Source organism: Anolis carolinensis, chromosome 5, assembly GCF_035594765.1.
Source record: "Anolis carolinensis isolate JA03-04 chromosome 5, rAnoCar3.1.pri, whole genome shotgun sequence".
In the NCBI taxonomy this organism is placed as follows: domain Eukaryota; kingdom Metazoa; phylum Chordata; class Lepidosauria; order Squamata; family Dactyloidae; genus Anolis; species Anolis carolinensis.
Genome location: NC_085845.1, coordinates 183898158 through 184042336, shown reverse-complemented (window position 1 = coordinate 184042336; position 144179 = coordinate 183898158). Strand labels below are relative to the sequence as shown.

At 39.3% G+C, this 144179-nt stretch overlaps 3 protein-coding genes across 4 annotated transcripts; 1 reads left to right on the top strand and 2 right to left on the bottom strand.

Annotated features, from left to right (window-relative positions):
- The first annotated feature begins 25126 nt into the window (after window positions 1-25126).
- Window positions 25127-39436, top strand: stmp1 (short transmembrane mitochondrial protein 1). The gene is made up of 3 exons (XM_003228201.4): window positions 25127-25270; window positions 37267-37320; window positions 38751-39436. The coding sequence occupies exons 1-3, from the start codon at window positions 25256-25258 to the stop codon at window positions 38826-38828; spliced, it is 147 nt and encodes a 48-aa protein (XP_003228249.1). The 5' UTR covers window positions 25127-25255; the 3' UTR covers window positions 38829-39436.
- A 4056-nt stretch (window positions 39437-43492) lies between these two features.
- slc13a4 (solute carrier family 13 member 4) lies at window positions 43493-82327 on the bottom strand. Its single transcript, XM_008121778.3, has 16 exons — window positions 81484-82327; window positions 66025-66153; window positions 64005-64141; window positions 63077-63258; window positions 61579-61633; window positions 60615-60654; window positions 59828-59905; window positions 56228-56418; window positions 52917-53036; window positions 50162-50263; window positions 49901-50002; window positions 49137-49234; window positions 48851-48981; window positions 46995-47156; window positions 45891-46028; window positions 43493-45359 (listed from the first exon to the last, which is right to left on the bottom strand). Exons 1-16 carry the CDS (start codon window positions 81853-81855, stop codon window positions 45222-45224), a joined length of 2175 nt encoding a protein of 724 aa, XP_008119985.1. The 5' UTR covers window positions 81856-82327; the 3' UTR covers window positions 43493-45221.
- Window positions 82328-87609: 5282 nt separating this feature from the next.
- fam180a (family with sequence similarity 180 member A) lies at window positions 87610-106899 on the bottom strand. Of its 2 annotated transcripts, none has more exons than XM_008121776.3 (3): window positions 106599-106899; window positions 92620-92720; window positions 87610-92082 (listed from the first exon to the last, which is right to left on the bottom strand). In XM_008121776.3, exons 1-3 carry the CDS (start codon window positions 106672-106674, stop codon window positions 91726-91728), a joined length of 534 nt encoding a protein of 177 aa, XP_008119983.1. In that variant the 5' UTR covers window positions 106675-106899; the 3' UTR covers window positions 87610-91725. The 2 variants fall into 2 exon arrangements, with proteins under 2 accessions (XP_008119983.1, XP_008119984.1); XM_008121777.3 differs by lacking the exon at window positions 106599-106899 and adding an exon at window positions 93779-94139.
- Between the last annotated feature and the right edge of the window lie 37280 nt (window positions 106900-144179).

Genomic DNA, 144179 nt, shown 5'->3' with positions numbered 1-144179 from the left:
CAAGGGTCCTGGTATCTGCTGACCAGTGGATTCTGGGGGCAGCAATTTCCCGGGACTTTGGGGTTGACCCGGGGGTTGGGGACGCATGTGAGGGTCTTCATAGGGAAGGAAAAAAGGGGAAAAGAGAACTTATTCAGGAGTGTGAAGACAGGGAACCTCAGCCAAGGATGATGGGGTCTGTAGGGCAGAAGCTGGCCACGGCGGCGAAGGGAAAGAAGAAAAAGCATGTCAAGAAGGATACAGAGAGGCAAGCATAAGTTAAAAGTATACTTTTTTATTGGGGATAGTTTCACAATTCGAGGGAATAAAGGGGTTCAAAACAATGTGTCTCCCAGAGCTGGTTCTGCTGCAGATCCTCTACTGGTCTTCTGTCAATTCATAATTTTTCACAGGGAGGGGGGTTGTGGCTCGACATCAGCAGCCTATCCCACTGCCAAAGAGCTCTTACTGTTAAGCTAAGTGTCCCAGTGTGTCAGGGGCAGTCCCAATTGATCCTTTGTTCCATTTTTTTCAACTGCTTTTAAAATCCCCCAGTTTCTTTCTCCTCTGACCTTCTACCTTTTTTCTCAGCTTACTTCAGTTGCTGCAATTTGACTTCAAAGTGCAATAGCAGTCTCCACTCAATTAACTTAGCTGGGGGCGAGGAGAAGCCAGAATCCTGAGTCACTTGAGTTGTTGTTGATGATGCTGTTGTTGTGTGCCATGTAGAAGTTTGACATGGAATCAAATGGGATTAATTCTACAGCGTAGATGCACCCTTAATCCAATGCAAAGTTAATGTGTCCTTTTTTCAAATCAACACAAATCACCACTCGGTCCAGACTATAAATGTCAAATCCAGATCATTCCTGAAATTCTCAACTGTGGTGAGTATGTGATTGCAGGAGTAGACTCAAGCTTGTTTCTTTCTAATCCAAAAATCTTTCAGAATCCAAGGGTCATACAGAAATCATCTTAAATGAGCCTGGGGAACCATAATTCTAAGTTGCTGTGCAAAGCTTTCCAGCAGCTCTTAATATATTGTTATCTACATGACTTTTCTGAAATGAAAGCCAGTGAAATTGCTGTCAAAAGAGCAGGCAGTACAATACAATAATCAAGGGCTTAGCAATAGGTTCCTGGAGAAAGACGTCTAATTCTCAGCGAGCTTTTCTCCTAGTTCGCCTAATAGCCCCAAAGATATTCACTGGCAAATATGCTCTGTCTCTCCATCTGTGCTTTACAATCTTAACCTCTGGAAAAAGTCAGTGGGGCTTAACTAAGCTTCTCTGTGCTGTCTCAAGGGAAAATTGTGAAAGATTGAAGACCCCAGATTTTCTACACCTTACATCTTAATAAGAACACCAGTATCAGCTCATCTTCTTTTGATATGTCTATTGCTATTTTTCAAGATGTGTAGACAATATAATGGATCCAAAAAAAGCTTGGAAAGTTATATTGAAAAAGAAAACTACTTACAAACTCCCCGAGAAATAACTGAAAAATGGAAAAAATAACATCACTTTTCTATTTCTTGGAAGTAACAATATCTAGTTTCAGTAACTCTTAGTAAAGACATGGGCCTAAATCCATTTGCCTTTTTCAACTAGAGTAGATCCATTTGATTCTATGGGAGTTGCATATATCATTTATTTAATTTATATCCCATCTTTCTCCTCACATAGGACAAGGTTAAAACCCCAATCAGATTACCTAACATGTTAATCCACTCACTATTTAAATAATAAGACTTTATTTATATTCCGCCTTATCTCCCCGAGGGGACTCAGGATGGATTCCAACAAACAATAAGACAAACATTCAATGCCTCAATACAACAACATGTACAAACATAATAACGCAAAATAACCCAACATATTATAACAATATAATAACTATATTATAACACATTATAACAATATTAAAACATTGAAAAACATACTTATATAAAATACCCCCATAGGTCTGCAGTTGGAAACCTGTCCAGACAATCAGTTCCTCCCCAAATATCAGTTTCAATAAATAAAATAGCCTGCTGGCAAATGTAGAGCAGAGAGGGTGCCAGGCTAGCCTTCTGTGGGAGGGAATTGTACAGCTTGAGACCAGCGTCCAAGAAGGGCCTCTCATTGGATGGACCTGTGAAGGTGATGGGATTTAAAGAAAGTCTTCCCTTGAGGATCTAAAGATTCTGGCAGGATCATATAGGTGTCAGGATTTGTAAGTTATACAGCATTTCTTTAAGTGATAATGGGATCAGTGTCTCAGGCTTTACCACAGGTGTCACTGTAATTGCGGTGTGGCGGATAGTGCTGAAACTATAGTATATACATAACTTTGTAGTAGCCCTGTTTTGAGTTGATGAGGGTTGGAGGTTGGTGGATGAAAATAGGAAGGAGGGAGGAAGATGGTGCATACTGTAAATACTGTGATAGTAAAGGTAAAGGTTTCTCCTTGACATTAAGCCTAGTTGAGTCCAACTCTGAGGGTTGGTACTTATCTCAATTTCTAAGCTGAAGAGCCAGCATTGTCCGTAGACGCCTCATACCATGTTTCCCCGAAAATAAGACAGTGTCTTATATTAATTTTTGCTCCCAAAGATGTGTTAGGTCTTATTTTCTGGGGATGTCTTATTTTTCCATGAAGAAGAATTCACATTTATTGTTGAACAAAAAATGAACATTTATTATATACTGTACAGTAGTTGTCATCACAAACCAGCATAACCAAACAAACTCTGAATCCTATCAAGAATTTCTTGTTACTACCATTATTTCCATGTACAACTAGTATGTACATTTACGGATCCTGCATGCTCTGGTGTTCTGTTTGGCAGGCGCTGGGCATGCTTCCAAACAAAAACTTTGCTAGGTCTTACTTTCGGGGGAGGCCTTATATTTAGCAATTCAGCAAAACTTCTACTAGGTCTTATTTTTTGGGGATGTCTTATTTTCAGGGAAACAGAGTAGGTCATGTGGCTGTCATGACTGCATGGAGCGCTTCTTAAATTTTGACAACTGTTGCTTTAATATTTACAAACATATTTTTGCAATCACAAGCAACTGGGGCTAATATTCTTTATTAGCTCCTGCATTAAGTATACCTAGCAGAATTTTCTCATGACATTTCACCTGCATCTGTGGCTAGTATCTTCAGAGAATCCTCTGAAGATGCCAGCTACAGATGCAGGCAAAATGTCAGGTGAAAAGGCTGCTAGAACATGGCCATATAGCCCAGAACCCATACAACACTCCAGTGATTCAGGCTGTGAAAGCCTTCCACAATGGTGACCAAATAGCAATTGTGATATGGGACAGTTACAGATAAGTAAATCTAGGTAGCTGTGAGTTTTCTGGGCTGTATGGCCATGCTCCAGAAGCATTCTCTCCTGACGTTTCCCCTACATTTATGGCAGGCATCCTCAGGGGTTCTGAGGTCTGTTGGAAACTAGGCAAGTGGGGTTTATATATCTGTGGAATGTCCAGGGTGGGAGAAAGAACTCTTGTCTGTTTGATCAGGGCCAGCTAACACCTCCCAACAAAAGATCCCCCTAGGCAGGAAGCAGCCAGGTTTCGAAGCTGCAAGGCTATTCAGTACTAATCAAGCTGCCCAATTGCAACATTCACACTTGCCTCCAACAGACAAGGTCGAGAACCACTATTCTAGAGCATCCTTCCATCCTGAACATATGTGAAATGCTTAATATGCTTCAATCTAACTGTACCTGGCTGAATCTCATTCTGAGCCCATTATTGCTGGTCCCATATGGTTTTGTGGGAAGGCCTGGGAAAACTGTTGTATAGTAATTATAGCAGATAAATAGAGCACCTCACTTGCTTCCAGAATTTCTGCTTAGACAGTTATTTCAGAGTAAAAGTTATACTGTATTTTTCCTTGAAAGATATTGGAAAGGTCCTAAACTTCAAAGAATGCTTACTGATTGCCTGCAGTAGATCAAAAATAAGGCCCAAAAGATTTAAGGTAGGCTTGGAGCAAGACTTTAAATTGGTTTTGAAAAAGGCACATAGCAGCTTTGAGAACAAGCTGGGCTAAATGCAATACACAAAGCATTAAGAGGAAGCTGGGCTGAGGGATGTATTTCTATCTTACCCAGTAGTAAGTTGTATACATTAGTAAGCTTAAGCTACATACACTGAACCACACTGAACCTACATATGAATACCCAGGCAACATCAGAGTGCAATCAAGAGGAAGGACACATAAGCTAGTCTGCAGCAGTTTGCTTTTGCCTAAGTCTACTGGGAAGGGAAATATTCCCTCTCCTCCTGCTGAGTTGATTCATCATTTTGCAGCAATTGAGGACGAATAGGGAAAGTCAGAGAAGAGAAATGTTTTAAAAGTACCAAAAGTGTGATGACAGGGATTAATCATGACTGTCCCTGACAAGTAGAGCCAATTAGAGGGCATGAACCTAGTGTTATTTTTTTTGAGAGAGAGTGTTCTAGCAAGGATGGGCAAATCGGAGCCCTGATATTTCTTGTGGTTCTCCCAAAGTCTATTTGGGCAATCCTAAACTCTTTCAGACTATCTAGTAATAGAATTATAGAGTTGGAAGAGACCGCATCGGCCATATAGTCCAATCCCATTTTGCCATGCAGAAATCAAAGTTGATTTCTGGCCACTTCCATGGGTGTGTTTTGGGCAGTCTATATGAACCCCATTGTGTCCCAAACTCAAAAAACAAACTCTGGGACACATTCTCCCACCATAACTAGGAGGATAAAATTATGAATCCTAACAAAACTGATCTTCTACACCAATGAGTCCATCCAAGCCAATTTCAGGTAATCGTCTTTCCCCATTCAACAGGATTGTTGCAGGAGTGCTACATGCTTTCGTTTTTCTTTACTGAATCTGAGCAGACAGATTTGGCCAAGATGCTTTGAGAACAAAGGGGAATATAAGGTTGAAAGAACAGGGGAGCATCAGTGTAACTTCGCAGACACTCATAATTGTGCTTCTTCTTGTATTTCTTCTTCTTCCTGGCTGTATTTTAATAGTACATGACTACATGTACAAATGTTGTGAATTTGTTTTCTACATTTGCCTGTAGGGCTTTATTGCACTACCCATGAAATTTAAAAAAGAATGGAAAAAGTAATTTGGCCTCCTTGTTTGACATATGGCTGTTTTAGGGTTTTCATTTATTGAAAGACTGTGACTTTGAACTGGCTGGCATAATGTACCAATAACATTAAAATACTTTGATAACTATTACTCACCTGCTGTCAAATTTTTGCTGGAATTCTTTTGATTTCTTATGCATGCATACATTCTCTAATGGGTAAATTGGACATTTCTGTCCAACATGAAATAACTGCATCCAATTTAAGGTGGTGTATGCAGAGTTGTCCATGCGATGCCATTGAGCATATGGATACACATTTGTTTGACCATTGGGTTGTGAATCGAAAGTTACTATTCAATACAAGGTTTAAATAGCACAATCAATGAAGCTTTTGTCTTCCATGGAGATTTACAGTGGTCATCAACTTGGAGAAGTCTGCCAACACAGTGCCATCACTATGGGGTGCGAAGCACACTGGGTGATTCTAACTGAGAGAATGAAACCAAAATGATTACCTACAAAATGTTTGCATCATTTTTCTGTATAAATATATTAATTTTTAATAAAAATACCCTGTAGTTAGATATAACCACAAAAACATTTTTCATAAGTGTACCTTACGTGCAATATACCTACAGGGTTAAAACTCTGTGCTAATTTATTTTTTCATCCTTCTAATGTGCTTGCACTCTGGTCAGAGCTCCCATTATGGCCCAATTACAATGACTCGTCAAATCAGGTGTTTTTACCTGAATGCACTTCAAGCACACACCGTTGTCATTGCTGTTGGGTGGTGATGATTGTAATTGATTTTGTCAAATTTCTGATATTTTAACTACAATATTATGGTATGATCTGATACAAGAGTAGGTCCTGAGGTGGAACCATATGGTGCTGCACACCAACTATAGTGAAACCATTGGCTTGAGATACACCGGCAATTTATAACCTGGAGCATATACCACTATAAAAAATGAACAAACAAAAATATCAATTCTGTAAACAATATCAGATATCTTTACTTTGGTGACAAAGAGCATGGAAGATTATGTGGGTGAAAGAAATATCGCTATGCTGTGGAAATTTAATTTGTAGTAAGAAGAGCACATTGGAGTTAAGGACACAAAGGTGAAGGAGAGGAATGAGATTCTCAGGGTCAAATGACATTAATTCTTTAGGGCAGGAAGGTAAGGCATTTGTCCTCAAGTCCACAGACTTCTCATATTTGTGTTATCACGTCTATCATGCACCCTATACTGACACAGAAACTTCAGAATAACTTGTAGCTCAGCACAACAAGTTCATCCCACCAAGTTCCATGAACAATTCCACTGAGAAAACAGTGCAGTTATTGCCTTTCACAAGAAAACTGTAGTGGATGAAGATGACCTAAATGACGAGATTAAATTTAAATACACACATTGGATTCCCATCTCTGACAGGAAATCATTCACTTGAGGACTTTTCCAAACTGGTCAGAAAATGGTTTGGATTCTATCTAGAGGAGACTCAATGAAGAGAACAGAATTGTTAGTCACCACTTACATTTATCATTAGTTTCAATGTATTGATATATTGGTACTAAGACTAGATTTTAAGAAGTTGCCATGTTTAATTCAAAGCATTCTGGTGCTCCTTTCATTTTTCTGTCCAACAGTTATTGGTAAAATATCCCTTTGTGCTGTGGCACATCAGTTATGGAATAACCTTCTTTCAGAAGTCAGATTGGTCCCAGTGAGGTCATTCTGGAGCGAACTGAAAACATGGTCTTTCATGAAAACTTGATTTTTTCCTATTTGCTTTCTATTATTTATTCCTCTGAATTGTACTCCATCCTCTGATCAGCAGAAGTATGGCAAGAGAAATACTTTAAGGTACCAGATCCCATCTAATAATTGAAATCAGATCTGGTTAGTATTTGGATGGGAGATCACCAATGAATACCAGGTGCTAGAGGCTGCATTTCAGAAAAGCAACTGAAAAAAATACCTTTAATTATTCAAGTCAAGTGACCATTTAAGGCAACGTGACAGATATTTTAATAAATAAAATGACATTCATAAATATTGGATGTCTGTGTCATCTTTCAAGCATGTCCAAATGTGTGTGATGTAAAAAAGTTTATCCCTTTGAATGCAAGGACGTGTCTACATATCAGAGTTCCTTTCTTGTTGCTCATAATGATGATTCAGTCAGATTCCTGCAGTCTGTTGTTAACATCTGCAGAACTGCCTGTTTGCTATAACCTTTTGCTCTCTCTCTCTCATGCCTTACTAATTTGAAATGACTTTTAAATTACACAGGAGACATGCGTACATCTGTATTATCCAGACAGTTTTTCTCAAGATAACCACTATACATAATATATCCCGCCCCAAAATCACACAATAACTTTAAACTAATGTTTAGGCCATTAAAAACCAGAAATGAATAATATATACATTTATTTTTTCCATCTCCAGTAAAAATAAAAGAGAGAACAAAGCATATGGATCTTGGGTTCTTTTATAAAACACAATTATAATGCTTTATTTCCCTTGCTGTGGCAAATCCTATGGAATCCTTTGATTTACACTTTGGGAATCACTGAGTCCTCATGGGGAGATAGGGCAGGATATAAATACATATTATTATTATTATTATTATTATTATTATTATTATTATTATTATTATTTGCAGATGAGAATTTGATATTTTCATTCCTAATCTGCAAAACCTAGGAATTTATAGAATGTTGCCGGGCAGTTACAGGGTATTGTATTGTTATCAATGTTGTATGCCACTTTGAGTCTTGTGTAGGAGAGGAAAGTGAGATATACTGTTTATACTTGAGTATAAGCCCTTTTAAGGGCTGAAAAAGCCCCCCTCGGCTTATACTTGAGTGAGGGTTCTGGTTGACTTATATTTGGGTCAGTTTATACTCGAGTATATAGGTAATCAGAGTTGGACAGTCTTATCTTAAATTACAGTTTTATGTAAATATTCAAAAACATTTAACCTACTGATGCCTCAATTAATGTAATATTATTGGTATCTATTTTTATTTTTGAAATTTATCAGTAGCTTCTTCTTTCCCATCCTTGTCTTATACTTCAGTCAATGAGTTTCCCCAGTTTTTTGTGCTAAAATTAGGTGTCTCGGCTTCTATTCGGGTTGGTTTATACTCGAGTATATACGGTAAACAATTATCATCATCATCTAGTAGAACCACAACTATATAGTATAATGTAATCCCCTAGGTTGTGACCATGGCATGTAAAGTAGACATATTTTAAAAAATGTTTTTACTAACATACATATAACTACACAAATTAATAACTATAGTGTGAAGAACATCGGGAATTATCCCTTCGTGTGTTTTAATGGATCTGTTTGAAAGGGTATTCATTCAAGGTATTTCTTAATTGTATTTTGATAGAAATTATAACCAATTTCAATTGCATTTCATTTAACTTGTGCAATTTGATTGGGTTGCAAATATTGGGGTAAAGAGCAGATAAAAAATCATAATCATCCTGGACTATTTTATCCTTTGACATTCTTATCTTATTTTTTTATCATACCTTCAATGATAATCCATGTAAAATTAACTTGCAGAATGGCTGTGTAGATTTTTTTAAAAAAGAAATGCCTGCTCAAAACACCATCTAAGATTTGGGGAGAGAGGGCATTTTTTGTCTATCCTGCAGATCACCAAGGTCGAGTCTAATTATTACAGTAGAATATTATTTTTTGTAAAAAAAAAAAAGACAATTTGTTTGTCACGTTGAGAGATATTCATATAAAAATGAGATAGTTAAGCATTAAAAATACAATAACACAAGTATAGGTCTAGTGTGTGGACTATATATCGACTATAGACTGTCACAACAATTACATCTGAACAGTAAAAGTTTTTCAGACAAGATGAGTCCAGGGAGCAACAAGTTGACCATCCTTGAAGGAAGTCACATCCTGTTCTTTCATCAATCTAATGCATCCAGAGTCTGTTATCCATTCCTCTCCAGTATGAAGAGTGCACGCTTGGAAATTCGAAGTCATTACTGTTCCTAAATGTACGTGATGGGAAGACAGTGAGGAGGCAATTCTTGCTATTTCTCTAAATACCAAGATTTACTCTTGAACATTTTATGAGTATAATTCAGAACAAATGTGGGCGGGTGACGTAAAGCTGCTATGACATCTAGAAATGTCTCTTATTGAAGCAACAGAGAGAAAATGAACAGTTATTGACAACATTAGCACAAAGGTTAGGGAAGAACAAAGAAAGAAGGAATGTTGCTGGTTAAAGTATCTGGAATGTTATAACAACAACAAAGAGTGCATACAATTTTCCAAGCTGGCTTTTTTCATTCTTGTCTTCCATCTTGGGGTGGACAATTTCTGGCCCTAATGACACTATTGGACTATATCCCTATGCTGATTGGTGTTGATGGAAATGACAATTTGGCCACATTCAGAGGGCTGCAAATTGTCCACCTCTACAAATGGAAGCAGAGGCTGGCTTTTAAGCAGAGGCTGGATCTTTTAAGCAGAGGCTGGATCTTTTAAGCATAGGCTGGATAGCCATATGTCGAGGGTGCTTTGAATGAGATTTCCTGCTTCTTAGCGGGGGGATTGGACTAGATGGCCCATGAGGTCTCTTCCTACTCTACTATTCTATGATTTTATGATTCTATGAATCCAGATATAGGTGAGTGCAGATGAAGAAGTGGACTTTCCTACTTCCTTCTCTCTCTATAGCATATAATAGGTTTCTGCAAATATTATACATAGTTTCGGGGGCCATGGATGAACACTGCCCAGTTTCCAGATCCATCTACTTTGTGCATCACAGTCCATCTCATTCATCAGGATAATTTGACCCTTTATCTACACACTCTAGAACCAGAGAAGGTGACCCGTAACAAAGTGAGAAGCTTGTTCCATCTGGGCCATTACTGGCTATTTTAACTGGCAGTGGCTCTATACCTTTCAGATACAATTCTTGCACAGCTTGGTATTCCTTAGTGGTCTCCCATCTAAGTATTAATCAGGTTTGGTGCTGCTAGGAATACAATTCTTTGCTAATGTCATTTTTGAAGAAATCATTAAGTAATTTTAGAAATTTCCTACCCATTGAAATAATGTTTTCAAAAGCTGCAGTTTCTGGGAGACTTTCCAAAAAACTGGTTAATACTGATGCCAGAGCCCACCTCTGCCTAATAGAAGTGGTAGCACAAATACTCTGTGGACTCAAGAACAGGTGGGCATGAGAACCAATTCCTAACCTTCCAATATTCTAGAATCATAGTCAGGATCTACACCATAGAACTAATGCAATTTGACGCCATCATAACTGTCATGGCTCAGTGCTATGGTACCAGTATTAACCAGTTATGAAAACATTATTTCAAAACTTCAGAATAACAACAGGTTCAGACATGAGAAATCATTGTAGGATATTTTTAGATCAGCATGATCTTTGGGTCAACATGTTAGAACATGAAGGCTGATAACTACATAGGAACCATCAAAATGTCTATTATGTTTTGTTGAATCCCCAAGTGACTTACAGCATGAGTTATCAAAAACAATATTGTAAACAGCAGTTGTTCTAGAAAATGTGTTCTAAAAGGCAGGTGCTTAAATTGCATAGCTTTTACAATATTGTCTAATTTGCTGAAACCTCAAATCATGCTTTTACTAGCTTCCTTGTAGCTTAAGTTGGTGAGTTCTTTCTGTACTTTTCCCACCCACATTATGTTCTGGTGCAAAACATCCAAACTGAATTTCATATACAGTAGAGTCTCACTTATCCAACCTTCACTTACCTAACATTCTGGATTATCCAATGAAGTCTGCCTCCTGCCCAGATCCACAGCTGTTTCTCTAGGCAGCAAGGACTGAACTTTTTACGGGTTTAACTTCCAACAATGTCATTCTATTGATTTGTAGTCATTTTTTTAGTAGCCAATGTTTTTGTAGTCTATGTTTTCAGTACATTGAGAGGTTTTGCTGCTAAATTCGTAAATACAGTAATTATGTTACCATGTATTGAACTGCTTTTTCTGTTGAGTAGTTGTAAAACATGATGTATTGGTGCTTAATTTCTAAAATCATAAAGTAATTTAATAGGCTTTTCCTTAATCCCTCCTTATTATCCAACATTTTTGCTTATCCAACGTTCTCTGGCTCGTTTATGTTGGATAAGTGAGACTCTACTGTATTATGATTTCCAAAGCTCAATATCCATCCACTTAAATTATTACTGTAGGCATTCTTTAACATTGTTAAATATACATATTATTTCTTATATTTGAAAGATACATTCCTTTTAAGAGAGCCCAGGAAGGGATGTCACTTTAAAAATACATCATTACTAATTAATCAAAAACATCTCAGGCAAGACCTGAGATCTAGGAATCACTCCTGGCAATGTAACTGAGTTTTAGGTATTGTGTACTGACTAATGGTACTCACAGCTTTGCATTCACTTTATATCTCTCTCACACAGGAAATATTTTCATTATTTGGAAATTCTTAGATAAAGAGACTGTTAACACATCAAGGTATAATGAAGGGTTTAGGGAGATGGAACAAGGAACCTTTAATCTAGAGCAGAGTAGAGCAGAGCAGAGGGTATTCCCTGGCACTACAGCCACTTGGAGGCAAGGTGGAAACTGAATAAATAAATGCTTAGATCCCTGGAAATATCTTTGCAAGTTGCAGTAATCATTCAACTAAGCTTTGATAAACCTAGCAGGCAGCAGGACTACCATCTTAGTTGGAGATTTGTGCATATAGATTTCATTTTGCCTAAGGATGAATTCATCAAAATTGGAGAACTTGCCCCCTTGTATTCTGCCTGAAGATGACGCACAAAATCTGGACAGATCTGATGCCATCTACATGAACACAATATGGTATAAGGGTCAAGATATATCTCAAAACCCTAGGTGAACACAGATATTTATAGTTGTCTAAGGAAAACTATGGAGTAGGCTTGTGCAATCCAGTTGAACCACAATTCGTTTCTGTTATCCAAATTTTGGTGGACCCGCGGATCCATTTTCCACAAAGCTCCCAAAGATGACCACCATCTGAAATGTCGTTTTTGGTCCACTACCCAAAAAATGTAGCAAGATCCGGCCCATTGGCAGCAGTTGGGTGGGGGGCTCCCCGGGCTCCCCTTCCCATTATTTTTAGTGCTATTGGGATGAAAATGGCCACACTTGAAGGACACATCTACCACTGTTAGCCCACCAAGTTTCATAACTTTTGGATCATCTCCTGATTTTTAGGAAATTCTTAACTTTCTAGAAATAAAATGTCTTTTAAAAATAGCCAATAGCTGCTGGCCCTGCTCTGTAACTTCTCCAGGAGCAGCAGCAGGACACCATTCCTTCCTGCCAAATGTCAAAAATGCAGACTTCCACATAACACAGCCCACTATTGCACTTTCTTTAAAACAACAGCAACTTCTTCCAGAGCTTTTGCCTTTCTTGTCTCACAGCAAGAGACCAGCAGCCTACCATCCACAAGCAAGTAGCATGTCCCCTTATTAGAAAAACAGTTCTGTATGATCCACTGGAAAAAAAAATTAAAAATGTATTATGGGAAATCTAGCCATATTTGGAAATAAACCAATATTATTGGAGTGTGCCGTCCGCCAGACAATAAAAAATAACTATAAAGCTGAAACGTGCCGTCCTTTATCCGGGCGAACTGCAAATCCCTATAAGCTGTCCTAAAAATATTGAACGACTGAGTCTGGAAAACTTCAAAAAAAAGGATGTTTATTCATACAAAGTTGTAAACTTGGCACAGATCTTAAAGTTACAGAAAATGAAACAAATTTCTATAGGTTTTAGTTACAGAATAATCCCTGGTTCCAGAAGGCAAAGGTGATTATAAAACCACTACACCCTAATCACGCTGTCTATAATAGAAGGAGAAACTCTTTCCTTCCCTATCTTTACAGCAAAGATTAGTTCTAGAAGCGACGGAATAACCGTGCTCCTCTAATTAGATTTTCTATTCCAGATCAGTATAATTCAATACTTATCTAATTTGGATAGGCTTAGATTGGCCTGGTTTTGAGGATGATTTGTCCCAGTTAGCTTTGCACAGCTGCAGCACGTTGGAAGACTATAGCCAAAATGAGGCTCCAAAATGGAGACTAGACCCTGGTTAAAAAAGGGCGGTCCTAAGACGTTGTACTCTTTGACCAATCATTGCAAAGAAGACTGCAGCCAGCTCTTGCAGACTCCAAGCCACTTTTCCTGGGCCTTTGCAGCCAGAGGCTGAAACAAAATGTAAAGGAGGGAAAACAAACAAACGACCAATAGGTAAGGCAAACCATCGTCCTGGGGGACGGAACATGGAGCATATTATATTAAATCTTAATGGTTCAGAGCAGGTTATCAGCTTCACTGATTCAGAAAGGCAAGGCAGTAGCAGTCCCAAAAAGGGCAATGGAGGGGCTCAGGGACAAGGGGAATAGGATGAGTTCAGGCCAGGCAGGTAGGCAGCTGGTAACTGGAGAAGATGGGGACTGGCATGGGGTTGCTGGTTGTGGCTGGATGCAGCTGGCTGATTGATTGCCTGCATGAATAGGCAGGTTTTTATGATTTTTAAATTAAAAGTTACTCCTGAAGGTACAATTCTTATGAATACAAATAATAATAACAATAATAATATTTTATTTCCTAATGGAGGAGGTTGGAGTTAAGAGTAGAGAGAAATGATGGGTCCTGTTGGCAAAGCTTCCACAGAAGTCCAATAATTTTTTATTGGGTCAGAAGCGATTTGAGAACATACTGCAAGTTGCTTCTGGTATGAGAGAATTGGCTGTCTACAGAGAAATGCCTAGGGGATGCCCAAATGTTTTACCATCCTCCTGGGAGTTTTCTCTCATGTCCCCGCAAGCTAGTGCTGACAAATGGGAGCTCACCCCGTCTCGTGGATTTGAACCAGCAACCTTCAGGTCAGCAACTCAACCTTCAGTTCAGCAGTTCAGCTGGCACAAGTATTTAACCCATTGCGCCACTGCGGCTCACCAATAGTTTTATTATTTTTAGGCAACAGCCAAATTATTATTATTAAATAAAATAAAGAAGGCAGAGAGCACAAAGAGAAATATCTGGATTAAATAAATCAAACATCAGAGAGAACTGATGAGATTGCAAAGGATAAGATTGGTAGAGGAAGGCTGCTAGGACTTTGGTAGGTGGTGTTTTGCTGGTACAATTCTTATGAATACAAATAATAACAACAACAATCCTTTATTTCCTGATGGAGCTTGGAGACGATGGGTTCTGTTGGCAAAGCTTCCACAGAAGCCAAATAGTTTTATTATTTTTCGGCAACAGCCAAATTATTATTATTAAATGAAATAAAGAAGGCAGAGAGCACAGACAGAAATATAATAAAGCAACAGAGAGCAATTGTGATGAGACTGCAAAAGAAAGAAATTATTACATATTGGTGGAAGGTTTAGGTAGGTAGGTTTTTCTGAGAATTAGACTTTTCTGTTTGCTGGAATTCTTGTAATTATTAATAACAATAATATTTTAAAAGTACTTTCTGAAAGAGAGGAGGGAGGAGAAAAAATATAAGGAGAGAAGAGAAGAAGCTAAAGGCTTTAGTAAAGGGTAAAGGATAACTCAAAGCTCAGAGTCACCCTAAAAGAAAAGCACACCCAACCACCCAGGTCCCCAAACGCCACCCACCCACCCATACTTTCCAACTCCCAGTCCCTAAATAAAAAATCAAGAAAAGAAAGGAAAATCTAGGAAAATAAAAAACACACATTAGATTCAATGAGCCAAGCCAAAAGCTAAAGCTGCAAGCGTGTGAGCGGCAAGGCAATCTGACTGCATCAATGGAAGCACCCCTCTAGAGCCAGGACACAACTGAGCAGTGGAGGCACTCGCCCCATTAAATAGACACAACTTGCATAAGACATGTCATGGATTTCTTCTATTCTGATTGGCCCAACAGGCAGGGATAACAGGAAGCCCTGTGCAAGCACGTGGCAGCCTCTCTGTGCGCCGTGTGATCCCAAATAGAAACTGAAGGTAACCGCGACCGGCAGCCACGTGGCCTATTTTGGTAAAAAACATGGCGGCGGAGTTTGAACAAGCCGAAAAAGCTAAAGGCAAACTTCCAAAATGAATCTGTGCACAAGCCTACTATGCAGTGAATGGGGTTGCCGTAAGCTGACATGCAATTGGAAGGCACATGCATACTCACAGTTATGTATTCCAGTTGGGCTAAACCCCAATGACAACAGAATATTCATAAATGTTGGCTGAATTCTAACAATCCAATATTTGGCTCAAAACTCAAAAATGTCTGTACTGTCTACAATTCCTCGGGGAAGACATCTTCTTATCTGTGTATTGAGTAGTTCCATTTCTCAGTTTCCCAAGATTTGGCATATAATTTTCACTAAACATTTCCTGAACACCTGCCCACACAGGACTTGTTTGTGTCGAATTTAGAAAGGGATTGGCCTAAGCTTTCAGCAGTCCTGCTGCCTTCATAATTACTGTTTATAAGCCTTATTATGTTCTGTCCCCTTTCATCTTAATATCAGTGTTATGCACAGATAAGTAAATATAGGCAGCTAGTGGCTTGAACAAGGTGTTTGCTCCATCCCTCCGACAGGAAAGCTTAATGCCGCTGCTGCCAGCTTAGGAACACAGCGCAGCCAGTCTTAAATGTCACCTTCTGATGCTAGAAAGGTAGTAAATTATGATGATAATGAAAAGCTACAGGCAGTTGCTACGTTACCAAGCTCTCAGGACCGACATGTCAAGATGAGCTGCAAGACTTCCTTAATGACCCTACCCAAGCCCCTTACATTTAAGCCCAAGAGTCACAAGTGAATAAAAAACTTCCAGCTGATCATTGTTAGAGAACATACAGGACTGCTTTCCCTGGCCACAATATGCCAGAAGGGTTGACTAGATCTCCCATCATCCCCACTCAACATGGTCAGTTGGTGAGCAGGCTGAAATATAGTTCAGAAAAAAAAATGTAACTACATGCTGGTAACAATTGTGTTGGGTTTGCTTTCTCTTTTTAAAAAACAAACATACAAATCTATTGCAAATCAACATGAGAACAATATGAGAGAGACTTAGAAATGGACGTGTAAAACTGATGAGAGACTGATGCATCCATGAGTGATCTCTGGTGCAGACTTATGTATTTATTTTTTATTATTACCTTCAATTTCACCATAACTATCCTCTTTTATACTGTCCGCCCATCTTATCCACAGATTCTACATCTACAGATTTTACTATCCACGGTTTGAAAATAATAATCAAATGGATGGGTGAAAAATAACATCTGAAACAACACTTTTTGCATTAGGAATGTGGAAGGTACTGTAAGAAAGTGTTTTTGCCTGATACTCTTTAGAATTATAAATACATCTTAAAACCATGAAGAGCCAGTACTGTGTAGTGGTTTGAGCATTGGACTATGACTTTGGAGACCAGGCTTTGAATGTTTGGTTGGTCATGGAAAAGTCACACACTCTCAGCCTGCGAGGAAGGCTAAGCCCCTGTGAACAAATCTTTCAAAGAAAACCTGTCATAGGTTCTACTTAGGGTCGCCACTAACTGGAAATTACTTGAAGGCATACAAGAGCGGCATGAATCTACAAATCCCAGAATTCCCCAACAATGGCTATTCAAGTGGTATCAAAGTGATATAATTGATTAGTATGGATTCTAAGGCCTTAGTGCGATTCAACAGCAGTTGAGAGATATGGGACACGTCTATCATCTCCTTGAGAGGGATCATCTTCTCCTAGTCAGTAATGTTCAACATTGGAAGATATTTACCAATACAGTGTTCCCTCACTTATCGCAGGGGTTAGGTTCCAGGACCACCCACAATAAGTGAAAATCCAAGAAGTAGGGACACTATATATTTAGACATTATTTTAGTAGTTATAGACTATTTTAAGTCTTTATCAACCAATCGTGTGTTGATAAATCGCCTCCTTCTCCTCTCGTTGCCGCTTGGGCTCCTTTTCTCTCCCTTCAGCTTCTCCTTCCTCCTTTCCTTAGGCTGTAAATTGTATTTTTTATGATTTATAATATTCTTTTAGAGTTTATTGAAAAACTGCAAAACAGCGAATCCGCAAAAAGCATACCGTGAAGTAGTGAGGGAATACTTAAACTACAAATAGCTGCTGCCATAGCATGAAATCTCTTGCCCAAAAACCTGACTAGCAACGTTATTTCCCCCTCTCCAATATGATGTTACTTTTCATACTAAACATTTGAAGGGTGTAAGGATTTTTTTAGGAAATATCAGAACTGTGTATGTAATATTTGCCATGCTTATCTTTTAGCATTCAGTCCAATAATTCTCTCATAAAGTCAGAAATGTACCCTATGAAGAAAAAGTTCACATCAACTTTCTAGGGCCATGTTAAACGGACTAACACAAAATGTGTCTAAACCGATTCACTAGGGAAAAGAACAGGAGCGGGAGAAGCAATGACATTTCTTGGACTCACCAATATACCCTCTGGCAGATGTTACCCTTTCCTCATGATAGTAGCTTGTAGAGCAATAATGAGTGCCAACATAATATCTATATTATTGTAAAATTGAGTACATGGATGTGTACTAAGAAACGATTTAGAGCCCTGCACTAGCTCCTTAGTAGAATAATCCCAGGTTTGTCTAGTCAGAGAATGTTTCTGTGCTGTACACAACTACACAAAATAATCTATGGTGCCAGATTGAAGGGGGAACATATCTTCTGTTCATACCCTTGTGCCAGCTCAATATTTCTAATATAGTAAGTGCTTTCCCATTTTTACAAGCAAAAAACCCAGAAACATGGAAAACTGTGAAACAGCAGTTAAAATGAATCAAGAAAGGAAGAAATTTCACATAGTTTGGGAAGTCTTTGAACATATCTCCCTCAAATTTGGGGTTGTACTGTAGATACATAATGGGATATCTTGGAGGTAGGACCGAAGTCTAAAAATGATTTTTGTTTATATTTCATATACATCCTATAAACATAGACTGAATGTAGTTATTTAATAATTTTGTTCAAGACACAAAGTTTATGTACATTGGGCCACAAGGAAGCAAATGTGTCATTGTCTCAGCCACCCATTGGGATGATTTTAGACTTGGCGTATTTGGGAATTTTGGATAAAGAATGCCTACTCTGTTGTTAATTGTGAAAGTTATTACAAAGTAACTTTGAGAACTCAATACTTGAAGGAATGCCTTTTTTTATATATACCCGCATGAGAACTGAGATCTCCTGGAAAGACTTGTTCAAAGTCCCACTGGTGGGAGCAACATACCTGAATATTGTACACCACAGTTCTGTACACCACAATTTAGGCAAAATATTGAATCTTATATAGCGAGAACGATGAAAATCATAAACATTTTGTAAACTATGCCCTACAAGAACCATAAGCTGACCATGAGTCAAGAGTGTGATGCTGCACCTAAAAAGCCAACCCACTTCTAGGCTGCATCAATAGGACTGCAGTGTCTAGATCAAGAGAAGTTCCACTTTATTCTGTTTTGATCAGTCTTCACCTGAATTACTGTGTTCAGTTCTAGGTACCACAATTCAAGAAATATATTGATAAACTGGAATGTGACCAGAGAAGGGCGACCAAAATGGTCAAAGATCTGGAAGCAAAGCCCAATGAGGGAGCTGGGCATGTTTAGCCTGGAGAAGAGAAGATTAAGAGGTAAACTGGTAACCAAGTTGAAATATTTGAGAGGATGTCACAATGAGGTGGGAGCAAGATTGTCTTTTGCTCCAGAGACTGGGACACAGAGTCATGAATTTTCAGCATCATTAATATTAGTATGCAGACACCAGATTCTTAGAAAGCTGAGCAGAGTCAGTTCTGGTCAGTACTTGAATGGATGTGTGGGCTGTATTTCAGAGGACGGAACTAGCAAAACCTCACTTGAGTATTCCTTGCCTATGAAAATTGTCTAAAGTTCATGCAATTGCCCTAAATTAAAAGGCAAACACACACAGCACACACAAAGATTATAAAAAACTGAAAGTTAACAGTAGACATTTTATTTTCCCATTTATTATTATTTCCTCATGATTTTTTCAAAGCCTATACTGCCTATTCCACAAAATTCTATTTCCTACTCACATTTGATTTTTTTTGCTGTGCAGAATTTTAATGATACCTGAAGATGCCTGACAGTTGATTTTTCTCAGAAAACAAATATCCAGTAATAACATAATTTCCACAGGACTTATTTCTTAACCAAGGCATTGATCAGTATGCTATACTGTAATCTAATGAGTCAAAATATCCCAGCATGGCTAAGGAAAAAACAAAAAAAAATATTTCCAGATTTTGTACTGCTACTCTGGAGACAAGGGTTCAACTCATTACTCAGCCATGGAAAGCAACTGACTGACCTTGGGCCTCAGAGGAAGGCAAAAACAAACCTGCTCTTGGCAAGCAATTCTGCCAAGAAATCTCAGAAAAGGTATTATTTCATGTGCCTTGTTGTCTGCAATTTCTGTAAATACCGGTATTTGAAATTTATATGTACAGAAATACATTAATAGAACAGAATACAATAGAATAACTTTATTGTCATTGTACATTGTACAACAAAATTAAATGCTTTCCATGGCATACATAGTGAAACACTGCCCACACTCCAACCATGACCGCATAGCCCCCAATGCCACATCAATGCAAAACCATGGAGTTCAATATAGTCAGAGCTCTAGGACAAAAGCTATCTCTGTTTGTTTGTCCTTGTTTTTGTCACCCTATATTGTCTGCCTGATGGTAATAATTTTTAAAAAAGAATATGCTTAATGAGATGGGTCCTTAAGAATGCTCTGAGCTTTCTTCAGGCTGCAGGACTTATAACCATGTCATATGGCTGCTCCTGGTGCTCTGCTTCACAGAGAGGTATGGGGAACCCGGTATCCCATGCCTCGCATCACCCAGGGTCAGCTGAGGGCAATCAGATGGGGGAAACGTTAGCGCGCATGGTGCGTTCAGCTTCCCCCCCACGCATTGCAATAGCAACATGCACCAGCTCTGCCCTCCTTCACTCACTGAGCCACGCCAGCGTCATCTGATGGAAGCCGTCTGGCTCAGTGGGTGACCGGGGCTAAATCGGCACATGCTGCCGATTTAGCCCTGTGTGAAGAGGTCCTTATAAAGTTCTTCCAAAGAGGGGAGAGGGCAACCAATGATTCTCTGTGCAGTAGTGGTGACCTTTTGAAGCACCTTCCTATCTGCCACTGTGCAGTTACCAAACCATGCACAGATGCAGTAGGTTAGGACACTCTCTATAGCACAGCGGTAGAAAGTCACCAGCAATTTTTCATTCAGTGTTTAGAACTTGAAGAGTCTCAAAGTCTTCACCAACGCTGCCACATGGGTATCCCAGGTCAAATCCTCTTTAACAGTGACAACTAGGACTTAAAACTGGCCACCTGTTCCACTTGGTCTCCAATTATGACCAAGTGCTGAATTTCTGATCTATTCTTTCTGTAGTCCATTATGAGCTCCTAGATCTTATTGATGTTAAGAACCAGATTATCATCCCTGCACCATGAGAGCTGCTGATCCACCTCATCCCGAAAGGCACTCTTCCCCTACGGAGATAAGCCCCACCACTATTGTATCATCCACAAATCTGGTAATGATATTGCCATGATTGGGGTGCAATCATAAGTATAAAAGCAGGGTTAAGAAACATATTATTAAACCACATGCCTTAGTAGACCAAGCCAGTGCAGCCAATAGGAAAGAATGCTGGATGTTGCCATCCAACATAATGTGGAAGCCCCTAAGTCATAATTAGAGTGATCAACAAAAGAGAAAAAAGTAAATTCGATGACAAGACCTTTTGGCTTCCTCCCTCCTTCCCTCTTTCCCTCCCTCCCTCAATCTTCTGACAGATTAATCAGGGTATTTGTTCATCAAAAGTTCATCAAAAATGTTCTAAAAAAGATTAGTGTAATCTCATTTCTAAATCCTTACCAAGTAATTTGACTAATACAATGCAAAGACACAGAGGACATAAGTTCCCCTTTGGAACAAGATAATTAAAGATAAGAACTTTAGAAATCTAAATCATGCTGTACAATATGATTAGACCCATTATAAATGAAATCCTGAATGTACAGAACTGTTGGTGGAGTGCCTCTGAGCATTTATGGCAACTTCATATCACCGAATGAGTGAATGTAAAACCTTTGTGCCGATTTCTGTTTTGGGGAGAAGTATTTAAGACATATTTATGTTTTTTGTTCAGTGAACAGTGAAATCAGAACAAATTAGATCTCTGATCACTATACATATTGTCTGTTAATGTTGATACAGTTGTATATTACATTCACTTTCTGTTCTAGCTTGGGATCCTCTAAATGCAACTTATGCCTGCATGTAAAATTACGTTTAAATGGTTTGCCTATTTTTTGTGTGGGATCATTGTGAAGGCTAGAATGTTTTGCCTTTCTTGTGCAACAATCCATCTTGAAAATATATAATATTTTTCAAAGAGTGTAGGTGTCTCACCAAACTATAACTCCCATGATCCTACAGCATTTAGCTAAAGTGGTATCAAACTGCATTAATTCTACAGTGTAGATGGACCCTAATTAGCTTTTAAAGTGGATTAATAATCTAACAGTCATGAGTTGAATGTAGCTCTGCTTTGAGATATATCACTGACAAAATAACAAAAGCAACATTATAATATTGGATGAAGCAATACCTTTTAGAAACTTAATCAGATCACATAAAACAAATGTTTCATGTATGGAGAATTCAGAAGAAGGTAAAGACAAAAAACAAAAAAACAAAAAACAACCCGGTTTGAATAAATCTTGCAAAAACCGAAAACTGAACCAACAAAATAAACAAATAAAAACGGAGGATTGTGTTGCCTAGTCACTTTCCTAATATGTATCTAATCTACTGAGACAAGGTTTCATGTTGGGTAATAAATTATCTGGTGTGATTTGGGTAGGGAAATCACAACATAAAATGAGTTTAGCTTTTATTAAACTTTATCTATCATGCACACTGTATCGAATTGCCAAAACAAATAAAACCTCTAAGTTTTAAAAGGCTTGCATGTGTGCATGGTAATTTGGAAGAACCACACAACTCTTTGCAAAAGGATATAGTGCCATCTAGCATCCATTACCAAAAATTTCAACATGCTTTTTTAAACTACTGAGTACCTCAATTGCCTAGAAGCCAGAGCGAGATCAAGTCAAACCATCAAGCAATGTTTAAAAATGAAAATGAAAAAGATCCTTGACGGAAGGGTAGGACAAAGTAGAATACATAGTATTGCTTAAAGAACAGAATCAAAATGGAGTTGTGTTGTGCTGCAACTTTAACGGTGCATTCATTCAAACTTGAGAATAGTAGCTAGGATCCATCTACACTGTAGAACTAATGCAGTTTGGCAGCACTTCAACAGGAATGGCTTAAAGCTGTGGAATTAATGTGGATGCACCCTTCCTGTTTTTCTTCTTTTTGTGGTAATAAGTACATTGAGGTAGGCAGCTGCTCTCTCATCCTCTGTACCATGGGAATGCAAATGGATTGCACTATATACACGTATACAGACACACATACATATAGTACACATTGTGCTGTTCGTGTTTGTACACACAAACACATAGTACATATTGTGCCTGCCTGTTGGACTATATAAATAAATAAAAGAAATATATCAACAGAGGAAAACGTAATGTGGATTTCTAGCGCCCTCATCTGTTTAGTTCTTAGAATTTCATGTGGAGCCACATTTTTCAAAATCAAATTATCACAGGAACAGAAAGTGCTCAGAAATCTTCTGAATAGGGGCACAGACCCCAAACCAAACACCACAGGGGCGTTAATGCTTTCCTATACTATCCAAAGCATATACTGTATTCATAATAACGAGATCTCTACTTTTAATCTCCAATATTTTAATAAAGATGTGAATTTATATATTATATATGCATAGGTGCACACACACACACAATAGTGACATCAATATGCATGTGGGTGTGTGTGTGTGTGTGTATATATATATATATATGTAATAATAGTGAGGTCTCTACATGCAATGTTTTAATAAAAGACGTGGATTTTTGTTGGGAAAGAAAAACAAAAGAGAAATTTACTTACTTATTTTGTGTCAAAGATTTTGCATAAATAAACAAGTATAAAACTGATTGAGGGAACACAAGCAGCTAAATAATTTTAGCCCAAAAATGGGCAACAGTGACCACATTGTCTGTAACTTTCAACAGTTCTTCCACTGTGCACGAGGCAGGGCATTGTGGGCAAGCATACAGATGCAAAGTTGTTTGTTCTGCTCCAAAGTTGCACAAAGTGTAGGATTCTTCTAGGTAATGCCATTTTGCCAGGTTGTTTTTTGATCTGCCCACTCCGTTTCTGAGTCTGTTCAGGGACTTCCAAGTTGCCTATTCTTGATTTGTCCCTGGAAGCAGATCCTCATGGGGGCTATCCATTTGGGATTTCATGGTTTAGGTGCCCAGAGAGACACTCTTCCTGTTATTGGGGGAATATTAAGAGGAATGGTGGTTCACATGAAGTTTTTCCTTGATTTGAGTCTACTGGGAAGAGGACAATAGCCATGCAGTGGATGATATTCAGAGTGTTCAACCTAATTTCTCTCACAGTTGGCAGCAATTTACTGTAGCACATCAGAGGGGGCAATGTCAGCTAGTTCATAAATCAGGCATGGGTAAACTACGGCCCTCCAGGTGTTTTGGACTTCAACTCCCACAATTCCTAGCAGTGTACCGGCTGTTAGGAATTGTGGGTGTTGAAGTCCAAAACACCTGGAGGGCCCAAGCTTGCCCAGGCCTGTTATAGAGTCTATCAACCAGTGTAAGTTTGAGACAGCCTGTGCTTAGATGAGAAATGTATAGCCACCTCATTGTTGTTTCCAAACCTTCAGCAAAGGACAAGAGGGATCCTCTCACCTCTGCAGGAGTCTACCGTATACCATGCAGCTGTGGACAAGTCTACATAAGGAGCACCAAACGCAGCAGCATTTCCTAAACATGAATCAAGGAACATGAAAGGCACTGCAGACTAACTCAACCGGAGAAGTCAGTCATAGCAGAGCACTTGATGAACCAACCTGAACACAGTATATTATTTGAGAACACAGAAATACTGGACCATTCTAACAGCCACCATGTCAGACTACGTAGAGAAGCCATTGAAATCCACAAGCATGTGCACAATTTCAACAGAAAGGAGGAAACCAAAATAATGAACAAAAACCGGCTACCAGTATTTAAAAAGAAATCTAAAATCAGGACAGTAAATAAAGAACAACACTCAAAAACAGGGGAATTCCAGGCAAGAAACAATTAGGGCCAGCTAACACCTCCCAACAAAGGATTCCCCCAGGCAGGAAGCAGCTAGGCTTTGAAGCTGAAAAGCTTGCTAATCAAGATGGCCAATTGCAACATTCACACTTGCCTCAAGCAGACAAGAGTTCTTTCTCCCACTGGACCTTTCACAGATATATAAACCTCCCTTGCCTAGTTTCCAACAGACCTCACAACCTCTGAGGATGCCTGCCAAAGATATGGGCGAAACGTCAGGAGGGAATGCTTCTGGAACATGGTCATGCAGCCTCCCAGTGCTTCCGAACCTACCACACAAATAGGGACGCAACTACACTGCGGAATGAATGAAGTCTGACATCACTTTAACTGCCACGCCTCAATGCTCTGGCATTATGGGTATTGTAGTTTAGGGAGGCACCACTGTCTTTGGCCAGATCTTGTAAAGCTACAAGTCTCAAGGATTCCACAGCACTGAGCTATGGCAGATAAAGTGGTGTCGAACTGCACTCATTCTAGTTCAGAGGCAAACAACAACGGTGTAAAATAAAACAGAGCAGAATGCAAACAAAACACTTCCTCCCTCCCATCTCCTGAATGGCATCACGAGGCTGCGTTGAGACCACGCCTTCTCCAGCGAGAGGCGGAAAGATCGTGGATAGGTTGGCTCGGGGAGCCATCAAAGTTCTCGACCAATGGGAAGAGCGTGCGTGAGGCTGGAAGGCGCAGACCCGGAAGAGACGGTGTTGTCGGTGGAGGGTTTGGTGTCGTTTTGGCTGGAAGCAGAGGAGAGGCGGGAGGGAGGCCACCATGTTCCAGTTTCTGGTGAGTCTTTTGGGGAGGAGGCGAGGAAGAGGCCTGGGAAGGAGGCACAGAGGAAGTTAAGCAAAGGACAATAGAACAATGACTATACTGGCCAGCCCCCCTGCACATACTCTTTAGCACAGGCATGGGCAAATTTCGGCCCTCCTAAACACATGAAAGGCTGAAGTTTCTCCATGCTTAATAGTATCTATTATAATCATTACTTGCAGGCCGAGTAAACATTTTATTTATTTATTCCCTCCTTTTCCCTCTCATATAGGGAACTCATGGCAGCTAACAATGAATATACAGTAGAGTCTCGCTTATCCAACATAAACGGGCCGGCAGAATGTTGGATAAGTGAATATGTTGGATAATAAGGCGGCATTAAGCCTATTAAACATCAAATTAGGTTATGATTTTACAAATGAAGCACCAAAACATCATGTTAGACAACAAATTTGGCAGAAAAAGTAGTTCAATACGCAGTAATGCTATGTAGTAATTACTGTATTTATGAATTTAGCACCAAAATATCACGATATATTGAAAACATTGACTACAAAAACGCGTTGGATAATCCAGAACATTGGATAAGTGAGTGTTGGATAAGTGAGACTCTACTGTAATTCATATATTTAGGCTACACAGAGAAGCCTTTGAAATCCACAAACATGTGGACAATTTCAACAGAAAGAAGGAAACCATGAAAATGAGCAAAATCTGGCTATCAGTATTTTAAAAACTCTAAAATCAGGACACTAAATAAAGAACAACACTCTGTAAACAGGAATTCCAGGCATGAAACCATCAAGGCCAGCTAACCCCTCCCAACAAAGGATTCCCCCAGGCAGGAATCAGCCAGGCTTTGAAACTGCAAGACTTTTCAATGCTAATCAAGGTGATTTACAACTTTCACACTTGCCTCCAACAGACAAGACTTCTTTCCCTCATCCTGAATCTTCCACAGATATATAAACCTCCTTTGCTTAGTTTCCAACCAACCTCACAACCTCAGAGGATGCCTGCCATAGATGTGGATGAAACGTAAGGAGAGAATGCCTTTGGAACATGGTCATACAGCCTGGAACACTCACAGCAACCCAATAATTCATATTTAGGTGACGAAGTGTGTTAAAGCACTGAAGTTGCTGAACTTGCAGACCGAAAGGTCCCAGATTCAAATCCCGGGAGCAGAGTGAGTGCCCGCTGTTAACCCCAGCTCCTGCCAACCTAGCAGTTTGAAAACATGCAAATGTGAGTAGATCAATAGGTACCGCTCTGGCAGGAAGGTAACGGCGCTCCATGCAGTCATGCTGGCCACATGACCTTGGAGGTGTCTACAGACAACGCCAGCTCTTCGGCTTGGAAATGGAGATGAGCACCAACCCCTAGAGTCGTACATGACTAGACTTAACGTAAGGGGAAAACCTTTACCTTTTTTACATACTGGAGAATAAAACAATGTAATGATTTACAAATTCTAGGACCAGATTTTAGCAGTAATGAATCATAGAATCATAGAGTTGGAAGAGACCTCATGGGCCATCCAGTCCAACCATCCTTCCAAGAAGCAGTAATGAGAGATCTTGGAGATGTTTCTAAACACAAAATTCATTTATATTTTGTAGAAACAACAAGAATTGAAGTAAACACATATTGAAGAATGAATGGTGTGAAAATTATGTCACCAGAGTTCAAAATTCCAACGTAAAATTACAGTTTTGGGACCAGAAGTATTTGTTTGGATTTTGCGATATTTTGCATATGCATAATGAGAGAACTAGGAAATGCTACCCAAGTCTATAGCACAGCATCCATTTATGTTTCATATATATCTTCTACACATTAATGGGCATTTTATCCACAACATTTTTAGTAATTTTGTGCTCGAAGCAAAGTTTGTGTGCACTGGGGACACCAGAAATCACTTATGTTGTGAAGAGTAAAAGTTATAACAATTTGATCCAAATTAAAAATTGTCCCTTTGCTCTGCTCACATTGGGCCCTTCTACACTGCCATATAAAATCCAGATTACCTGATTTGAACTGTAATATATGGCAATACATTCCAGATCAAAGCAGATAATGTGGATTTTATATGACAGTGTAGATGGGGCCATTGCCAAAATACAGAGTTACCACCCTCATTTCAAGTTTCTCTGGTAATTTCTTCATACTTTTCTTCTCTTGGAATCTTTAATCCTGTTAAGAGTGTATACATTTTGGGGAGGAAAAACTGCAAAAACCCACAAACCAAACCAAACCGCACAATCCTTCCAATATTATAAAATATTGGGTGTGTACATTTTTGAGGGCTGTCAGTGCCAGGGAAAGACCCAGAAACTATATTTTAGGTTGCAGCCTGGTGCATGTCTACAGAGGAGGAGATCTCGTTACAAACAGTTGGACTTACATCTGATTCAGTCTGGGTAGGATTGCACTCTTAGGCAATTCCACACACATGGAAATACATCATAATCCTCTGCAATCCTTCTAATTTCCAGTTATTTCCCACCTGTTTTTTTTTACTTGACCAATGGTCAACACTGTGGAATGAATGCGGTTTGATGCTACTTTAATTGCTTCAGCTCTGTGCTATGGACTCCTGGGATTTGTAGCATTGTGGGGCATCAGAACTTTTTGACAGAGAAGGCTAAAGATCATGTAAATCTACAACTCCCAGGATTCCATAACATTGAACCATAGCAGCTAAAGCCAGACTGCATTAATTCTGTAGTGCAGATGAACCCATATATTACAGACTTTTCACTTCTATCAACTTACTGTAGTTCTGGGGTGAGAATCAAGAGCTTTGGAGAGTTAATGTTTTGGAACGTCAACCCTCAGAGTCCCCTCCTGGTTAAGAGTTGTAGTCATCCAAAATGTAGCTTTCCCAACCTGTGTGGAAATGTGTTAGTAGTTCAGATTGCTCACTCAGGGGTGAGAGTCATGTAGGCAATCCAACAATAATAATCATTTGACCTATGACCTACATTCTAAGGACATAAACTATTAGATTTAGCCTTTTTATGTACATTTGCTGAACATTTTCTCCAGGAATATTTTCAACATGGATATGTTACAAAAGCTGATTTGTTGATTAATAGTCTTTATACTATACTCTACAGATGGAAAAGCTCTCTAAGTAGCTAATGTGTCAATAAAAGACATATAGACTTATATTCATATTACAATCTAAAGTATTTTTTTTTTCGTGTCGGGAGCAACTTGAGTCACTTCTGGAGTGAGAGAATTGGCCGTCTGCAAGGACGTTGCCCAGGGGACGCCTGGATGTTTTGATGTTTTTACCATCCTTGTGGGAGGCTTCTCTCATGTCCCTAAAGAAGTACAGTAGAGTCTCACTTATCCAACGTAAACAGGCCGGCAGAACGTTGGATAAGCGAATATGTTGGATAATTATGAGGGATTAAGGAAAAGCCTATTAAACATCAAATTAGGTTATGCTTTTACAAATTAAGCACCAAAACATCATGTTGTACCACAAGTTTGACAGAAAAAGTAGTTCAATACACGGTAATGCTATGTAGAAATTACTGTATTTACGAACTTGGCACCAAAATATCACCATGTATTGTAACATTGACTACAAAAAAGCGTTGGATAATCCAGAATGTTGGATAAGCGAGTGTTGGATAAGTGAGACTCTACTGTAATGATATTAAAGAAAGTTGGGGGGCATACATTTTAATGTGAGTCTATGGCCTTTATGCTAGATGCTCATGGCTGCTTCTCGTGGAAGTGGCTTCTCAGAAGGACTGGTATTATTATTATTATTATTATTATTATTATTATTATTATTATTATTATTATTATTATTGCTATGTTAATAATAGTAATAGTAAAAATAATAATAATGGCAACCCTTTTTTTCTAGCTTGATTGAATAGTTGTTGATGGTGGTTGGTTGAGAAGTGAAATCCAGTGCCTGTAAATAACTCATATTGAAGTAGGTTAGTACAAATGAGCAAGAGGTTAGCTACTGGATTTTGTGGACTTGCAAAAAATGTTAATATGTAGCTTTACTTATCTGTTTGTTTATTTTTTTCAGGCAAAAGCACCAGCCAGAATTGTCTTTTCACTCGGGAAGCTGCCATTGTTAATCTATGTGTGCAATCCCCCTCTTGATATCAGTTATGTGCAGTAGGCTGACGCCTTCCATAAGTGATCCCACCCCTTATCTCTCTTGTAAAAAACACAAACCCATTCTTCTAGAGTGGATATTGACCTATATTTTGAAATGCAACAGAAAGTTGATTCTTGCCTTATTTATAGATCACTTCAATGCCTGGCATTGTACATTATTGACGCAAATATTAGGCATGGATGCACACATTCCTTCAAGTTTAAGACCAGCGTATCAACCACCTGACTTTTTTCTCCTTGATGGATTCTGTCCATTTTATCTGCTTCTTTCATAGATCATAGAATGATAGATCAGTATGGTGGTTTTGTGTGTTAACGGTTTTGAGTAAAATTTACCAATGAACTTTTGTCCCTGAAGTTTGCTGTGCACATGGAACATTTTATCTTGATGAAATTTTACGCATCTAGAATAGCCTGACTGTTTGCTGAGCCAAAGTTTGAATTGCTTTAAGTGTTTCAAAGAAAGCAAGATTAAACCTACTTCCAAAGTTCAATTTAGCTGTGTTCAGGTGAGGCCTGAATTCATGGGATCCCTAATGGCATTGAGCAACGATTGAAAACTTGTGGCTCTCTAGATTTAATTAGACTGAGGTCTGTATGTATAGTGCAAATACTATACTTTTATCCCACTATTCCTTTTATCCCACTGAATTCATCTGCACAAAAGCTTAGCATCATTGTCCTTTATGCACTTACTTAAAAATAATTCCTATTGATTCTGTAGATTAAGACCTACTGATTCAGGTTTCAAGTAGGTGTTCTTATTTATCTTATTTGAAGTTATTACTATGCTTCTGATGTGTTGTGCTGAAGATATATTAAATTATTTTAACTTTACCTTGTTTAAACATTATAGCCAGGCATTTAATACAGTATTTCTTTGTTTCTAAGATGCACACTATACCACTAACAGAAAAAAACCCCTATATGTGTGTGAAAGTAGGTAAAGCTTTTCACCTGACATTAAGTCTAGTTGTGTCTGACTCGGGGTCAGTGCTCATCTCCATTTCTAAGCTGAAGAGCTGGCGTTGTCTGTAGATACTTCCAAGGTCATGTGGCCAGCATGACTGCATGGAGTGTCGTTACCTTCCTGCTGGAGTGGTATCTATTGATCTACTCATATTTGCATGTTTTCAAACTGCTAGGTTGGCAGAAGCTGGGCTAACAGTGGGAGTATATCCCACTCCCCAGAGTTGCACTGCTGACCTTTTGTTCAGCAAGTTCAGCAACTCAGCAGTTAATCTGCTGCGCCATTGGGGGCTCCCATATGTGTGTGTGTGCCCACAATTCTAAGATGCACCCAGTTTTTAGAGATGTTTACTTGGGGAAAACTGTATGTCTTAGAATTGAAGAAAAGTAGGTATTTTAATATGCATAATTTATTGTTCTTTCAATTGAATTTTTTTTCTGTTGGAAATCATCTTGGTTCTGGGAGAAAGGTAGGATTCAGATTTAACAATAAAGATTTAACTTGTTAAATTTTTACTCAATCTTTCTACCCTCTGGTGCTCAAGGTGACTAACAGTAGCAGCCAAATAGTAAAAAAAAATCCACAAAAATTAAGTGAATAGTGTGTTACATTTAAGGTACAGCTCTGGGCAAGACATGACCTATATTGTTCTATGAGCTTTCTCTCTAGAGCAGTGGTTCCCACCCTTTGATCTTCCAGGAGTTTTGAATGTCACCTCCCAGAGCCTCAGCTGTCTTGACAATTGCTTAGGATTTCTGGGAGCTGAAGTCCAAGACGCCTGGAGGTCCAAAGGTTATGATTAGAGTATTTGCATTGGTCATATTATAATCAGGTGCTGGTAGGTTGAGAGATTAGCATAACCTGGGACTAGAAGGAAACATCAAGAGCGTGATTTGTTTCACGAAAGCATTTGACTTTCTTTCAAAAACCTTTCTTGTGTTTGGGAACAGATGCTTGAAGGGAACTTGAAATATCCTGTCCTTCCAGTAAAAATCCTGAGGTGCAGTACCCAGTTTCCTGTCTATTAAATACCATAGCTTTGTGGTACCACATGTGCTTTCCATGCCTGAAATGATGTGAGTAAGCTGCCTATTTTCACAACAACCCTCAGATAGGACAGTGAGAGAAAGAATGTGTGACTGGTTACCCAGTGAATCTCAGAAATGTAATAAAGCAGAATAAAATGTATCCTAAGAAGAAGTCTTAAATACACAATAAGAGGTAAAAGATATTGGGATTTAGCTGCATGTGATTGTACAGTTAACTGTGATTTGAATAGTTAGTCCCACCTGCCTTTGCTTTTTTTTAGTAGCTTTGGACTTCAACTCCCAGAAGTTGCATTGGGAAAACCAGAGTTTGGGAACTGGTGTTCTGGCAACATCCTTTGTGACTTTGATGTCATCACTTTGAAAGCCTCATCTAGAGTGATCAATAAAATATAGCAAAGATTTCTCCTTTGATCTTGGTCAGAGGGTGATTAAGGCATCCAACAAAGCATACTTTAGCTCCTCTCAAAGTACTGTTTAGGAAGTGCAAGCTTATATATTATTTCCTCTGTTCATAATTAAATCCAGTAAATGATAGACTACATCTGTCATTACCCATGCCAGATTACAGTTTGTTTCTCTTCTTATTTGTTCAAACCACATAATTTGATTTTGATTTTATAGAAGTAATCTTTTTCTCTCGACTTGGATTGTTTTGTTTCTTTGTGCTTAGTTTTCTTCCTTTGACAAAGTGATGGATGAAACTCTTAACAGAACCTTAAGTATTTTTGGTTTGACCAAGAGATTGCTTAGTCCATGATAAAAAAAAACACATCTACTTAAGGCTTTCTGATTTGTCTTTGAGAATAGGAAGAATGGAGAAAAGAAGAGCTTATATAGTCTGTCTTCTCTTCTGTGTTTTTGGTGTATGAAGTCTCAGATCCTTCATCTTCTTGGCTAAGACTGTTGCAAGAAGATAAAGGGATAATCTTATAAGTGTACTTTTGTCTTCATTTTTTTAAAAGACTGCACTAATTGCATAGTTATTTCTTAAAGCTATGCATAAAATCAGGATTATTATGGGAAGCCTTGTAAATTCCTTACAGTCCTTGCTACTGGAACTGAGGCTTTTTATACTTTTATACTTTAAAATAAATGGACCAGATCATACAGCTGCCAGCATTCTGGTGGATCACTTTATGTTGCAGTGGAGGCAGCCAAAATACAGCTTTGTACAGTCTCGTCATTAAGATGTGCAGCGGTTCTCCTGAAATCCCTGGGTTCTGTAGGGCCATTTATCAATCAGTATTGCTAACACGACCACAATTGAAGCCCAAAATATTTTTTACCAATGCTCCAAATAGAAAACATAGTAGCTGTCCCAAAAGGTTCATGCATCAAATGAGGTGTGCTTGCAGGACTTGATTGAAGGATTCTTCTACATATGGTGCTTGGATGCAACCTTAGAGCCTTAAATAAAAACAGGCACAAACTCATAGCTCAAGTTATGCTACAAGTAATTTATGTTTTGTTCCCTTCTAAATACACGATTGAAAGTTTTATTATCCTATTCAAAGCAACTTCCACTTGCCATTTGGAGTATGATGGATGGCTATGTAACGAAGTGTGTGATTTTATTTTGATTAATGGATAATATGTTTATTTGATTTTGTTTAAACAGTCAGGTTTGGTTAAGTTTAAAATGGTGAGTATTAGAGCTGATAATACCAGGAGGTAACCAGCTCAGCATTAAAAGACAGGTTACCATGACAACGGGGGCGGAGCCAACCGCCGTTTGGAGAAGAGAAGAGGGAATGTTTGAAAACCCAGCTTGGTCTGTGATTTCCAGTCACAGGGAAAGGACTGATTCTCAAGTGGAGGATCAGGGTGGCTCAAATGAGGGAATTTGAGTCAATTCTAAAATAAGGTGACTTATTTTAGGGAGTCTGAGATTTTTAGTCACAGGAGAAAAACTGGTTCCAGGATTGAGGGAAACCAGGAAAGCAGACCTCTGGTAGAGCCAGACTAAGCAAGTTGGGTTACTTGTTTAGGGCTAGTTGTGGAGGCTGTGGAGAAGGGAAATTAATCCCAGTGGATCTAAGAGATCAGTGTTTAGTTTAGTCCTGAGAGAAGGAAATATTTTGAAAGTTGTAACACCTCAAATCCAATTGTAACCGTTAATCTAAGTACCTTTAAAAAGTTATAGAAACCATTAAGCTCTGTACATGCAATAAACTTGTTTTGATTTTTATTCCATCTAAGTCTCTGTCACAATCATATACTAAGTTAAGCAACATCACCTTCTGAAGTAAATAAAGAAAGCTTAAAAATAATAAGGACCATCTGCCTGACATCTCCTCCATTTGGTGGCAGCGAAGATAGTTAATATATATATTAAATAATATAATTAAAATCATCATCAAGACATTTTTATAATTGGTGGTAACTGTGTGTGGTGGGATCAAAAGGGATCCATCTCGGTCACACACCAGTACAGGCTATTTTAGGAATTCTTCTACAAACAGCATGTAACAGTTCTCTGAAGGTTTTCTTTTTATCTTTTAAGTGTGTTATTTCGACCAAAACTTTTTTTTTAGTTCAAATATTGAGTGGGGGGAATGCCATGGTCTTTGGTGGTGGAGGATTGCCTAGAAATGCTCTTGACTTCTCCCTGCTCTGTCTACACATGGCTTGTGGCAGATACTATGGGCTAAACCAGGAAGAACATTCCTTCCCAACCAGTGCCTGACATCTTGTTTACCATATGAAATGCTTTGTGCAAAAGTGCTAACTGCTCTCATAATCTTCATTGGCTTCTTTCCTCCTTGGACAAGGAAATAATGTGGAACTTTGTTTCTCCCTGGAAGAACATTTTTTCTGGTTTCATAGTGGAACCAAACAACCAAAGGCCAAAAAAGCAAAAAACAAATATACTCAAATACTTTTGGTTTTCTAGGAGCCAAATGAGTTTGTCTTATGCAGAAACCAGCAAGATGGAGTTAGTGGACTGATTGTGAGAAGCCATGAGAAAAAGATAGCATTCCCTCAAAAACTCGAGTGAGAAAGGTTCATGAAGAAAAGTAGCACAAAGAGGAAAAGGAAATAGAAAACGGAATATAGATGGAAGACCAAGATAGTGTTTTTGTACCCAGTGGAACATTGGTAGAGATCTTTGTGTAGTTAGATACGCAGAGCCAGAAACGAAGAAACACATATTGTTCTCATAGGCGTTTGGTCTGTGGTTTGCCTTAAAAATTTTCTGTAAAAACCAGTCCAGTATGATGCTCCAGCAAATGTGTGGCAAAATAGTCAATTTTTCCAACCGCTAGCTGATGGAATGATGCCGGTATGCATTTTATGTTTTTCTGGCTTTAAGCAAAGAAAGCAGTATTGTTCCAGCAAGGATAAGGTAGCTTTGGTTCATCTCGTTCTTCATCTGGGTGAAGCTTTTAGATGTAATCTCTTTTTATTCCTCCCCCCCCCCCCCCCAAAAAAAAAAACCTATGCAGAAATGAGATGCTACAAAGATATTTCCTAAAAGCATAGGGATAGCAGAGGGGCATTTCTGGAACCAACTGAATGCAAGGAAAATACACCATAATTTTAGATGATTGCCGTACGATTGTAGAGAGTATAGGAGTGCATAAAACAGTAGGGTTCCTAATGGCAAGCATACCTTTTCCAGGGCTAAGAGTGGGTTTTAAAAATTATTACATTTGTGTAGAACTTGCAGAAGTTATCTTTATTTGTTGGAAAATACTCAAGCAATTATGGCTGTTTTCAATACCTCCCTTGCTGCCTGGGGGATTCTGAGATCAATTGTTTGGGAGGACTTTTCCAGAATCTGTCTTTTTGGAGTTGAATTAACATATGGAAGTATTATTACGTGTTAGCTAACACAGATTCGGTGTCACAATTACGTTCTATGTGTTCACATACACACTGGGAGGGGTAGCTGGAAGCAGGCTCTCTCTTTTAGACTCCAACTAGACACAATGTCTCCTGGCATTCCTAAGGCAGAGTGCTATTTTGGGTCAAAGAATGCAGCAAATAACGTTGGGGTACATAGTGTGTTTGTGAATGTACATTGGTACGTTATGCCAGTCCAGTAAAGTATAAACAGAGGTGACTTAATTTAATGTGTGTAAAGAAACCAAGAGTTTTTTTATATTTACCTTTGGAATTCAGGGTGGGTTCTTATTGCTGCTGGGGATTCTGAGAATGGTAGTCCATAATGTGACTTTTTCCAGCTCTAGTTATGATAGAAAACATTGCCTTTAGTTACCAAAAGTACCTTATTATAAAAGTTATCCCCATTAGAGGACGGGAAAGCTTGCCCCATATTAGAGGTTTGGAAAGGTTTCCTTTTTATAGAAACTGAACATTAAAAAATCCTATATGTATTTGTTGCCATGACAGGAGACATGAACTCTAATTGGTAATATGCTGTGTTATTCCTTTCTAGATGGGTGGCGATTAGGAAAAAAAGTCACAATTTATAATTTGCCATTCTGATGTAGAGACACCAAGCAATTATCTCTAAAAAGTTTTGTTAGCTGCACCCTTCCAGGAGTTCAAGATTTTAAGAACTGAGCTGGGTGTTTCAAAGTTATTAGACAATTGTAAAAATTAAAATGTATTATGACCACCCACAGTTCATGACAGTTGGAAAAGCTCACTTCACTCTCACATTATTTTCTGAGTTTTCCATTATCTGATGATGTTCCGTTTGTTGAGTGTTCCATGCCTGTGGTTAAAAACATATTGTGTACTGTAAATATGAAAATATTTCCATACTTGTGGCTCATGGCTGCAGTGCATGAGGATTTGAGACTGTAGGCTCTATGGTAAGACTGGAAATGTAGCGATTTTACGTCTTCTGAGGGAGATTGTGCAAATGAGTTTTATCCTGGTGTAAACTATTTGAATTTAATGTTCGTCTTTACTTCCAAGGATCACATTTGTTACATTCTACAGGGAGTAAGCAATGAATTCTCAGTGCCTGTAATAAATAACATCTCTACTCTTTAAAATGGCTCGACATCTGGAGATGGCTTTTTAAATCCTGTGTAAATTTACTGGGTATATGCCCATAATCCCCAGTGTCAGTAAAACCTGCTTTACTTTTGTGGCTGTAGAATAGTTCCTCATGAAATGCAGCCTTGCACCAAAAGCAACAAAATATTTTCACCACTTGCTGAAATATTTCATTCACTCTTCTAACAAAACATCTGAAGACCTTCTTTTATTATTTGGTTAAAAGAGATTTAAAAAGCACATGTAAAAGATTACCTCCAAAATGTTGGGTCTGGAAAACAGAGCACAAAAGTGGTGAAATTCTTCTGTAAAATATTGGGCTACAATCAAAGCTTGAAGTTTTTTCTTTTAGATTTCAGCTCCAAAAATGTCTCAAGCCAGCTTGTATAGTCCAAAAATAATATGTCTGAGCTCTTGTTAGATTGGACTATGAGATTGGATGAAACAACGTCCTAGTGACCATGTGCTTGATTCATGATAAGGCCAACAGCAGGCTTGAACATCTACCAAGATCCACAACTTCAGAGGTGTCATATAGCCTTCAAATGCTACAAATTTACAAGAATTCCAGTGCATTTCAAAATTGAAAATAGTGACTGTGGAAATTAATTGTTTCTTTGTGGGGCTTAAATACAAGCCGGAATTCGGAACAGTGAAATTCACTTGGCGAAAACATTGGTTGAAAATATTATAAATATTTAAATGAGAATCAGGTTTGTTTTGAAACTTACAAAGATTCTTCTATTTTTTTTTTTAAAAAAGAAGCCCTAATAGAAAAATCATGTTATTTGTTATTTGCGTTCAACACAGCTCAGGAGAAAAATGTATCATCTTTCTCCCTTCTGTTTTGTCCTTAGGTTGGGTTTGCACTTGGCAACGTAGTCGGAATGTATCTTGCACAGAACTATGATGTAAGTATTTGGCTTTTTAGTTATTGTTAAGCTTTAGATTGTGTTTGTTTTATTAGATTCAAGCTTAAGGAAACGATGGCCGGCTGTATGTTATTGGGCTCTAGCTCCCATCAACTCCTAAAAGAATGACTAGTGGTCAGATAATATGAAACATATAGTCCAAAAATCAGATTGTCATCTCTGTTCTATTTAATTACAGGAGATAGTTCATCTCTGATTTTTGTGTTTACAGCCTGGTAGGGTAATTTTGCATAAGGAATGAGTAGATGTCAATTTCTGGTCCATAGCACTTTTCTGTGCCTTACCCAATACATCTCTTTCATCTTGTTTCCATTTAAATCTGAAAGTATTCATTTCAATATGTGTAAAAAATATACCTTTCAACACATTTCTAAAGCATTTTGTTGCTGTTTAAATTGTGACCTTTATCACAAATTTCAAAGAAGCTCAAAATCTTGTTGGGAGATGGTTTGGTTTCAATTCGCAGGAGATACAAAACAGGTTAATTCATACTGTAGTACTCAGATACTGAATTTCTCTGGCACCCTACATTGCCTTCAGGCCAGAAATTATGGACAGTGGACAATTTTATTCAGTTTGCATTTGATACAAACTTAACTAAATTGGGTGGAAGCTCTTTTTTAGGCAAGAAGAAACAGAGGTGTCAACCAACTTAATTTCACATGCTAAGTCTGGCTCTGAGCAATTTTCATTACTCTGCCAGTGAATGTATGTTACAACAGGAGTGGACAATTTGCCAAAAAACCCTTAAATTTGTTGTAACTGCAGCTGCTATTAGTTGTCGAAGGCTTTCATGGCTGGGATCACAGAGTTGTTGTATGTTTTCTGGGCTGTATGGCCATGTTCCAGAAATATTCTCTCCTGACGTGTCACCCACATCTATGGCAGGCATCCTCAGAGGTTGTGAGGTATACCTCACAACCTCTGAGGATGCCTGCCATAGATGTGGGCAAAACGTCAGGAGAGAATACTTCGGGAACATGGCCATACAGCCCGGAAAACATACAACAACCCAGATACTATTAGCCTTCACTAAAATAACAGACAGAGATAGATGATGGGAATCCCTATCTAACCACATCTCAGTGACCACAAATTGTTTCTGCCTATGTTTTGGGTCACATTTTTTGTAAATTCTGCTAGTGTTCTGTTCACATCTGTTGGAAGGATATTTAAGGGAATCGGTTTACTTTGATAATGGGCATAGATTCATGAAATAAATGATACATAATGACATATCCAAGTAATTAAGCAGATGGAAAATTGGATTTTAATGTATTAGAAATGTGAAACTGGGGTGAGTAAAATGGCATACTTCTATAGTTTCTGATGTTCTTCTTTCCATTGATAGACATCTTCTTTCAAATGAATTATTAAAAGATCTTATGTTCACTTCTGCTTTTTAATAGGTTCCGAATCTTGCGAAAAAAATTGAAGACATCAAGAGAGACGTGGAAGCTAAAAAGAAACCTCCGAATGACAAATGATGATGACTTAGCCGCCTCTATTAAGTGTAGATGTTCTAGATTGCCACTGGGCCACGGGTGCCAAACCTTAATGTGGTTTTTGTGGATTCCTGCCATGTCTAATCTTGGAGAACCTCAACTGCCCTCCCCCAAAAGTGTTGCCTCATCTCATGGGACCTTCCAGGATATTTGATCTTTTTTCTATCCTAATAATAAGAAAAACAAAGCAGACAGAAAAGATGAATTTTTGTTCTTAGTGTCTGTGCTCAGTATTTTACATTCAGTGTTAGTGTGTTGTAGGTATAGAGTAATGAAATTTATCTCTCTTTCCAATGCAACACATAATCATTCTGTTACAAGGGCTCATGAATGGAACTGAAGGAAGTGAATCATGAATAAGCATCCAAAGATACTCCTTTCCAAATTTACTTTGGAGCACAAATTTGCATTCCGTTTTTAATAACTGATTTATAATATACCTAATCACTGATTAAAATTGGCTTTTTCCTGAATTGAGTACTTTCTGATTTTAAACTTGTCATATCTTGTGCACTGCGTAATCAGTTGTTCTGTCCTACATAAAATGAATGTGAAACACTGAGTAAATGAGATGTGTGAAGCATTGTCAATTTTGTGTCTTGCTTTTAATCATTTCCTATCTGTCTCTTGGACATTTTGTTCAGTAAGTGTTTTATGAGCTACTTGAAGTACCTCTTTATTGTACAGTTGCTCACCAAACAATTGATCTGATGTTGGAGTATCTCGGAGATAATGGAGATGTAATATATAGTGCACTAGACCTCTAATTATCAACATATGCACTAATATTTCAACTTGTGATGGACACAGTGAAATGTTAATGCAAAATCAGGCTGCTAAACCTAACAAGAACTTGCCATGGAGTGCTGCACTGTTTTATGATGGCCAAGTCCTTAACATCAGGTTGTGTAAAGATTGTAGAATGTTTTAATGAATTGAATATAGAGTACATTCTTCCAGTAGATACCGCTGTTCCCACAAGGATAGCATGCTAAATGCTTTCAAAAATCTAGTGGGACTTCGTAATACTCTGGAGAGCCTGAATCATTCAAGCCTAGTCAACCTAGACTCGGGTATGCTAATCTCAAACAGGCCATTGATTATCCAAAATGCAGCTTTACTGATTATAAGTAAATGTGCTGCTGGGAGGAGAGTTCTGTGGATACCATGGGCTGCCATTAAAAAATGGATTCACAACCAAATCAAGTCTGAATTCTCCCTAGTAACCAATATGACTAAACTGAAACTGTTGTACTTTGGATGTGCCATGAGAAGAGGTGTCTCATTACAGTGCGTGGTAAGGTACAATGCAGTACAAAAAATGGAAGAGTTCATTTTAGATGGGTAGACTTAATCAGGGAATCCTATGAAAAAGCTTGCTAATAACAGGATGACTTGAACGTCTCATGCACAAGGCCTCCATAAGTTGAAGTTGAAAACGTAACAGAAGCATGGTGATAAATGGTTGCAATAGTTGAAAGAAAATTCCCTTCAGCTAAAAGTAGTTACAGCTGTTGTATATTTGGTTTCTGGGGAATATCATCCCCCTCAAGCCACTAGATGTTTTAGGGTCCTTCCACAGAGCAACATAACTCAGAATATCAAGACAGAATAACCCACAATATCTGCTTTGAATTGCAAAATCTGAGTTCACAGTGCCGTATATCCCAGTTCAAATCTGTGTGGAAGGGGCCTTAGATGGCCCGGCAGATCTCTACCTTCTGGACCCAAAACAAAGGAATAGGGTGGGACCTTGGTATCTGCAAACAGCTTGTTCCAGTCTGGTTGGCATGCAAGTATTTATTTGCAAAGTTTAGCAACAACACATTCCATCTTCTAAAGAATAATGTTTTGCAGGCACTACACTTAAATGTCTTCCAGACACAAGTTTACTAGAGTGCGCTTTCTTTAATCTCTGAATGTTGTTCATATTGTTTAAGCTACAAGGAGTAATAGAATGCTTTCTCATCTGTATGCTTTTGCTGGCTCATGAAAGGTTGACGAGAAGTTGACTTTCACACCTCAAAGCCTGTTTTATCCAAAGCCGAAAGATATTGGCACTCTGTACATCAGTTCTTACTGAGGCAAATTGAATTGACTGCTTATACCCCTTTCAAGATTTTCAGCCCTCTATATTTCAATAGCAACTCTCATTTGAAAGTGTTTTTGTTATCATTAGAAGCTATTTTACAAAGCCATGTATCTGTTGTGGTGACCAAATTGTAATACAAAGACTCTGATGAGTTAGCAAGGGTGGGGCTGTGGGATAACTATTTTCCCCTGGGTTCACACTCTGTTCCACATTGCACGCAGTTCTTTATGCCTCCTCTACCTCAAGTATAACTGAACAAGCAGTAGAAAGAAGTATTAATTTTGCCAACTTTATGATTTTTCCAAATGAGCAAAAGTTCCTTAAAACTTAAGGAAGCCCCATTGATTCATTGGGATTACTCTGTATGGGCTGTGGAATGGATTTAGCACATGTTTGTATTTGCTTCTTTGCTTGTTTATTTCTGGGCTAGGTTTCCAGTTATAATAAGAAAAATACAGGTTGGGTATTTCTTACCCAAATACCCAAAATGCTCCAAAGTCCAAAATCAGTAGAGGAGATAGTGGCACCTTTGTTTTCTGATGTTTCAATGTATATGAACCTTGCTTCATGCAACACATTATTTAAAATATTGTGTATAAAATTGCCTTCAGGCTATGTGTAGGAGATGCATAAGAAATATAAAGGCATGATTAAATTTGAGTCCTTATCTCCAAGATATTCCAAAATCTGAAAAAAAATATGAGATCTAAAACCCTTTTGGTACCAAGCATTTTGAATGGGGGGATACTCAACTTTCATTTGAACCCAGTATTTTTAGCTTTTTATATGTCCACCACATATTCAACCTAGCAATATTTTTCATTATCTCTTTGGTTAGTAACCAGCTGCTATAAATCACTACTGACCGAGAGGTCATGAGTTCGAAACCCAGGTCGGGTTAAGCCTCCGACCATTAAAAAAAAAAATAGCCCCGGCTTGCTGTTGACCTAGCAGCCCTGAAAGACAGTTGCATCTGTCAAGTAGGGAAAATTAGGTACGCTTTATGCGGGAGGCTAATTTAACTAATCTACAACACCATAAAACTGCTCACGAGGAAAAGAATGAGGAAGAATAGCCACCAATGGACGGTGAAGCAACAGCTCCCCCTGTGGCCGGAATCATGAAGCTGGAAAGATGTTAAAAATGCCTCTGTGTCTGTCTAAAACATAGAATCATAGAATAGTAGAGTTGGAAGAGACCACATGGGCCATCCAGTCCAACCCCCTGCTAAGAAGCAGGAAATCGCATTCAAAGCACCATCTGTCGGGGGTGCTTTGAATGCGATTTCCTGCTTCTTAGCAGGGGGTTGGACTGGATGGCCCATGTGGTCTCTTCCAACTCTACTATTCTATGATTCTATGATTCTATGAAAACTGAATGTTGTTTGTCTGTTGGCATTGAATGTTTACCATATATGTGTTCATTGTAATCCGCCCTGAGTCCCCTTCGGGGTGAGAAGGGCGGAATATAAATACTGCAAATAAATAAATAAATAAATAGAGCAGGCATGGGCAAACTTCAGCCCTCTCGGTGTTTTGGATTTCAACTTCTACAATTCCTAACAGCCAGTAAGGTATTAGGAATTGTGGGAGTCAAAGTCCAAAACACCTGGAGGGTTGAAGTTTGCCCATGGCTGCTGTAGAGGGTATTTTACTCTTTAAAATAAAGGAGCAGGCAGTTAACCTAATTAGAGCAGAGCTTGTATTTATTGGATTGCTGATAGATAACCCTTCAAAGATGAAACAGTAAAACAAATGCAGTGATACAAATAGTCATGTTATGAGGGCCTACTGTTGGCTGCAATAACATGGGTCTTTGATAATGCACAATAAAATGACAAATTATCAAAGAAGTGGTGAATCTTGAATCTTCCTAGGTAGAAGGTCTGTTCTAGTCAAATAGAATTTGTAGTCTGTTCTAGTCAAGTAGAATTTCTTTGTTCTGATTTGAGTTAAGGTACAGTACCTATGTCAACTTTTCACTAAAATTTATAATCTCACACTTTAGTATACAGTTCTTCGCTTAGGAAGTTTCCATTGCCTCTCCTGTAATATATGGATTTCAGAAATATTAGGCTATTTAAATCTTGCAATTTGTTTGGATTGTGCCCTTCTGGATAGTGCCAGACCAGGGGCAAGTAAACCTTAAAGGGAAGATTAGTATGCACACGTACACAACCTAGCTTTCCTTCAAGAAGCTCAATATGCTATACATGCTTCTCCCCCTCCTATTTTATTGTCACACCATGATGTTGAGTGGATCTCCATAGTATAACCATTATTCCATTTAAGAAGCTATGGGTGACTGTTTTTCCCTCAGGAGAGTAGGTTTCCCATTTCTGTACTCACCATGCACTATTTTTAGGCATGGAGAGGGGGGGGCTTTTCCACATTTCCATTATTCTTTCTACAAACCAGGAGAGTACCAAAGACATAAATAATTTATTTCATTTGTGTGTGATTTCTGCAGCTGAGACATTTTGACAAGCAACAGATTATGTATTGTTTCCTTCTGTGTGGGAAAAATTGAGAATAGTAAATCATAGCACAATTACTGTAGTTAAACACAGCATTTATTATTTTTCCTGTACAAATCCAGTATTTACAGGCTATGCCAGCTATTCAAATTACGTGTCTGATATGAAAGGCATGTACTTAAGCTTAATATTTAGTAGATGCAGAGTCCAGATGTAGATGCTGTCTCTGTTAGAGTTTGCAACATTATCTTTCTAGATCAAAATATTCAGAATCCCCTAAGAAGCATGGCCATTAAGATTGTGGGATTTGCCACCCATGTTCTGTTTTTTACGAGACTATTAATTTGTTTCTGGAGAGTGCCCTTCATTAGATCTTTCAAGCAGAAAACGCAATGTGTCTCCTGCCAGTGTCTTTACCTGGAGAGTATCTATTTCTGTGATGGCAGGAACACTGCCAAGTAGAAACGATGTATTCTACAATGCACATCTGTGATAGATTCATGAATACCCTTAAGCCCACATAAGGTGCAGTAGGGACTTCAAATGCTTATATATTATCAGGGTCATACACAGGCATTTGTTGGATTTTTGGTTGTAATGATAGATTGATTTGGAGGTCTCATTGTGAGGTCACCATAAGTCAAAGTCAACTTTAAGGCATTTAGCAATGACAGCAGTCACTAGAAGGATATCACTAGCATCTAGTTTCATTCGTTCAGATAATCAGGTCAAGCTCTATGATTTGGCAGAGTGAAGGTTTTTGTGAGGTTTTTTTTTTAAAAGGTTAAAAATGACCTGGATAATATCTTTATTAGGATCAAATACAAAGATACAAATTTTTCACTTACAAAAATTGGAAAGAAGGGGGTTATTTCTGGCCATGATAGGAAGCCCAGAAATGCCAGGGTATGATTTCAGAAATACAGTAATACTCCTGTATCCATGAGGGACACATTCCTAGCTGTACCACAGTTATGTGAAACCACAGATATGACAGAAAACCATTAATTTAACTCACTTTTGGTTTCTGCATACCACAAAGAAGGATGTGTTGAAGGATCTAGATATTCCTAGAGATTAAATATCTCAGAATATTCTAGCTTTTCCAGTGCAACTTGATTATAACTTCAGGAACAAGCACACCATAGAATTACCTGGTCCACCTAAAAAAATTCCCCAGAGAGACCATTTTTCCCTGGGTGAAACCACAGATTTGATTTCTGCAGATATGAGAGTTTTAGAAAATTCCAGAATTAAAATAGAAATGTCTCATGACTCATATAATTTTATATAGGGGATGGGATCATATCTGAACAGCTGACCAGATTTATCTTGACCTCCTCCTCCCCATGTCTTTGGCCCTGTCCACTTTCCCTAGAATACAACTGATCAAGTGGTTCCTTCTTATTAAGTAGCTAATAATATACAATTTTCTACATTGTGACCAATATATATACACACACGCTCTCTCACACACATACAGAAGTAGTCTTGAAAACCAGTTTTTAAATGTAAGATATGGCTACTATGAATTACATATCAAGAAAAAAAGGACTAGTTAAATATTTTATGGTGAAAGATTTTTTTTTTGTATAAGTAATGGGTAAACCCTGGGAAAACCTGAAGCAAACCTGTTCCATTGCAGTCCTGAAAAATAAGGAGAACATGAAATGGTGGAGAGATGGTGATCCTTGATAGACCTTTAGATCAGAGTTATTTCTAGTTACTGGAACAATATATACTCGGTTCTCTTACTTTCTTAACATATGTGCAAATGCATTTTTGGTTTTCTGGGGTTTAGTTCTGCCTACAATGGTCCAGTGTTGTTGCCAGTTATTGCCCATTCGGGAAACATATTCAGCTGGAAGAGTCTAATTCCCCAAGTATTGATTGCCAATGTCACAACTATTAGACCAATAAGATTGACTCCAAAGCCGGCTTTGATCTATAAGTAAAAAAAGAAAAAGAAAACACTGTAACATCAGTCAAGGCAGTTCTCCAGTCGGGTAAACAAAGTATCCATCTACAGGTGGGCATGGGTCCAATGAACTTACAAGATTATCATTTTTATTTTCTTAAAGTTAGATCAGAAGTCAGTTTTGTGAAATTTGGAAAGGGGGAAGATCATTAATCTTAGCCTAAGACAACTATGATGTCAAACCAGTATTGCTGAATTAAGATGGAGATTCCCACATCTAACGGATTCAATCAGGGTGGTGCAATGGGTTAAATCTTTGTGCCAGCTGAACTGCTGACTTAAAGTTTGGCGGTTCGAATCCGTGAGACAGGATGAGCTCCTGTCTTTCAACTCTAGCTCATGTGGGGACATGAAAGAAGCCCCCTGCAGGATGAAATCTGGGCATCCCATGGGCAACATCTTTGAAGACAGTCAATTCTCTCACACCAGAAGTGACTTGCCTCAATTTGCTTCTGACACAATAAAAAGGGTTATTGTCGAATTGTTCTTAGCACTTACCATATCTTTAATCCGACAGTGTCCATAATTGAAGACAATGGCATTTGGGGGATTACCCACTGGTAGCATCACTGCAAAAGAGATGCACATAGTGACTGGAATCAGGGTGTACAGGGGGTTGATTTGCAGAGTTTCAGACTAGAGAGAGAGGTGGGAAGAGAGAGAAAGAAATTTGTGTTAAAAATTGAAGCAGTTCCATAACAGAACTGTGATTCTTTCCTTAGCAGATCAGGGGTGAGGGAACTTTCAAATACCAGGCCTAATGCAACTGGTTGGAGGCTCCCTAGGTTACCCACATGGGAATGCAGTGAGCCTCCTCTACTTGTACTACTTGTCTTCATGTTCAGCACAGTTATGTTGTGCAGGTCCTGTGCCACTCCCAGAAGGTAGTTTGAGTATGGATGTTGAAATTTCTCAACACAACAAGCCAGGGAGTCTCCAAGATCAACCCCAAGACTAAACCTGATAGCCCAGGAAAACTATTGAGCAACAAAAAACCCTGATCTGTGCTGGTCACCCATCAGGACACGCAAAGTATGCCTATAAAGGCTTGTTCTTAGGCACTTCACTCCATGTATCTAAGGGAGTAGCTTTAGACTGTAGTTACACTCTAAAATTGATGCAGTTTGACACCACTTTAACTGCTATGGCTCAGTGCTATGGAATCAAAGGAGTTGTAGTTTGGTGAGGCAATATCACTCTGGCAGAGAAGGCTAAAGACCTTAGAAAACTGCAACTTCTGTGATTCCATAGCATTAAGCCATGGAAGTTTAAGTGGTGTTAAATTGCATTAATTCTACAGTGCAAGTGGACCCTTAGTCTATGAAAACCTATGCTACCAAATTCATTTTCTCAGTTCAGATCCCCTTGCATACAGATATTCCAGACTAAACACGGCTATGTCCTTGAATACCTTCAGGTGTGCAAGTGTCTAATGGATACCCTTTAAACCAAGACTGGGCGTACTGAGCCCTCCTCTACACAGTGAATGAATTTTATTATTATGGTCACAGCCTGTTCTACACAGTGCAAAGTATGCATGTTGAACACAAGATCAAAAGATCACTCTTAGTTATGTTTATACATCCCCAAATCCATACTTACCATACTGCATAAAATAGGCAAGAAGATTGTTATGGTGGCTGGGTTGCTAACAAACTCTGTGACTGTAGATACCAAGAGGCAAGCCAGCAGGCTAACCGCCCAAGAGGGAAGGCTACTCAAGGACAACATTTGGCGGCCAATCCATGTGGAGAGGCCTGAGGTCTGAAGGAAGAAAGACATCAGTCAGAAGAAGTCAGGACATTCTTGTCCCTAGAACATCCTTTCCAGGCATGAATCCTCCCACGTGGCAAGGTACAATGGGATGTATCCAGAAATTCTGAGTTGGGCTGGAGTATTGTGATGGTGGACAGCATTGAAAGGTTATAACTTGCAAATACTTCATCAGTTAGGCTCCAGGAAAAATTATATATTCACAAACACAGAGTTGTAGGATCAATGGCTAATCTATCCCTCTCTGGTAGGGGAGTCTAGATGGACATTTGGTGTGACCTGGCCTCTATGCAACTCTATGGCTTTAGAATTGAACATGCATTTGACAATAATGTTTTCTAAAGCTGGTTGCATTTCCAAATGAAAAATGATTATGGAAGTGCTAAAATTCTCCAGAAAGCTTAGACCTGCAGTAATCATTTCAAATCTGGTTACAGGGCCATAGCCATACAGTTCTCCAATTCTGTTCCTTTGATATGAACCATGGATTGGCCATGTGGGAGACTTCAGAGGTTGCAGAGTAAGTACTTTGAATTCTGTGAAGGGAAGGAGGAAACACCAATTTCCACAGTACCCTCAAAAGGACAGGTGTAAAGAAAACTTATACAAGTGTAAGGGAAAGTTATGTACAAATATGTGACAGATAGGATGCCCGTGAATATTATTTATTTCTATATTTGGTTTAGGTAAAGGTAAAGATTTCCCCTGACGTTAAGTCCAGTCATGTCTGACTGGGGGTTGGTGCTCATCTCCATTTCTAAGCCGAAGAGCCGCCGTTGTCTGTAGACATCTCCAAGGTCATGTGGCCAGCATGACTGCATGGAGCACCGTTACCTTCCTGCTGGAGCGGTACCTATTGATCTACTCACATTTGCATGTTTTCGAACTGCTAGGTTGGCAGAAGCTGGAGCTAACAGCAGGCGCTCACTCCGCTCCCGGGATTTGAACCTGCAACCTTTCAGTCTGCAAGTTCAGCAGCTCGGTGCTTTAACACACTTCGCCACCGGGGATCCAATGGGTTTGGTTTACATCCTGCCTTTCTCACAGAATTAGATTCAAATGGTGTGCAATAATTTTAAAAGATACAAATTGTTTTGCAAAAGCTAAAAAGAAAGTAAATAGGCTGAAAATATTAGCATAAAAGCTATTTGCATATTGGCTATTAGCATAAAAGCTACTGCAGGGGAAGTACCACACGTGATTGATTGATTTGAGTATGATTCTCTGTTATATTAATCTTCCCAATGGATCTAAAGTAGTGGGTTGAGGTCCACTACAACCTGAAGGAGTGAACTGAAGTCTAAAAAAAACTGTTAATCTCAAAGGTACTTTTCCCTCCACTGCCCCACCATCCTTTCATTCTAAGCATGCTGAAAGTAATCAGTATTAGCCAACAATGATCTGTTTCTCCTTTGCCAATATGTTGGGAAGGAAGAGAAGGGTGAAAAGGGCAGAAGACAAGATGGCAAGAGCAGTTGGAAGAACGAGTTCCAAAAGAGATTTCTCCACCCTATTTTTTTGGCCATTGGAGATGTCACCCTCTTCTGGCATTTAGCACCAAAAAGATTATCTCTGAGGATTACTCCTATTATATAGACATTTCTTGTCTGGAAGATAGACATTTCAATGTGTGGCTTCCATTTCACCACAGAGGATTGTCTCAGATTTGGGGATAATTCTGTTACCTTGCATCCAGCTGCTAAAGCATAACCACCTCCCACCAGAACTACAATTTCCCATGGCATTGTTTTCTCAAAGTCTTTCCAGGTGATGATTGGCTCTCCTGGGTTAATGTCTCCAGAATCAGCAACGTCTCCTGTAACAAAGCAAAACACATCTTGAACCTGGGTGAATGGGCAACTAACATCAATTGCACCACAATTTGGATATCGCTAGACAATATCAATGTTTTGATGCTTGTGAAGCTGGAAACCAACAGAGTTAATAACTATATAGGTGAATTATTCATACCTTTGGCCTTCTTTCCAAAGCTTGGCTTTCTTGCTGGAATCAGGAAGAGGAGAAAGCCAAGGAAAACAGAGACTGTAGCATCAGTCCGGTAGCCTTTCCTAGGTATGAGACATAGACTCTTACAGCAAATAGCAATAAGCATCACATTTATTTATTTATTTATTTATTTCTCACATTTATATCTCGCCCTTCTCACCTGAAGGGACTCAGGGCGGCTTACAACAGTGGCAACAATTAGATGCCCATACAAACCAATATAAAACAGCACATAAAACAGTTAAAACTATTAAAATACATTATGAATTAAAAATATACATTTCAAACATAAAATCAGATCCGTTCTTCCTCGTGCTTTCCTCATGCATCACATCTACATTGTTTCATCTCACAATATTTTTTTGCAAGATACACCCATATTCTGGGTTTCATATTACTTTTCCCTACCATGATAGCATGTCTTGTAGAGATGATGGCAACGATGACAATGACACCTACAACATATTTATGAAATACTTTTTTGCATTCAAAGCACTTCATGTGCATTATCTAGTTATAACTAAACAAATTAAAGGTACATCTATATTGTAAAATTAATGCAATTTGACACAATTTTAACTAAAAATATATATCAATTTTTCAGATAATTTTTTGAGTAGTTTCATCCACTGACATGGAAGGCACTAGCTGCGACTGCCTACCCCAACCCTCTTACAAGGCTTCCTCCAGCTCTTTGGATTTTACCATGTTTTGTAATATAAACTTACTTTTCAAAGAAAGATGACCAGCCTGGTACAAATCCGGGTTCTCTTGTAAACCAAAGCAAAGTCATCAAGATGAAAAAGAATGCTGTCACCATTTCAGGATAACTGGAAATGGGATTTTGAAAAGAAAATATTTAATACTCCCTACAAAGCATTTGTTGTTTAATTCTGTTTACAAGGCAAGACTGAATTCTTTGGTGATCTTTTTGGTCTTGCTACCTGTTGTATGCTTTGTCCATTGTCAAACCTGGAAGATTCTTTTACCTAATATTTCCCAGTTTCTCGTATTCCTCTTGGATTCTTTTCTCGGACAGCTCTTCTCGTTTGGTCTTCTTCTTTTTGCTGATTGAACAAGTCTCTTTAAAACTGAGAAGAAGATAAAAGATGAAAATAGAGGTTGTTATATTATGGAATTGAAGATTTTTTGAACCAGATAATCTCTATATTAAGTAAAGTAAAATACCTTTAATCTGTTGAGGATACAATCCTGTATTTTTTCCTGAAATTCTTCTTTGGAAAATTTTTGTTATGTTCCCCAAGACCATTTTACACCTGGCATACAATAACAGTAACCCACCACTAAAAAAAACCCTGTCCTAAGACTAAAATGGCCTGGGTTACCCAAAGTGCAGTAAATTTGCTTCTTGTCCCACTCAGTGTAGCCGCCAAGAATCGCTGCTGGGCAGAACCACCCTCAAAACTTGCTTAAGTCTACCCAAATGTGTAGCTAAGGACTTTTGCTGAGGTAAATTATTTGGAAGGAAGTCAACATTCTAAAATCCATTAGATATGCAATCATTGTCTGGTTCAGTAAAAGGTAATCTGAGATTGTCTCCTTTAGCCTAGATAATTTACAGGCATGCATAAATTAAGGCTCTCCTCCCCTGTAACTCAAGGATAAAAGTCAACAAACAACATATTTGCTTTCTTGCCCAGGAGTAAATTATATGGTTCTTTTTAAGATAGTCAATAACAAGCACATTACATGGTTGACCAGACTTAAATCTCATTTCCCTCTCTATGCAAATCAGGATCATGAGCTGAGATCAAGATTATCATCTTCATATAAAAATGCTGGACTTTCTAATTTAATTGAAGCAGTTTCAAATATTCTTGCACTTTTCTTTTTCTTTTATTAAGGTTTTTCTTTCATGCTGATAGTTTGGAGAAAGTAATTTTTAGAAAGTTTCCAGAATTTCCAAACAACATGGGCACTGGAAGAGGTTGGAGATATGGGGATAGAAATATGAAGTTATAAAAGCTACAACACCATGGACATTTGATAGTATTTGCTGTTAGGTACTAGTGAAAGAGCCCAACAATATATTTTTGACCATTGATCATTGACCTATGGCTTTGCATGCCAGAAATCCCTAGTTCAGTCCTTGACATTGATAATATCCTGAATATTGGGATCAGGAAACTGCTTTCTTGGCCTGTGAATGGCTTCTGGTCAAATATGAGAGCATTTGAGTTGATTATTATTGTTCTAATTCTGTATTTGTCTATTTGGGTTCCAGAATGGGTGATGAAAAAGTCTTCTGCTGGAAAATCTGAAGAACCTCTGTGAGTGATAAACCTATGGTCTGACTCAAGTGAAGTTATCATCATAAGCACATATTATTTGCTGCCAATTGGGAAAAGAAAAACAAAGCATTCTCCAGTAGTGCAGGATGTCAACCCTTCCCCCTCTCTATATCCAAATTTCTCATTCCTAAAGCAGTTTAGAGATGTTTCAACTGATCTGTTTTACTCCTTGAATTCAGAGGACAGTGGAAATTAAGTATTTGATAGCTCAAGACCAGCTGAGTACAACAATGACCCTCCAGATATTTTTGAGAGGTAACTCCATAACCTTTTATCATTCGATATGTTGATTAGGTCTCATGGGAATTATAGGGTCACAGTTTCCTCCCCTCCCCCCCCCTATATTGGCAATATTTCATCAATAGGGGAGGAAGAAACTTACTGGTCCACAGTGCTCTCCCAAAATAAGGATCACATTTCCACTTGAACTCTGCCCCCATGTGCTTTCTTGCCCTATTTTCAACTTTGATTTGTCCTTTTCCCTTCAGTCATGTTAACCAAAATGGGCTGATCTTTGTATCTCTTGTTCTTGAGCTATTGCAGTACCGACAGCCAAATGCAATATATCCTTGAATGAACTTCAGGAAACAGAGATTAATGAGTCTCAGAATCTGCTAAAGTTTCATAAAAGCTTTAATTCTGTTATGGATATTCCTTTTAAAAAGAGTACCTTGTTTGAGGGAACTCTTGGAACTACAATCTGGAATGTCAATGCTCTTTGTGAAAAAATTGTGAATCATGTTAAGACTTGTTGTGGGATTATACATTATTTATTAGAGCCCATTTCAATTACAAACTTGAAAGGCTCAGGCAACTGAATTGTTTCATGTTCTAAGCCAGATATAGTCAAGGTCAACTACAGGTCATTGCCTTTATCTAGCTATTTCTGTTCTTGCACAACAACAGATCAAAAGGTACCTTACAAAAGCATCATTAAAAGAAACTCACTGAAATAATAGATAAAAAGCCAAGATGGAAAGGAGATTCCAAAATATTAGTTTTTTTAGAAGTCTTTTAAGCATAAAGAAACCTTATGAGAAGAATTCTGCACTGATGGAAATCTTCAGTTAGGGACTTATCCTGTGCCAAACTAGCAGATTTTTTTTTGCTCTGGAAACAGCAGTTTCTTCAGACAAAAGAGCTTTCTTGTGCTAGGATAGAACTGGGGTGCCAAGATGAAACTACATGTCCTAGTTGTCCTCCATAGCAAATTGGTGCAATTGTCATTTTTCCCCACTCAGTTCTTTACTGGAAATGCTCATGTTGCATACCAACTCCAGCTAGAAATCAGTGTTGTCCAGGAGGTGCAAACCACTTCTCAATGCAGACTTCTCAAGCATGACTGGCATTAAAGGACAGGTTCTAATTTTTAGGGAGTAATGCTCGACTCTAAACAGGAGACTTTTGCACAGATCTTTCAGACTTTACTTACTTGCAACCTAGAAAAAGCCAATGCATCCAGAACCAGGTCAACACCAACATAATGAGGGAGATGGGTAAGCTGAATAAGAACCAGGTTCCAAAATTCACCACATCAGCATTGGGATAATGACTATAAAGAAATTAAAAAGATTATATTAAAACCACTTCATTTGCTGCTTTCTCAAGCATCACTCATGAGGTTTTTGTTTTTTGTTTTTGCTTTTATGGCTCAATTCAAGTTATATACATTATTGTGTTCACTGAAAATTTTCCAAATATTACATTAAAAAAGATACACAGAAGTAGACAGTGGAAAGTTATAGAATTGCAAGTAGCAGCTTCATGATGAAGTATCTCCCTTTACCCAGACTGGCCCCAAAATGTCAACCCCTAGACATCCTGTCACTCACACTGCCTTGTTCCCCCAATTATTCCCTTGCTGGATTGGGTTCCAGGGCCTCAGGGTGGCCCCTTAAAATGTGGACAACTTGTGGCTGTGTTGTTACGTAGATACCTTAGTTTGATATGCGTAACCTAGTTCCAGTTCAGACTTGACAGACAGCAAGCGACAGATTTAAAACAACAAGAGAAAGTTTATTAAACACTTATTTATTAAGTAAGACATATTAAACTTCTCAGTACTGCAGGTAGTTCTTTCTTCCTCAAATCCAAAACTACATCTCTACTAGCTCACAATTTTGTCTATGTCAGTTTAACACCCTAACAATTTCAAGATCTGCCTGAACTTTTCCAGAGGTAAGCCTTTGCCTTTTGATGCATTCTGTTTTACTATTGACTCTTTTACAGCCTCTCCTAGCCACAGCTGGCTGCCATGAAGTCAAGTATGCCTAGTGCATCCTTCACATGCACATCTTTCTGAAGTTGTTGCTCTACCGGGGCCTCAATAAGTCTCAATTAAGAGCAATGAAATTTAGCCACATAATGTACCTAAAACATTCCAAAGCATTGCAACACATTAACCATATCACTATACTTACCAAACTATCCAAAGTGCTCAGCCCTATAAACAAACTATAATTAGAATCCTGAATAGCTGTTTAAAACCTAAAGTGAATTCACCACTGTGAAGGAGGATTTGGGCACACTTGGCTGAAGGCACCCGGTAAATGATGTGAAGCGTTGCAAAACAGAAACTTGTCTTTGTCGGATGTCAGATAGGGCTGAATTCCACAAATGCAAGGTTTTGATTTCAGAGAGATAGGGAGAAGAAATAGACAGGATAGTCAGAAGGGAGAACTGGTTTTTGGCGAGCTGGAAATGAATATAATTATTGGGGTTAATATGTTACTTTTGGGATCTTTATAAAAGTCCACTTGTTTGTTTGTTTTACTGTCTCTGGCTATATCTATCAAGCCTGATAAGGAGTCAGGTCACGTATACCACAATGAGACCATGAAACAACACAGCCACAGGTCCACATGATGGTGGTGGGGTGCACCCTGAGACCCGAGCACCCAATTCTGGAGGGGATTAAGAAAGGGAAAGGGCCTTGGATGGGAATCCAAGGTTTGGAACTGTAGGACCGACCTGGAAACCCACACTATTGACATGGTGATGAATGGAGATGATATAAAGTGTAAGGTAGTCTTCCAGAAAATTTGAGACCTGTGTTGCATGAACACAAGTTCAAGGTAATACCTCTGTTCTGTTTAGTAGAACTCAAAAGCTCTTGGACAAAGATTCTAAGCATTGTCTTTAAATTTTGTTCTCCCTCTTATTTCCTCTTTCTTTCTTCATTCTGAAAAGTACATTGATATGCGAACATTCATAAGATCAGACCATTTTTCTTTTGAAGTAGTTTGGGCATGCCTCTGGTTTCATTAATTTCTCATCTATTGTTAACTTAATTTGCTACATTAAAAGGCATAATGATGTTGCACTTGGAAGATTATTACTTTGCAGGGGGAACAAATCACCCGAACAGATGGAGCTATTCAGGACACAAAAAGATCCCTCCCTCCCATTCCCAGCCCATTCTGGAGCCTGTAGCGATAAAGAATTAGGGAAAAATGTACACAGAACTGGAAAAGAAAGCTGCTCTGCCTAGCATACTGTTACGAGCTGTGAGAGAAATCAGACAATTTAAATCCCCATTTAGTAAAGGAACTCTTTGGTTAGCTTTAAGCAAGCCATGATTTCTCAGTCTCGACTATCAATAACATGGAAGCAGTACTATCTTCTCTTAAGTATTGTACTGAGGGGTTTTCACCATAATATATCAGAAATATGTGGAGCATTTAGGCTGAAGTCAAAAAAATTATCTCTCCTTCTCATCTATCTCCACGGAAGCTCCTTGGGTACTAAAACACTGACTGCTACAAGTAAGAGACAAGTTGAGAGTGAACAAATTGAAGCAGCAAGCCCATCAGTCCTCCAGCTGGAGTGGAAGTGTTGTAGGACCCTTTTCAAGATAAATGTGATAAGGTTGTAGAAGAACTTTTATATTTGCATTCCTTTGGCAACTTTGCCTATCTCTTTTTCCCCCTGAATGCCTAACCTTCACTTTTAAATGCCCAACTGAAGTTTTAAGCTACTGCAATTTTAGCAATTTGGTAACTGACATAAAATATACTTAGGGAAAGAATTCTTATTTGGATGGACAATGCCCTCATTTTAACCCTTCCTGGAGATTGTGGGATGAGAGGCTGTAGCACTAAAAAGTGGATCCCCCACACCTGGAGCGGTGGATCGATTCAGGTCAATTCAGCTTTAGGAGAATAAATTGTCTTATTCCAGGTGAAAACATTGGTCCATGTATCCCTGAATGGTCAACATGTTCTAACAGTGGTTCTCCGGGGTTTTATTCAGCACTTGAAGATGTTGTGTAGTCAATCTGGAACGTTCGGCCTTCCAAACAGGGTGCTCTTCCATTGAGCCAAAGCTCTCTCCCAAGTCTGGCATTGCTCAATGTGTTATTAGGAAGTACAGTCAGTCCACCACATTTGTGGGTTTGACTTTTGAAAGTTAGATTATTTATGGATTTGATTAAAATGTTTTCTCTAGAAATCTCTAGGTCTTCCAGAGTCTCTATGGATAACTTTTTCTAGTTACTTCTAGTGGAAGTTGACCATGGAGTCATTCAGGAGGACCTAAACATTCATAGAGAGATGTATTCTCAGTTTAAAAAGTAATTTCTTTATGCATTTTTTTTACTTTCACAGGAGACCCCAGTGAATGTGGAGAGCTGTTTGTACACCATCATTTTTTCGTTTTCTTAGGCTGTTTTCTCAAAATTATAGGTATACTTGAAGTTGGCTGCATTGAATAAGCCAAACCTACATATTGTGCATTATTACTTACTTGTTGAAATACTCCAGGAAAATGAGGTTCGTGGAAGTTCCTATGATGGTTGTGAGCCCTCCAATGGTTGCTGCATAGGAGATGCTCAGTGACAGGCACTTGCAGACCATATGATCATGTTTGGATGGATACTGGTGTTTACTGCTTAGGTCCAAATTCTGAGTTTGAGGTGGTAGGACAAGTATCTGCGCCTATAAAGAAATCACATCATGTAGGTTGAACTCATTCCTTCATTCATATGGGCAAAGAACACAGAATGGCAGAAGGGATGTCACAATCTTTAAAGATTTACCACCCAGTGTGTAGTGACACACAACCCCAAAATAATAAATAGCACCTTATATGACATTTTAACAATGCTGCTATATTCAAATTAACTGAGTGTCAGCTGAAACAAAAAGGTGTATTGCTTCCCATGAGGAAATTAGAAATTGCTCTATAACACCACCTCACTCATTGATTGCTACAAATGGTGACTGATGGTGGCTTTATACACTAATTAACATGTTATAGGTAAAAGAAAGAAGATTATATTCCAGCTGTGGAGGAAATTCTTTGTGGAGGAAAGAATTTATTCCCACTGCACAGAGACAGTATATATTTGAAATGATATTCACCTTGGTAGATGACCAACTTTTCAAAACCATAATTCTTGTTGGTTTCTATAGTATATCATATCACCTTCTATCTTATTGTTGTGCCCCTATATTTGTTCTGTAATACAAACCACATTCCTATACTTCCGTGCCTGGGAATAAGCCCCCTTGAAATAAATTGGAATTACTTCTGAGCAGATTTATGTAAAACTGTTCTTTTTAGCACACCACTGACCCATACATCCAGACTCTAATCTAGTGGATATTGTAAATCATTAAATCCAGCTCTTCTAGAGAGAAGGGCACATTCCCTTGTCCAAGATGAGGAGTTTCTAATTTAAGGCAAGCAGAAAGGAAAGCCCAATATCATACTGGGCGACAAATGCCAAGAGTGAAGAGGGATCTGGTCAGCCTGGAAGTCATGCAGTCAATGGTTCTAACATCCAGTTAGGAGCTTCTCAGAATAACTCAAGGAGCTCACCTTGGCTCATGGGATGGAAGCAGCCCCCAGTTGGGAAAGATGCTTATATAACAAAGTTTCAGTTATCTCCTTGCATGAGGTTTTAAAAGGTACAAGGCTTTATGCAATAGAGGGCTGTGTATGTGAAGGAACACAACTTAATTTTGGAACTTGTGGCAAGCATCCCAATGAAACATTTCCCTTCTCCCATCTTTTAAACCTTCTTTCCTCACAGCATCCCAACCCCTAGCATAACATAGACTAAGTGCTCTATACCTTTCCAGCTCTTTTGGAACATTTAGTTTTCATATCCTTAAAATGGGCAAAGTCTTAATTTCATGTCAAACAGATAATTCCTTCTACATGTTTAGTGTAGGGGAAGTCATAGGGAGGAGGGAGCAAGCTTGTTTTCTGCTGCCCTGGAGACTAGGACATGGAACAATGGCTTCACACTACAGGAAAGGAGATTCCACCTGAACATTAGGAAGAACTTCCTCACTGTGAGAGCTGTTCGACAGTGGAACTCTCTCCCCCGGACTGTGGTGGAGGCTCCTTCTTTGGAGGCTTTTAAGCAGAGGCTGGATGGCCATCTGTCGGGGATGCTTTGAATGCGATTTCCTGCTTCTTGGCAGGGGGTTGGACTGGATGGCCCATGAGGTCTCTTCCAACTCTATGATTCTAGTGGTTTGGGCATTGGACTATCACTGGTTTGGGCATTTATTTATTTATTTATTTATTTGCGACATTTATATACCGCCCTTCTCACCCCGAAGGGGACTCAGGGCGGTTTACAAGTATATATACATACAATATATTATATTATACAACTATATCGCAATATTATTAGTAATATTGCATGTAATATAAATATACAATTATAATAGTCAATTATAATTATTATTACATTGTATTACATCATAATATTATTATTAATATTACATGTATATACAATGTATTATAATATTAGTATAGTATAATATTATTATATATCATTATATCATTAAATTGATACAGGAGACATGGTGGAAAGATGTCTTCCCGGCCCCGCCTTGGACCAGGGCTTGAATCCCCATTTGCCCATAAAACCCATTGGATGACATTGGGCAAATCATACTCTTTCAGCCCCAAAGGAAGTCAGTGACACACCTCTTTTAAACAAATCGTGCCAAGTTCGTCTTAGGGCAGCCATGGGTGAGAAATGACTTTAACACAACCAACAACAAAATTCCCTCTGACCATTTTTTTTAGTTCTATGACTCCTTAGAAATTGAAATATTATTGATATTTAGATAGAACAGACATTTGGCAATTATATGTTCAAACATATTGGCAACATTACTCTCTCCTCTTTCTTTTTGCTGATGCAGTCCCAAAAAAGTGACATTTCCATGCTCTGGCTTCTGGAATGGCCCAAAGCATACTAAATAGAATTATGTTTTCTTCTGTGCCATTAGATGTCAAACTATGTAGATGGTGAACTTTAGGCAAACATGCCAGAACACCTGATAAAATTTAGAAAAGTTTAGCCTGCTCAGAAATAAAAAAAACTTTCCATGTGCCAAGATGTCTGCATTCTGAAGGCAGCTTATTTTCCCTGGGAACAAATAGGAGCCCTCTCCAGTTCCTTGAAAATTGTTTAGTCAGTGACAGAAATGAAGGATCAACAGTAATCGGGCTTCTGATTCTGCACGCAAGGTCTGAGGAAAGATTCGGTTCAGACAGGTTTTGTCAGGAACTTATAATCCTCAAGTCACATGAATAGAAGGCTCAGGCAAAGTTTGGCAGACAGTTCACCACATTCTCAAACCGTTCCAAAACCAAATTCACTTGTGTCATTCCTTTGAAATGTAGCTGCTATGGGACATAGATCTTGGAGAAATGCTCTCACTCACTCTTAGTTGACAATCTGTCAAATGGACATCACCAAATCCCCTGCAAGAGACACCACTGATGCATCCCCATTGGGATATGATTAAACATATTGTTTTCAATGTTGCCAGCAAACTCAGGTGACTGATTCTGGGTGACACATTGCAGTGTCATTCTAGGCCTTTGTGGGAAATAAAAATGTTGAATTCAGGTTTAGTCAACCACTAATTAGGTGTTGGTCATCTTGTTACCACTAGGCAAATTTCCCCTCAAACAAAAAAATGGAACTGGAACCATGAATACTGTGAGAAAATAGGTAACTCACCTGGACAGTCCTATTACCCAGGGATCTGAGGTTCAGATGAAGAACGAATCACAAAGTACAGTGGATTTAACTTTTTTGGATTTGATTTTTGTGGGTTTGATTCATGTGTAAGATTCCCTAGATTCTCCAGGGCAACATTATGGTAAACTTCCACTGGAAGCTGACAACAGAGTTTCCATGGAGGACCTTGATATTCCTAAGCAGGTGTTTTTAAAAAGGTTTTAAAAAGAGGTTATTCACATTTTCCCCACCTTTTCAAGGGTCCCGCACCCCTAATTTCCACTAAAGTTGAGGATTTATGGTGATAAACAAAGAATGGTGAACCTGGGACAATTGGTTGTCTGTATCACCTGGGTCCGATGTTGTCCATTGGTTTTGGAGGTCACAGTCCCAATTTTGTTGGCTATCATGTGCACGCCATTCATATTCTGTTGAAGAAAAATGTGAATTAATTAGAAAGTATAACTTTCAGGAACAATCAAAGGGACCCATGGAGTGCCAAAATTGAAATTCTAAAGAGAAGTTTTCATGCAAGGTCAAGCATATAGTAATGTTATAGTCACTGTCTATTCTGTCAGATAACTAGATTAAAATAACATTAAACAATGAAATGCAGTGCAAGAGTTTTCACTTTTTGCTTGTCCTTCTTACTATAATCCAAATCTTCTGAGCAATGACATTTAGTAAAGAACAAATTTTATTTGGCAAAAATTAACAACACATTTTCCCTCAGTGTGAAAATTCCTCTATAAGTCAGCAATTACTGATATATGAAGTTAGGGATATGAACATGTGAAGTGAAAACCAATGTATTCCAAGACCAAAATGGGAAAAACTTTCCCTTATCCCTTTTGATGTTTCCAGGTTTCCATAGCTACATTATAGTGGACTATTGAACTCCTCTGGAAGTCTGGATATATCAGAATAGCCATTCCTAAACTGGCTATAGTCTAAATGCATTTAACTACATTGTCAAACCTGGTGACAATGCTGGTGTAGGTCCAGCCTAGTGTGGGTCATCAGGTTGGAACAAGATTCATTAGAAGAGGGAGAAATCAAAGTAATTATTATTAAACATTTCTGTGTTGCTTTCTGTAACAAAGATGATTGCTTTATACTTTCATCCTATGAAAATACCTTGGAATGCATCAGAGAACTGAAGTCAGCAGTTGTGGCACTAAAAGAAAGAGAAAGAAAAGGGGTCTTGTTGTTATTAATGGTATGCACTGTTGTTCTGTACTGTTAATAATAGCCCTGTTCTCGTTTTGCAAATTTGAGCTGGTGGCTTCCTTTATTGAGTCAATTCATCTATAATGTAGTCATCCTTTTTCTTAATACCTTCAACCTTTCCAAGCATTACTTTTGCTTTTTGACATTAGTAATATCTTGCTTTGGATCTCAAGGTGGTTTACAAATGAAAACAAATACAATATCAATTAATAATGTTAAAAAGTTAACATTCTTAACTACAGTGTTAAAAATTAATACATACCATCAAAAATAATATAATGCAGTTTAAACTCAGTACAATTACAGCATACAATCTATACAACACTCTAAGCAGAAGGGGAGAAGTGATTTTCATCAGGATTTCAGCTGGAAAGGGAAAAGTTAAATTAAATAAAAATATTGATGAGGTGGGGTGGGGTGGGGTGAAGAAACCAACTATTTTGTTTGTAACATATTTTCTGAGCTTGGAAAAAACCAGTTTTCAAGAGCAGGCAAATAGATCATGGAAAGAGATACCTTTCCCTGATCATTCTGTAGGCTGTTTATGTCTGGTTTTACTATCATCCCAAGCAAAAGTCTCCTATTCGGTTCCAATCCTACATCATGCCCGTCCTGTTTAAGAGATTAAATGCTCACACTGAATGATGCAAAATGCTACCCATCCTTCTGGGTATTTTTTTTTATAACCCAGCAAGGAAGAGGATAGCACTGAACTTCTAACAAATCTTTCTTGTTCCTTTTCCCAATATCTCCTCCTTTGAACCTATCTAAGGCAGCCTTTGCAATCTGTCATTCACTGCTTTTAAATTTGATCTCATTGTGACCTGAAAGGTTCAAAAGTCCATTAGAGCTGGACAGACTTCATTCTTACTCCTCGTTGATGAAAATGAGCTCCAGTGATGCTTGTCCATGTTTGTCATTGAGACCTGTAACAAAAGAAAAGGAGGTTGTGAAATATACATTTCTCAAAGATTTGTTTCAGATTATAAGTAGGCAATAATACAAGATACTGTTTTTGTTTGGTTCTAACAAAAGTTTAGCCCTCATGTGGGTTTTAAGCTCTACTAATGTAAACCTCACTGATGTAATTCTATATATTGCTTGTGCATAGCAAAAACATAGAGATTTAAATGTTGGTTTTATATGTGTGTACATGGAATCCATCCATCCATCTATTCACAGATGCACAAATCTTGAAAGCAAGTGAAATCAATTCTAAATGATTCCAGATTCTGTTGAACCTGTATTTTGGGTGTGAAGCCAATGGTCGAGATTCTGCATAAATACATGTAGCTACCGTGTTTCCCCGAAAATAAGACAGTGTCTTAGATTAATTTTTTGCTCCCAAAGATGTGCTAGGTCTTATTTTCAGGGTATGTCTTATTTTTCCAGGAAGAAGAATTCACATTTATTGTTGAACAAAAAAAATTAACATTTATTATATACTGTACAGTAGTTGTCATCACAAACCAGCATAACCAGACAAACTGTGAATCCTATCAAGGATTTCTTGTTACTACCATTATTTCCATGTACAACTGGTATGTACATTTACCAATCCTGCATGCTCTGGTGTTCTGTTTGGCAGGCGCTGGGCATGCCTCCAAAGAAAAACTTTGCTAGGTCTTACTTTTGGGGGAGGCCTTATATTTAGCAATTCAGCAAAACTTCTACTAGGTCTTATTTTTCGGGGATGTCTTATTTTCAGGGAAACAGGGTATGATTATGAAACTACTGCTGCTAATACTGTCTTCCAAAAACCTGTCTTTTTGGCAAGGCAATGTCCCAACTGAGGGCTTCTGGGGTGCTGATGTAATATTTCCCTCGTCACAGGACATGTTGGCAGAAACAGCTTTGGGCAAGCCTCTTTTGGGTCCTGAAGCAACAACCTTTCTCTGTATACCCCACAACTAAAAGAATGCTGCAGCCATGATTTCCTAAAGCCCTACTCTGTATCATCTTTGAAACCCTTCTCTAGGGGTACAGCTAGTTCAAGATGAAGGGTTAGAAGTCATATTATGTCATTAATGACTGTAAATGTGAATCCCAAGAATTATGAGATCGTTAAATCCAGTTAATAATCTCTTAAATGTTGAACAGAATACAGTCTATATTTTCATGCACCAATAGTATCAATTGAGAAATCCATCTTACATTGCTAAAGGGGGAAATGTGCAATCATCATCATCATTATCACCACCATCACCACAGCTATCACCATCACCTTCCAAATATGCCTTATCACCCTCAACTAAAAATCCTGATAGGAGGGAATGTATGGGAATATATTGGAAAGGAATCAATGATGAAAAGTCAACTGTGAGATGAACCTTTAGTCTGATCCAGCCAAGCTTATTGAGGATGTGTACCTATTGTCTCTTTCTCTTCCAGGATGGTGCTGCCTGCAGTACCGTTTGCCTCCCGATCCTCCTCAGCATTCACAAGTTCCTGTAACACTGCTTCTACAATGGGCATCACCATGGCCGTGGTGGATGTGTTGGAAAGCCACATGGATAGAATAGTGGTGCAGCACATAAAGCAAACGAGGAGCCTGAAATACAGAGAAGAATATTCCTTCTGGGAAGCACTGTTAAAAATGCTTCTTCATTCTTTATATATTCTACCAGTCCAGTAGATTATCAAATACCACCCCACTGCCTACAGCCACACATTGTAGTGGCCAGTAGATGCTATGTCAGGAGTGCAGGGAATTCACCCTAGGATTTATTACAGGAGCTCTTCAATATGCTGACCCTGTTTTGTGATACAAACTTCACTGGCTATCACTATGCAATCAGCATGTAGGCTCTTGTCCAGATTCTTGCCATTTGTCATGACTCTAGGACCAGATGAAAACCCAGGTGAAACTGAAGATACACATGAGGGGAAGTTAAGACTGAGAGATTTTCATGTGATTATCTTCTACTTTAATCCTCAAAATGTCTTGAGTTATTCCCATTGATTATTTTAACCGGAAAATGAAAGGAAGGTTCAAAATTGCTGCTCAACTTCGAGATTTCTTGGGTTGCCTCTAGCCATGGAAAAGAAAAGAACTTGGTTTGAGAGCAGAACCAAAGTCCCAAGTAGCAGAATGAAAAGATGAGACCTCAAGGAGAAAAGGAGAAACATCCAGAGAGAGAAAGGAAGACTATTTTCAGACTAATTAATTATATGCCATACCTCCCTTAAGATAGGCCAAAGCTCACAACTGTCTTGTAATATTTATAGCCTACTTTATAGCATTTTTCTGGGCCTTGAAAGCCTGTGTCTTGGTATTTAATCAGCCTCTTTACTTACATGCCAGGTTTTGCTCCTGCCATCATCACCATGCGCAAGGCAATTCGTTTGTGAAGGTTCCACTTTTCGACCGAGGCTGCTACACAAATTACCCCTATGAGGAGCAAGGTGGTGTTCTTTATGTATTCCCCAGCCACCTACACATAGAAAGAATATTTGAACATTTTCACAAAATGGTCAAAACTGCCAAGTTTTCCAAATGTTAAGAAACCATGATGAAATAAAAAACCATGGAATCAAAATTGGAAATATTATTTCCAATACAGAAAAAGTGCTGTTTGCACAAACCCTGCATGAAACAGCGTTTGAATTTTGAATTGTGAATAAGAGCACTAGTGGAAATAAGCAACCAGGAACAGGCAAGGACTAAAAAGGCTTAATATTTCCTAACAAAAAGCTTTATGGGAAATGAAAGCCAGAATTGTACATGTGGTCTTCCCACCCATGAATAAACACTTTTCCAAGTTGATTGGAGCAGATCTGTAAGTTGGACAAATATCTTCCTCCCGTCCCTTTCTCTCTTGATGATTTTCATTTCTTTGTTTTTTTCACTTTGTTTCATATGCATTTAAAATAATAATAGACAATCCAGAGTACTATGAAATGAAAAACAGCATAAAAGGACTCAGTGTTTTCATTAATATCTGTTTGAGAACTTCCCATGCCCACTCCGAAAAAAACAACAACACAGTGGCCTTATATAATCTTGTTTGGAGATTTCTTTTGTTTCTTCCTACATCTAGAACTTTGATACTTTTTGGTTTAAAATTTTTGGAGGTTTAAATGTTTTACTGATGAATAACTTATTACCAGTGGCTGCCAATAATGCTTAGGCCAATTGTGGAGGAATCACTATTTAAGTATATATTGGCCTTCCTAATCCTGGTGTTCTGTATTCACAGTTCAATATCCATGGGTCGAATGTAGATTTACTTTTACAGTGTGCAACTATCTCAAAAAGGCTGCTCACAGAGTTCATGCCATTGTTTGTTTGCTTCCAACAGCTCTTGTCTGTTTACACAGTGCCTATCTTGCTTTTGTATATGTAACAGTATTTTAATCAAAGAATCACTAAACAGAAAGAAAAGGCTCCATCTAAACTAGCAACACAAAAGCCTTTATTATCCTACTTTATCCCTTTCTTTTTCTTTTTCTTTTTGTAAGCAGAGAGCAGAAACAAAGACTAATATTCTTAAAAGCATCAGGTTCTGGGTAATAGGAACAAGTTAGCTTTGGCTTGCATGGGAAGGAAACTTTCGTCATGTTTTCTAGTGTGCCAAAGTGCTTTAGCCTTGATCCTGCAGGACTGCTATATGCTGATGCCATCCAGTTCTATCTGGGAGGAGTTACTGCAGGCCTGTTGTTCAGAGTTAGGGTAGCGAGAGGTCAGGCTGCTGAACTAGGACATGAGAGAGACAGGCTCAAGCTTCCCATGAGCCATGAAACTCACAGGGGGATTTTGGGGGCAGTTGACTAGACCCTCAGTCTCCACTGGGGTTTGGATACCAAAATCTGTGGATACTCAAGTCTCAATATATAAAATGGTGTAGTAAAATAATGTCACTTATATCAAATGGCAAAATCAAGCTTTGCTTTTGGAATTTTAAAAATTATTTTCAGCTTGCTTGGCTGAATCCATGGATGTAGAATCCATGGATATGGAGGGCTTTCTGTGTTTTCTTTACCACACAGGGTTATAGTTAGGATAAAAATGGGCTGAAGGAGACCAATGTCCATCACATTCGGCTTATTGGCAGAAAAGCAGGAAATTAATGTAACCAGTTATAAATTGTAATGCAAATCATATTCTCTCAGCCTCAGGAAACCTCTTCAGAATAAACGTTGCCAAGAAAATGCTTAGATAGGGTCACCACACGTTGAGCTTGGTTTGAAGGCACATAACAATTACTGTGTCTATTTGAATGTGAAGTTGAGTTCATATGCTGCCATCTTATTACTGAATGACTCAGTGTTATGACATCCACCCATGCCGATGTTAAAAAAAAAACACAGATCTGACCTCACTGGACTTCATTACTCCTAACAGTGGGTAGAGAAAAGCAGGAACGAGAGCTGCGGCCCCAAGTGGTACTGCCTCTGAAACCCAGTACACCGCCGTCACAAGCAGCACATATGCACATGATGCTTCCTGAATGAGAAAGAAAGGGGAGTGTGGTGTTACTCAAGCAGCATGCATTTACATCAGTGTTGGCTCTTTGTTGCCAATGCTCAGATGATCTTCCACAAGAGACATGCCCAAAGTTACAGATACAAGTCAATGTTTTCAGGGTACAATAATAATACAATGGTCATGCTATCTGCTTTGAATTGTGTACGTGTACACCAAGACACACAGTCAAAAGAAAGGCTTTTTCAAAATTTAGTTTCACTTCCTCTCATCTTAGATTATTATTATTCAGACATGTGCATACAAAAGCACACAGAACTAAGTAGTAAGTCATTTCCCCCAGAAGTTACATTGGTTACTAGCTACTACTTTGAAGCAACCAGCTGTTTTGTTGTTGTTTTGACCATGACTGTTTTGACCACTGCTTTTCATTGGAATGGAAGTTGTCTTGTTACTGGGTTTTGGTCTGAGATGTCTTGGTCTGAGCAATGGGACAGGAGGCAGAAAATCAGATGGGAAGATGCCTCAAGCTAGAAGGACATTGTAATGCCTTCCCGGAATTTTCAGTTTCAATATCAGAACTGGCCGTTTAGTGGAAAGAGAGCATTTTCCTGCATTTTCTAATAGCATAATAGCAACAATAGTTCACTGCAGTACACTAGTGAATTATCTAATATCGCACTAATATTCACAAGTACAACCTGCTAGCAGTTTAGAGTCATGAGTTAAGTATTTAGATTATTTTAAAAATAACATTCACTAGTGACCATCATCATTTTAAAAAACAACCTCCAGTTAATCCAAAGATTGGAAAACCCTTGGGGAGGGTTCTGGGAATTGTAGTCTATAAAGATTTTCCAGGCTTTGAGTTAAACAAACTGGCTTCCTAGCCCATACCTTAGGGATGTTTTGTCTTGAAATTTAAAACAGGTCTTTCCTACATATCTACTCACTCCTGTTTCTGTTTCATTTTTAGTAATGCACTCAAGTCACAGGGATAGATGTTTAAAATCTGGTCTCCTTTCCCATGAGACATCCTAACTACAACAGTTTTGCATTATTCATATTGTCAATGAATGCATCAAATACCACACTGAAAGATAAGGTATTTTCCAAACTACTGAAAAATACAATTTCCTTGAGTCAGGCATTTTGGGGCGGCAGCAATTTTTAGTTATTTTCTTGTTTCCTATTCTTGCTAGGCATGGGTGGTTCTTGTGGGATTTTCTGGCTCATTGGTCAAAATATTTTTTCTGGATTTTGATATGATGAACTTTGACTTTGTGGGTGCCATTTTCTGCAGTCAAGCAGCAAACTGTTTTAGGTCCACCCTGTCCTGAAAAAAGTATAAACCAGAAACAGGATATGAAGATGAGATATTAAAGCAAAATGTTTGATGGAAAAATCACTCATGAAAGACTAGCATGAAGACAGACATATATTCCTGACTCTCAAGAAATAAGTTTATCCATGAAAGCATTCTTAAGATATTTAACACTTTCAACAAGTTCTGAGTAATAGGAACTAATTGAGCTAAATTAGATAGTCCAGCAACTCTGCTTACAGTTAAGGTATTAAGTCAAGTTGTGTTATGTACCGGTAGCTCTAATGCCAATAAACTCAAGAAATACAAGCAAACCCAATGAGAATACCCTTTTGCATTACAAGAGAGATACAGTTTGTGAGAGAAATCCAGATCCAGGCATGGCATGCAATTGTCACCTCACAAACCCCATTTGCCAGTTTGGGGAAAACTTCTAGTCAAGGAGGTACTCCTTTTTTCATAAAATAGGTGGCCAGCCCAGAGGCCAATTTATCCTCTTATATCAGATATGTCATATACAGAGCTGGGGCAACTTTCTTTTTATGGACTACAATCCCTAGAATCTGCCAGGTGGTATGATCAGTGGACATGTGGTCTTGGAGATTCTGAGAGCTATGGCCCACAAAATGAATGTTTCTGAGCTCAGTGTTTTTTTTGAGCACTTCAGTAGCATTGGTTTGGGGAAATTCCTCATAGTTCTTTTCTTAAAGCTGGAAAATTTATTCTTTGCAATTAATCAGGGCTGATGCCACTATGTAGGAAAAAGGCATTCTTAGTGTTAATTCAATCAGCTTACTGGGGAGAAGTTGGCTTCCATGGCTCTACAGAATTTGGCACCAATGCTTCAGATGAAATAGCAGTTTCAAGTTGCTCTACAGTTTGAAACCAGCACACAGCAGCTTTTACAAAGGCATAATCTTCCACTTGTAGCTTTGTTTTGGTACTTAACCATTATGTAACTTTGCTTCACATTATAAGCTCTCCAGCAGAGGCACCAGTATATTGATTCACTTGTGAATCCAACTGCATTAAGGAACAAAGAACTTTTCACAAGTTCCCAGATAAGAACAAGGAAGAACTGGTGGCTTTGACTCAAATCTCTGAGAAGTTTTGGACATATAGACACAGACAATCATGAGCACAAAGTGTGTGTTGGTGTGCACCTACACTATTGAATCAACACAGTTTGACACTACTTTAACTGCCATGGCTCAATGCTATAGAATTCTTGAATTTTTAGTTTGGTGAGACATCAGAACAAACTCATTGCCCCGTTGACATGAGAGCCACCAACTGCTATTGTTTATGGTGATAAACATCATATGGTAAGCTTCTTAGGACTTGGAAAAATTAAGTTTCATATTATAACCTTCAGAATTCACCAACCAGCTGTGGGCATTGGTTATGCAGGCTGAAGGATTCTTGGAAGACTAGTCCAAAGTAACAACTTTCTCCCAGCTTTGAGTCTCCTAAACAAGTCCCATCTGGTTTTTAGTCATCTGATTGTATTGTTAAGGAATAAGGTAAAACAGGATTTCAGAAGTGGCTCTCATCCACTTCAGCCACCAAAACCAATGGTCAGGGTTTACTAGATCTATTGTTCAGTAACATATAGGACCTTATCTCTCTCTCTCTCTCTCACACACACACACACACACACACGGAGAAACAGCAGCTGTGCGAAGCAACTCTATCACCCTGCACACTGCTCTGGCCAACTGGCACTTCCCCTATTACATGGAGGAAGCATTGCCAAAATGTTGGGGGTGGGGCCTCCGCCGGAAGTTGAGGGGTGTTGTGTGGTGAGCTGTGTGCCCATCCATCCAACTGGCTGGCAAGCATCATAATACACCTAAATTGGTAAGTGTGATGAGGTCCATAGAGAGTTACTTGTTTCCCACCCTTCTTCCCACTGTGATAAATCATGAGTCTCATTGCAACTATTTTTATTTGCAGCATATTATGTTTTCCCATCTAGGTAAGAATTCATAAATTTGTTTCAACATGTCACCTGGGCTGGAATGACTCTTAATAGTCTGAGATTTTTCCCCCGCAAGAAATTATTAATATATCTAATCTTGTTTGATTATGCCACATATTTTTTATTTGAGCAGAAACATTTTGATGAGAGGTAGTTGGAAGCAGGCTTCATGGGATTCCCAATCACTGTTTGTCAACTAACCAACAAACTAGCTGATCCCCAATATTCTACATTGAATAGTTACATATGTGTAAATAGGTAACTCTTCCCCACCAAGTCCACCTTAACTGCTACCTGCATCAGATAAAGGAGGTCCATTCAGCTACCAAGGAGGATAACACTTTTGGCTCCATCCTATCAGCAAGTGAGTCTACAACAAGAAATTGATGTAGTGATCTTCTACTGATTGACATCGCCTTTCTTGCTGGTGAGAAGAGCACAAAGACATAATCTTCCATGTGCCCAGATCAGCAGCTGGAACCCCTTTGTCCAGTGTAGTTTCTAGCTGTTAAAATAATCTGGATGGGGATTTACACTTTCACTAAATACTCCAGAAGTTATGGATTCAGAACTTTTGTTTACATACCTCTAATTGCAATACACAATACCAGACAATATAAAACTATAAATGTCAATAGTGCACTGTTATACCTGTAAGTTGTCATGTAGACTGATATGTGTGTGCATGCGTGTTTGCATAAATGCCAGTTTATAAGTATGGGTTGAATATCTCTTATTCAAAATGCTTGGTACCAGAAATGTTTGGGATTTCAGATTTTTTCACAATTTGGAATTTTTCTATACATACATACATCTTGGAGATGAGACCCAAGTCTAAAAACAAAATTCATTTGTGTTTCATATACACCTTATACACATAGCCTAATTTTATACAATATTTTAGTTATGGTTTTAGCTATGAATAGGTTTTAATCAATTTTAAGGGTTTTAACTATTTTTAATATAGTTAACATTTAATTCTGTGTAAATGTTTGTATTTTTTTTAGTTTACATTCTATTGTACTGGTTTTACTGACTCTCTTTGTGTAAGAGAAAAAGCAGGGTATAAATAATAAATTATAGAATCATGGAGTTGGAAGAGACCACATGGGCCATTTAGTCCAACACCCCGCCATGCAGGAAAAGCACAAAGTACCTCTGACAGACTGCCTCTGTTTAAAAGCCTCTTAAATATTTTTAAATGAAAATGGAACAAGGTATGTGTGTATGCATGTACTGAATGCTTGTGGTCACTTTCCAGTTGACCCTCTGAAGTCTGGGGAATCCTTCAGAGCAGATTTGGACTTGAGTCCCAGGTAGTGTAGGAGAGAAGGAGAAAAGTCCCCTTGTGTGAGGAGAAGTCCACCTGAGTTTGGCTTTCACCCTAAATAATGATGCTGTTATTAACTGCCTTCAAGTTGACTTTGATTTATGGCAAGATGAGAGATCTTTAAGTTACCCTGTCAGAAACAGTCTTGCTCAGGTCTAAATATACCCTAAATGTCCACTACAGGAATAGGGGGAAGGCGAGTGATGGACCGGCATGCATGTTCTTTGACTAAACAAGGAAACTCACATTTTGAATGGAAATATTACTATCTTCATCAAGGAGTCTCAAAATAACCTCTGTTCAATATGCTAAGGGGCTATAATGTGACTGCTCAGGCTGCAATTATACATATGGTTCTGTATGCCACACTGAGTGTAGTAAGACCTTTTTTTTGAGGAGGTATGTTAGGATTGTGTTGTTAATCACTATCCACAGAATTTATATTTCTTATGTAATACTGGTTCAAATTCTTCAAGTCTTCTTTTTATGTTTGAAGTTCTAATGGAAATTACTCACAGCAGGTAATAGAAATTAAATCATTACAGACATGCATTCTTTTGATTCTTTTAAAAAGAAGTTGCTGTGAGGAATTGGTATTGGGCACTGTGACTCAATATTTATGCTGGACATGACTGAGCAAAACGCATGGCTAGACCTGTGCACACAGCTGTGAGTTTTGCTTATTTTACAAACAACACTTTCCAACTGTGTTGCATGATCACGGGGAAAGTCTTGGAACTTGGAACAGTTTCCAAAGCACTTTATCACTCAGAGGTGAGGGGTAGACTGAAGGTCTAATGTTTTGCAGGGAGGAAAAGACCACAAAGTTTGGCCTTACAAACATCAGTTGATATTAAAGAAAACAATTGGGTAGCTTGCGGGAGGGATTTTGTGACGGTAATCAACCATGTTCAAATGTGGGTTTTTTTGTTAGCTACCTTGGACAACGTAAAATGTCAGCCCTCAGCTTTCTCTTCTTCAAGCTGAATGTTCCTTGTTCTTTCAATCATTCCACATATGTTTAACTCTGTATGCCTTACAGCTCTTCTCTGAATTCACTCCAATTTGTCTATATCCTTCTTAAAGTGATCTGCTAGAACTGAACACAACAATCCAGATAGGGGTGGGACAAGTGTGGAATATAGTGGGACTATTACTTCCTTCTACTTGGAATTTATGCATCTATTTCTGGATGCCAAATTAGCATTCTTTGCTGCTGCAGCATCACACAGCCAGCTCATATTCAATTTATGATCAACACCAACCCCAAGGTCCTTTTTGCATGTAGTACTGATGAACTAAGTACCCCTCCTTCTATATCTGTTCATTTGGATTTGGTGACCTAAATGTAGAATTTTGCATTTGTTTCCATTGAACTTAATTTTATTCAGTTCTGCTCAATTTTCTAGATGATCTAGTCCCTGTTAAATTCTGCTCCTATTCTTTACTGTGTAGGCTAATCAAAACATTATAAAGGATCTTATCAAATGCTTTAATTAATCCAGGGAAATGACACCCATAGGATTCCCCCATCTGTTCAACTTGTGGCCTGATTTCAAAAAGAAGTGTCAAATAATGCTACAGACAGTTTTTGGATTACAAACATCTGACGTGTAGTCAGATCAACCTGTTCTAAACTCATAGTTAAGAACAGGTTTGAGACTTGGAAGGGAAATTCACTCCTGAAAGAGTTATCATGGGGAAAAAGTGTCTCCGCTAAAGCTTTCTCACCAATCCTTGTTTCCACAATAAGCCAAATATTTCAAAATCTCATTATGACTGGGACAGAAAGTGAGATAAAATCTTCTGAACTGTGGCATATACAGCAAAACAAACATCACAGGGGTGTTAACTCTTCCCTGCCTTTCCACAAAACTGGGACTCACACTGGCTTGTACAAGGCTATTTTGCATACAGGCAATCCTCAAGTTCTGAACAAGATAGTTCTGTAGGTTTCTTAAGTTGAATTTGTATGTAAGTTGGCACAGGCACATTTTAAAAGTGTGACTCAAGACACACACACACACAAGTTTTGGATAGCATAGGGCCTCTGTTTAGAAGATGTCACCTCACTTTTTGTCCCTGTGATAACTGGATTTTGAAATATTTGGCTTGGAGGCTCAGGTTTTGGTGGTGGCCGGGAGGGCCTTTGCACAACTAAAGCTTGTGTGCCAGCTGCACCTGTACCTTGAAAAGCCTTATCTGGCCATGGTGGTACACGCCTTAGTCACATTCAGAGTAGATTAATGTGCTCCATGTGGGGCTGTCCCAGAAGAGTGTTCAGAAACTTCAACTCGTGCAAAGGTCAGCTGCCAGATTGCTCCCAGGAACAGGGTATAGGGAAAGAACCACCCCTCTCCTAAAACAATTGCACTGGCTACCAGTTTGTTTCCGGGCACAACTCAAGGTGCTGGCTTTAGCCTACCAAACCCTAAATGGTTCTGGCCCAGCCTAATTATTGGACCACATATCCTCCTATGAGCCCACACAAGCCCTGAAGTTGTCAGGTGAGGCCCAACCCTTGGTCCCACCATTGTCTCAATGGTGGGAACGAGAGAGAGGGCCTTTTTGGTGGTGGCACCGAGATTCTGGAACTTCCTCCCCAAAGAGGTTAGAATGGCCCCCTAACTGCTGTCATTTTGGAAGCAAGTAAAAACCTTCCTTTGGAAGCTGGCCTTCCTGAAGATGATAAGTAGATTGACAGTCATTGTAGTGTGCAATGTGTGAACTATATAGCAGACCTCTGGCAATTGGTTTGTCTCACTGCATAAAGGAATAGTGCATTAGATGAGTTTTAACTGTTATGTTGCTATGCTAGTTTTATGCTAGTTGTCATGGGTAAAGGGAATTCATAATGTTTTAATGCCTTAAATTGTTAATTTCTCACTTGCCGGGGTCCATGTTCATATTTTTTTTGTTTGCAATTGCTTTGATTTTACATGCTGCACACTGCTTTGTGTCCCATCATGAAAGAAAGTTGGGACAGAAATAAATAATATAATATAATATAATATAATATAATATAATATAATATAATATAATATAATATAATATAATATAATAATAGGGTGGGAAAAGGGATAGTTGAGAAAGCTTCAGCTGAGACACCTTTTCCCCATGAGAACTCTTTCAGAAATGAATTTCCCTTCCGAGGAGTAGATTTTTCTCAATTCCTGTTGTCTCGCCCCTGTTCTTAACTAAGAGCAATTTGCAAGTCAGATGTTTGTAACTTGAGGACTGCCTGTATGTAGTTTGTTCTTCAGCAAAAGGGGCGGGAGCAGAACAAATAGGCGGAGGATTCTTGTAGTTCCCTGAACTAGACATCTTAATCTGGCTTCTATTAAGGGTGGCTTTGTGAATATGCAAAAAGATTAACTGAAAAGTGGTTTGGGAAGGCATTAGCAAGGAGCCAGCAGAAGACTTCAGATAACATTAATACAGAAACAAAATGAATTTTAAAAGAGATTTTTGATCTAAATGTTTAAAAAGAAAAGCAGCATATAAATGCTTGAATTAAGTAAGATAATATGTCAAAACAAAAACTGAAGATGCAAAAATTTCTGACAGTAGACAGATGTAAGGAGAGGACCAGAGTTTCATCTTGGCAAAAGGTAGGCTATAGGAAAAGTTGAACAACAGCAGCAAAGTTCTACCTCTATTTGTCAAGGCCAGCTTGCTGCAGCACAGAGTCTGCATCTCGACACAAAGGTAAATTTGTTGTTACTTTGTGCTTTCAGGTCACCTCCTACTTAGTGACTATATTCTAGTGTTTTCTTGGTGAGATTTATTGAGAGGAGGTGTGCCATTACCTTCTTCAGAGGCTGGGAGAGTATGGCTTGCCTAAGGTCACATGGTGAGTTTCCACAACTGAGTGTCTGTTATTGTTGCTCCCCAACTGCTCATATTCAGGAGCATATTGAATTTGAACAACAAAAAAGCCTCCATGAAGCCTTGATGACTTGACTACCAAACAGTCAGAGAGAAAGTAATTCACAATAGCAGAGGCTTTAAAAATTAATCCCAGCTAAAAATTAATCGGCTTCTGATGGGCTATTTAATGATCAAGTAAGAGGACTGTTGGATGACTAGACTATTTAATGATCAAGTCCTTAAATGCCAGCTTGTCTTGAGCTGGCACTGTGTTAATCCTTTTCCATTTCACTTGATTTGATTTTATGATAGCCAAGACTGAAAAAGTGTGGAGAGGTTTTATATAGTTATGTAATGTTATTGTCTGCCCTCCCATTGTTCACTCCAACAGAAAAAAGATTGATTAGATTAGTCATTCTTTCTGGTATTTTAAGATCCTTCAGAGGGAAAACAAGGAACGCCACCCTTGAAGTTCTGTTCTACTAATATGTTCAGAAGATCCTGACATATGAAGCCTGTTCTTAACTATGGTCAAAAGGTGAATCAGGATGAGATTTTTTTTTTACAAAATTATGAACCATGGTATATATCACCAGAGAAGTTGCCTAGAATGTATAAAAGAGTTTCCAATGTATGTTGGAACTATGGGCAACATAAAGGGGCCAAATGTAATACAAAAGGTTAAAATTAGTCTTTTTAATTTACACATTTGTAATTGCAGCCACAATTTTTACAAATTCCTATACAAAATGATCCAGTCTGTACTTCCCCAGTTAATGCACAGCTTGAAATTCAGGTTTCTATTGCAATTCACCTTTCTCCTAATGTTGCCATAGTTCTCAAATATTTAAATACCGTATATCAAAATATGTATTTAACTACACAGTTTTTGACTAAATACTCACTGTAATATGTATAAAGGTACATATTATATTCCTATTTCAATAGAGTTTCTTATTTTAAAAATATGTAAAAATAACATATGAGTAAAAATATGTAAAAGTAACACAGGCCAAAAATCATCATGTTGATAAATGCTATTCAAAGACTTGATAACATTTAGCACTGTTGGATATTTGAATCTGTGTATTATTTTAATTAGTTTAATTTAAAATGGATTAGTTTACAGGTCCTTTATAACAGAATTCTACTGTTTAATATACAGTAGTAACTTTATATTGAAAAGATCATTGTCTTGAAAAGCAGCTGGGAAATATATTAAATATCATACTTTCCTGACCATAATATGGCTGGATCTTTAGAAACAGGTTAAGATTGGAATATTTGAATAAATGAATAAATAAAAATCAAATTGTCCCCCTTGTCTCCAGTCTAATTAATTGTCTAGTTGTTGGTTGTTAATTTAATACTTTGTACTTGTGTGTGTGTATTCATTATGCCTTAATTCCATCTTCCCTATCCTACTGGGTCGGCAACTTGTAATTGCTTAGTTCTTGTCACCTCAAGAGGTGCGAAGGAAAAAAAGACCCTCATTTATCTTCCTTTGCTTTGCTATTAGTTTACTCACTTAATGAGGTTGAAATTACTTTTTGCTAACTTCTATTCTGCTTAATTTGCCAGTTTGTTCCTTTCTTCTCCCCAACCCTGATAAACAGGGGGACACCATTAATTAACAAGTTCCAAACAAATTAATCAAAAAGGTATGCATTGACTTCATTAAAATAAACAATGTGCAATGAACAAAGCAGATTTCCTTGAGAATATTTGCAGCAGGGTATGATTGTTTTTGAAGTTAATTCCTAGAACAGATGGGCAAAACTCATTCAGCCTGTTCTTCATTCCAAATAAAAATGCTACTCTGCCTGCATTCTTTGATAATGATAATCAAAGAAGTGGAAAGAGGCCAGAAAGATGACTACATGCTTAAACGAAGGCTTGCAGATTGCAAATAGGACGTAATTGGAACAGAGTCTACCCCGGCTAAAACTTGTGCTTCTGGACATACACAGAATGTCTTGTCCGCACCACTCGCTAACATCTCTAAAATCCCATGTGACTGGGAATATGTCTTTAGGGCTGGGAACATGATTTGGAAGGAACTTAGTTCACGTCTGGCTTCTCTTAAAAAAAAACCCCAAGAGTTTTCTCAGTCTGGAGATTCATGAAATGTCTACCTCCTTAATAGAGGCACATAAATGACAAAGCCCCATTGTAACCCATTGCAAGACTCAAATAGGGTGAGTTTAGAATGCTTATTTTACAGCGTATTACTATTATGGAGGAATAAAAATTGGCAATCTAAAGGGGCTGACTATTGGAATGGTGATTCTGGAATCTTCTCCTGTCGCCTAATTTGAGGCACCATTCCTCTTGTGTTTCCAAATTGGTGCCTTGCAAATGTGGTCTAGAAGTCTCCAGAAAATCCTCAAGGATACAAATACATAACAGAGATAGTCATCAAGATTTATCTGTAAATTGCAAATATTTAGTCTGCCTGTATCTTGCTGTGTCTGAAGAAGACTCAGATACCATACAGAGAATCCCCAGGTGCCCTTCCCATCTGGGTGTTCAGCAAATTGACATTTGCTATGCTTCATCTAGACATGTGTGTTCTTAGCTCTCTATGGACCTCATCATACAGATGCCCTCTCTCTATTTGGTTTCCTTGTGCCCTTTCTCCTTCCCCATCCCACGGGGACATAGGGACATGGCACATTGGTGCACTCTTCCTGCCCTCATCAGACAGGGGAAAGTGTGGCAAAGCACATTGCCTCCCCCCCCCCCATCAGATGGGGGAAGGCATGAAAAATGTGGCTAGCCCCATTGGAGCTACTCAAAACACAACTTACCACATGTTGGTTATCAATGAGGCAGGGCCACGGCCTGTGTCATATGATGGCACTAAGGAAGCCACATCCCTGAAGGGGAGCAAGGGGCCAAAATCCCCTTGTGTGATAAGGTGGTTCATCTTCCCAGACAAGAAGGAAAGTGTCTTGGATGACAGACCTAGCATCCATGTGGTACTGGACAGATAAATATAACTGGGAAGTTCACAAAGAGGGGAGATGAATTGACCAATTGCAGTTTCCCTGTCCCATTTTCTCCATCTTATCAAACTTTGAGAATGTTCCCAATCTTATATTCATTTCTTTTGAAATGGTGAGATAGGTTTGATTCTTGCTGAATCTGATTTTAAACAAGAATATAGATTCCACAAAAATCCATATTCACTTTTGTCTGCCTTTCTTCTAACACATGTAATTTAGCTCCATAAATGCAATTTCATGCCAACAACTTTCCTAACGTCATGGATTTTTAGATGTTATTTTCACAAATATACACATTTTCTGTGTATAATCAGATGCATTGCTGTATGCTTCTTCACCTTCATCTTTTGTGTGATGTGCTGTGGGTGGGTGCAGGGCTCCATTGTAAAATTCAAGAAGTGTGATGTTCAAAGAATCATTCAGCTTTAGTTTACATAATGTTTCAGAAGTGCAACATTATCAAACACTGCAAATCCTATTCACATGCACTTTATGAAAGCAGTAACATTTCCTTGTTATTTATCTACTGTATGCGATCATTCAGCAGTGTGGCTCTTTTTAACATGGAATTTTAGTTTACCAATCACAGCCAGATCATGTTCAATGTATTTTTGGGCCACATTCATAGAATTCACCAGCTGACACAGTTAAAAGTTAGTGACAGCTAACAGCCATAACAGTGGCCCATTCACACTCCATAGTTGTAGTATTATGATTTCATTTTTGCTGCAACAACCAAAGTATACAAAATCCTGGGATATGCCATTTGTATGAATGTATGTGTCTGCAAATCACCCACTGACATTAAAAACATTGTGTATAAAATTGCCTTCAAGCTATAACATAAATTTAGTGTTTACAATTGGATCCCTTCTCGAAGATTTCTCATTATGTACAAGTATTCCAAAATCCAAAGCATGTCAGGGTCAAAGAAATTTGGATAAGGGATACTCAACCTGAATGTCTCCCTAAACTTCATAGCAACCTAAATATCCCAAGGGCACTAGATCCTATCTGATCTTGGAAGCTAAACATTCTGATACTTGGATTAGATACACTAATGAATACCAGGTGTTGTAGGCTATGCTTCAGAAGAGGGAACTGCCAAAACCATCTGGTCTGTATTGGTTATATAGGAAAATCCTATGAAATTTGTGTGGTCATGGTCACTAACCCACACAAACAAGGAGATTTTGCTTTATCACCTCAATGCTTACTTACATTTAGGATTGCCCCATCTGATAAATAGTTATGTGCCTGTGCTTTTAAGTAGCATTTACTACTGAGGCCAAAATAGATTCCTAGGTGTTTGTAATTGATTTGCTATTTCTCTATTTCATATCCATTTTGGAATTTTGCATTTCCCAATCCTGTTTACATGTTGTGTGTGTGTGTGCAGCTTGCCATATACATACAGGTCGAGTATTCCTTCTCCAAAACGCGTGGGACACATACATAATGAGATATCTTGGAGATGGAATCCAAGTCTGAACACAAAATTGATTTAAGTTTCATATGCATCTTATATTCATAGCCTGAAGGTATTTTTTTACAATATTTTCAATAAAACAAAGTTTGTGTTCATTGAACCATCAAAAAGCAAATGTGCCACTATCTCAGTGTTAACAATTTTTGGGGTGTTTTAGATTTCAGAATTTCAGATAAAGGATGCTCAACCTATATATGTGCACACATGTATATATACACACACACAATGGCAAAATAACAGGGTGTTTGAAAAAGAACTCCCTATTCACCATTTAAATTAAATGGTGAATAGGGAGTTCTTTTTCAAACAACCTGTATAAACTGCAAACATCAAAATACAACAACATTCCAATCCATATATTAGTCCAGAAAGCATTAATTGAATCAGTTTCCGCAAAACTGCAGACTGAACAAAACCCATTACTGTCCTTGCTTGAAGTCCCTCTATTGTCACTCAGTAGAGAGGTACATAAATGGTCTAAATAAGGAATTGCATGTTCCTAGTCCCTAAAATAAGCAAAGATGTACCCTGAATAATCTCCCATACCCCCCCTCTCACACAGACACATTGGATGTTTGACCAGAGGGCCAAATTTCACTCAGATATTTGCTTTCTTCAAAGGGTCTCATACCAGCTGTACTCTTTTTGTGCTAGGTTGGAAAGAAAACAATATTATTTAAGAATGAAGTTGATAGCACAAGCTTTTGTTGACATCACACCAAGGCTTTAAAGTGGGCAGCCTCACATTTCTGCTGCCTGCAGAATTCTGGGAAATGTAGTTTAGGGTGGGGGCTTTTGAATTATCAGCTACAGAGGCCCTCACCTTCTCAGACTACATTTCCCAGAATTCTGCAGGCAGCAGAAATACGGGTCCGCCCTCTTTAAAGCCCTGGTGTGATAACATTGTACGTCTATTTCCTCAAGTTTATGAAAGTTTATGTTACTAACATTGCTCTCTAGTCTCTAAGTTGCTACAAACTCCCTTTGCATACTGATACTCCAGATTAAAGCAACTATGTCTTATAATTCTAATATCATTTGAGAAAGGAAGGAGGATAGAATCATACTTCCAAAATTCCTTAAAAATGATATTTTGGGAGAGAGAAAATGCCAAGACCTCTCTTGGACCATAGTCCAAGCACTAAAGAATGAGTTCAGATCTTCAGAAGTGAATCAGTACTCATTTCAGGATATAAAGCCCTTGGTTCCTTATTTTTACAGGTTTAGTCAAAGGAAGGGTATGGTTGAAATGAGGACATCATATTAATTTATTGTTGTTACAATGTTCCTGTTTTTCTGTTATTGTTTATGCACTTCTATGTATCATGTGTGTACTTAGTATGTTCATATTTAAATTTTAACTATGTTGATTGGGCTTGTCCCCATGTAAGCCGCCCCGAGTCCCTTCAGGGAGATGGAGGTGGCCTACAAAAAGTAATAATAATAATAATAATAATAATAATAATAATAATAATAATAATAATAATAAGAAGAAGAAGAAGAAGAAACAATATTTTAGGCTAGACACAGTGCTATGGCTTAGCAAAAGGCAGCAAGGAAATAACTTGGAGTCCAGTTGATCGTTTGAAGGATGGTATGAGTTGTTCAAATAAAGAAATGGGAACCAGGCATTTTGGTCTTCTAATGTATTAGGTTATCTCTACATTCTTTGTAGAGATTTTCTCCAATATCTTTGACTGTCTTTAACATTCCATCCACCCATTCTTCTAGAGATCCAGGCTCTCAACTTTTGTTTTGTTTTCCTCTTTTATAGATTAACCAGGGCTTTTAAAGCAACTGTTATGTTATGTTGCTTTATATCTTTGTTACTATATTGTTTTAAATTACTGTTTTAATTACTGTTGTATGTAATGCTATGTTGTTGTTTTGGGCTAGTCCCTGTGTAAGCCGCCCCGAGTCCCTTTGGGGAGAGGGAGGCGGGATATAAAAATAAATTTATTATTTTATGACACAGCAAACAAGATAGATATGCTGGATTTCGTATCACAAAATCACAAGTTGAAGACTTCCCAAGTGTCTAGGACTGTGTGATGTATTTTTGGATGATGCGCGCAATTATTATTATTATTATTATTATTATTATTATTATTATTATTATTATTTATTAAAGAATCACAAAGTCCAAAAAGAAGAACCAGTACCAACCTGATAACCTTACTTGCTTGCCACTTACTTAATTGCACATCTCAAATGCCTTGCCTAGATGTACCAGCAAAGAATGGCATGACATCTTAAACAGAAACATCTCCTCTCCCCCTCTCTGGAACATATTTAGGGGGCTAGCCATCCATGGCTCATATCAAAAATAAGAGAATACAAAATACTTACGCTAGTTGGATACAACAATGGCAGAGGAAGCATCAAGAGTGGAATTAGGATAACCAGAAGCAGGTTTCTGGCCCGGAGTAACTCCTTCACCACGGTCATTCTGCTCCACCTGCTGTTAATTTCTTGGTATCCCAATGGATATTCCCGAATAGGCTCTTCCAGTTCCGAACCAATGGTTTCTTTCTTTCCACTTAAGGAGTTCAGTGCTTGTTTCTTTTCTGTCCTTGAAGGAAGCCTTATCATATACATTGAAGTGTCTACACCATTTATGTCGGGCTGACTAGCACATCTTCTTGACACTGTTGGTATCTGAGGAACATAATGTTCTTTTGCTTGGTCACAATCAAAGAAATCGCCAGGCTGACTCCACATTCCTGACTGTTTTCCCTCTTCCCATCATGTTTTTAAGGATATAAATTACACATAGAAAAGTACTGATATATGGCCTTTAACCTCACGTCCTTCTTGTAGTTGCCCACTTTCAAGGTATATCCCAGCTGAGGAATTAGTAGCCCACTTAGACACAAATTAAACTACTAAACAAAATTCAGAGCATTCAAAGAGTGTTTCCTTCCCTTCTCCTTTTTTGCATTCCTTCCTGTAACATTTCTTAACTGCTTAGAGATTATGTACCGCCACCTCCTTCTGCTAGGAAACTCACAGAGCAGCAATTCTTACAAAGATTACCTTGCATCTCGATAAAAACCTAGGAGAAAGTTTTGGCCTGCTGCAGCCAGCCAATGAGAAGGTTGGAAGGAGGCAGAGGCTCCACCTCTTAGTCAAAAGCTACAGTATGAATGACAAGGAAAGCAATGTTCTGCCACAAGATATGCTATTCCCCTTCCACATGCCACCTCCCCACCGCTGCCCGCAGCTGCTGAACAATGTGACTGTTTCAAGGCCAAGGACCTGCTGTGAAAGTATGAATCCCCGTTGACAATACAACATGGTTCACTTTTGACCTCACTGGACACAAACACACACCATTTCTGGAGAACACATGCATTTGGAGCAGTTAATCCCAATAAAACTAATGAGAAAGTTCTGTCCCATCTAATGCCACCCACCCGTGATGTATAGTGGACTACATCAGGGCTAATAAACCTCCTTCTATTTGTTATTAACTTGGAGTTGCCAAAATAAGGAACTATCAATCAGTTAGCAAGCCCAAAACACATTGACTACACTGAACCTCCATCACAGCATACTTCTGAGCTATACCTTGGGATTTAGCACCTGTTGCTGCCTGAACAAAATGATACTCTTTCAATATCCAAAGGTTGACTAGCCTGCTTGGTTCAATACTGGCAGTGGGAGAACATTAGTCCCTGCACTTGAAGCCCAGAGGTAAGTTGAGGTGGTGCTGGACAAGACATGGGCTTTGTCCTTGCCTAAGAAGGAAATTGCCAAAAAAGCTTTGGGACTGTCACTACTGCATCTCAATATCTTCTACTTGAGGATTTCACATCACTCCTTCACAGCAGAGGATTTTTCCCTTACCAGAAATATTGCCATGCTGCATCCAACAGACTGACACTGTTTAAAGAACTAAATCCAATGGCTAGTTTCACCTAGAATAGTCACTGAATAGTTCTTGAATAAGAAGTCAAACACTGCTTTCATTTTTGGTGCATTGCAAAGTACAAATTCTTTCACAGCTGATGAGTCCCAACAGAGAATTAATTGCAACTATCGGTGGTTATGCCCAGAATAATCATTTTGGACTCCTCCTCCTTCTGTGCCTTCAAGCCTTTTTCAACCTATGGTGGACTTATCACAGGGTTTCTTTGGCAATATTTGTTCAGAAGAGGTTTACCATTTACTTCCTCTGAGGCTGAGAGGGTGTGACTTGTCCATGGCCATCCAATAAGTTTCATGACTGAGCAAGGGTTCTAACCCTGGCCTCCAGAGTCATAGTCCAATGCTAATATCACTACAATGTATTGGTTATATTAAAAAGACAGGGAATAATTCTTTTAAATAACACATTGGACTAGTAAACATCTGTATGGCTTTCATCATGGAAAAGCTTAGACCAAGATCCTATTTGATGTTGATGGCTCCATCCACATAGTTATGTAGGAATTCCAGAAGGAATTGATACAGATGGTTTGGGAAGTGGGGAGGATGCACACTGGAGCTCTCATAGTACCTCCCTTCAATTCATTGGGTTGGCTTTCCAAAAAGCATCTGGTTGGCCACTTGGAAAATTTACTTTTTTGGATCGCAGCTTCCAAGAATTTATGAGCTGGCTGGGGAAAATCTGGGAATGGTGGTTCAAAAAACAAGGCTTTCCATGCTTTGTGTGGAAAAAGGATACTGGACTAAACTTTTAATCTGATCCAACAGAGCACTTTCTAAGTCTTAAAGAAAACTTACTTCTGCAAAGAATTATATCCTGCTGAAAACATGAACAAGAAAGAGCAAAATTTTGAGCTCTGGCAAACAAATTTAGAGACCTCAGTTCAAGATCTCTTGACCCATCTCTCTAGCAGTCTTCAGCATTTGAGAAGAGATTTTTAAAGCCAACAAAAACAAAAAATAAATTAGATAGTGATATAAGACCTTCTAAATAGATTATGTGCCCATTTTCCTGTAGCTTTGTTGCTTATATCTTGCAATAAATACACCCCAAACTCAAGTCTATCTTTCAATGCTGCTGTTTTATTTCTTCATTAGAGATTCTTTAGTAAATAAAGTAGATCTATTGGGATGCCTTCCCCATAATTTGTGTTTCTGACATTACCCACAGTAAAAATGGTGGATGAAAACCACAAAACTGGGGAGGCTTTATTTTACAAGCTAGTAGTGAAGAGCTGTAAGAGTTATTTCTATGGTTCATTGCTCCTCAGGGAGTCCCAGGGTGTTTTACGCTTTGTTTGTATATGCATTATTCAACGAGTAAGCCATGCTGGAGTTAAATCAACAATGCTATGTTTTGACGATGGGGGATGTCTCACTGTGCTGTGGAAATGCGCTTGAAAGTTTAACTAAGGTTTCATTAGGGGAGTCTTCTGTTAAAGTAGAAATGGAAAAAGTAGAGCCTGCAGGCCATTTGCAGCCCCAATGCAATTTTGGAGCAACCTAGAATCCCCCAGTTTTTTTTTTCTGGGTCATGTTAAGACCAGAAGAGACCTGGTTTTTATGCAGGAATTTTGTCAGAGATGGATTTTTGCTTCACTTGTTTTTAAAATATTTCTCTCGGTATAAAATGGCCTATGGACACTTAAAAACATAGCAAAATAGTCCCCCATACCTAGGATTGCTGTGCTACTGGTTTGGCTGTAGTTTACTTGAATACTGGGCATGTTTCCTAGTGCATGTTTGGTCCATCATCAGTACTATACCTCCTACCTGCAATGTAGGTAGTGTTTTGATTGAACAGTCAGCCTGCATGGATAAAGCAGGCAGCAAGTATTTTAGTTCTGCTCAATGTAATGTCTGTTACCTCTTCTGTAAAACAGACACTCAAGTTTGAAGACTTAGCTTTGCTTTCTGGACTTTTTTCCTGGGGGCGGACTACAGTAAGAATCTCTTATTTATGAGTTTAATATCCATAGTTTCTCTGACTCACACCCCAAAAAATATTCCCCCAAGAGACAATGTGCCATCTAGTCACTGACCGTTGTCCACCCCATATAAAAAACTCATAGTAAGATCATGCCATTAAATAGAGAAATCAAGTTCATCTATGCCATGGTATTTCTGCTTTCTATGTGAAAGCTTCACTTGAAATATGATGCTGGAGGTGAGCTCTTCAGATGTCACAAACTTCCAAAAACCAAATAAATGGGTCAGGGGTCATTTCCATCTTGTTTTAAGCAAGCGGTGGTAAAACCGCTACTAAAAAAGACCTTGTTAGACCCATCGGTTTGTAACAACTACAGACCAATCTCCAACCTCCCATTTCTGGGCAAGGTTCTGGACCGGGTGGTTGCCACGCAGCTCCAGGGGTTTCTCGATGATACCAATTTTCTGGACTGCTCGCAGTCTGGCTTCAGGCCTGGGCACAGTACTGAGACGGCTTTGGTCGCCTTGGTGGATGACCTCCGCAGGGAACTGGACAGGGGGAGTGTGACCCTGTTGGTTCTCCTGGATATCTCAGCGGCTTTCGATACCATCGACCATGGTATCCTTCTGGGACGACTCTCTGGGATGGGGCTCGGTGGCACGGTTCTGCAGTGGCTCCGGTCCTTCCTGGAGGGTCGTTCCCAGATGGTGAAGCTGGGGGATACCTGCTTGGACCCCTGGCCATTGACCTGTGGGGTTCCGCAGGGGTCTATCTTATCCCCCATGCTTTTTAACATCTACATGAAACCACTGGGAGAGGTCATCCGGAGTTTTGGAGGCCGTTGCCATCTCTACGCAGATGACACGCAAATCCACTACTTGTTCCCATCCGACTCCAAGGAAGCCCCTCGGATGCTGAACCAGTGCCTGGCCGCTGTGGCGGACTGGATGAGGAGGAACAAGCTGAGAATCAATCCCGACAAGACAGAGGCCCTCCTGGTCAGTCGTGCGTCGGATCGGGGCATTGATTGGCAACCTGTGCTGGACGGAGTTGCACTCCCCCTGAAATCACAGGTCCGCAGTTTGGGGGTCCTCCTGGACTCAGCGCTGACGCTTGAGGCTCAGGTGTCGGTGGTGGCCGGGAGGGCCTTTGCACAACTCAAACTTGTGCGCCAACTGCGACCATACCTCGTGAAGTCTGACTTGATCACGGTGGTACATGCCTTAGTTACCTCTAGACTGGACTACTGTAATGCACTCTACGTGGGGCTTCCCTTGAAGACGGCCCGGAAATTACAATTGGTCCAACGCTCGGCTGCCAGATTAATAACGGGGGCAAGTTACAGGGAGAGATCCACTCCCTTGTTTAAGGAGCTCCACTGGCTGCCGTTCATCTTCCGGTCCCAATTCAAGGTGCAGACCATCATCTATAAAGCCCTAAACGGTTTGGGACCCACCTACCTCCGTGACCGTCTCTCCCACCATAAACCTGCCCGATCTTTACGATCATCCGGGGAGGCCCTTTTATCACCACTGTCGTTATCCCAGGCCCGCCTTGTGAGTACAAGGGAAAGGGCCTTTTCTGCTGTGGCCCCCCGACTATGGAACTCACTGCCTACTGAAATCAGGCAAGCTCCCACTTTGTTAGCTTTTAGGAAAGACCTGAAAACATGGCTCTTCCGCTGTGCTTTTGGTGAGTAACCTCTGTTATATATTTCGGTGTTACTCCCCCCAAACATCTATCCTCTAAACTGCCCCACTCTCATATGTCCCTGTACATATTGGAGTACCCCTCTGTCCCTCACACTCCGGGTTTTATCTTTGTGTTCATGCGGCCTGCTCTTGTTTGACTGTTTCTTGATTTCTTGATGTGATGTTTATTATTATGTATTGTATTATTTTTAATTATGTTATGATATGCTGTTTTATATTTTATTATATTGTATTGCTTTGGGCATGGCCCCATGTTAGCCGCCCCGAGTCCCCGCTGGGGAGATGGTGGCGGGGTATAAATAAAGTTTTATTATTATTATTATTATTATTATTATTATTATTATTATTATTATTATTACTATTATAAATGGGTTCTATAGTAATCAAACTTTAATTCTCACTCAAAGCAATGATGACTAAACTGGGATTGTCATACTATGAGCATGTCATGGCAAAGGGACTAATGTCCAGTAAAGTGGAAAGCCCTAGGAAAGGAGGAAGAACACATTACAGATGGGTTGATTCAGTAAAGGAAACACAGCCTGGAATTTGTAACAACTGTTCAGGACTGTTGAGTTACTGGGGCACCTGGAGGTCTCTCATTCATAGGATCACCATAAGTCAAAACTGACTAATTGGTTGTGTTTGATTGTATATTCCTGCATGGCAGGGGTTGGCCTTTGTGGTCTCTTCTAAATCTATAATTCTATTATGGCAAATAATGACAACAAAACTAGGATAAGTCCTAACATTAGGTAGAGTGAAATGGCCGGATCAGCAGGTGCTGAGTGGGATGGAAAGGCAGCAGCTATTTCTCTTTTGTTGGAAAACACACAAGCTCTATATGATACACCCTGCTGAAAAGCACATGCATCTCAAAAAAAAAAAAAAGACACAAGGTAATTGTTGCTTAGCATTTCACATCCATATGTTTATTAATGCGTAGAGATGTACATATAGAAAGTTTGTATACTACAATACAATTAAGCAGCAATGGAAACTGGCTAGCAGGTGACCACGGGCTAACTGTGGAGATGAGCAAATTCAAAGTCTTACTTTTGGCATGTTTTGAAACTTTAAATTGTATTTGAACTAGACAGCCTTTCTATTAGAGAACATCTTGAGGAAGAAGACCATCCCCTAGGGAACTAACCCAGTCTTGATTCGAGTGATTGGGGCTAATGGAAATTTCAGAGCTTGAAATTAAAGGTACTTTAAGCTTTCTGGAAGATGACATTCAAAATACCTGGAAGGTCAAAGGCTGAAACTATTGAATTTAAAGAAAGTGAGCATTATGAGGACTGTACTTTCTGTTTGACCTTTTTGAAGAGATAAATATGTGCAAGTTCAAATGTTAATATAGATGGCTAACATTAAAGGTGACATAAAACTCTCCCTTTCTTTCTGCCCTTTTTATGTTTCCTTTTAAAACAGACTTACATTATTATTTCTTAGAAAATTACTTTCAAGGTGAAATAGGATCATGCCAGAGTGCTGTACTTTTTGTACTGATGCACTTTTAAATGGCTTTTAAATTCAATTGTTTTTATAATGTTAATGTGCTTAATTGTTCTTCAGTATGATGACTCCCTGCATTTTCATCTGGTTAGTCATTGTGCTGTGGTGGTTTGACTGCTGGACTAGGACTTTGGGACATCTGGGTTCAAATCCCTGCTTACTCATGGAAACCCAGTGGAAGATCTTTGACATGTCACACTCCCTCAGCTTCAGATGAAGGCAATAGCAACCCCAAATCTGAACAAATTCTGCCATGAAACCCCTGTGATAAGGTTGCTTTAAGGTTGACATATGTCAGAAATGACTTCAAAGCCATGAAGAACAATTTTTCATCTGTGCCTTTTTGCGCTTGTCTCAAGTGGAGTATGGAAACAAAATATAATGGCATCTTTATAGGTTGATCATCCCTTATCTCAAATTCCAAATTCTAAAATATTATTAAAAAATCAGAAATTGGCCTTGTGACTAGCTTGTGTAGTAACACTTTTGCTTTCCTGTGGTTCAATATAACCAACTTTGTTTCAGGAAAAAATATTAAAAGACATTGTATGAGATTACCTTTAGGCTATGTACATGAGGCGTATATGAAATGCATGAATTTTGTGTTTAGACTTGAGTCCCATCTCCAAGATATCTCATTATCTATGTATAGGCAAATGTGGGTATTCCAAAATCCCCCTAAATTCCAGAATCCAAAACACTTCTGTTCCCAAGCATTTTGAATAAGGATATTCAACCTGTATATAAATTAAATTAATGCCTACTGAAGACATGCAGAAGTAAGCAGTGGGTAGATGATGTCCATCCATTACTTCAGTCATTGTCCAACCTCTACCTAAATATGGATGACTTCAAATCACTGTATTTATTATTTTTCTAAGTAGCATTCAAAGATGGATTGAAAAATAGCTGGAGGGCACCAACGGTGTACCCATACTGCATAAGTAATAGCACTCTGAAACTTGAACTATCATGAGGGTTTTAGAATTATGTGCTAGAGTGTTTTTGTACTGCCATTTAGGGAATGCATTAGAGCTCTTGAGAAGAAAATTCTAAGTACCTCATCAAAGTACAAATTCCAGGATTCTGTAGGATGGCACCATGGCATAAAATGTAGTATTAAATTATATAATTATGCAAAGCGAAGATACCCTTGCTTGCCAACCCTGAGTTCATGTAGTCTCTTCATTCTGAGTAAAGTACAGTACGACTCTCTTATTCACTGCTTCAATATCCATGATTTCACTTAACCATACTCCATTAAAATATCTCCCCTCCTCAGTCAGATGTATTTGTGAGCTTCTTTAAGTCCTCCAAAGTGATTCACTATTGTCCATGGTTTCAGGTATCCATGGGGGTCCTGGAAAGTATCCCATGTAGGTGCAGGGATCATACTCTATAAATTGACTCCCAACTTGACTCTGGGCCCACAACTAAGTTATCAGGTTCCTCTTTAGCTCAACAGACAAACAAAATCAGTTGCCTTGCCAATTGGCTGACCTGATGTGACCCCAACTAACCTATCTATCCCCCAGGAAATTCAGCAGGACAGTGATGCACTCTGTGGGGAACTGCTCAGTCATAAGGCCGAAAAGGTCAGGAACCATGTAATAATGACATATCGACCAGTGACTTTTCTAAGCAGATGTCTTAAGCCCACACAGAGCCAATTCTAAACTCAGAGCCATATCAGGATAGCGACTCTGCTCGGGCCTTTTCAGTTTGTGAGTGTGCTATTGTTTTAGGACAGAGAAATAAACAGCTTCCAAAGAATCTGTAGGAAACAAATGCCTTCTCCCCGCTGTATGCAGGGAAATATCATGTGGACTCCTCACATCAGTTGTAATATGAGTCGGCTATATTTCAGTCATGTAACCATGGCTCAAGACTGTGGTCATACAAACAAGGTCTCTTTGGATCCTTGCGGCATTTGTACAAAACAGCCATTCTGTTTTACACACATTTCCACAATTTTCAGAGAGTAAGGAAGTGTCCATTGTTCAAGTATGAGTAATTTATTCATCAGGATAAACAACTCTGGAGTATAGACAAATTATATTGGACGAGAGAGAGAGGGAGGGGAGGGGGATCGATTAAGTGTGGCTTAACCATAAAACGTCCCTGAAGCACCAGGATTTCCCAAAACAATTACTGTGGCCTTCGAGAGAATTACTACATTCTTACTGGATTTTTGTCCTGGTGTTTGGCTACCCAACATTTCAGAGGAAGGGAGCGAGGGAGGAAAGAAGGAGGGAAGGAAGGAAGGAGAGAGAGTTAAGGAGGGAAGGATGGGACAAGTCTTCTCCTTCCCCTTTTGTCACATATCTGCTCCTTGTTACTCCCATCACTGTTGCTCTGTAAGGGAAGGAAAGGAATGGCTTTATCCTTAAGGCAAACTGTGGGAGAACAGTGGGATCTAGGGGCCCTTCCATATTGCCCTATATCCAAGGATCAGATCCCAGATTATCTACTTTAAAATGGACTATATGAGTCTCCACTGCCACATAATCTGGGATAAACAGATATCTGTGATGAGGTTCTGAGATATAGGATAGTGTGGAAGGGCCTAGGAGAACATATCTGTGATTGCTACATAGGACCTTGTCAAACATGCCACCGAAGATTTAGTGGATTGCTGCATACTAGCTGTGGTCACGCAGGGGGTGTGGGGACCGGTTGCCCCATGCGCCGTTCTGTTGCTGCTTCCCCCCTTCCTGATCACACGGGGGAAGCCTTTTTTTGGTGGCTCAACCCATCTTTCCTTATGGAAAGACAGATAGCCTGCCTTTGTCCACTTTTTCAGTAGCGGCGGCACTTCAGTCACGGTGCCACCCTGGAAGTAGTTATCTGGTGTGTGAAGGGAGCCATCAGGCTCTGTGGCTGAAGTCCAAAAATACTGTCAAGCCGCTGAAAATGAGAGAGAGAGGGGGGGGAGATTGTCTTTTGTCTCAGGTAGTGAAATATCTTGGCTGGCCTTAGGAAGGTGGAATTTATCTTGTGGGTCCCAGCGTTGAAACAGAGGATTATTGTATTCTGCGACATTAGGGTATGTGTGAAGGCACATATCCAAGACTTAAGATTAGCTGCAAAATTATGCCATGAAAACAAAGTTTCTTTCTACATAAATCTGAACAGCTACTTCAAGAACTTGTTTCTCTCTCTGCCATGGCAAAGACCAAATGAAATGTGCTCTGTACAAAAATTAGAAATTAGCTAAAGAAAAAAAACCCAGAACAATGGACATGCTTTTTGTTTAGAAACAGGACCAGGTAATTGGATGTGCCCAAATCCAGGAAAAAAAATCAGATAATGAGAAATTTGTCGACATCTGTAATAGAAATCAGTAGAACCAAGTCCTTTGCACAGAGATGATTTTACCTCAGGTACCCTCTAGGAGGAGCTCAAGAATAACGAATCTTTCCATGTCTGCAATCCTTAACTTCTTGCTTTTAATGCCAAGCAAAGAGGCAGATGCATTTCCTATCAAACGGAGGTTCTGGTCTACAAAGTTCTTTGAGATGATGGTGTTTGGCTGGATGAGAACATCAAGTCATGTTTCAGGGCTTTGTAAAGGTGCACAAAGGATTCAGCCCATGTGTCTTTCTGGTGTCCTTGGGATTTAGCTGCTCTGTATGCAGTGTAGACCATGGTCAACACGGTCCTTTCAAAATCTTCCTTCTTGAGCATGCCAGGGTAGCCTGATAGCCTGGCACTGAGCCTGCGAATGTCTGGGATACTTTTGGGGATGACATCATTACACAAAGTATCAAATGCCATTGCCTTCCTCATGGAAGCAAGTTCCTCATCTCTGACAGATATCTTCAGGTCATCACTGATTTCCAGCTCACCTAGAAGAAACTGGGGTGAAAACACAGAGTGGAATAAATGTTGGTTACATTTAGTCCTCACAAATCATAGATGAAGAAATAAAGGCGTATATGAAATAGGAATGTAATTCCTCAAATTAATTGTCTGCAGATATGAGGACAAATATGTTCTGAAGTGTTGTATAAAATTATGCTGCACAGAAAAACACATGTTTTTTCCACAAAAATCTTGTTCCCTGCATGGATAAAAAATATTTATTGTACAGAAAGTTATATTTTCTGTATAAGAAATGTGTTTTCTACACATAAATAGTGGATAGAGAAACACATTGTATCTCTGCTCAAAATTCATAATCTTTGTTGCTTTGAGATATAATTATGCAAAGTATGGGGTGTGCTTCAGATCTGGATAAACCGTGCAACCAGAAATGAGCTGGTCTGATTTAAACGGATTTGAGAGATGTCTGAATTGAAGTGAGAAGCCTTCAAAAATGGACTGAATCTGAGCATCTCAATTGGATCTCTCTACAAAGGAATAGTCAAAATGTTTTTTTCATTCATACTAAACCTCAAACAGAAGGTCCACATCATCCTGAGACTTCTGAAGGACTGGATTGAGAAGCGCTGCTGAGGATCTCTTCACTCGATGAGCAGACGGGAAAAGCATTGCTGGAGGGTAAGAAACAGATTATCAATGGTCATTGTGCAATAAGTCACTTGCTTCTTGTGTGAAAGATCTCTTATGCTTTGCACAACAGTCAGCCAGGTAGAAAATTTAAGCTATACTTGCTAATTACTTTATATGTAAAAACAAATCTAGCATGTGACCTTTGGTCAAATTAAACCCTGTCTTACTATAGTTTTTCATCCCCTATTTCTCAGTCAAAAGCCCAATGTTTCGTCTTCTCCTTGTAATTTTCGTGCATTTTTTATCTATAGCAACCCTAAGATGATCCTATCATGGGGTTTTCTTGATAAGATTTGTTCAGAGTGAGTATGCCTTTGCCTTCCTCTAATACTGGTTTTCAACCTGTGGGTTCCCAGGTGTTTTGTCCTACAACTCCCAGAAATCCCAGCCACTTTACCAGCTGTTAGGATTTCTGGGAGTTGAAGGCCAAAGCATTTAGGGAACCACAGGTTGAGAACCACTGCTTTAAGAGTTGGGCAAGCATCACTGGGAATCACACCCAGTAGGTTTTCATGGCTGAATGGTTTCCAGATTCATAGATCAGCATTTAAACCACTGAAACATACTTGCCCTTTTAAAAATTAACATTTATAGGAATGTAACGGAATGCCCTTTAAACTACAGAAATTTATTGGCCTTCCATATAACTCTGTTGGATTTTGCCCAAGATTTCAACTAGAAAAGCTACTTTTAAAAAATAACACATTATATATTTCAGTATGGAGCACCTTGAATATAGCAATACAAATAATGTGATCTTTTAGCAAATGCTATGTTACTGATTCCATTGTTTTTAGTTCATTTTCTTTGGGAGGAAATCCATCTGAAAAAGTAAGAACATGGTATAACACCTTTAAAAAATCATTCAACATACCTGAAAGCCTTATCCACCCCAAAAGTAATGAGAAATAGTAACAAGTTAAAGCTTACTCGTTGCATGAAAAAATGACATTATTAATTGTAGTATTTTGCAGAAACAATATTATTCTCTTGTTATGTGATTATAACACATTACTTCCAGGGCTGACTATGACTTGACCTGTTCTCTCAGATGCTGCCTTAGACCTTCTGCTGTTCTGCTGGGTTCATCTAGATCCATCTGAGTTCATTCAGGTCCATCACCCTGGCCTCATCTTCTATCATTTCATTGTCTGGTTTAATTTCAGGGGCTGTTACCATCAGTACATGATCATAGAGTCATAACATTGGAAAGGACCACAAGGGTAATGTAAGGCAACCCTAGATGTTATGGTCATCCAATCTCTGTTTAAAAACTGGTTAAAGAACTGCATCAATCACAATGGCTGTTGTCCAGTAAGTAGGGATGAGGGAGCGGGGTGAAGGTGGTTACACATTCATAACTGTCTTGGTGAATTCCAACCATACTGGGTTGTTGTGGGTTTTCCAGGCTGTATGGCCATGTTCCAAAAGTATTTTCTCCTTATGTTTCGCCCACATCTATGGTAGGCATCCTCAGAGGTTGTGAGATATCCTCTGAGGACTCCTGCCATAGATGTGGGTGAAACATCGGGAGAAAATACTTCTGGAACATGGCCATACAGCCCGGAAAACACACAACAACCCTGTGATTCCAGCCATGAAAGCCTTCGACAAGACATCCAACCATACTTTTCGAACTGTGGTACCCAGAAATGGACACAGTATTCCAGGTGACATCTGATCAAAGCAGAATAGAGTGACACTATTATTCCTCTTGATCAGGAAACTTATACTCCTGTTAAGGCAGCTTAGAATTGCACTGAGTTTTTGGCCATATCATCAAACCGTTGACTCATGTTTAGCATGCAGTCTACTAAAACCTCTAGATACTTTTCACATACAATGCTTTCAAGTAATCCTAATCTCTGCTGAAGGTTGAGAACTAGGCAAGATGATACTTATATGCTACTTTATGAATAGGAGGCCACTCCCCCAGCAAGGCAGGACATCCTAATATGCAGGATGCCTATGGGAACTAGATATGCCTGTGAAAAGATCATTGGCTATAGATCCATTGTGTTCCTGTTAGCACATAGGGCCCAAACTCTGCTCTAGGGCAGATTTTTAGAAGAGTCCTTGGATCTGCTTGATCCAAAACTACTCACTTTGTCAACGTGGCTTTGGATCAGATACCTATGAACTCCACCACTATTATTTTTAAGGAGACAGTCAATAGGAGGAAAGTGTAGGTGATGTGGGAAAGCCTTCTCTTTACCACATAGAAGTAAGCTGGCGAGACACTATGCAGTTATATCAGTCTGATGTCACTTTAACAACTGTGATGCTCATGAAATTCTGGGATCTTTAGTCTGAGGAGGTCATATTTATTATCTGCCATAGAGCATCTGGTGCCGTTAAGGGATTCAAAGTTCAAAATTTTAACTACCTCACCAAACTACAAATCTCAGGATTCCATGGGATGGCACTCTGGCAGTTAAAGTGCTATCAGCTATAACTGTATGATGTGGCTATATCTTGGAAGGGAATTTTCATTTTTAAATTTAAATTTTTTATTTAATTATTGGCTAGGTGGTGTTTTATACTGTTATTTTGTGTGTTGCCTATTTTGTTTTATTATGTTGTTTTGATGAATTCTATGCTATATTTTAACTGTTGATGAGCTTATCGCCATGTGAGCCATTTCAAGTCCCTTCAGAGAGATGGAGGTGGGATATACAAATAAAGTTGTTGTTGTTGTTGTTGTTGTTGTTATTATTATTATTATTATTATTATTATTATTATTATTATTATTATTAATTCCCTATCCCAGTCTTTAGCTGGGCCCTTCAAGCAAAGAGTTCATGGTGTCATATATGGAGGAGCAACTTATTCCCGTTTTAGCATCACATCATCCCGGGAAGGTGGGTGGCAATGCAATCCTTTGATCTGTATCTCTGGTAAGTATCTGCTCTCATTGGTATTCCATTCCTCTGCCTAAGCTGGGGCACCTTTTGTTCTAGGGCTTCACCAACCACATGCAACTGTTCTGCACTAAAATTGTGGAATACTAATTGCTTGGTAATTAAAGCTTCAATCACCCAGCAGTAACAATGTTTATTTGCTAAACAACTGCCATCAGGGATTCAGACAACAATGATCAAATTAATAACTTTTCGGAGCACCCTTCCTTGAAAAACAAACCCATATACATCCAGGAACACATATTCCCAAAGGGCAGATGTGCCAAGCTGTTGCGAGCCTATAACTATTCTGGCACATTTAATAAAGTAGTTTCAATTCCACAAAATGTAATCCATAATGGCTTTGTTAGTGATTTTTATTGCCACAGGAATTTTTGCTGCTAGTTTCCTAAGCTATCCAAGGTGCTGAATTCTATCCCACTTTCAGCACCTTGAATACTTCTTTAAAACTTGGACGTACATGCATATAACCACACAGCTGATTCCAGTTACTATTGGCTATAAGGTCCTCAGAAGAAAACAATACCAACTGCTCAAATATCCCAAAATCTGCCAAATCTTGGACACTAAGTGTGGTCAGCCCTGGTTAGTATTTGAATGGGTCACTACCGTGTTTCCCCGAAAATAAGACAGTGTCTTATATTAATTTTTGCTCCCAAAGATGTGCTAGGTCTTATTTTCAGGGGCTGTCTTATTTTTCCATGAAGAATAATTCACCTTTATTGTTGAACAAAAAAATGAATGTTTATTATATACTGTAAAGTAGTTGTCATCACAAACCAGCATAACCAGACAAACTGCGAATCCTATCAAGAATGTCTTGTTACTACCATTATTTCCATGTACAACACTCTACGGTGCGTACATTTACCGATCCTAGATGCTCTGGTGTTCTGTTTGGCGGGCAGGCTTCCAAACAAAAACTTTGCTAGGTCTTACTTTCGGGGGAGGCCTTATATTTAGCAATTCAGCAAAACCTCTACTAGGTCTTATTTTTTGGGGATGTCTTATTTTAGGGGAAACAGGGTACTAGTGAATGCTAAGTGCTGTATATTTTAGGGGAAGTACCTGGCAAAACCACCTCTAAGTATTTTTGTCTAAGAAAACAGTACAAAATTATGTGGTCACTATAAGTTGACAAGCAACTTGAAGACATATACATACACACACATATACACATAGAGAGAGTTTGTTCAGCAGGGTATCTCTTTCCCTGCCCTATTCTCTTTGTGTAAACCAGGGGTCCCCAAACTAAGGCCCATGGGCTGGATGCGGCCCTCCAAGGTCATTTATCTGGCTCCTGCCCTAAACTTTAGACTTAGGATCACCCTAAGTTTGAAACTACTTGAAGGCACACAACAAAAACAATCCTAATTGACTTGATTATCTCACACAACAGCAGGCCCACATTTCCCATTGAAGTACTGGTAAATTTATGTTGGTTAAGTGTTCTTCATTTTAAATACTGTATTGCTCTTTCATGTTTTTTGCAGTAAAAATGTACAATGTGCATAGGAATTTGTTCTGTTTTTTCAAACTATAGTCTGGCTCCCCAACAGTCTGAGGGACCATGAACTGACCCTCTGCTTAAAAAGTTTGAGGACACCTAGTTTATGCCGTTCTATTTCCTGATGCTGGAATCTAGATAAGAGGATATCTTTATGCCCATTCTTGTTGGAGAAAATTGTAGTTTCATGGTTGGGAAATGCCACAAAGAATAGTTTATTACACACACACACACACACTTATTAAAGGTTTACTAGGAAAGTGGGGAATGGGAGCACAAAGGAAGGAAAAGGAAAATTTTGGGGATAATATCTTAATTATTGGTAAGTTATTTATTTATTTATTCACAGCATTTATATTCCATCCTTCTCACCCCGAAGGGGACTCAGGGCGGATCACATTGCACACATAAAGGCAAACATTCAATGCCATGACATAGAACAGAGACAGAGACAAGGCACAGGCACCGGGCTGGCCTCGAACTCATGACCTCTTGGTCAGAGCGATTTGTTGATTTGTTGCAGCTGGCTTGCTTTCCAGCCTGCGCCACAGCCCAGTCCCTGCATCTTTACAAATGTTAATATGTCTCAAGGAGAAAACAAAGATGGTGAGGGTTGTTAAGGTATTGGGAGTTCTTTTACAAAATTATCATTTTTTCAACTAAGTTTTCGTCTCTATTTCTTCAAATATTTTTTCAAAATTTTCTTCAATGGAAATTGATTTTTATTTTCCATAACAGATTATTTCACATTAAACCTTTTCTTAAATTATTTGTTATTAATATCTACCAAGAAAGTTCTACAATTTTCATTTAGATCATTAGTAGGTTAGTATTTATATAATTTTATCATTATCATGCTGTCTCTCTTTCAGTATTATATCAAATATATTTTCCATCTACAACTCTTGGGTTCAAAAACTCTCCTAAAAGTTTATAGGATCCAAGTCAAGCCATGGCATGAAACACTTTTACTTCCTCACTGATTACTATTCATATATACTTGATTTTTAGTTTGATTTTGCCTCATTACTCTCCAACTATACTGTCTAATAAACTGAGCAGGAAAAAGGAAGCTAGAAATGGGGAATGATGTGCAGCCAATCTCCCACTTGATGATTATGAATTCATGAAGAAAAGATTCTGCTGATTCAGCTTCTCTGACACCAGCTCGGAACACAATGTACTGGTTCAGTATCAAAGAACAGTATGGAAGTATTAATGTAATTTGCTACCTCCTTTTTCTCCCCTAGAGGAGTTTATGTAAAACATTTATTTCATCTTGAGATGGACTAATGATGCATCTGATTCACATCATGCACAGTAATGATGACTGCTTGGAGACAGAAGATTCCTAATCCTTTGTAAGGCTGAATTTTCACATTCAACTGGTTCTAAAATATTAAAATGTGTTTTTAGATGAATCTCACTGAAATGGATATAACCTTATAGGCAGGAAAGCATGTAATATGGAAGAAGATGTTCTAGAGTTGTTAATCTAGCCAAGTATTATCTGCTTTGACTGAACAGGGCAGCAATTAAAGCAGAGGTTAAAAGTTGCCCCCCCCCCTTCCAAGTTTTTGACCACATTTCCCACAATTTCAACACTAACCACCTCATCACACTGAGAGGGAAAAGTATGGGTGACCATCCCTTAAGGGATGTCAGCAGTCCCGCTTCACATTCAGCCTTCCTATCACACTCATACTAGGAAACTTACAAGTTGGCAATACATTCATCTTAAATTAAGTACAAAGTCAGTATTCCTTTTTTGTTTTTAATTAGAAGAAACAACAATATCCCCAAACCAAGAGATCTCTTGCCCTGCCCAAAGCCCCTTATGTTAAAAGAGATGGATACCAGTTTAAAACTTCATCTTCCCATGGGAAAAATTGTTTTCCCCAAACCCCTGAGGATACAAGAGACAGTGATCCAGGTAAAAACCATTGCTTTCCATGGGATCCTGTTGATCTGCATGAAACCCCAGAGGATAAAAGAGGCATCACATCTGTTTTTCAGTTGTAAAGATGCGAGTAAAGTGTGAAGTAGGAGCTATGAACACAATTACTGGCCCATGTTCAGAGTCCTTTCAGGACATTTCTGCCTCTTTTCAGCCCTGAACTTGTGATGAGATCTGTGCCTCTCCATGGTAGAAAAGAGGCTGAAGTGTCTTACGAGGGGGGAAATTTTTCAATGTGATGATGTTGATTGCCAGAGTTCCCTCCTTTCAAGACATTTCTGCCTCTTTTTCAACTATACATGACTGCCAGAATTAGTTTAACTCATGTGATGAGCTCAGTGCCTCTCCATGTTTGAATAGAGGCTGAAGTGTCTTATAACTAGGAAATTTCTCAATGTGATAAGGTGGATATCTAAAGCTGGAGCTTGTGAAAAATGAGGGCCAAAAGTTATCTGTGCTTGGATTACACTTTAGTCCAACTACAAGCAGACTGAGGTTCTAACTGTTCTACTTCCAGAATTGTCCAGCAGTATGGGGAAAAACACTTTCCAAATGCTGGAGGGTGTGTAATAGAGGTGTGGGTTAGAGTGTGCATGGTGTGTGTGCTTTCTCCAAAGCATGGGATTCAACCAAGCCATAATACATACTTCCTTCTTTTTCCTCAATGGCCCTGTTTTAGAGAGTTTTACAATCATAGTCCTAAAATGTAATTTCTTCGACTCAGAGAGAAAGCCTTGCTCCCTAAGAAAAAGCAAGAAGTCCACGATTTGGAAGAAACTGCAATAAAGAGTGACAGATGCATAACAGGGGATCCCACTGAAGATTCTGGTGTGACGAAAATTAAATGACTGAAACAAGGCATCTGGAAAGATTACTGAAAGGGAAGAAGCAAGGAGGAAATGGAAAATGGGTGAGAGAAGTTGAGTTAGACCAGATCTTTCAGTTTAATTTCTCCCAGAAATGTATTGAAGAACATGCCTTCAAAATTGGAAGAGAATGAGCAAACTTTTTGCTAATTTTTTTACTGGGGAAAAGATGGATTGATTTATCATAGCTTTACATACGACAGGCAAGTTTTATTTTATGTTTATTCCAGGGTAGAGATCATGGCTCAAATCCTTCTGGTATTCTTGACTAGATTGAACCCATTGAATCAATTGAATTTCCAAAGCTACTGACGCATCATTCAACAATTGATTCAATAGCCACCGTATTACAATTTTCTTGGCTTTTCCCCCCATTTTTTTCCTACAACACATCTGTCTCCTCAGATCACAGCCAGTTCTCAAGCATCTTGGGACCCTGTGCTTGTTTTCTTAACCATCTGGACATGAGAAGACACAACAATGTGTCAGGACATAAGCTGCCTCCTGAAAAAAAGGTTTGTTTTTTTTTTAAGTTAAACATAGTCATTTTGAAAGGAAAAGTCAGGAGGACCAAAATTCTGTTTCATTAAAGGCAAGAAAATAGGCCTCTCTTTTATGCTAAATCCATGCTAAATCTGATGGGAGAGGATAGACAAAACTAAATGCTTTGGGGATTTGCTATAATATGCTCAGAATTTCAGCCACTCCATTATACTTTGTCTCGTCTGCCAAAAGTCAGCAGTATTTTGAAGTCACTGAGTATGGACGGCTCTCATTTGGATTGTTTTATATTCCCCTCCCCCAATTCCCCAAATACTGGTATGACACTACAGACCTAATCCTCACCAGTTTTGCTCTGATCCTTTGAGATCTGAAACCATTGCCCACCAGTAGTCAGCAGGTAATGGCCTACATCTCATTAGGAATCCTGTCCAGCATAGAACCATTACATCAATTGGATGTCCTTATATGTTAATTCAACAACTGATTGAACAAGTATACTCTAGATGAGATCATGAAGAGAGGATTTGAAGTGAAAAGTGTCATCTTGGGCCAATCATTTAATAAATACAGCAGGCTCGCTACATCTGTGGGTTTAACTTTTGTGGATTTGATTATTTTCAAATTTGATTAATATGGTCTCTGTAATATGGTCTCTTTTGATCCTACAGTCTAACTTTATGGTCAAATGCCAATGGGGTTAGAGGAGGGCCTAGAGATTCATTGGAAGATGTTTTCTCAGGAAAAAAAATTGGTTTTTATTGGTGGTTTTTCCACTTTTGCAGTGGCCCTGCAGCCTCACGCCATCAATAATTGGGATATCTTGACTCTTCCGTTATATGGTCTCAGAGAGGTCATTGGATAAATTACCGCAATATAACCACTTGGTGGTTTTGTGATGATTGATTGATGCAGAAGAATTGAGATAGCAATTGGGACTGAAATTGAGAGAGAGAATATCACTTCATGTATTTCTCAAATTCAGGCATAGCTCTAATTTGAAGAATAGGCTGAAGCCAGAACATCCAGAATCCTAAAATAGCCAGCAGTGAAGCAGAAGAAGTAATGACAGTAAGGAACTGTAAAGAATTCATACAGTGCTGGTGGAAACTCTCAGATTCATGGGCATTTTAATTCAGTTAGTATCCCAACACCATGGAAATTAGGGTGTGCCATTTTCCAGCCATTCTTGGAAGGACAGAAAAACTAAACATCACCAAAGTTCTTACTCAGAAACATTACATATAGCCAACCTATAGACAAGAGGCCAAGTCATTTCTCCTTATATCCACATCGCTTCAGCCAATGTTCTCTGCTATTTTGCTCTTACAGGAGGCGAGTCATTGGCAGTGAACTTAGGAGACCTTGCCAAAGGCTCGTGCCTTTCGAAATGGTTGCTGTTAAAATATCTGTCTTTCAGAAGGGGAGACTGAGTTCAGCCCAGGTTGCAGCAGGTGGAATCATTTATTTGTTATTTCTCCACCTGGAAAGAAAGTAAAATTAGTCTTATAAATGAAAAGGAAGAATTATGTTATGACTCAGAATAATAGCTAGTCTATGAAATTTTGCTGAATACCAAGCTTTGCTGGGCGTGATTGGTTTATTTTTTTACAAGGCATAGCTGTGGAAAAGATCATCATGTATTTAGGCAAGCCAAGGGCCTTTTCCTAGCATCAGGAAAAAAAAACTCTATGAATAAACCAGTTCTAGGTGTTTTGAATCCTGCATTCTATAGCATATGAGTTGGAGTTTTACAGACAGCAATTAAACTGTAGAAAATGTGGCAAATGTGAAAATGACTTGGGCTGACAGGAGGGCAGAGCTAGCAAGGAAATATTTGAGAAGCTGGAAGGTTCACCTCTGGCTTTGAATTGCAATTAAATCTGAATCCCAGGCTCAGTATTCAGGAGGAGGCAAACATTCATAATTAAGAATCATGAACAGCCCATCCAGTATTATGTGTGCTTTGGAATCAAAGGAGAAAATCAAGGAGTAGTAGCTAAGGGGAAGAAATGAAAAACTTCAGCAAGCCAAGGTTAAAGATATAAGAGAGTATAGCATCTAGACTCCCATAGTGACCAACTAAACTTCTTTGGAAATCTCTCAAATAGGACAAGAAAGCTATATCCTACTCTTATTATTGTTCCCCAGCAGCAGATATTCAGAGAGCCTGAAAGTAACATGTCGCAAGTAATGATGTTTCTTGTAACAATGCTATATATGGCAGCGTGGTAACAAGGACATAGCAATGTTCTTTTTGCGAAATAACAAATGGTCACATCATTATTGTTTTAGTGTCTCAAGTCATACCTAGTCATTACTACAAACTTACTGCTTCTCTAGGATCGTTTGGGGATTTGTGTTGGAAGTGTATTTGAAAAATAATCATAAAAATAATCATGAAAAATAATGTTCATTATGATTGTTATTATCAATTATATGTTGCTTTAATAGTAACAATAGTAAAGGAACATTATTGTCCATTATATTTGTTTCTTATATTAAAGTACCAATATCAAATATATTATCTTTTGAAAAATAATGTTCCATGCTCTGGGCTAGGGATACCCTTAGGAAAAACAGTCTATCCTGAAGTTTGGTTTCTTTTTCTGGAGATACAGAGAAGACATTTAAAGCCCTGAAAAGTTAACTTTGTTTCACATCTCAGCAATCCTAGTCAAGACTGACATATAAGCAACACCCAGAATATCTACTATATTTATGAACCCTCAATTTTAATAATTATCTGCCTTAGCTGTATGCATGTGGTCATCTTTTTAAAAATGTCACTGATTGCACAGTCCTTGTTCCATGGAGAATGCAGAATATTGATTGCTGTAGACATCTGTCCCTAATATACCCTGTCTTGAATTTACCAAGTTGACAGTGATTTTGGTCAACCATGGCCAGGAACATTCATTCCTTCCCTGCTTCATAGGAAAAGAGCGATGCTGAAGGCATCTAATTTTGTAAAAAACATTAAAATTAGCTCTGTATTCAATTTTTTTGCTCACAGCAATTTGGGGGAGCATGATCATCTTCCCAAGGTGCTATGTGACCAAATCACCATATCTCACAAATACAGCAACATACCTGCTATCAAAAACTCAAACCTGTTCTGGGTGTCATCAGTTTGACATGGAGGCCTCATCTTAGAAAGTCTTAGAGCATCTTAAAAAGACATCTTAAAGACCTGGGCACATTTAGCCCCTGGAAAAGATGACTGGATGGAGATTTGATAGTCTAGTGCTGCCAGATCTCATTTCATCATATTTCAGGGTCAAAAATGGAAGCTAGGGTTGAGTCCTTGGAATTATAGAGAGGAAAGAATAGGGGAGAAGGGAGACATAACTACTTCGAGACCAGTTTAATGGCCATGAGCCATTAAGTCCAGCACCTGGCTTAAACCTGTCTGACCAGGTAATCTATTCCTTATTCCCTCTTTCAAAATGAGCCCAAGAGCCTGTATTGGCTCACCAAATTTCTTCCTCATTCCCCTTTACTTGTTCTATGCACAACAGAACCACAACAAATACTTTATGTTAAGTCAGTGAGCCTTGGCTCCCATATAGCAGATAGAAAAGAGATGGTTTGTCAATTTTTAAAGCTACTGCTGCTGCTGCTGCTACTACTACTACTACTACTACTACTACTACTACACACAACATTTTTCCTCCCTCAGTGCTGAGATTTGTCCCCTTAGTTGGAGACATGGTGAAGCACAGCAGTTTTCTGGGACTTCAGCTTGTACCTTGAGATTGCAATCTTTGATAGCACTCATCCTATATGTGAAGGGCTGTCACAAGGATAAAGGTAAAGACCGGTTTTCTCTAAGAGGATGATGGGATCATCTTTAATAAAAGACAGGACTGTCATATGTTGGAGCTTCTGTAGTTCTGGATTTTCTCCATCAAGCAGGGGGTCAAACTTCATGGCCTGCAAGGCCCCCTTTGACACTATGATTCAATGAACAGATTCACTTCAAAGGTTCAAGCTGAGCAAAGCAGGGGAATGTTTCTTTTTAAATACTAATAAATATAACTCTTACGCTGTGCCAAAATTCCCTTGAAAAGCCTGTGTATTTAGGACCAGTTCCAAAATTTCTGCAAGGAACTATTTTTCTTCTCCATTGCAAACAAGTCACTTTTCCCATTCACCCGTAGAATAATGAATGTTCAGCTGTAGTCATATCCAGTAATAAATATTAAGCATTTCTAGGAACCTCTTTGAATCTGTGGAACATTTTAATTTCAGCACTAGAATCCCAAAAGGGAATCTTCATGAATTAAATAATCTTCACCTTGATCTTTCAAGGAATAGCTGAGAACATGGAAGCAGGTCTTTTCATGCATATCTGATACTCACTTGGCTCCCCAGTGAAGTACCTGGATGACTTGGATCCAAGGTCCTCCAGGCATTAGGCAGGCTGCCTAAAGGACTACGGTCTGTCACACGAGACTGTTGGACATTGAGATCTTTTCTTGATTCCATCCCAACTTCATGGGAAAACCTTTTGATGGCTGTTTCCAGACTCCAGGACTCTCTTCAGAAGGTGTCTAGGCTGCCCTACTGTTTGTTGTCCTTCCACTGGTGAATAAAAGCCTTCTTATTTAGACTGACTTTTAGTAATGGGCCTTGCCTAGCCCATTACTAAAGCTGATTTTAATGACAGGCCTGTTCTGTTTTATTTCATTTGTGCAGTTTTATATTGTATTTTAAAATACTTATGCATGTATTCAAGCCATACTGGTCAAGCCATACTGTCCCAATGCAACAAGGCAACCTGTTGAAAGTTCTTTGATTCTCATGAGATTTCTCCTTCTGTACAAAACCAAGATACAAAATATTTTTAGGAGTACCAGGCAAGTGGCATGGCACACACCACACAATTCTACTCTCTGGTATTTTCCTACTAGGAAGAGTCCAGAGGTCTAGACTGAGAGGCTTGGAGCACTGCAGTTTATAGACCTTTATACACTACTGTCTAAAGACACATAATAAAGCTAATTTAGTGCAGATTTGGTTATTGACAGGCTAGGATAACTCTTGAGAGTGTTTTTTGTTTGTTTGTTTTGGGCTTAATGAGAAAAGGAGACCTATAAATGAACTTGAGAGTCAGTGTGGTGTGGTCTATAGATGGCTAGTCCCAAATACTGAGCCATTGAGCCTATTATATTTATTTATGTGTTGACTCACCTTTCAGCAATTGGTCCCATGGATATACTTTAGTTGGAAATAATCGGAAAAAATTCCGATTAGGAAATCTAGGTCCAAGTCCCTGCATAGCCATTAAAGTCACTGGGCGATCCAATGATTTATCCATTAAACTCAGTGATCCACTCAATGAAACTCAATGACCTCTCTCACAGGGTTGCTGCTATGATGATAAATTGGGGGGAAAGATTGCTATACACATTGCCTAGAAGATAACAGGAAAGGATGGATATAAATGCAACTTCTAAAGAAATAAGCATTAAATCAGAACTAAATGAGGACTGTGCATCTATATAATTAAAGGGCTATTAAAGTAGTGCAAAATCTATGCATTTTAAAAAGACCCTGAGATGTTCTCAAATGGTCACTCAGTTCTTCCGTCCATTAAATCTGGTTTTAAAAGTGTATCTAGTTGAGGCAAAGCAGAGACAGACATTCCAGTGCAATGTGTTTGAAATCAGCCTGACTATAATGCATATCGGCGTGTGCCTGAGCCTTGAGCTCAACAAAGGGTGAGTTAAGGTCTCTAACCATCAAAGTTGCTGCTTGTGTGAACCACTGTGTAAAAATATGTTTGATATAAAGTGCTCTTGGTGCTCCTCTCTGGGAGTTATTCCCAGTCATTCCCAGTTGCAGTTATTTGATTTCTTCATTTTGCAGCTGGAAACAAAGAACCTGTTTTCATTCTCTCTTTCTCTTCCCCTTTCAAGAACAGAAATTTATGTGTGTTTGTGTGTCCCTTTAGCTGGGAAAAACAAACAAAATTCATCACCATCCCTAAACCCACTCCCACCTACTGACAGAGCTGGCTGGTGGTATTTAAGGCTCACTTGATATAACACCTCTTCTGCTTCTGTTTCTCTGTTGAAAATAATTCATATATAACTCTTACCTCGGTTCCATCTAGGGGCCACGGTGGCATGTGCATTATAATATAACAAGAGCAGCAGCACCGTCTTCCAGCACATCCTTGGTTTCCACAAGATTGAAGTCTGTCTGAGTCTAGAGCATAGGCCTTCCTTTCCCAGTCCCTCTGAGAGTCTTGAACAGCTGGCAATTTTCTAAAAAAATTCCTTCCCCTCACAGTTGCAAAAAAAATCTCTTAGTGTAATTTTCCTGATGCTGTCAAGTAGCAGCACCCCGTCTTCCACCTAGTCTCTTTGGGATCAAGGAATTCATTTGCACAGACAGGCTCTGTTTTATATCCACATCTGGAATGACTCACAACTGCATGCGAACTTGCTGGCAAGCTGTGGGGTTATAAATATCACTACATTTTTTTGGAAGTTCAGTTCCATTCAGTAGTTGGGCCAGCTGGAATTTCCCTGGGTCAACAGACACTAGTAGTAATATTAAGAGAACACTATTAAATCTTTAAGGCTGTATGCTTCTATGCACATGATGAAAGCATGCCTGTGCCCTTCTAGTGACGTATATAATTTCTTGGATGCGTAAATGAGGGAGTGGAACATACTGATTGCCCAATTTTTACAGTGCTTATTTGTTTAACAGAGAAAATGTTATCAGGAAAAAAGTATTAGTTTGAGATTGGGTGGAAGATCTGCAGAAATTAATCTGTGACTGGAAGACATTTAAGAGTAAGTGGGATACATTTATAGAAGAGATAATCAACAATAAGCATGGTCATAATCCTTTTCACTGCATGGAAGGAATGGATATGATCTAGCCAGTGTAAAGCATTTTAAAATCTAGTTTAATTCCAATTGAACATATTTATGCAAGTGCCCATGAACAGAATTTCAATTTATTGGAACAGAATTTCAAATTTGGTTGCATGGCTCTTACATCATATTAGTTTTTTAAGTATGCTGACAAAGTGTGGTAAATTCTACAGAAAATCAAAAATTGATTTTGCTGGGAAGTGTGAGTGATAACAGTCCATCTATCAAGCAGAGTAATCTCAAGCTGATTGGGCAGGAGCTAATCAACCCCCAATTTTGCACAAATACACCCATCCAGGGTCTAGCAGAGAAGAAAGGTTAGTATTTGTATCACACTATTGACTTGTGTTTAGCTTATGGTCTACTAAGACTCCTAAATTATTTTCACATGTGCTGTTGTCAACCCAGATGTCACACTTCCTGTATCTTTTCATTTTATGTTTTCACCTAAATATAGTACAAAAGACCCACATATTCTTCAAGGAAACCAATTTGGAATGATTTGTGTAATATGATTTTTGCATATTATCTGGAACTGTTGGCTGGTATGACACTGCAAGTTGAAAATGCTGTACAATACACGGTCAAAATATTCCCTCCTCTTACTCACTTGCTGCCTCACAGAGGGGAGAGTAGCTGAAGTGAAGACTCACATGTTGAGGTGCTGTCTGGTCATTTTGAGCTCCCCAAAACCGACCATCCCTTGGGTATAAAATATAGCAATGTAGAAGCCTAGCTGTGTGGAACCATATACGTCTCTACTGAGAAAGAAATCCACCCTCTTCCTCTGCAGGAAAAAAATGACAGATGTCTGGCTGCACTTCTCCCAACTGAGAAAGGAATCTGTTTCCTTCTTCTGCAGTGAGAAGTGACCCAAGCCCAATTGTGTTTCCTTCCTTGAGAAGGGACTCTGTTACCTGTGTTGGTGGACAGAAACACAGCCAGCCTTTGGTAACTTCTTTCCACTGAGAAAGGAGATGGAATTCTTTCTTGGCGCAGGGAAGTGTATGGCTCTGCAATTTGGTGGGCTTCTTATTGAATGACAATGACAATGAGATGAGTAAGTATGCAAAATGAAGTTAATCAAGCATATTCTCAGAAATAGTAACTGTTTCTGTGCCTAGATGGATCCAGTGTGAGCAATGCCTGTTAGTCTCAGATGCCAACTGTAGAGAACAAATGAGGCACTGATGCCAGACTGAGTTCTGCACCCAACTTGCACATTTTTACCCTTTCCACTTATTGTCAACTTGGTCTTCTTAAAAATTGTTTTTGTTGTGAATGTTATATTAGTAGTTGTTGTTGTGTACTTTCAAGTAATTTGTGATTTATAGTGAACCTAAAGTGGCCTATCACAGGTCTTTCTTGACAAGATTGTTCAGAGGAGGTTTGCCCTTGCCTTCCTCTGGGGTTGAAAGAATGTGACTTGCTCAAGTCCATCCAGTGGGTTTCCATGGTTGAGTGGGGGTTCAAAGACAAATATTCTGGCATCCTAGTTCAACATGCAAATCATTACACCAAGCTGGTTCAATTACATCACACTGCATGGCAGATTGGTAGTAGAATGAGATTTCCACTTCTCAGAGGAGGACCTTCGGTGCCTTACGTAAACAACATAATGTACAGAAAACATTTTGTAAAATAATAAAATTTGCTTCTATTTAACAATCCCTTTTTGAATTATGCCCTAAATGTGATCTACATTTCAAAATCAATATCCTTACACAGGATCAATATTTTCACCAGCCTTTCCTCCATGACTGAAAGTGGCTTTCTTGGTCAGTATAATGTAATTTAGAGATTTTATTTTGTCCAAAGCATACGTGGCTTGCAGATACCTACTTTTTGGGGGGCTAGCCCTAGCCCAGAGGCAGATCGTAACTAACCTTGCATATTGGCTTCCTGCAGGAGCCATTGACATAATGTGTAGCATCATTCCAAAGGTATTTTGGTGGATGGAAGATAGGATTAAAATAAATCTGTTGGGTGGAAAATTGGGGCAAGGACAAAAAAGAGGAAACCAATATGTATTGCAATAAGTGCCCCAAATTGGCAAAATGCACAACCTCAGTTTGCCATCTGTGAAAAGTGTTATGGATTGGGGACAGATATTCCTTTCTACCCTAGGTGAAGGCATTTTGAACAGTGCAAATGTTTTCTCTAAAACCCTTTGCCTGTTTCCAAGGCTTTGAACTCAGGACACAGACTGCCTTGTACATGAAAACATGGGACGTGTCTCACGTCTACCATCAAAAAGCTGCCAGCACATGTAGTGCACGTAGCTCAATCAGGGTTGGCAGTTCCATGTAAACTGGCAAAATTATTCTCAAGCCAACAGTTACTTTGGGAACACCCTGTGTGAATAGTCTTCTGTCTCTCAATGCAGTAGTTGCTTGGCTACATAGCTCAGCATACCATCTTGTGGTGTGGTTCTGTTTGGGGAATCCTCAACGAGGTGTGTGATGTATAATGAGGAATATGCAGCCCTAGAAGTATGAGGTTATAATGTCTAAAAATAGCACCAGGGAAACATTTCTATTTATAGGTTGCCAGTGGAAATTTAGCAGTACGATGGAGCAAGTGGTCCTAGAAGGACATGTGATGTAAAATATTCTATATCACACTCGTAAATATACTTCTTAATTAATGTAAGATTAAAACCAGGAAGAATGGTTTAAGGATTCATTGTATGGTTCTGCTATTGAAGTTACTCTAGCTTGGATCTTTCAGCCTCCGAGATGCCATCTTGATCTGTTTCTATGTGGTAAATTGTCTTATTCAAAGTTTGGTTGTACTAGTATTTTGGATTTCAGTTCCCAGAAGCACTAGACAGCTTTAGCAGATGTCAGGGATTCTGGGAGATGTGAAAAATATATGAAAGACCAGTTATTTGAAAACCATTCTCCAATATTTCACCATAGTGTTTGCCTGTCTAGCCTAACATGATAGTTTCCCAAAGTTTCAGGGTCAGCTCTTTCCTATCAACCACCTGATCTATTTTCACTGATGATGTAAAGAATTGAATCTTGATGCTCCTGTATGCAAAGCATGTGCTTTGTCGCTAAGTTATGATCCTTCCTCCTAAGCTGCTTGGAGTTCTTTGTCAGAAAAGCAACATCTGCCCTTTCACTGTTGCCTTTCAGAAAGCAACATCATAATTTCTCTTGTTAGAACAACTAGATATTTGCACTGTAATTGGTCATAGGTGAATTTAATTTCCATTCATTCTCCTAAGCCCATCTGCTATTTTGAATTTCAGATGGTTCCCATTGTGTTCCTGCTGTTTACATTTATTATTTATTGTTTTCTTTAATCAAAGACCTCAGATGTTTTTACATGTGTTCTTCCTCCAAAGCAGAAATCATGAAGACTGTAACTACATGAATATATATTTTTGTACATGGCTTTTAACTTAGAGTCACAGTGCATCACTGTTCTTATGGTTTTAAGACTATAATATTGAACAAACAGTAGAGAGCAATTCTTTGGAAGGGAACTTGCAATCCTTCAGTTCCTCTGTTGCCCCTTTATTGCTAAATATAACCGATCCTGGACTGCTTGTACTTGGAAAGCATTTAATAGTACTGGCATTTGTAAGCTGGAATATATTTCTTAAATAAAGACTGATAATAATTTAGATGCCAGGAAGAAATTCTGAGATCCCCCAAGAGTCACTTCTTTAGAAGTTTGATGCAACTTATCAAAGTTAAATATCATGGCATGCCATCTATGTCTCTAAATTATTTCCCAGATATGGGGAAACTGGAAACTATCTTGTGAACTGTCCAACATATTATTTGGGCTGACAGATTTTGTTAGGAAGGACAATTTTGTATTTTCTTTCTTGCTTAAAGGTTTGTTGACTAGCTGAAATATCATAAAGTTTTAGTAGCATCCTGTTGTGGGCCAGGAACTTCATCATCATCATCATCATCATCATCATCATCATCATCATCATCATCTTTTTACCTGCCTCTCCTTGCGGCCTGAGGTAGGTTACAATAGGGTTAAATCAGCAAGATATAACACAACATTATGAAAATACATATAAGAACATACACACAAACAAAATGCAGATTAAAATTCACAAGTTAATATTTACTGAATAGGTTTGCCTTCATTCCAAATGCCATGACCACTGAGTTATTGCTTCTGGCCTGTGAGGAAAAGAAGAGTATCTGGTTTTTGCTGGACACAGGACCTCATCACATTGCCTTATGGCTCCGTCCTAGGACACTTCCATGATGGAACCAGGATGGAGACTGCTGGATCCCATCACATGATGCAGGGCTACTTCCGGCAGGGCTCCCTCCTGGAAGTGTCCTAGGATAGAGCCTAGAGAACACAGGAGGTTTCCTGTGTTCTCATTGCTTAGAACAAGGCCAGCAGGGCGGTGACACTTTCCCCCCCATGTAATGGGAATGTGGAGATGCAGGCGATGCGGGCAAAGCGGGGCATAGGGTGATGGTTTCCCCTGCTGCCCCTCAGCTTTGGCCTTCTGCCTGGTGAATCCCCCTGCTGTTGCCCGCATTTGGGAATAATAATAATAATAATAATAATAATAATAATAATAATAATAATACAGTAGAGTCTCACTTATCCAACGTAAACGGGCCGGCAGAACGTTGGATAAGCAAATATGTTGGATAATGAGAGATTAAGAAAAAGCCTATTAAACATTAAAATAAGTTATGATTTTACAAATTAAGCACCAAAACATCATGTTATACAACAAATCTGGCAGAAAAAGTAGTTCAATACACAGTAATGCTATGTAGTAATTACTGTATTTACAAAATTAGCACCAAAATATCACGTTATATTGAAAACATTGATTACAAAAATGCGTTGGATAATCCAGAACGTTGGATAAGTGAGTGTTGGATAAGTGAGACTCTACTGTACTTTATTTTTGTATCCTGCCACCATCTCCCGAAGGGACTCAGGGCGGCTAACATGGGGCCAAGCCCAAAAGGAAACAAGGTATAAACAAGTTAAAATATAAAGCAAAAACAATAACAACAGTATAACAATCAAATAAAAACAGATTCAAGCACAAATTATACAGGTAAAACCATGACAGCAAGATAAAAGAAAAAGTCATAAAAACAACTTCACCGCTAATGAATAGGATGGGGAAGTCAGGTCAAAGTGCATAGTAGCTAGACTGTTTATAAAGTACCTGGACAAGTGTCCCAAAGTATCCTAGAATATAGTTAAGGATAGAATGGGGTGGGATAGGAGATAAAGTGCGAGGTAGCAGTATGGCTGTCAAAGGGGTCTATAGTATCTTTGCTTATTCGAAAACACACTGGAAGAACCATGTCTTCAGCTGCTTAATGAAGGCAGACAGGGTTGGGGCCAGCCTAATCTCCTTGGGGAGGGAGTTCCAGAGCCGAGGGGCCACCACAGAGAAGGCTCTCTCCCTCGTCCCCACAAGCCGAGCCTGTGATAATGAAGGGAGTGAGAGGAGACCCCCCCCCCAGAAGATCGAAGAGATCGTACAGGCTCATAGGGGGAAAGGCGGTCACGATGAGGTCCTTAATCCCTTCTTCACTATTGTCCCTTCTTCCTTGTATGTCTTATTTACAAGAGGGCAGAGAATGTCAATGTCAAAGACTTCTAAGCTGCTTTGGGAGACTTTGTGGCTTTAGGATGGAGCATAAATATTCTAAACAAAATAAAATATAGTATGGTAACCATATTTATAGGTGATATGATCCAACGTTCACAGGGATATTCAAAACAGTCAATAATAGGAAACCCTTCTGAAATCAAGGGCTTTTGGCACAAGATACCATTATCTGGAAGACCAAAAAAATCACTAGGGAGTTGACTTCCATCTTTTACACAGTTACTTTATAAAGATTTTCTTTTCTACTTTTTCTCCTTGTTTCTTTATTTCTATTCTGGATACTTTGGATACTTTGGAAGTCAATCCTATTTCTTTTTTATTTTTATATTATTATTATTATTATTATTATTATTATTTTCTCTTTCCCTTTTCGTTCTTCTTATATTCTAGGTTTTTCTTATCCTCTATGTTCACCTTTTTCATTTCTTTCTCTAGAAACCCAATTGTTCTCACACTTTCTTTGTAAATTTTATTTGGAAATTCAATAAAAATTTAATTTTAAAAAAAAATCCCTAGGGAGGATTTGATTTGTGGTATGTGGATCAATGAAAATATGGTCACTGGTCCCATGCATAAGGAAGTTGTACTGCAAAATAAATTTGCACAGGTATTTAGATAAAGTGCCATATTGCACTGTATTGCATGGCAGGAGCATGGGAAAGTCCATCTCAGTTGAGGTATGGGATAGCTGGACACATTAAAGACTCCAAACTTCAAAAAAGTTACCTTTTTTTGACCACAACTCCCAAGGGCCCTCAGCCAATGGTCATGCTAGCTGCAGGATTCTAGGAACTATATTAAGTATACAAAGTAACTTTCTCAAACTGTGCTTAAAGTATTGGACCAGGATGGATAAAGATGTCAGTGCCATGTTTTCCTACATTTCAAATGTTGAACTCTCAAGTTCTTTTCTTCCTGAACCTAAAGACATCTGCAGGTTTTGATAAATTCTTATTGAAAACATTCTTATAAAAATATTCCTTCCTTGTTCATGAACTCATATAAACCAAAACTCATGTTTGAAATGCTTCTTTGGCAAAATGAATTAGAAGAATCCAAAGCAAAGATCAACTGTGAAAAGAAGCAGTGCAGGAAATGAAACAGGTCAGAACATTGGGTAATTCAGTAGATTTGGAGGGCATGCACCTGTAAGCCAGTCTGTGGCATTCAGGAAAATTGTCTCACACCCTAAGTTCTTGGATTCCCATGCTTCCCATGAGCTTCTTTCTGCTATTATGCAGGCTATCAAAAATGGGAAAATCTTGGGAAAGCTATGACACAAATATGTTTACATGGGCTTGGCTAGTCATATTTTTTCCAAATTGCTAGAGCTTGGGGGAATCAACAATCACATTTATTTTTAGAGTTTTAAAATATTGCTTTTTTGGTCTGTGGCCAGGTTGGATGGGTAATACTAAAAGCTGTAATCCAAAACAGTAACCTTTTCCCTGCTCTGGAAGACCCTTGCCATCAACCCACAATCCTTCAGATGACTCCAATTTGGCATCACAGCCAAAAAACAACTTTTTCTCCCTTAAAAATGACTCAGAGATTTCCAAAAAAACCACAGTTATTTCCCTCTCCTCCACACACAGAAAGATTATTGGCTGTCCTAACTCATCATTTATTAATGGCTCTTGCTTGGTTTTTAGTGTCGGCATACAGCTGCCTGGAATAAGAGTTGCATTTGAGGAGGAAACTCATGTCACCACGCAAGAACTGCAAAGAAGCCCAAAGGCCTGGAAAGTTGCTCTCTCTCAATAGATGTCTAAAGTCTAAGAAAATTCTACCTTTCTAGGAATAGGAGCTGAAAGAGCCCTGTGTGATATCTGGCCTCCAGCACAAGAATCAGACAGTAGCCAAGATCCCATATCAGGGCTGTATAGTGTCAGTCTCTGCATGGAGACTGCTGCTTTTACTGTGTTATATGACCCTTGTGTTAAATATCAATGTTGTGTAAGTGAGAACACAACCAAAAACAGAGCAGAATGTGGAACTGAATGAATGTGGCAGAACATGGACAACCCCATCCGCAGAAGTATGATTTGAAAAAAGTATGAAATTCATCTTTTTGGATTTCATATGTATGATGGACTGGATTACTTCCCTGCAGCTGCTTCTCTTAAAATAATTTGTCTCTTTGGACACTTGCTGCTCATAGACATAGGAGGCAGTTACTGTATCAGATTCCTCAGATTCAATGGAGTAGTCGCGTGCATTTGTATGGAATCGCTACTCGTTTCTGTTTGTCCCATTCATATGGCCCCGTTTCCATTTCTGTCCACTGCTTCTGAAAACAGGCACCTATACAAATAAGCTTTTCCACCCAAGGCCCAAAAAACCCAAAGATTTTTGTACCTTGGGTGGCAAAACACCAGGGTCTGCCAGGGCCTTTAAGCCCTGCCAACCAGGGCCTACATCCAAGCAAGCCCGGCACCTGGCGCTCAGCTGTAGGCCCTGCCTGTTGGACCTATGAGACTGAGCGCTCGGTGCTCATAGGCTTGGCAGGCAGGGCCTACATCCAAGTGGGCCTGACACTCGGCTGTAGGCCCTGCCTGCCAGGCCTACAAGCATTGAGCACTTGGCACTCAACTGTAGGCTCTACCAGCTGGGCCTATGAGTGTCAAGTGCCTGGCGCTTGGCTGTAGGCCCTGCCAGCCAGGGCCTATAGCCGGCATGCTGAAAATCAGCAGACCAAATGGCTACCATAGCCCCCTCTTTTTTTTTAAGTTTCACTGCTCTTTCCATTCCGGAGGGGGTTGTACCACTCTGTACCATCCAAATGGATGGAATGGTACAAATACACGAAAGAAACAGATGAAACAATATCCGGGCCCAACTCTACAAGAGAGTGAGTTATAATCCAATGCCATAGAATCATAATTTTAGACGAGACCAAAAAGGCTATCCAGTCCAACCTTTTTTGTACAGGAATACATAATCAAATCAATTGATGGCCATCCAGACTCTGTTTAAAAGCTTGTACCATTGTGATCAGTCTCCCCTGTACACATTCCATCGTATCAATGTTCTTAAGTTGCATAGCCCAAAACTGAACACAGTATTCCAGGAGAGATCTAACCAAAGAATAGTGGTACTGTTATTTCTCTCAGTCTAGACATTATTCTGAGCTTCTTTTGGTACAGTTTACAATTGCATTGACATTTTTTCTAGCTGCTGCATCACATTGTTGACTCATGTTTAACTTCTGATCTGTTAAAACCCCTGTATCCCTTTCACATATTGTCAAGCCAGGTGTTACCTATCATATTTATGTGTACTTCATTCATTCTGCCTAAGGGTTACGCCTTTACATTTCTTCCTGAAGAAATTAAGTTTGTTAGTTTTGGCCCAACTCTCTGATCAATAGATCATTCTGATTCTGCCCTTCAGGGCATTAGCTACCTCTCATTTTCTGGTGTCCAAAAACTTCTGTAGAAATAAATGTATATGTGCGCAAGATACCAATGGCCATAAAGCACTTTTTTTCTTAAGGTTTTCCCAATTTGTGTAAACCAAAACACAAAACAAGTGTCTTTTGCCTTCAAAAAGCAAATTATTGACCCACCACAAATACAGAAGGACACTTGAACACTTTGCCTGCCATAGCTTCATCCTCTAGAATTCTGAAGTTCGTATTTTGATTAGCACTAGACCTCTCAGGCAAAGAGTTTTTATTATCTGTCCCTAAACAGCAAATCCCAGGATTCCACAGGATACTACTATGGCACTTAGAGTCATATTATAGTATGGTGCCATAGTAGTTTTTCTGTTCCTACTGGATGCTGACCGTAGTTCATAAAGAGCAGGTGGCTATTTCTGTAGCCTTACGTTCCTGTGTTATTGAGGGAGAAGCAAATATCCTGAACAGTCATCCTTAAAATTAGATGTTGATGGAGTGGCTACATCCTTGGATAGGGAGGAGTACTCCTGACATGGGGCAACATATGTCCCTTCTGCATCTAAGCTCTCCTTCCAGTGATGATGAGCTTTGGAACCAGAAGGCATGATAACAGCTCTGGTCAGATATTCAATTTCAGCCTAACCTATATTGCAGGATTGCTTTGAAGATATAATAGAGATACCCGAGCTATATGGATGAAGGGTGGGAATAATGTGACAAAAAGTTTCTCTATCTATTAACATACACATACTTGCAGATATTGACTGTCTAGTGCATGCATTTGATGAACAATCCATTGCCACATAAAATTATACAATAATATATTTGCTCAACTTCATTTGGCCCACTTCACAATTATGATTATCATCATACATATGCCACAGTGGCCTTATGATCATACCTTGAGTCTCTTATCTCTTTGAATTCTGAAAGAATATGTGACTATTCTGACTTTTCAGCTAAACTCCAAGATTCTGTTAGACAGAGCATACAATTATGGATCTCAGATATTTGTAGACTGCAACTCCAATCTGTCACCCTTGGCTAGGTTGGCTAGAAATGATGGGAGTTATAAGCCAAGAACATTGGGAGAACCACAGTTCTCCATTCTTCCCTTAGATTCTGGTTGCTGTTTTCAGCTTGACTCACATCCATATCTCAAATAAAGGTGCGACACCCATTTTAATTCACCAAGAAGGCTATGGTGCCCTTGTTTAGTCAAATTAATATTTTGAAGTTGAAGTTGAGATTTGCTGTTTTGAATCCTCAGAAGACCTTTAGCAAGAATTCATGGGCAGAGAGCCAATCTAAATAGTGAGGCCATGCACCCCATCACTAAACAAAAGGGAATGCTGCTAGAGATATTATAGAAGGGATGTATTCCAAAATAAAGCAGACAGCAGCTCAGTTCTGCAAATTACTGCTAAAATCATAAAGGGAGGTCAACAATGTGAAGAATTTCCTGCCTTCTAGCCGCAAAGTCAACAGCCGCCACACTAAATGTTCACAGAAGAAGGATTTATGATTAATTCTTTGGAACAGTACCAGCTTGTTTTTTCAATAAATTTCACAAGCCCCCCCCCCCTCTTCTTTTTTGAAAGAGAAAATCCAAAGAAAAGGAGACAGAGACCTTGAAAGAACCAGAATTTGGAAACATGGGGAATGGGGAAGAAAAGGTTGACTGACCTAGCTTGCAGCCAGATTAGCAACAATTAGGCTTGTTTATTTTGCTTCTTCAGGCTCAGAGAAATAGGAGAAGATGTTATAGGTCAGAAGGGGAATGGTTGGACTCAAGAACAACTGCTGTTTTTACCGAACATTAGATAGTGACAAAGTGATTTAGAGAACAAAGTAGCAGTATGAGTTCTGCTAAACCATGGGAAAGTTCCTAAGTCCCAGAAGCCTTAGTCATTGCAGCACAGTGACCAATCTGATTGGAGGACTTGGGTAGCTGTTGCCCAAAAAGCTAACTTTCCCAGACTCTTGAATCCAAGGCTTTAGAACTAATTGATTAAAGGTGATGCTACAATGGCGGATAAATCCATGGCTAGTATGGAGGAGAAATTATCTGGACTGGCCCCAAAGGCAGCCACACACACACTGCTGAACTGGCTCTTTGTCATCTACATTATCTACTTGAGCTTAGACCACATTGGACTGTCACTGCAACTTTCATGTTGCCATTGACACTCCTGGCCAACCACAGAGCTTCATACAAATTCCTGGACATCATGGACATATTCTAACATCAGCAAAGGCAGCCAAGAAACTAGGAAGCAGAAGAGAACCATTTTCCCCACCTTCTTCCTAGTTGGGCAGGTACTTCTGTTGATGTCAGAACAGGACACCTGCAATAGCCAGGAGCTTGCATAGGGCTTTGTGCCTGGCTTGGAGCAGTAACAATAGCAACGTGGGCATGACGCACAGGAAAAGGGTGATGGCAGCAATGTCCTATCTGGATAGCAAACTGAATCAAACTGAATCCAGCTGTCCACACTGTCCAAAAACCACAGCATACTTTAGAGTTTGCAGAAAACCCTGGAGCATCCCATGATTTGTCTGAAGTGGTACAAAGCAGATTTAACCCATGATAGTGCTTTCTAGTGTAGTTCTTACAGCAGGTCTGGGAGGCTTTTGGAGTGAGGCTTTGGACTGTCATTGGCAGCCATGGCAGAGAGCTGGACTAGTTGCTTTTCTATTAAAATGTTTGCTCTTCAGAACATCTAATGCCTTTCTTTGAGAAGTCTTTAGAAGTTGAAGGAGCAAGTTGGTTATCCTCCCAGATGGCATTTTTATTCCCCCCCCCTCCCCCATTCTCATCTACCTCATAGAAGTGCTAGTCCTGCTCTTGTCTCTTTTGTATATTCTGGCATAGAAATATAGGCCTGTAAACCATTCACCCAAAATATGATGCAAGAATAACAACTCAAAATTTCGTCTATTCTTCTGGTTTTGATCTGACTTCATTCCTCACATTGTTCCCTGTATTGCTTTCTGTTTGTGGTTCCTTCCCTATCCTCAACTCTCAGTTTTAATTAGTTACAGTGTTGCAACACAGCATTCCTTCTTATGAACTCTTTTTCTTAAATTTGAAGTCATTACAAACATGTGGCTGGTAAGTTCAGATTCCTGAGCCAGGCCAGAACTAAATCCTTGGATCAAGGCAGTACTTCTGTTTGCAAAGAGTGAGGCAGTCTTCTCAAAGAGCACGTTCTGGGAATGTTCCGTCCCCCAGGACGATGGTTTGCCTTACCTATTGGTCGTTTGTTTGTTTTCCCTCCTTTACATTTTGTCTGAGCCTCTGGCTGCAAAAGCCTAGGAAAAATGGCTTGGAATCTGCAAGAGCTGGCTGCAGTTTTCTTTGCAGTGATTGGTCAAAGAATGCAACATCTTAGGACCGCCCTTTTTACCAGGGTCTAGTCTCCATTTTGGAGCTTCATTCTGGCTATAGTCTTCCAACGTGCTGGAGCTGTGCAAGGCTAACTGGGACAAATCATCCTCAAAACCAGGCCAATCTAAGCCTATCCAAATTAGATAAGTATTGAATTATATTGATCTGGAATAGGAAATCTAGTTAGAGGAGCAGAGTTATTCCATCGCTTCTAGAACTAATCTTTGCTGTAAAGATAGGGAAGGAAAGAGTTTCTCCTTCTAATATAGGCAGCGTGATTAGGGTATAGTGGTTTTATAATTACTTTTGCCTTCTGGAACCAGGGATAATTCTGTGACTAAAACCTATAGAAATTTGTTTCATTTTCTGCAACTTTAAGATCTGTGCCAGGTTTACAACCTTGTATGAATAAACATTCTTTTTTGAAGTTATCCAGACTCAGTCGTTCAATATCTATAGGACAGCTTATAGGGATTTGCAGTTCGCCCGGATAAAGGACAGCACGTTTCAGTTTTATAGCTTTTTATTGTCCGGCGGACGGCACAGTTTTGAGGTAGATCAGCGGTTTTTCCGCTTGAGCTAGCTTGCACGGCTTATAGTTTTTTATAGTTTAGGAAGTTTAGTATAGGCCGCGGCTTTTCCGCCTGAGCTCAGTCTGCATACCTAAAGACTCTACCAGCGTCTGAGGCAGTGGAGCCCGCTCTCAGACCTGAAGGAGTCAAATAGTGGGGCTCTATTTCCTTGCTATTTGGCTCGCGTGTGCGCACGTGGCCCAGTGGCTTTCTGGGTTTGCACAGGCTGTGCAGTTCCCAGCAACGTCCAGGGCTCCCTCGGCGGTAGACCTCGAGCCGCGGAGCACCAGCGACAGTTCTTTGGCTGGCTCTGAGGCGTGAAGCCCACCAGAACCAGGCTAGAACCTGGACAGGCCTGGCAACGCTGCTGCGAGTTCGGCCGGAGCACTCGGCCGGCTTCGACCTGCCTCATGGTCCGGCGGTGGTGACCTGCCTCATCGTCCTGCGGTGGTGACCTGCTTCATCGTCCTGCGGTGGTGACCTGCCTCATTGTCCGGCGGTGGTGACCTGCTTCATCGTCCTGCGGTGGTGACCTGCCTCATCGCCTGGCGGTGGTGACCTGCCTCATCGTCCTGCGGTGGTGACCTGCCTCATCGTCCTGCGGTGGTGACCTGCCTCATCGTCCTGCGGTGGTGACCTGCCTCATCGTCCTGCGGTGGTGACCTGCCTCATCGTCCTGCGGTGGTGACCTGCCTCATCGTCCTGCGGTGGTGACCTGCTTCATCGACCTGCGGTGGTGACCTCCCTTCACAGCGGGGAGGAGGCGTCTCTTCTCTCCTCCTTTCCAAAGCCAGCCTCAGTGCTCCTTCGGCGGCAGGCCTCGAGCCGCAGAGCACGAGGTGCTTGAAAATTTGGCGAAGTCGCCATTTTGGCAGTTTACGTCACTCGGGCAAGGGAGGTATCAAGTGGCAAGTTGCTGTCAGTTGACATTTTGCAGCTTGCCCACCAAAGTCTGGCGCCAAAGGTCACAATCTTTGTAAAGTATAGTTACTTAGTGATATATATTGCTATGGTTAAGTGCTGTGAATTGTATTATATATTGAATTTGCTTTTATTGTAAATTTACTTGCAGGTATATTGCATTTGCCTTTGTTGTAAATTTACTTGCTATTAAGAATACATAATGTCTATGCAATTTCAAGATGATACAGATGGCGTACCTCCTTCTGAGGCTGAAAGTAGGAATGAAAGGCCCCAAAGGATAAAGCACCCTTCAGCCAAGATGCTAGCCCATCTAATAGATGAAAAGGAGCTCCTCCATGTGAGGTTAGGCATGGGAGCGAATTGTAACATTAATGGACAGAATAGAGAGCTTGGGTATCACAAGGGTGCCAGCCATATTACAGACAGACCTCGAAGAAGCCTTCGGTCTTTGGAGGGGTTTAGTGTCTAAGATAGTCCAGGTCCTCGAGCGCATTAACGCCAAGGATTCAGAGTTAGAAATAGGGAGTGTTTTAGCTGACACTAATGAGAAAGAAAATAGGGTGAGGGCAATCCTAGCTTCCTTATGCAGCCATGAGACCAATCTTTTAAAATCACCTGCTGTGGCACTTAGTCTTAAGTCCAACCGCTCTAGCCAGGTATCTAAACTAAGGGAGCGTGCATCGTCTAAACACAGCCACTCTAGCAAGTCTTCTGCTGCTGGGAGTGCCATCTCTTCCCTAGCTGCCTTGCACATTAAGGAGGCTGCACGTCTGGAGCTAAAGAGCAAGGTAGCGGGGGCGGAGGCTGATGCTAAGGCAGCTGATCTCACCCTTCCCTTTAAAGAAGAAGAGCAACGACTGCAAATAGAACAGGCCCGTAGACAAAGCGAAATGCAAATGGAACAGGCCCGTAGACAAAGCGAAATGCAAATGGAACAGGCCCAAAGACAAAGCGAAATGCAAATAGAACAGGCCCGTAGACAAAGCGAAATGCAAATAGAACAGGCTCGTATAGAGATGCTTAGAATAAAGATGGATGCCGCAGCCAAAAGGGTAAGGGCTGAGACTTTGGCCAAGGCCCTAATTGAGCCACTCACAGAAGAAAATGTAAGCCAGTTACCAATACAGGACCCTTCTGCCAAAGTGTTTGCGCACCTTGGCAGCATGTACAGTCAGTTTTCGGATGAGGAACAGGGAGACTTCTCTCCTTACCCAGAGCAGGGCCCCAAAGTCACTTTTGAGTTTCCTGCAGAGCAGAGCGTCATAGCGGGGAGCTCACCCTTGCTTGAGCTACCTGTGCCTCCTGCTAAAACCCTAGGTCAGTCAATCAGGGCCTCAAGGCCGAGTGCTAGTTGGCCTCTACAGACAGCTGCACAGGGAACCATCGATTCGTCAGTGGTCGATGTCATCCCTCCAAGAGGCCAAAGGTTGACGCAAGGTGCACGGTGGGAGTCCATTCCACAACAGCAAACTCCTCAATTGTTCCCTTCGACGCCAGAGTCCCAGCTTGTCTCCATCATCAGAAGCCCCAGAAGAGATCTTAAGGACAAGGGTGTCGAAAAGTTTTCGGACAAGCCTGAGGAATTTCTTCTCTGGAAGGCCACCTTCCAGAGAGCAATCAGAGACTTAAAGTTATTGCCTGAGGAAGAACTGACTCTTCTGGCTGCATGGTTGGGCCCAGCCTCATCCTCACAAGTTAAGAAGATCTACGCAGCCCACGTAGCCGATCCCGACAAAGCCCTGGAAAAGGCCTGGGCCAGGTTGCAGCAGAGGTATGGGGCCAGCACAGAGATTGAAGCATCTCTTATGGACAAGCTCCAAAGGTTCCCAGCTTTGAAACTCAAAGACTTCAAACTCTTGTGGGACCTCAGCGATCTCCTTACGGAATTAGAGTCGGCCAAGGAGAATCCAGAACTGCCCGGTTTGAAGTGCCTCGATCAGCACCTGTCCCAGAGGCAGATCTTGACCAAGCTGCCCTTCACTTTGCAAGAACGCTGGGGACAGGAGGTCTTCAACTACAAGGAGGCCCACTCCCAGGCATACCCTCCATTTTCTCATTTGGTCCAGTTCATCACCAGGGCAGCCAGAGAAAGGAATGATCCACAGACGGGCCTCCCCACCTTATACCAAGGGACCCAGCCAGAGAAGGCACCTGAAGTGGACAAGAAACCACCTAGAGAGGCCAATAGACCTGTCAGCGTAAAGGCAGTCGAAACTCAACACAAGACTGACGAACTCAGGTCGGAGGTAAAAGAGTTGCTTTGCCCCATTCACCAAAAGCCTCACAGTTTGGCCAACTGCCGGGAATTTGGCAAGAAGCCTTATAAAGAAAGACAACAGATTGTACAGAAGCTGGGCATATGTTTTAGGTGCTGTGGAGCAACTCTTCACTTTGCATCCAACTGCAAAGAGGATGTCAAATGCGCAAGGTGTAACAGCCTTAAGCATTGCACCGCGATGCACAACTCTGACGCTGTCTCCCACGCCAAAGGGGACACGTTTTCCAAAGAAGGGTCATCTACTGAAGCCACCAACATGCAGGCCGCGTCACGGATGCAGGAGGATGCTCCATCGGTCGCCTGCACTGAACTATGCTCTAACGTGCACCAGTTCAGAGTCTGTCATCCTATCTGCCTAGCGGATGTATATCCATCCAAGAGCCCTTGGCTTAAAAAGAGACTCTATGTGGCCCTAGATTCACAGAGCGATGCCTCCCTAGCTACTCCAGAGTTCTTCCACATGTTTGACCTTAAAACCAAGATGGTCGATTACACCATGACTACATGTGCAGGAAAAAAGAAGTTGCAGGGTCGCATAGCATCTGGCTTTGTTGTCTCCTCTTGCGACCAGAAGAGACAGTTCAAGTTGCCAGACCTGATTGAGTGTTCCGCCATCCCTCGGAACAAAAAACAAATTGTAACTAGAGAAGTTGTGGAGGCTCATCCACATTTGCGACGGTTAAAGAATGCCATACCAGCCTTTCAGCCAGATGTGGACATTGCCCTTCTGCTTGGTGCGGACTGTCCGAACTTGTTCTATGTGAACGACCAAGTTAAGGGACCTCCAGGGGCGCCCATTGCTCAGCTGCTACCACTAGGCTGGACAGTTACAGGCCCAGTGTGCATAAACAAGATGCACCCACCATCGTCGTTGGACTCCAATCAAGCACAGGTGCTTAAAGGTGGACGTCCTACACTTGTGCGCAGTTGCCTAAGTCACATCTCAGTCTACTGCCAAGCAATAACTCCAGAGTATTCCTCCATCTTCAAAGTCTCTGAGAGAGACGAAGCCACAGCGCTCTCGAAAGATGAGCAAAGGTTTTCGGACATTATGAATGCTCAAGTCTCACGAAGTGCAGAGGTGAAAGTTTGCAAGATGACCACAGAAATCAAGATGGGCCAAAGATCTTGCCTGGAACCACACCGTTTTGAACGTTTTTCGGAGTGGCACAGTCTTCTTAGAGCAGTAGCTAGGCTTATACATCGTTTAGCTTGCAAAGATAGTGAGCCTTTACAGGTCCAGGATATGATAAAGGCTAAGAGCGTCATATTCAAGTCAGTACAGAGATCTGCTTTCAAGCAGGAAATAGCTAGGCTAGAGCAAGGGCTCAACATCCCTAATCAAAGTCTTCTAAATGAGTTAAACCCATTTCTAGACAAGGAGGGTATTTTGAGAGTTGGAGGAAGGTTAGCCAAAGCTAAACTCAAGGCGTGCATAAAAAACTCCATCATCATACCCCCTAATAGTCACACTGCATTGCTGCTCGTTCGGCATCACCATGAAAGGATCCATCATCAGGGTAGAACTCTAACTGAGGCAGCCCTTAGAAATGAAGGTCTGTGGGTAGTTAATGCCAAAAGGTTGGTCAACAGTTGTATTTTCAAATGTGTCAAATGTCGGCGACTCAGACGAAACTGTCAAAGTCAGTTGATGGCAGAACTACCTCAGGATAGGACTTTGACAGACCCACCCTTTTCCCATGTGGGAATCGATGTGTTTGGTCCTTGGGAGGTTGTCACTAGGAAAACCAGGGGTGGTGTTGTAAATAACAAGAGGTGGGCAGTTTTGTTTACTTGTTTAGTAATACGAGCTGTCCATATAGAAGTCATAGAAGGGATGGACACTTCATCATTTTTAAATGCATTGAAAAGGTTCATAGCCCTCAGAGGGCCAATTAAGTCAATTCGATCGGACTGTGGCACCAATTTTGCATGTGCAGACCTTAGCCAACCACTTCTGGAAGAGGTGGAAGGCCGAATACTTAAGCCAGCTTCCAACCAGAAGACTCTGGCAAACCCCAGAGGACAATTTCAAGGTGGGAAACCTTGTGTTGCTAAAGGACAAAGACTTGCCCCGCTATGCCTGGCCTATGGGCATTACACTAAAGACCTTTCCTTGCCCTGACGGTAAGGTTAGAAAAGTTCAGGTAAAGACTCATAGTAAGGACAAAATGTCTGTCCTGGACAGACCAACCAGCAATCTCGTGTTGCCTGTCCAAAGTGTGTAAGTTTTATAGTGTTTGTATTGTTGTGTATACAAAGGTGTTTGTATGTTTTTGATTGGTAAATTCCCACATCCTGGGAATTTAGCGGGGAGTGTTCCGTCCCCCAGGACGATGGTTTGCCTTACCTATTGGTCGTTTGTTTGTTTTCCCTCCTTTACATTTTGTTTGAGCCTCTGGCTGCAAAAGCCTAGGAAAAATGGCTTGGAATCTGCAAGAGCTGGCTGCAGTTTTCTTTGCAGTGATTGGTCAAAGAATGCAACATCTTAGGACCGCCCTTTTTACCAGGGTCTAGTCTCCATTTTGGAGCTTCATTCTGGCTATAGTCTTCCAACGTGCTGGAGCTGTGCAAGGCTAACTGGGACAAATCATCCTCAAAACCAGGCCAATCTAAGCCTATCCAAATTAGATAAGTATTGAATTATATTGATCTGGAATAGGAAATCTAGTTAGAGGAGCAGAGTTATTCCATCGCTTCTAGAACTAATCTTTGCTGTAAAGATAGGGAAGGAAAGAGTTTCTCCTTCTAATATAGGCAGCGTGATTAGGGTATAGTGGTTTTATAATCACTTTTGCCTTCTGGAACCAGGGATAATTCTGTGACTAAAACCTATAGAAATTTGTTTCATTTTCTGCAACTTTAAGATCTGTGCCAGGTTTACAACCTTGTATGAATAAACATTCTTTTTTGAAGTTATCCAGACTCAGTCGTTCAATATCTATAGGACAGCTTATAGGGATTTGCAGTTCGCCCGGATAAAGGACAGCACGTTTCAGTTTTATAGCTTTTTATTGTCCGGCGGACGGCACAGGGAAGTAACATTTCAGAAAAAAAGACATATGTTCTACTTGTGTTTCCTAGCTATCTTGCTGCTCCAAGTATATCTCAGCCAATGTTGAAGAAAGCCATACCATAGTGAATAATTTTGGTTTTTTTCTTACAGGTAGTTAAATGCTTCTGGCTGGCTCTCTCTCTGAGGCATTGAACTTCACAGTCTCTTGGATAACAACACTCAGAACATAAACCAACATGAAAGGGCCACAATAGAGTTAACAGGGATCACAAAGAGGTCAAGCCAAATTCCTTTTTATAACATACATCTGCATATTTAGTACTTAAGACCGTGTATCTGAATGGGGACACAGTTTGACTTTAAGCAATTCTTGGATCACAATGTTTAAGTTGTACAACACCCCATAGCAGGGGATTATGCTGTTTAAAAATAAGCAACCTGGTATATATTTGTGCAGGTAGATGGTTACTGGGTATTGTGTGTGTGTGTGCATGGTGACTGCTTTTTAAAAGTTTTATTTCAGAAGAACGCATAGTTATAATTGAGAGACCTTGCCCAGTTGCAGATATATCCACAAATATTTGTGGTTAGCAAGCAAGTAGACAAAATATCATAGGGATGGAAAGAATACTCAGAAATAGAATGGAATTTGGCTCATGTTGACTTGATGAGAGGGCTTATGTGTTCTGTACATCTAGGGCAAGGAAAGTCCGGCCCTCTAGATGTTTTGGACTATATCTCCCACCAACACCTTACCACTGGCTACCCTGGGAGGCCAAAACCTTTGGTGATCTAAAGTTCTCCAACCCTGCTGCAGAATCCACAACTGAATTCTGGAAAAGACAAAAGCAATTGGAACCAAATGGATTCAACTTCTCTTTGTGTGTATGTCCATGTGTGAGCACACATAGCACCCCGTGACTTTTTAAAAAAAAGAAAGTTGTTCAATCTCCATCTCCTGCCTTAATTTTCAAGGGACTACAAGACTGCCAGGTATAATCCTAGTGCAAATGGGTTCTTTTTCCTTACCGCAAATTGCCCAAAAGAGATGAATATTTTCTTCAGGATTATAGCTCAGGATGGAGAGGCTACACTTTCTCACCTCATGTTGGTGTCTGAATAAAAATACCCCAACCCAAAGTGCCAGATAAACATTTAGAAAGCTCACATGTAGTTGCTATTCACATACCATATTTCTCTGAAAATTTTTGTTCCAAAAGAAGCATTATAGCTTATTTTCAGGGTATGTCCTATTTTTTCATGTGCAACAATCCATATGAATAAATGTACAACAATCTTCATTTATTCAAATATAGTCATGTCATCTTCTGGAACATTATGTGAATAATCTTATTTATTTATATTTAATTATATATTCATATTATTGCTTTATCATTCAATATGTCCTTTGTGTATTGCAATGGATGTACTACTGGTAAATGTGTCTGCCTGGTTTGTGCTCTTAACTGGAGCTTATTTTGCGGGTAGTGCTTGTACTATGACCACCCTGAAAAGATCAAACCACTTCATTGCACTGGTTTTCTTCATTATTATGATTGAGGTGACCCTGAGAAATTTCCCCATTTGCCATCAGTCTATAAAACTGAAATCTGCAGCACAGTAATGCTGCATTTCTCTCTGTAGTGAGTATTATGACATAAAGGTGGGGGAAAGAGACCTCAATACGGATAGATCATTTCCATGTACCCAGTCTTAAGGTGGGCATAATTGCTGACCAGCCTCAAATTTGTTTGCAGCAGTGTTTTTAAGTATTAGATGACTTCTAATGCTATCAGTTGAAGGACACTGTGCATGTATACTATATCATGTCCTTTTAATGGATTTCTTTGTGAAAAGAAAAAAAATGATGGACATTGGAAGATGAAGGATCGTACGACAACATGGGCTAGACATTTTAGAGATAATATATAAATGGAGCAGTGGGGAAGGATGTAGCTAAATGTTTTGAAATTTACTCTGTGCTATGATCTTAAGGAGAACTTTTATAAAATGATCCGTCATTTCAATGTGACACCAGAGAAATTGTCTAAGATGCATAAAGAATTATTGAATATATGCTGGAAATGTAATAAGAGGAAGAGTCTTTTGATTAAATATGATGGACTTGTGAAAAAGCTAAGAAAATATTGAGTTCAAATACATAGTATGCAAATCCCCCAGAGACTGATATCTAATTAAAACCTGAACTTTTTTTTGGTTTGGGACTGATGGAAAATCAACTATAAAGGAACTATGGAAGTGTATGAAAATAGCTGTAAAAATATGATATACTCTGAAGTTGGATGACAATTTAATATCTATTAAAGAAGACTGGTTATTAAAACTTAATGGCTTCTTGACAATGGATAAATTGTCTATTTTGTTTAAACATCATTAACAATGTTTTTGAAAGATTAGAACTAGTCTTGTGCTTCTGTATAGAATCGCTATCAGTTTCTGTTTGTTTCATTCGTATGGCCCCATTTTAGTTTTCGAACGCTGCTTCCAAAAACGGGGTCTTTCTGAAAGAGCTGTTTTGTTCTTTCGTCCAAATGAACAAAAACCTTTATCCCATTGGCCAACATGGGAGGGCTTCCCACGCTCCCCTTCCCCTCAGTTTTAGGGCTAGAGGGTCTCACCATTCCACTGATCCTGAGGCTCTCTCTAGCATTTATTTGAATTGTTAGGGTTGATGGGATCCTCAGGCTCCCTCTCAAATGAATGCCGGAGAGAGCCTGAGGATCAGTGAAATGGTGAGACCCTCTAGCCCTAAAACTGAAGGGAAGTGGAGCATGGGAAGCCTACCCATTGCCACCAATAGGATGAAAATCAGGTGACCAAATGGTTACCATTTCCACTTTCCTTTCATTTCACTGCTTTTTCTGTTTGGTGAGGGGCCTCTCGTATCATGCCAAATGAAAGAACGGCACGAAACAAAAACAAAGATGAAACAAATGAGACAAATTTTGGGCCCATGACTACTAGAAATCCCTAATTGGCTTCTTTTTTGGGGTGGGGAAATGATTGTTGGTTTTATCAATTAATATAAGTTAAAATTATATATAAGATCGTCGTCGTCTCACTCGTTCAGTCGTTTTCGACTCTTCGTGACCTCATGGACCAGTCCATGCCAGAGCTCCCTGTCGGCCGTCACCGCCCCCAGTTCCTTCAAGGTCAACCCAGTCACTTCAAGGATACCGTCCATCCATCTTGCCCTTGGTTGGCCTCTCTTCCTTTTTCCTTCCATTTTCCCCAGCATCATGATCTTCTCCAAGCTTTCCTGTCTTCTCATGATGTGGCCAAAATACTTCAACTTTGCCTCTAATATCCTTCCCTCCAGTGAGATAGCAAGGTAGATATTGAACTAAAATATAACTGCATAAAAGATAGTCAATTTTTTCTATTTTGATCATTGTAATTTTTATTTATATTTAGATACTTTGGATTTGTGAATAAGAATGAGATGGGTTTTGCATAAAGTTTTTGTAGCTTGTTTTTGTAGTATGTGTTATTCAAATTTTATTTTACATCTTTACTTTCGATAAAAATAATCAGATTTTAAAAAAGAAAGAAAGGGAGAAAGGAAGAGGGGAGGATAGGTGTAATTATGGGAAAGCCCAGCAAGGTCCCATAATATTCCAAGAACAAGGCACGGTGATGGTACAATTGAGGTCGCATCCAGAAGCACCCTTTTAATTATGAAGAACAGAAATATAATGTTCTACCTTTCAATGCCTGATGTCAAAATTTTGAGCGGAGGGGCGAAGAAAGCAGAAGAGAGGGAACAGAGGGAGAGAGGAGAGGAAGGCGAGGGATTATGTTAAAGCAGATGCTGGCCAGTATGAAAGTGAGATTAACTGTAAACATTAGCAAACTGAAAAAGGAAATGGAATTTAACATAATCCTTTTTTGGAATTATAAATTAAAGAAGGATGATCTCTTCTTTTCTCTCTTCTTTTCAATGTATCTGCTATCTCCCCTTCTTATTTTATTTTATTGTGACAATAAGCCCAGTGGAAAACATCCACAGCTGAGCTATTTCTCCATCACAGGAGGCAGATACGTCAGGAGAAGGACATTGAGCGCCATTCACAGGTTATGCCTCAGAACAATTGATAAGGGTGTATGTCCTTTCCTTGCATGCATATTGTTTCCATGTTCCTTCATTTTCCCTAATAAACAAAAACAGAAAGGAACTGGAGAGATAAAAGAGCATGTTCTGGCAAGATAACACTCCACAAGTTCTGGTTTTCTAGTGTACAAAATATTGATTATTGTTACAGAAGCAACTGCATGCTGGGGTTTGGTTCTAGGACCTCTGTAGATACCACCATCTGTGGATGCCCAAATCTCATAGTACACAATGGCCTCGTAAAATGGTGTTTCTTATACAAAATGATAAATTCAAGGTTTGTTTTTTGGATTTTTTTTTTGAGTTATGGTTGGTTGAATCCATGGATATGAAGGGCTGATTGTATACTTAACTAAGTAGTTAATACAGGATTCCAGCATTAAGTAGTAATTGTATTTCAAATATGTTTTGGTTTTGACCATGGTTTTAAAAATATGCTGTATTTACTCAAATATAATGCTCACCTTTTTGGCTTAATCACCTTGCCAAAATTAGGGTTGCATTAGATTTGTGTAATAGGGTAATCTTGTGCTGAGCCAAAACAATCAAGGAAGCTGCTTCAGGAGCACGTGGAGCTTCTATTTGAGGAATGTCTGTAATTTAATTGTCATAACTCAATGCTATGCAATCCTGGGATTTGTAGTTTGATGCGGCACCAGCACTTGTTGGCAGAGGAGGCTCAAGACCTTGCAAAATTCTAGCCTCCAAAGACAATTAAAGTGGATTCATTCTAAAACATAGATGCACCCAACATTTCTTTTCCATTGCTTAAAGCTTTGATGTTCCAACACAATTGTTTTTAAAGAAGGAATTCTAATCAGGCAACAACTGTAATATGCATATTACAAAGAGTGCACCTTTTGCTGCTGCGCATTACATTCACCAGTAAATACTTTTTTGGTTTCAGGATTTTGAAAATTACGATGTGCATTAGATTCAACGGAGCATTAGACTTGAGCAAATACAAGTAATAATACTGTCATTCAATTATTATTTTTAATTTACAATTTCAGTTTAATCATCTTTTAAATTTCTGTTAGCCAGCTATGATCCCATTCCAAAACAAAATATAAATGCAACAATTAAATAAATTGTCATACACAACTGTAGAGGCACAGACCAGGGATGGCTGTGTTGCTTATCCTATGTTAAAATCTATGGCTGCTTGTGGCTTCTAAGTATTTGTGTGAATGTGTGTGTGTGTTTGAGTAGGAGTGGATCTGCTGTTTGTTTTAGTCTGAACTTTGAATGAGTAATTCAAAATGACAAACTTATGTAGGGGGAAATCAGGTTCAGTAATCTGTATAGTTCCTTTAAAGCCTTTAAAAATGAAATGTGCATATTTAGAATGGATGACAACAATACATGTGAAACAGATCTACAAGTCTCATAGCAGACTATAAGTTAAACATGAGTCAACAATATGATGCAGCAGCTAAAAAAACTTAATGCAACGCTAAGGTGCACCAATGGGAATACAGTGTCTAGACAAGGGAAATAAAATCACCATTCTATTCTGCTTTAGTTAGACCTCAGCTGGAAAAGGTTTAGAAACCATGTGCTATGAGGAGCAGCTTAGAGAACTATGTATGCTTACAATCTCATCACATTGAGATAGAAAAGCATGGGTGACCATCCTTTTAGTACAGAGAATTGTTGCTCTAGATTGTCAGTCATCCCATTTTGAGTTCTGCCTCACCATCACACTCACATGTGGAAACTTAAGAGCTATAAGTACATTCATCTTATATTCATCACAAGGTCAGTATTACACAATAGCCAGAGTTCCCTCCTTTCAGGACACTTCTGCCTCTTTTCAGCCACAGAGGTCTATGCATGACGACAGGAAGTAGTTCAATATAATGTGATGAGCTCTGTGCCTCTCCATGCCTGAAAAGAGACTGAGGTGTCCAATGATGGAGACATTTCTCAATATGACGAGGTCCTTAGTCTGGAGAAAAGAAGGTTGAGAGGGGACATGATAGCCATGTTTAAAAATGTGAAAACATGCCATATTGAGGATGGAGCAAGCTTGCTTTCTGCTCTCCAGAGACTAGGACATGGAGCAATTAATTCAGATTGGAGGAAAAAATATTCCACCTAAACATTAGGAAGAGTTTCCTGGTGCTTGATAGGGGAATACACTGTCTTCGGGTGTGGTGAAGTCTTCTTCTCTGGTGGTTTTTGCATAGAGTCTGGATGACCATCTGTTGGGAGTGTTTTGATTATGCAGTCCTGCATGGCAGGGGAATGAACTAGATGGCCTTTGGGCTCCCTTTCAGTTCTACATTTCTATTATTCTAAGGCCAAAGATCAGAGCATATTCACCACCACACTGAAACAAAAACCACCAACCATTGCTAGTCTTGGAGCTGCATTCCATTTCTCAACAGTCACAGACTTAGCAGGTACTTTAACTTAATTACCTGCTAGCACCGCACCCTCTGAAAACTCCCCCGTCCTTGTCCCATGGATATTCCCAGTTTCCCAGCAATGTCACCCTTTTCTCGAATCACACACAGACATTGGAGAGCTTGCTGCCGCTGCCACCAATTTAGATGGCTTTCAAAGGGAATTTGACAGGAGCTATCCATCTGCTTTACTCTAGCTGCTGGTTTGTCCTAATGCAATTGACCTAAAATTCCCACTGGAGCTGGTAAAGCAGGAAAAAAACCCTTTAGCAGAATTCATCCAGAAGTAATAATTATGTAATACAAAGAAGAAAGAAAAATGATTTTTGCAACATCTTTAACCCCAAAAGCCAATGAGGTCTAATGGTTTGGGCGTTTGAACTGTGACTCTGGAGACCAGGATTTGATTCCCTCACTTGGCCATGGAAACATACTAGGTGCTCTCAGGTGAGTCACATGAATTCAGCCACAGAAAACCCCATGATGGGTTCTTTCTAAGGTTGCCACAATAATTTATGGCAACCCTAATATTTCATTTCAAAATAAATAAATGAAATATTTCATTTCAGTATATGAAAATGGGAGCTGTAATCCATGAAAACTGTTAGTGTTCAAGGTGAAACAAGATTTATTTTTCTTTTGCTCATTTAATACTCAAAACACACTAACATGGCTACCTCTTTGAAGAAAATGTTCTATTTTATCCACAAAGTGAACTAAATATCCTAAGTGAGACTAATTTCAAATTTAGACACTTCAGGCTTCAGGTTAACCAGAGGTGTTTCTGGATGTGGTGGAAAACCACAACAAACTCTTCAGCTTTACTCTTCCATTGGATAGACAGCAATTTATGAAGGCTAACAGCACAATTAAATCCTGTGCCTGTTTATTGAACCTAAATGGTGATAGATAAAGGACAGACAAATAGAGGCACTTTGTCACACTGACTCCCTATTGGAGTCTCACTTTGAAATAATGGTCCCATTTGGAAAATTGAAGCATCTTTGGCCCAAAATCATTTGAGAAAGTCTTAAAAAGAAAACAATGTTCTTTGAAAAACAACAAAGGCCATGAAAAGAACAGTTCTGCAATTTACAAATAAAATAAAATAAATCTAAAAAGCAATGGGATGCGTACGAAATGTTATAATTTTTAATGAATGCATCAGCATTTCTGGAACTGCTGGAAAACAAGATTTGCCCTTTGTCATTCAAGATACTAAGAAACAAATTACTGCAGCAAAAAATTATCTTATCTCTTTGAGGAACAGTGCAATGAGACAAGAAGTCACCTTAAAGTGCTATGTAGTGAAACAAGAACACAGCGAGGAGAATAAATTATTAGTCTGTTGTCTGGAACTTCTTGGACTTCCTAAATTTTAGTATTCTCTGAAACAATGAGCTCAAACATCTAAATCAAAACTTCGAAAGAATAAAATGAAACATAAGCCAAAAGCCATGCTAAGTGAGGCTTGACTCATTTATTTTGAAGGAGGTCATTTTTCTTCTACTGCCCTACACTCCTTCATATTCTCAAGGAAACGATTTTAAAAAACATTAAAACAGAAAGTAAAAAACACAAACAAGTAAAAAAAAAGCATAGCAATGATTAAGCATCACAATACTAAGTACCAAAGTGTTTTAGATGTCCAGTAAACCACCCTGAGTCCCTTTTGGGAGATAGGGCGGTATATAAATAAACAAACAAACAAACAAATAAATAATAATAATAATAATAATAATAATAATAATAATAATAATAATAATTATTATTATTAATGTATTTTCACACCTTTCCTTCCCCCGAAAACAACATGAATAGGAGGAACTATTCACAACTCTGAGAGAAATGTATCTCACAATCTGGGTGGAATACAAGAGAAAGCTCTCCCTTCTGCTTATAGAGATGTTGTCCTTGAAAAGGCACCTTCTGGAGATCTTAACATCTGAAGAAATTCATAGGTGGTCCCTTCAGGACTGCTATGTGTCCCAGCATTTACTAGGGCCAGAATGTGTACCTGGCAGGGCTTTCTCTCCAATACAGCGGTGAGCAAATGGTGGCCCATCTGCTGCATATGGCATTTGGGAACATTTTTTTTGTGGCTGCCAGGGATGATTTTTTTTTAAAGTCTCAAATATCCCCAAATGCCCTCTGGGGATGTGAAATGCATTTTCATAACATTTTTTGTCTCCCAGGGTCAGTTTAGTCTGGGAGAGTTTTTTCTATTGAAACAGAACTTCCTGTTGTTAAAAAAAGGCAGGAGGGTTCTAAAACATCATAAAATGAGTTCATTGTGACCTAGAAGGAGTTTGTAGGCAATTGTGGTGGTATTATCTTTTAAACTTGGAGAAGGGTACATTAGAGTGTGTGGCCTTGCATGTCTTCATGTATAAGCCAGGAACTCTTAGTATAAAAATTTAACTAACACATTTGAGAACTTATCCACAAGCAATGTAAGTACTTTACCTCTCACTCTTATAAAAATGAGCAATTCCTTTCTCAGAGTAGAGAAACAAAAGACAGGAACCTATCAACTCATCACACTTCCAGTCCTCCCCTGACCCCCATTTTATGGGCAGCCATGGTAAATTTATGGAGAGTCACTACTGCCATCAGAAGACTTCCAGTTGCCTCTCTTGCCCCGCCTCCCGCCCCCATGACAGACCTGCAGAGCAATTGTGAAATTGAGTAGATCTGTAGTCACAGTGAGAAAGCATTGATTTAACCAAAATAATGCCAAGGACCCATTATTTTGGCTCAAAACAACATGTGATGGGTCTGTGACAGTCTCCATTCTGTTTCAGAGCTTACCATGGTGAAGCACGATTCTTAGCAGCAAGCTGTCCTTAGCCGCAAGCTGTCATCCCTCTATACAGAAGTGCATAATAACTTCTTCCCTTCACAAATTTCTTTAAAAAAAATTATTAATGACAGATATAGTGTAATAGTGGCATTGTAGAACAGAGAACAGGCAGTATTCCATAATTGGCTTGTTCCAATTATAATATTGTACTTAGCAGAGAGCTAGGAGCCTCTGGGGGTGCAAGGGGTTAAACCCTTATGTTGGCAGAACTGCTGACTGACAGGTCGGCAGTTTGAATACAGGGAGTGAGGGTGAGCTTCCTCTGTCAGCTCCAGCTCTTCATGCAGCAACAGGAGAGAAGCCTCCCACAAGGATAGTAAAATATCAAATATCTTTGCGTTCCCTGGGGAACGTCCTTGCAGACGGCCAATTCTCTCACACCAGAAGTGACTTGCAGTTTCTCAAGCTGCTCCTGACATAAAAAAACCCAGAGAAATGTCATCCCTGTTTATAGAAAGGCATAATTAATCCTTCCTATGGAAAGAATTGGATTAAACTGCATCCCTGTCTTAAGAGTACAATGGGTTTTGATGCAGAACTACCGTGTTTCCCCGAAAATAAGACAGTGTCTTATATTAATTTTTGCTCCCAAAGATGCTCTAGGTCTTATTTTCAGGGGATGTCTTATTTTTCCATGAAAAAGAATTCACATTTATTGTTGAACAAAAAAATGAACATTTATTATATACTGTATAGTAGTTGTCATCATAAACCAGCATAACTAGACAAACTGTGAATCCTATCAAGAATTTCTTGTTACTACCAATATTTCCATGTTCTGTTCAGCGGGCATGCTTCCAAACAAAAACTTTGCTAGGTCTTACTTTCGGGAGAGGCCTTATATTTAGCAATTCAGCAAAACCTCTACTAGGTCTTATTTGCTGGGGATGTCTTATTTTAGGGGAACCAGGGTATTGGATCCCATGGAAAGCAATGGTTTAAAACAGCACCCCTGTCTCAAGGGTTCAATAGATTTTGATGCAGAACTATTGCACCCCATGGAAAGGGATTCTGGCAAATTTGCATGGAGAAAAAAGCTGGGGACGGAGACTTATTGCCCATGTGTGATGAGAAAGATTGTTGGCGCCTATGGGGAAGCACTAAAAGTCTGATGAGAGGAGAACAAATGAAAATGAGCGAGGGAGGACTGGAAAGCACAATCAGTTCCCTCTTAACTTAATGATGCCTCTCATTACTGCTGTCTGATAAGGTCCATAGTCCATCCCAGGAGAACCTAAACGAAACATTCAACCCCTCTACTCTCTTTGTTATGGCAACAATTCTGAGCTTTCTGACTGCCTGCATGGGAAATTGGCAGCAGTGGAGGCCGGGGGCAACTGGACCCCTGGCTCTTTCCCCTCTCTGCAGAATGGCCAGATCAACACCCACAATTGTGGCCCCAAAACCTGTCCCCGATTTATTTATGAAATTGGCTTATAGCAGTATATACAACAGCTCCCCTTCACTACTCGAAGAATGCCTGTCTTGACTATGGAACTCCTTCCCAAAGGGACATTAGGTTGGTTCAGTCTCTTCTGAGCTTCTGGCAGGCAGCTGCAGCAGTATTGTTCCCCGTGGTCTTTGGTCCTTGAAACTGTTCTGGCTCTTATAACTATTCAGTTTTGAATTATTTCTAAGGAGTATTTTTAGTTTGGTTTTGTTTCTAAAGTCTTTCATCTATGTATTATTTAAAATGCTTTTTATCCAAATTGCATCACCTCAGGAGACCTAGCAATGTGGGGGGCAATATATAAATGCCTTACATAAATAAATATTAAAACAATTACAAATTGAAATCAATAATGGCAAAATGTATACGAGCATCGGTCTGGCTGTTTTCTCTCTCTAAAGGTCCTCTGTGCCTTCTATTTACCCCAATTTACAAAAACATTTCAGAACTGTAGACCTCAAAAAGGGACACTATTTATTTACACATTTATTTAATAAAATAGATACCTTTATTGCAAATATGTATTTTGTGTCCTCTATCCAAAGATCTCAGGGCAGCATACAATAAAACCAACTTGACACATTTAAATATACCAAAAACAATTTAAATAGCTGAAACATGTTAAACTTTTTTTTGTAAAAAAGCAAACCAGTCTAATAGTGTTACAATAGCTCAAAATAAATTAAAGTATATACACGGTTTTATAGTGAAATCAATTAGGCTATAAAAGCTTTTATGAGCAACTATGTTTTGTGTCTTACTTTCAAATATTTCACAAATAAAAACAGGGACATGTAGAGAAGGAACAAAATTATGAAAAACATCAATTTTGAGATAGAGATTTGAGGTTGGGGTTTTGCTCCTTGCCTGGCATGCCTTGGATTTAATAATCCAATGGGAAGACATTCATTTCAAGTTGCTTAGTAACCTTTTGGCTACGAATTATTAAATTCAGACTGGACTCTGACCCAAAGAAAAGTATCTCAGAGCAAGAGCAGAAACACCTGGAGATTGGAAAAAGTCTAGAATAAACAGCAAAACTTTCTGCTTTCTTGGCATTCTAAAAACCTTTGTCCCATTGGTGTTGGCTGTGCAAATGAAGCAAAGGCCATATACATCTACCTTCCATTCCAAGGTATAGAAGTTTCAGGTATTAGCATTAGAATTTGACCCTGGAGTGGGGACCAGATTTCAAATCCCCTATGAAACCCATTAGGAGACCTTAGGCAAGTTGCACTCTCTCAGCCTCAGAGGAAGGCAATGGCAAACAAGTCTTACCAAGAATTCACATTTACTGGCATCTGTGAGGGGTCCTGGAACTAACCCCCCTCAGATACCAATGGCACACTAAATTCTTTTTCAATGCATTAAAGGAGAAGTGTACATTCACCATACAATTATTGTTACATCAAGACCTGCAATTGAATGCTAACAATGTGATCTATTTATTTTTCAAAGGAAGGAAAATGAAGTGTTCAGCAAGGACCAAAGTCAATTTACTAAGCTACATGGCAAGGTGGGTGGATGGGGGATAACTTGGAGTACATTCAAAGGAAAATAATTTTAAACAAGTTCAGATGGGATTTTGTCCAGAACAGGGTTTTATGATCAGAAAACCCTAGGCGTACTTAGATGAACAATTCACAGCCAGTCCTGCAAGGTTACCAGGCTGCAACTCAGAGAGTATTCTTGTATCATTCAATCACCCACGGAAACAGTAGATAAGGATGTCACAACATCTATTTGGAATTGCTGTAGGGAAAAAAAAATAGAACCATAAAGCTGTAAGAGACCACAAGAGTTATCCAAACCAACCCCCTGCCATGCAGGAACACAAAGAAAGCACTCCTGATGGATGGCCCTTCAGCCTCTGCTTAAAAATCTCCAGAAAAGGAGACTCCACCATCCATGGCAGTATATTCCATTACTGAACAACTCTTACTGTCAGGAAGTTCTTCCTAATGTTTAGGTGAAATCTCTTTTCCTGAAGTTTGAATCCATTTCTCTGTGTCCTGGTCTCTAAAGCAGCAGAATAAAAGAACTCACTGTACTGGTCTTTTGCAACTTTATCTGGAAAGTATGTGATAGTAGAGTCTTTGATAGAAGTTAGGTAGAAGTTCAGAGTCTTAGGACGGAGGAAAGCAGAGAAAATTGTCTTCTTGCATGTAGAATCCTCTTCTTTGCATGGGATTCCATCTTTAAAGAAGATGGAGAATTTACTTACCCCATCACACAGGATCACCTCCTCCTGCCTCAACCATCTGCTTAGAGGAGACATAAGGCATCATTCTTAAGATACCATTTTTATGGGCACCATTACTTTCCCTCTCAATCTCATTACTAGAGGAGACCAAAGGCACTGTTCTTAAGACAATCAACACTTCTGGGATACTTTGCTTTCCTCTCAATTCCCTTACTCTAGAGGAGACCCAAGGCACCGTCTAACTTCCTGTTGTTGATGAAGGCTTTAAATAGAAGCTGCAATTATCACATACTTTTCACACTATCCAGCTGCAGCCCTATGAGCTTTAATACATCATCCTGTCATTTTACAGCAATTGCAATGCTGAAGCAAAGAAATACCAGTATGGAAACAATCAGGATAACACTTCTCTGGAATTGTGCTATAGCACTGCTTTGACAATGCACAGTCCAGTGATCACTTTTCCATACCACCATGCTACCCCACCATCCTGCCCATGCAGGTCCTATCCAATGCATGGGCACATTTTGATTTTTTGATTTAATTTTGCTGCAATTGTGCAAAATGGTAAAATAAAAAAATTAAAAGCCAGGAATTTAAAGGAAAAACATGAATTAAAACCAGCCTCATCCTACTTGGAAAAAGTGAGGGTGAGAGGAAGGAGAAGCATGCCCATCATGCCACATGATTGCTAGAATCTTGCAACTGCCGCAGAAAGGACATCAGAGTCAGCATTGGAACAACAGCAATACTAGGAGCCATTGGTAGTTTTTTATGCCAATGAAGGCGATCATTCTGCTAAAATCATTAGAATGTAAAGCAGCAAGAGGAGACACACAACATTATGTGAAAAGAGTCAGCAACAAATGGTATTATCCTGATGTAATTACGGTTTTTAAGGCTCTTGTAATAAAGCTCTATGATTCCACTTTTTAAAACGTGACTAACTGTAACAGGGTGTGAGAAGAGTTCTTTGTCAGTTGGAAGCCAGCGTGAATGTTGCAGTTAATCAACCTAATTAGCATTGGAAAGGTTCGTCTCTTGCCTGGAGGGCATCCTTTGTTCAGAGACATTAGCCATCCCTGGGGCTCCTCTGCCCTCCGAGTGTTGCTTCCCATCTACTGTTCTGATTTTTGAGTTTTTTAATACTGGTAGCCAGATTTTGTTCATTTTCATGGTTTCCTCCTTTCTGTTGAAGTTGTCCGCCCTAACTGCAACATTCACGCTGGCTCACACCCTGGACTCTCCACAGATATATATTAACCTTCCTTGCCTAGTTTCTCCATGCCTCACAACCTCTGAGGATGCCTGCCATAGATGTGGGGGAAATGTCAGGCGAGAATATGTCTGGAACATGGCCATACAGCCCAGAATACATACAATAAACTGTAACAATGTTTGCTGATTTCATTTGATAGTAATCTTCCCAAGATTTGAAAACAATAGAAACTATATATTGGCTAAGGGTCTTTCAGCCACCAGCCTCTTGGAGGAAACATTGCCACAAGTTTCAAAGAACCACAGGGGAAAGCATGGCAAATATGCCACAGCCTGCTCGCTTATAGCAGACAAAGCTACTTGTATCATGGTAGCATAGGCTTTGTCCCCGCAAGCATTCCTCCACCTCTTCGATGTTTGAAATAGAAGCCACAAAACCACTCTGTAATGCTGCAATTCTATTTGATATGGCAGATGGAGGAATTGTGTGAACATGGCCAATTTTTAAATCTCTCTGGAACCTCCAGTCTACATCACAGCCTTCACAGATCCCGCAAGGCATATTTTACTTAAAGCAGCTCTTCGTCTAGATCAGTGAAAGCATGCCAGTGTGTGTATGTGTGTGGGGCGTGGGAACATTATAGCAAATAAACATTTTAAAGCCACTTTGAAATCAGGGCCTACAAGTACTGGATAAAATTGATTGCCATGGCAAATGATAGACTGCCAAAACTGTGCCTGTTAGAGCAGATAGAAAATCAACATCAGTCCTCTTGGCTAGTTCATCTGACAAAATACATTAGTAGTTGTGGACTTCCGATTCTGTATCCAAATCTCTTAGAAGAACTAGACCCAAAAATAGTGGCTCAACGAGTACTGGATATAGAAGGCCAAAAAGACATTGCTACCCTGAGTAAAGCTGGCTCATTGAAATGGTTAAGCCGTTTTAAACATACTTTCCAAACAGCCAGGTATCTAAAAACAGAAATGCCTAAACACCTCAGGAGGGTATTTACCAGAGCCCGTTTTGAGCAGCTGGATACGATGGTCAAACATGGAAGGTTTAATCAAGTTCCATACAACGAACGATTTTGTATTTGTGGAGCATCAGAGGTGGAGGATATCGCACATGTTTTGTTCAGCTGTGAATTGTATAAGAAAGAGAGACACCAATGCCTCGGACCATACATTATTCACAAAACACACTGGGACCCACATATTAAAATTTCATTTTTGTTGGCCGGCCAGAATCCTAAAATAACACACAAAACAGCCCTTTTCCTATTCAAAGCCACACAACTGAGAATTGCATATCTGGAATCAATTGGGGTAAACTGTGCAGGTGATGCAGATATTTGACCTGAACGGGGTCTTGTTAACAGCTTGTTTATTTTAACTTCTTTTTTTACCGCGGGTTGTATGTTGTATGTTGTATGTATGTCTATGTGTTAAATGTTTTGATACGGCCGATGGGCTAATCAATAAAACGTGGTAAAGCCACTTTGGTTCCTCCTGTCATAGGGCATATTTTTTATTTATATCCCATCTTTACCCCAGAACAGGACTCAAGGTAGTTTACGGAATATGACAAATACAGTAAGGGTAAAACAAACACAGTGTGTGTTTTTAGGTATGTATGATTTTACAAATACAGTATGTGTAAATCCATAGACATACAAATGTTAAGATGAAAATAATATTACATTATTTATGCAATTTTAATCATATAAAACATTAATTTAAGAGTACACATTACATCACTAATTTTTTTTAAAAAACACAGTTCATTCCCAGATGCCTGCTATAATAGAGAAGCATTAGAAAGGAGATTGCAGCTTCACCGAAGACAGATATATCCTGGATCCCAAGTGGACTACATTGACTGGTTAATCTGGGTTCAGTCTGGAGCAGAAATGCTCTGGATTGACCCTGGAGGTGGCTGGCCAGACAGTACTGAACCCATAGCAGGTTGGATGTACTGATGAATGAAAAGAAAAAGAAATAGTGGCAGTGCCCTGTGGACAGTGAACCAACCCAAATTGGATCCGATTCTGCTGTCCATACTGCTTCAAAGCTGTGTGATTGCTCTGGCAAACTTTGGACATAAGTTGATTTTTTAAACAAGGGGCTGAACCAAATTAACCCAGTTTGACCTCTGATGCTGACAGAAATCTCACTCTTGCTCATCTCAAGAGACATGGTGCTGTAACCCAACACTGAAAACCCATGTTTCTCCAGTCTTCCTTCACTATCCCCCAATACTGATGTTGCTAACAAAGCTACAAATAAATAGCAAATAAGAAAGAAAATGTAGGTTGAGTGGACGAAAAAATAATTGTAAGTTTCATTTTCAAAGGTTTGGTTACATTTGGCATGATAAGGACATAGGATGAAATAAAGGAAGAAGAATAAAATTATACACAGAGAATTTAGCAAAAGTTAACAGCCACTGTTAGAAGATAACATATTTAACATATACATTCTAATCTTTATACTAATGTAGAATATGCAGGTGTATATATGTTTTCAAGAGACTTATGGGGCCCTTGGATTTTACAGGGTTTTCTTCGGTAAGGAAGACTCAAAGATGGTTTGCCATTTTCTTGGTGGTCTCCAATCCACATATTCACCATGGCTGAGCCTGATTAGCATCCAATATCAGGATTTGGTGGCTTTAGGGTAAATATCTTAAAGCCATTCAAAACAAAAGGGATACTTGTAGGTCCAGTAATTCATAGTTGTTCTCAGGCACCTTCCACAGTTGAATAAAATCCCACATTATCTGCTATGAACTGGAATATATGGCAGTGTGGACTCAGATAACCCAGTTCAAAGCAGATATTGTGGGATTTTCTGCCTTAATATTCTGGGATGTAGGGCTGTGTGGATGGGCCCTCAGTCTATTAAACATTTAGTTGTTTAGTATATTAATCTAAGTTTTCAATTATGTTTCCCTCCCCACCCCAATTAAAATTTGGAAAGGTAAACGACAAAATATGTGAGCCATAAATTATGGTAATAGCTTTTGCCTTGAATAACTGTTAGCATATAGGAAGAATAAACCACTGCAGATATATTTGTTTCAGCATATAAACAAGACAAAATCATAATCTACATTTGGCAGGCTATATCAATGTTCTAGGAAAAGCAAATGCTTTATAATACAAACTTTATGATACAAACACTGTTAAGAGTTTTAAAATGCATTTAATTGAGAAAAAATAAAATTAGCAAGTTAAGTACTTGTTGTACTACAGTATTTATCCTGCTTGCTGCAATGCCATAATGGCCAGAT

Excerpts from the sequence above, each read along its gene's own strand:
- fam180a (XM_008121776.3), bottom strand. The coding sequence starts at position 106,674 with ATGTGCTGGAAGACGGTGCTGCTGCTCTTGTTATATTATAATGCACAT. Across the intron at positions 92,721-106,598 it reads GGCCCCTAGATGGAACCGAG|CAATGCTTTTCCCGTCTGCT; the intron begins GTAAGAGTTATA and ends CTTACCCTCCAG. Across the intron at positions 92,083-92,619 it reads ATGTGGACCTTCTGTTTGAG|TTTCTTCTAGGTGAGCTGGA; the intron begins GTTTAGTATGAA and ends TTTTCACCCCAG.
- stmp1 (XM_003228201.4), top strand. Across the intron at positions 37,321-38,750 it reads ATCTTGCACAGAACTATGAT|GTTCCGAATCTTGCGAAAAA; the intron begins GTAAGTATTTGG and ends GCTTTTTAATAG.
- slc13a4 (XM_008121778.3), bottom strand. The coding sequence starts at position 81,855 with ATGTGGAGTCAGCCTGGCGATTTCTTTGATTGTGACCAAGCAAAAGAA. Across the intron at positions 53,037-56,227 it reads TTCCTGGAGTATTTCAACAA|TCATTATCCCAATGCTGATG; the intron begins GTAAGTAATAAT and ends ATTTCTTTATAG. Across the intron at positions 49,235-49,900 it reads TGGTCATCTTTCTTTGAAAA|GAAAGGCTACCGGACTGATG; the intron begins GTAAGTTTATAT and ends TCTCATACCTAG.